At 39.9% G+C, this 117,637-nt stretch overlaps 1 protein-coding gene across 1 annotated transcript; it reads right to left on the reverse strand.

Moving 5' to 3' along the window:
- Positions 1–22,282: 22,282 nt before the first annotated feature.
- tbx15 (T-box transcription factor 15) lies at positions 22,283–103,129 on the reverse strand. Its single transcript, XM_073045396.1, has 8 exons — positions 102,643–103,129; positions 73,325–73,550; positions 69,737–69,838; positions 60,914–61,085; positions 50,649–50,816; positions 47,695–47,759; positions 28,266–28,363; positions 22,283–24,299 (listed from the first exon to the last, which is right to left on the reverse strand). The coding sequence occupies exons 1-8, from the start codon at positions 102,842–102,844 to the stop codon at positions 23,521–23,523; spliced, it is 1,812 nt and encodes a 603-aa protein (XP_072901497.1). The 5' UTR covers positions 102,845–103,129; the 3' UTR covers positions 22,283–23,520.
- Between the last annotated feature and the right edge of the window lie 14,508 nt (positions 103,130–117,637).

A 117,637-nucleotide genomic window follows, 5' to 3' on the forward strand; every position in this document is an offset into this window, starting at 1 on the left:
ATATTAAACTGTATGAGGTAATTTGTAAGCACAATTTTATACATTACCTTTTAAATGCTTGGGAATGTTACAGCAGTAACTGCTGCCCAAAAATAATGTGATTAATATTTTTTCATCGAGGTCAGAAGGTAGTCGGAGTACAATGTAAGCTTTTATATAAACCCAGTGATCAAGGAAGCTATTCAACTATTGTAAATCATCACGTTAGACAAGAATCTTGACAAAATGCACTTGTCAGGAAGATAGCTTTCACCTTTATTATGATGTTGAAGCAATGTGACCATAGCTTACATCAAAACAACCATTTTATGCTAAACTCTTGCAATGGTGAAATGCAGTGTGGCATCAATGGCACTGTTCTGTTCATCCTGTTTCTTAAGCTTGGAAAAGAAATCTAAAGGAAAACAGTGAAATAAATATACGTATACAATATTTCTACTAGTAGACTGACTGCACGACTGCACAAAAAATAGACCTACACTTCAATAATTCCTATCATTATGATGAGTGCACTGGACTACCCAGAGATACTAAATAAACTCTGTAAGATAAAGAAACATAGAAGCATAGAAAACCTACAGCACAATACAGGCCCTTCGGCCCAAAAAGTTGTGCCGAACATGTCTCTACCTTAGAATTACTAGGTTTACCTATAGCCGTCTATTTTACTGAGCTCCATGTACCTATCCAAAAGCCTCTTAAAAGACCCTATCGTATCCATCTCCATAACCATTGCCAGCAGCCCATTCCATGCACTCACCACTCTCTGCGTAAAAAACTTACCCCTGACATCTCCTCTGTACCTACTCCCCAGCACCTTAAACCTGTGTCCTCTTGTGGCAACCATTGCAACACTGGGAAAAAGCCTCTGACTATCCACATGATCAATGCCTCTCATTATCTTGTACACCTCTATCAGGTCACCTCTCATCCTCCTTCACTCCAAGGAGAAAAGGCCAAGTTCACTCAACCTGTTCTCATAAGGCATGCTCCCCAATCCAGGCAACATCCTTGTAAATCTCCTCTGCACCCTTTCTATGGTTTCCACATCCTTCCTGTAGTGAGGCGACCAGAACTGAGCACAGTACTCCAAGTGGGGACTGACAAGGGTCCTATATAGCTGCAACATTACCTCTCGGCTTCTAAACTCAATCTCATGATTGATGAAGGCCAATACACCGTATGCCTTCTTAATCACAGAGTCAACCTACACAGCTGCTTTGAGCGTCCTATGGATTCGGACCCCGAGATCCCTCTGATCCTCCACACTGCCGAGAGTCCTACCATTAATACTATATTCTGCCATCATATTTGACCTACCAAAATGAACCACTTCACACTTATCTGGGTTGAACTCCATCTGCCACTTCTCAGCCCAGTTTTGCATCTTATCAATTTCCCTCTGTAACCTCTGACAGCCCTCTATGCTATCCACAACACTCCCAACCTTTGTGCCATCAGCAAATTTACTAACTCATCCCTCCACTTCCTCATCCAGGTTATTTATAAAAATCACGAAGATGATTTATTAGTCTTGATGAAATATGAATATTTATCATAACTGCGACCTACAATTACAGTGAGAGGGGTTGCTGGTCCTCATTTGAGGAGATCCCATGCAGAATTAGGTTACTGTGTTATTTGAACCTGTTCTTCCCACTCCCTTGTTGTGTTGAATTTAATTAGGGATGCCACCAGCTGGAAACTTACCAGATAAGAAGGGGAGAGAAAAGTAGAATACAACTCAAGATTTAAAGTCCTGAAATAACCTAAAGAACTATCACTCTGCTTGGAAGCACAGCATCAGTTAAGTATTCGTAAGAGTGGAGAAGTTCTAAGTTCTTGGATGGAGTTGCAATATGCGCTGAATGGAGCAAGACAGAGGAAGGAAGTTCTGCTTATCCCAAAGTTAAACTACCTCTTGTGTAACATTGCCTAAGGGCATTGAAAGGAGGTAATTGTCGTATCATCAGGATGCATTGAGACATGGCAAATATAAGATCAAAAAGAAATGTTTATTTGTAAGATAACACATTTAAAACAACAAACACAAAATGCTGGAGGAACTCAGCAAGTCAGGCAGCATCTGTGGAGGTGAACAAGCAGTCGATGTTTTGAGCTGAGAACCTTCTTCAGAACTGGAAAGGAAGGGGGAAGATGCCAGAATAAAAAAGTGTGGAGAAGGGAAAGAAGGATATCTAGAAGGTGATAGATGAAGCCAGGTGGGTGGGAAAGGTAAAGGGCTGGAGAGGAAGGAATCTGATTGGAAAGGAGAGTGGACCATAGGAGAAAGGCAAGGACTGGGTGGAGGGGGAAACGAGGGTGAGGTGATAGGCAGTTGAGAGGAGGTAAGAGGCCAGAGTGGGGAAAAGAAGAAGAGGAGAGGAGGAGGGATTTTTTTTAAACAGAGGGGCAAATCAATATTCATGCCATTGGGTTGGAAGCCTCAGCTGGAATATAAGGTGTTGCTCCTCCACCCTGAGGGTGGCCTCATTTTTGCACAAAAGGAGGCCATAGAACAACATGTCAGAACAGGATGGGAATGGGAATTAAAATGTTGGGCCATTGGGAAGTTTCACTTTTGATGGATGAAGCAGAAGGGCTCGACGAAGCAGTACCCCAACCTGTTGGCAAGAACATCAATAGGATCAAAATCTTAACACATACAGATGTGGAGAGAACTCTGTAGATACACTTTGGATACACGATGGTCACTAAAATGGGCAATGCCAATGTAGCTCAGAGCAATGCATTGCAGCCTAAAGGCAGACGAAAGCTGGATGGCTTGTCGAGTCCCCGCATACCTGATCTCTTTTTTGATGCATTATGTCCTTCAGCTGTTTGAAACTCTCTTCCTAATTCTCACCAAGTACTGACAATTTTGTTCCTCTCCCAACTCCAAAGTATACACACATCCTGTAAAGATCAGCATCCTTACCTTTAGATCCTAAGCCTCTCTATGGTGGCTCTCTTCCCGTGGCAATGTAGCTGGCCTTCTTCCCAACAATAGTGCAAATCTTTTGTTTGTTTACTCAATACACACTTGCGATTGATGGCGGGAGTATGAAGAATCTAGTGCCAGTCAAGTGGCTGTTTTGTTGTGAACAGTTATTGGAACAATGTTCATTGAACCAAGTGCAGATTATTCTATCACACTCTTGTCTTTCACATCTTAGATGGTGCGGAAACTTTGCAGTATCTTGCCGCAGGAAGTTCAGTCTTCAATCTATTCTTATATACACAGAATGAATATGTTCACTTTTTTTTAGAGATACTGCACTGTAACAGGCCCAGTAAGCCCATGCCGCCTAATTAACAATGAACCAACGAACACATACATCTTTGGAATGTGGGAGGAAACCAGGGCACCTGGAGGAAACCCACATGGTAAACTCCTTACAGACAGTGACAAAATTGAACTCGGATTGATGGTGCTGTAGTAGAGTTACTTTAACTGCTATATTACCGAGCAGCTCTTACATATTTTGATCAAATATGGTTGATCAATCGTGATTGTGTGCATATTGATGGTGGTGGACTCAGCAATGGTGATGCTGTTAAATATTCAGAGTAGGTAGTTACAGGTGTATGAGGTTCTCTCTCTGGTGAGGAGCCAGGGCAGCTCACTCACCTTTGGGCCCCACTGGACACTCAGCTGTTGCCTGTCACTTGAAGTAGCCGTTTGAATGTGACAGTGGCCACATCCTGGTACACCGCTTCGACAAGCGGGCTAAACCAGGTGAGGGTAGCAGGCGGGCCTCATACCCTTGTGAGATAGGGACATGCCTGTCCTAGCAAGTGAGCTCAGCTCCGGTGGACTGGGCAAATGAGATCAACAGTAAAATCCAATGGCCAGGAAGGCTTCATGGAGAGCGAAGGCTGTGATAAGGCACAGAAGAAGTCATGGTCATCCATTGCAACCAAGGAAGACCCCAGTTTGTGACAACTACTTGTACCACTGGAACTGTCCCAGTGCAATGGCTTTTCCACTTTAACAACCCTCCACACAGCTCATTGTTGGATGCAATGGCCAACCAACTATAGGTGGTTAGACTTTCTCTTATTGTGTGGCATGAATGTTATTGCAGTTCCTCAGCCTAGGCCTAAATATTATCTCAGTCGTTTTGTATTCAAATGTGAACTCCACCATTTAAATGAGTTGCAAATGGAACTGTTCTAAGCATTGTTTGCTGATGATGCCTCATCGTAATTTCTGATGTTGTGATGCAAGAAAGGTCTTTGAATAAATCCAAATTCAATTACCTTTGTTCAAAATGAAGCCATGCCTGGCATATTTTAAAATACCAATTGTGGCACTGAATAAATATCATGCTTGATGCTGGCTGCCAAATGTCTTTGTCTCTATTATGGTTAAATGCCAGAACACAGTACCTAAAGACTCATGTACCAGATATTAATCCTCTGTTGCACTATAAATACTCAAGGCATCCACTGAATAAGGTATATATAACTGCTGGTCTACTTTAATATTTTCAAAGACAACCAATCTGGGCTTGTGCTGAGGGGGTGTATTTTTGTTTCTGGTGGGACTGTGACCTTGGTGTTATTGGAGGGAGCTGCAGAGTGTTAGCAGAGGCCTCCGATATTGTCCCTTCAGCCGGTGTCCTTTATTCAGCCCATGCGTAAGAAAAGCTGAGCACTGTTAGGGTGCTTTATACCAGCTGCAGGATGATTACTGAAGTCACAATTTCTTGCTGCAGTTTTTAAAAAGTTAAGTCTCAAGATTTAGGAGGTCAAAAAGGTTAAAGCCCATTTCACCAACATTAAGCCGTGTTGACGTTAAAGCTTAGGCCTTTTTCTATATTTTATTTTGTTTTCCCACATTAAAATTGTATGCTGCACCTGTGCGCATATGGTAGCCATATTAGATTTTACAGCTTACACATGAAATGATATTGTTATGCATATCCTTCATTCCTGACTGTGTCCTTTCTTCCACCTGCTTCATAATTTACCTCCTCAGAATTTCACAGCCATACAAGAATTATGCAAACTGTGAGAAAATAACTTAAAATTCTTAAATTTATTATGAGACTGATTTGGTAATTTCACACAGAATAATGGAAAACTACAAAATGTATATGGTACACCAAGAAAAGAATTGCGGACGGAGTCATGAAGGGAAAGGATTGTGTTTGGAATAATAGATAGAAGAAGGTAGAGGGCATTGAATTTGAAGTCATAGCTGGAAGCATGTTGGATATGAAATAATAAGTGAGCAGGATATAATCATAGAATTATGACTATCAAGGCTAGAATCACATTTAAGACAGAAGATTCACAGAGTAACTTTGAAGTAATTTCTTGGGTAAGTGGAGGCTTAAGTCCTGATACATGTCCCATGGATGCTTAATGCTATGGCAGAGTGAAAATTGAAATGACACCTGACTTCTTAACAAAAGTTAAGTAAGCTTTGTGACAACTTGTAGATAATGCCCTTTAAGTCATTGCTTTAAGAAGCAGCATCAATCTACCTTTCAACACTTGAATTGTAAATAGTTAGTAGAGTGTAGCAACGGGACTGCCCTGCTTCAGTGAGAATTTTAAAGTATGTTTTCTGTGATGGGATAAGGAAACCTGAAGCATGGTCATTTCAATTGACATGCAGAGATCTCTTCAAGGATGTCTCAATTAAATAAATGTTGGAGTCAGAACAGAACTCAGCTAGTCAAACAGCATCTGTGGAAGAGAAGCATTTCAGGTCAATAACTTTACATCGGATTGATGGGGGAGGGAGGGAAGAGGGTGGAGTGTGGTGGGAGGGGAAAGTATAAGGCAAAAAAAAAAATTGGCATTGATTAATACTGATCAGGAAGATGTGTAAGGACAGTTAGCAGAGCATTTTAGGTCAATGCTGAGTGAGGGACATAAGTATGATCATGGGAAAAGATGAGAGCAGTTTACCTAAAGTTGGGAATTTAATGCTCATTCCAGAAAGTTGCAAAGTACCTAAGTGGGAGAGGCTGGTGCTCTTTTAGTTTATGTCAGACCTTATAACAGAAGATAAAACCAGAGATAGGTAGGTCAGGATGGGGGTGGAACTGAGCACTGGTGCACAAAACATGATCACCCAACGTGCATTTAGTTTCTCCATTGCTGAGGAGAGTTCACATTATGAACACCAAATGCAGTGCCCAAGATTGGAAGAAGGGTAAGTGAATCTTTGCTTCACATGGAATGGCTGTTTAGAAAGGGAAGAGGCAAATGGGCAGCTGATGCATATCACCTAGTTTTCATCATTGCCTTTAACCTCCTCTTCTCTGACTCCGAGCAATCAGTCCACAGCGGACGCTCCAGCTTTGTATCATTAATGAATTCTGAGCCTGACAGGATGTTGAATTGTTCTCTACTGACTTGCCTCTGCCCCATTTTGTTGGCCAAGATCCTTGCCTGAGACATTGAGTTCTTCCAGCATTTTATCTCTTCTTTTAAGTTTCGAGCATTTGAAAGTTTGTTTTTTTGACTTCTCTCCTCATGTTTCAGGAATTCTTAGTTGAGTTTTGTCAACTAATATCCATTTAATAAGTAGAAGTCATTAATTAAAGTCATCTGAGTCTTGATTTCAGCAGTCATTTCATTCAGATTTCAACACCATGCAACGTTATGCCATGCTCACACTTTTGTGAAACTGACTAATAGAAGTGGATTGAGATCGTCCAGCCTCAAAGCACCCTTACAGCAACAAGAGTTGATCACATTCGTATGGTTCAGTTATGAAATCTGGTAGCAAAGTTAAAAGAGAATTTTAATAAAGTACTATATGTCAGAAAAACCATACTGTTAATATTAATTCAATATGGCATGACAAAGATCAAATGGGGTTGGAAAGAATGATATTGGGGGAGTCAGACTCAATGAAGTCATAAAACTATACCTCACAGCACACCTATTAATTTTTCAATATTTATAAAAGATACCGAGAGCCCTAAAAACTCAGATGTTAAACTTTATTTAACAGTTTGATCTTTGACTTTATCAGCAGTAGTTCAAAAGTTTGTAACTTTTCTCTAATAAAGCTTTGATTTGTTTTAAGTCAAAGAAACATATATTAAATACTTTGTGTTGCTTTGTTAGTTGAGACAGTGCTGTCATAAATTTAACTCAACATTCCTTTCATTAACAGGTGGAAAGCATTTGTCAAATCCACCGTCCAGACTGAAATGGCCTATGGTTACAGACCAGGTTAAAGTGTGTAATTTGTTAAGCTCTTCTCTTAAGAGATATCAACAAGTGAAAGATAAAAGGAATGTGTGTCAGGGAAAAAATACTATTTGCCTTTACCGAAAAAAAATTAGAAATAATAAGTGGACTATCACTTCCGATTAGATATTACCAAAATCAAAATCTGTTGACCATTCTTCAAGAGTCAATTCCCAAATAACAATTTGACAACTTTGTGCAATTCTCTAACTTTTCCGTGGGTTATGATATTATCACATCAAAGTACATGTAGAAAACTGTTTGTGTGTTCAGCAAAGTGTTCCTACTCTATGTTACAGCATAGGTTTAATGGCTGAGTAAAATAATTTCATCTACATCCAGATGTGCCATAATTGAGAACATCAAAAATGTACAAGTACAAAAGCAAGGTGTGGACAATTAATGCACCTCATCCAGAGAGTTGAACAGTTACACAAATGTTACCCAAAAATGTATGGATTTTCAGTTGATTCTGCCAAAGGTGTCTCAGCTTTGCTGTCTCTTTTTTTCACCTTTCATGCTTTTCCAAATATTATCCACATTTCCTCATTGGACCAAAGTGTCCATAAGCAGACTGAATCCCTTTAAAGTAAAAATATGGAATTTTAATGTAGCAAGACTGGGGTTACGAGAGGCATACATTATCAATTTTAAAATGCAGGAACTGGTGAATGAACAATATATATAAAAGCCACCGCATTCTCTTACAAGGGTTCCCAATCATTTTTATGCCATGGACCCCAACTAATAACCAAGGGATCGGTGGACCTCAGGGTGGGAACTTCTGTATTATAACCTCAATATTCCTGTTTTGTACCATTTATTATTTTTGTGACTGCTGCCAGAAAACAACAAATTTCATGACATATGCTGATGATAAAAAAAAACAATTCTGATTCTGACTAATCGAGGTTAAATGTCTTCTAGTTTTGATTAAGAGAACTAGGTAGGAATACTTTTTTTAAATGTTTGTTCAATTTCAACAAGCTATTCAAATATTTTGTAGTACTGACATATACAATAGCTGTTCACTCTGACTGATATGGATTTAAATTAATTCTTCAATAAGAGAATCACAGACAGACCATAAATATTCAGTAGATCCATCAAGGAATCTTTTCAAGCAGTAAAATTTTCAAGAGTCAGTGCTGCAACTTGTTTTGAAATTGGTGTTCATTATTTAGCCAGTTGGACATATTTTTGAGTTACAACAAGCAATATGCTGGAGGAATTCATTAGGTGAAGCAGCTCCTGTGGGGATGGGAAAAACTGTCAACATTTCTGGTTGAACCCTGCATCAGGACTACCAACCCACAGATGCTGCTTGGCCTTCTGAGATCTGCAGCATCTGTAGTCTCTTGAATCTCCATGTTCTTGTGGTGACCTGATGAAGTTCAGCAACTTATTGATTTGAATGCAATGCCACTAGCCACTGTGCATGAGCAACTTTATGATAATTGCTCTACCATTTCAATAGCTAATTATTTTAGATGCAATAGGTATGTGTAAGTCATTGAGAGGCACAGAAGTTATAGTTCTGGTATGAAAAACTAAGCTAAATATTGGGCAGAAACACTAAAGTTACATAGGCAGAGCAGAAACTGAATTGTTAAAATAGAACATTAACCACATTAACTAATTATATCTTTTATATCCATATTTGTGACTCGGCCTAGTTTCGAAAAGCAGGTGTGAGTTGAAACATTGATCTATAATAACCCATTCATTGGGAAAGCTTTGAAATCTCATGAACAGAATAGCCAAACTATCGAAAATACATCAGGTTTGTATGGAACATCCTAATGTGACAATGACTTTTTTTTATAACAAATTTTCTCAGCCATTTGCCTTATATGTACATCAAGTTCACAGTAGATCAAAGGTGGAGACCTGTTGACAGTGATATTGAGATTGATTAAATATACACTCACAAGTCCTACATTAAATCATGTACCAAATATGTAATCTCATCATTGAGGGCATCTTCAAGAGGCAGTGCCTCAAGAAGGTGGTATCCATCACTAAGGAACCCTACCAGCGAGAACATGCCCTCTTCTCATTACTACCATCAGAGAGGTGGCGCAGGAGTTGTTGAGTATAAGGAGGCTTATACTCAACAATTCAGGAACAGCTTCATTCCCTCCATCATCAGATTTCTGAAAGGTCCAAGATTTTTTATAATTTATAATAATTTTATATCTTTGCTCTCTACTGCTGCTGCAACACAACACACTTCATGTCATATAAATCAGTGATAATAAACCTGGTTTAAGCATGGTCAAAATGACACAGGAGCAAGTGAAAAAACACAATCAGAAGCCATTTATCTATCAATGCACGTGGGGACTATGTGTATGGGCTCCCTCCATCTAGCAGCACAAGGGACATATCCTTCACCAACAAAGAGCTGCAGAAGTTCTAATACGCAGCTCTTTTGATCTCCTCAAGGCCTTTAACTTCATTAATGGGATGGACTCTCTTCAGATTTAGCACTAAAAGCAGTATCCATCTTTGACCTACTCCATAACAGGATGGAAGCCATGGTATTACAACAGAACAGTTGTCAGGTCCACCAAACAGGCTTTCTTGCCACAATGTTGCATCTGACCACCAACAGACTTCAAGCAGGAGTAGAGCTAATCCTTAAAGCAAACTTGAAGCTGGTTGGTCAGCTTATCATTCTATATGCAAGGTTAACCTAGGTAACCTTGAACAGCAATTTGCTGATGATGCTTATGACATGCATGTTTAGAGATCACGCACCAGCCATCAATGCTTTCACTGAAGCCAATGAGGGAATGGGTTATATAGTCAACACTCACTAGACAAAATCCCTCTAAAAACCTGTTGTTTTTCTTTAATCAAAATAACCTTTATTCATATATTCAAATAAATCATGCAATGCTTTTCATTCTTACATTCATAAACAATGGATTCAGTGTTAAATTACATTTTCAACTAATAGCACCAACTCCACTCGTATGGCTACAATACAAAGAATTTCCAAAACACAGATGCAAGTCTATAAATTGCAGATGAACCAGTTATCTGTTGCAGAAAACATAGGCAGAGGAATGGACTCTAGTTCATCCCATGCTTCTTGATGTTCCTTACCCCATTCCTAATATAACTGAACTGTTCTCTTCATTTACACAGTTTCTTTGCCATTTAGCTGACTTCACACACGAGATATTCTTTCAGATACTTCTTAATACAAATGGTCTAAAAACACCTTTCAGACATAGATCCTAGGTACCCACAAATCGTGCTGCCACACTAACTTCCCTGAGTACATAAACCTTCCAACTTATTAATAGATCAGTTAGTGACATGCTAAGTAACTGTCTCCATCTGGTCTGAACTAAGCAACTAAGCCAGCATTATCTGCCTTGAAACAAGTCTAATTAAATAACCCCTGTCTTATAAAGCACCTCTTTAGCAATTATCCTCATGCTATGAACCAGGAAGTCTGTATTAAGTGCTTGTTCACAAAGCTGTGCGTTCAAACTTCAAGCTGATTATTGCTTTCCATATACATTAAGAACTAAAGACTGGTTCCCGTTTATGACCAGAATCTGAGCAATGAATATTTGGTTAGAAGTTTATCTTATGCAAAAACAACCCTTTAATCTCAGAAATGTCAGCTATTGTGATTAGAAAGTCATGCTTGGCAATAAAAGAAGAGGCCTGTTGGTGCAGGATGTGAATAACCATCATAAAACAGGAGAATTCTCTGTCATGCAGCTGCATGGGATGAAACATGACACAAGTGCTTGCATCTTTCTCCACACCTTCTTTGCAAAATCACTGCCTGCAATGAGGTGAGCAATTATCTTGTCTCCACTACAGTCCTCTCAGGGGCATCACGTTGTGGGAGCAATGTTCCAAGCACACTGAAAGGATCTGACTGGGAGGCTCTTTTCATTGCCAGCCAGGCAAGGTCTTGGTGCCTGCTGGTGAGATTTAGCAACGTGGCAATCTGCCACATGGTCTGGATAGTTTGCTCAAGGAACCAACCCACTCTATCTGTTGAGTCCTTCTCTTGCAGTGGCTGCAGGATGTACTGCGCTGAACACTGCCTGACAGACTTGCGGTCAAAGGTGTTGGACTGGAAGAACATTTCCATGACTGGGACCCATTCCTCTTGACACCTGGGACAGATAGAAGTGGTTCTTGGTGTCCACATACCTAGATTCTGGACACAGCCAGATGCAGCTACACATGAAGGTGGTGATCAGAATGAGGGCAGTACAGGGAACACTTTTGCTCCCATTGCCTAGGGATTTATGCATTGTGACCCATCTGACTCACTCCATCATGGATCCCCAGATGAACTAGACAGTGGCCCAGGTGATTTCCTAGCTGGTGGGCCTGCACCAAGTACAGCACCCCTGAGAGCACCTCACATCTGATAACCAGTTATTGAGAGGGAACTTTTTCCCCACAGCCACAATTCCTGTTTTACCTTCCCAATCCACTGCAGACAATTCCTGTTACACATCTTGGTCCCTCCTAACCAGAGCCCCAGCACCTTCAGGTAACCAGGCCTCACATGAAGAGGCACTGGATCAGTTGGGCCAGTTGCCAACAAGCTTGGCTTCACTCTTTGCATGGTTAACTCTGATGCCAATACAAACTGGTCACAGGTGCTGAAAAATCTGTGAACTGACCTTCGATCCAAGCAGAAGATAGTGACATTGTCCATGTCTAGGGAGGTTTTCACCTACATCCCTCCACTGCCTGGTTCTATCACTCCTTTTATGCTCTCGTCTTTCCTGATTGATTCGGCAAAGGATTCTATACAGCACACAAACGGGACAGGGGAGAGTGGATAACCCTGCCTGACTCCAGAGTTGATTGTAGAATTGATTATTTCCACCTGTTGATTTGGACTGCACTTCAGTTGTCCATGTAGAGCAGTTGGACCCAGTTCCTGATTCCCTTCCCAAAGCCCATTTGGAGAGCACATGCATCATGTGCATGTGTGATATCCTGCTGAAGGCCTTCTTCTGGTACAAACTGATCAGACAGGCATCTGCCGCACTTTCTGTCGTACAGACGAGCGTGCAAGGATCTGCAGATCATCAGTACGTCTGTCTGTGAGTATGTTACCAAGCTGTCTGCTTCATGAAGACTGGGGATCACAGTCCCCCCTGTGAATCTTTTGGAAGAAGGAGCATGAGCATGTCTCATCCTGCCCTATGGTGCGAACTCCCAATCACAAGATACCTTGAGGATTCAGAGGAAAAGAGTTCACTCTTCGCCTCTTGCAACTCCTCCCTCACATCCACCCCTCCCCCTTGACTGTAGAAGTGAAAGTTGCTGCAACTCTGTCAGGAGTTTGCACAGTTCCCTCTGACCCTGCCTTATTTTCTGATCCCCCTTGTGAATGGAGAACCTCTTGATGTTCTCCTTGGTCTCCGCCCACCAGTGCACAGGGGTATCAAACAGGTTTCAAGGTCTCCCACATGTGTACTCCCTCTTTATTTTCTCAATGCTCTCTAGACAGGGGCTTCAAGGTTCCCCCACATGTGTACTCGCTCTTTAGTTCTCTGGAATCAGCAGCTTGACGTTCAGAGTTCGCATCCCCTTACCTGCCTTCTGCAGGTGACAGGAGACCCGGGGGAGGCAGAAATCAGAAAACACCGTCGGTGACCCTGATCATGACAACAGAAAGAGGGAGTCAATCCGGGAGCAGTACGATCTCGACCAGATGCATTGCGGCTGTGTTCTGCCAATAGTCCGTGAGCCAGGAGGGTTGGTCGGTACCATCTAAGAGGAATAATGCTCATAGTGATTTTTGGCAAGGTATACATCTCTAGAGTTAGAAAATATGTGATAGCATTGCACCAGTGGCAGCTTTATGTGTGTTATCATGCATTTTATAACACTACCCTAAAATAAGCATTTCTGAAAAGTGGCTAATATAAAGTACAACATATATATTCAATCTAGTGATATTTTGTCATCAGTGATCCCTCAACATTGAAATTTGTTACGATAGCTGAGTTCAAGCACTTTTCATCAAATGTTGTTATAAACTTCTACGTTGAAAACTATGTCATTGGTGGCACTCGCAGTACAGTGCCCAATTTCAGTAGAGTGAATCATTTCACTTTTAGAAAAATATTTGTCTGTTGTTTATTTTGGAAAACTCAATAAAAACCCTAGGACACATATAATCACATGGATTTGTAGAGAATTAATTCAGGAATTCAAATAAGTAATCACTTTTTATATATATTCCATATTAACATTAGTACAGCAGAAAATGTTACCACCCCCCCCCCCCCCCAAGAAGGTAAAAATCCTAATTTGGAGAGATTTCTGGAGTTTTATTAATGTCATGATATTTTCCAAATTGTTGCCTCAAATCAAAACAATCTTAAGCTTTTGTCATAGCATATAGCATTACGGTACAATAGTTCAAATGTGGGGTTAGGCCCCATTTGGTTGTAAAATGAATATATTTAATCAAAGACTGCTTTCCATACTCTGTATTCTATACTTTCATAACCTATTAAACCTATTAATAATCATAATAATTTTCCAATTCTTCCACATCTTCATCTGAACTTTCCTCACTCTCTGAGGTGGATGCCTGGTTCTCACAGTCTGCCAGTCTACACATGTCAGTACACCTGAGGCCATTTGCAACACACATACATCTTGGGAGTGAACATTTTTTTTGGACAGTTACAGGCCAGTAGATCCAGGATGGCATCAGGTGCTGGCTGGCCTTCCATCCAGTGCACCACCATCTGTTCAGGTTCCTCTTCTCTCTTCATCTTCCATCCTCTGCCAACTGGGCTTGGCACTTGTGGGTCCTTCTCCATATACCAGCCTGGTAGTTGGCTCGCTGTGCATGTTTTGTTAAGCAGTTCTTGCATGGTGGGAGTTGATGATTTTTGATTTCACCCCTGAGCTCATTGACCTTGGTGGTCGATGCTTTTGGGGCATACAGGAGACGTGTAAATGCCTCCAGTTTGTCCATCATTTCTAGGGAGAAGTCCCATTTCTGACCCAACTCTAAAAATGTGTCCTGAGTTTCCCTGCTGCTGGTCAGAAGTTTTAGGGCACTTGTCTTCCCTTTGCCTGCAAAAGCGCTTACAGTGTCACATCCTGTATATGCGTGCAACCCGATGAGAGCCCTACAAACCTCTATGCCAACAGTGGCAGCAACCTTCCTGATGTCTACAAGCCTTGTATGGGTTCTAGTGCCACACTTCTGGAACAATAGAGCCTCAAACTTGTCACAAAATGCTAAAGACATGATAAAGACATCTGTGTCTTCTGAGCAGATCACGACAGATTGGTATCCCTCTCTTGTGGTATGGGCAGCATGGAGAAGTAGGCGGCCATCTGCTTCTTGTTGACACTGAAGAGTTGACACCTCCTCACTGTCTTGAGATGTGATTCTGTAGCATTTGTCATTCACAGTTGCAGACAGAATCTTCTCCTGTAGCTTTGCCCTGTACTCCACCTTCCTCCATTCATGGCCTATGAAGCTAATGAGACTATTTTTGTTACTGACTTTGGTCAGGAAGCTCCTCCACTGCCTCACCATCTGTGTGCCTGTGGTACCTTGCAACTCATGACCAGTCCCTTCAGCCCGTACAGATCTTTCACTATTCTTGATAGAGTTCTCCTTGTATGTGTCGAACAGAACATCTACTCTGCTACTGAGTGCTTTCCCTCAGAGCCAAACCCAGGATCACACAGGAAGCTACCACCGCGGCAATGCTATCACATATTTTCTAGCACTAGGGGTGTATGTCTTGCCAAAAATCACTGTAAGAATTATTCCCCCAGATGGTAGCGGTGGCCCAAATTTGGGGTCCTGGCTCACGGACTACAGGGTGCTGAAGAGGTCGCGCAATAATCGTTTCCATCCGGAACCTGGAGGTGCTGCCCGGAGGACGGCCAGCCGATCACTGCGCAAGGGCGAGACGTTCACATCAATGAGCCGGAGCGGGGTGTTTCGGTACATTGGCTGACTGAGAAGTTGTTTCCCCCGCAGCAGAATCCCCGGGCCGGAAGCGCGGCAGACATTGCACCCTGACCCCGCAGACAAACGCTGGGACCACCATCGCGATCGCCTCCGATAGTTGCGGAGGTCTTGGCAATACATCACACGGCGCACGTTTGAGTTCTGGATTCACAGCTCTCGCTCACCGTCACTCAGAGCCTCATGCCCACGGCGTTGATGAACTGCCACACTGTGGGCTCAGGTTCTGAGGGTGACAATGATGATGGCCTTGTCTGCGAAAGGTTAGTCACCTCAACCCACGCCCAGCATCTCTCTGAGCTGGGGTGCGCAGGATGTTGTTCTGCCCCCAGACTCCCGGAGCTGGGGGTGACTGACGGCTTCTGTGCTGCTCCCGGTCTCCTGGGGCTAGGGGGTGGCCGGCTGTTAGCTTCCTTCCACTGTTCGCTCCGGTTAGGTGCTTCCTCTGCATGCGTGGTTGGTGTCTCGCGTTTGCTTCATCCCCGACGAAGAGGGGTTGCTGGGTCTGTTTGCTGCTCTGCCCTTTACTTCCCATTAATTCTATCCATTTTCCCTTGAATGATGTCTTCCAGGACGTTTTCCTTTCTACTACCCACCATTCTTGTCCCTCTGCCCTCCCTTCCTTCATTAACTGGTCCTCCTCATGGGGGGGGGGGGGGGGGGGCTGCGGTTTTTCGCCCCGGTGTGTGCGATCTCCAGACGGTCAGCCCTTCCTCAGCCCCGGTCTTGGCCTCTAGTCAGAGTGTCAGCATTCATCTGGACATTATCAGTGCCAGCTCCCCCTCTTACTGCTGGGCATAGGTACCAGCACAGTTTGGGCAGGACTTGTAGAAGTGGCCTACCTACCCACACGTTGCACCATTTGCTTTTTCTACAGTCCTTGAACTGGTGGCCTTTCTGTACACAGTTCTTGTCAATGATAACACTGCATTGGACTGCCACCTGTCCACCGTCCTTGCACCTGAGACTGGGGGAGGGGAGGGTGGTTGGTAGCGCCATTTGCATCAGTCCTCAGCTTGAGCTTCACCTGGCCCTCACCTGTCTAAGTCCAAAAAATGTCCTTGATGTCCACACCATTTCCTGCTCCCCAGATGTAATGAGCCAGCAAGGTGAGAATGTCCACAACAGTGAACATGTGCACTGTGATCACTTGCTCCTTCTGGTTGGGGACCTAGTGGCTGTGCCTTCAGCAGTGACTGTGGTGCCTCATCTCCTGAAAATCCACTGCAGCTTTTGCTTGAAGGTAGTGTCAAAGAAGCCATTGCTGGTGAAGTCTTGGACGCAGAAAATATCCTTCACCTTGAACCCACGATACTCCAGCAGGGCCTTTCAAATGAAAGGTTTTGTTTCAATACCATGGCAAGAACTTGAAGAACTTGACTGACTTTGGATAACTCAGAAGCCTCCTTTCAGTGAAGGCTGATGTCAATAATGAAATTCACCACCAATTTCAATTCACTAGGAAGTTTTTTTGATTGAGGAAAAGGCAATTTTATGATCAAGACCTCAAACCATAACAGGCATCTGAAGGTACTGGAAAGATAATACTAATGGTGTTTGCAAAATCATCTAAGTTAACTGACATTTGTATGATATATGACCAAATATCAAACTTTAATTAAATGTTTTTTAAAAGCACAATATACAGAATTTGTTCAGGTTTTTACGAGGTTTACTATATCATTGTAACCTATATTTGCTTCATTAATTAAGGAGAAATTCCATCAGAATTTATTAATGCGCTGGTGATATAAAGTAACACACCTGGAATGAACAAGTAGCTATTAAAGCCCGTTAGAAATACGTATATTCATCTAATCTGAACCTTGCTGGAAGTTTTAATATGCCTATTATCTATGCTATAATTGTAGGTAATCCTTTATCTCGGTCAAAGATTCAATAAAATGCAAAATAGGGAATATTATTGATTTGAACCAGATTCAAGCTCACAAATGGAAGCCAGAATAGCATGGGCCAATCCCTCCCTTGTGATTTCTGAGCACTGATTCAGAAATAACTTTAAAGTCAACAGGACAGATTTGACTCACATAAAGATCAAACCAAATCATGCAAAGCATCCTCGGACAGTGTGCTCATCCTCGCCACATCTGGGACACCTATCATGGAAATGTGACAGTTTTGGTATTGCATCTGCAACAAATTTAAACTCTTTTTGTATTTGATTTATTACAGCATATAAAACGTGCACAACTTTAGGAGATTCCAAATGCTGAAATGAATTTTTGTTTGTGATTTACTGCACCCTACAAGGAAATTGGAAACATTAAGTCAGTGAGAAGGAACAATATTCCATGGTTTATTCACAGAGAATGATGTACACGTGTGTTACAAATATGAATTAAATGTATTCCCTCAATATTGGGCAGCACAGTAGCGCAGTGGTCAGCACAACGCTTTACAGTACCAGTGACATGGGTTCAACTTTCGCTGTGGCCTTTGAAGGGTTTGTATGTTCTCCCCATGACCGCTTGGGTTTCCTCCCACAGTCCAAAGATGTACTGGTTGGTCATTGTAAATTCTCCCATGATTAGGCTGGGATTAAATCCAAGGTTGCTGGGCAGTGCAGCTCAAAGGGGCAAGAGGGCCTACTCCATGTTGTACCTCAAAAAATAAATGAATATTCACAAACAAGTTAAGCAATTTATTGAAACATTTCTTTATTTATACTCATATTCATTATGTACACAGTTTTGTGTATAGGCATTTTAACTTTTACATTTGACTTTATCTGACCTGTCTGTTTCATCATCTATATTTATGATTTACCATAAGCATATAAATATGTCATTGTATACAACATATCACTAAATTATATTTATTAATTCTTCCATCTATCAAATGTGATTTTGTTACTTATGTTTGGATTAATTGTACCATTTATATGACTTCCAAAGGTGCTTGAATACACCTGATAGGACTCAGGTACGAGGAATCTTACTGTTATGCTTCATTACATAACTCATGGAACTCATGGAAGAAGCTTAATTAACAGTTTGCACTCAAGAAAATTCCATTACCAATTTCTTTCACATTCAGCCATGTTGTTCTATATCCCAGCTTGTTTCAAGAATAGCCAACCAACATTGGATTTTATGTTCTAGATTGTTTTAATAAATTATACTGAAATTAAACAATTGTTTAGGGAGGGAAACATTCTTTCTTTCAATGAAGCAATGCATAATAATCTGGGTGCAACACCATTGCCATCTCATTCACGTTGAAAGGACTAGATAGGGTGAATATGGAGAGGATGTTTTCCATGGTGGAATTATCCAGAACTAGAGAGCACAGCCTCAATATTGAGGGGCAACCCTTTAGAACAGAGGTAAAAGGTATAGCCAGAGTGTAGTAAATCTATGGAATGCTCTGCCACAGACTGCGGTGGAGGCCAAGTCCATGTATATATTTAAGGCGGAAGTTGATCGTTTTCTGATCAGTCGGCATCAAAGGATATGGTGAGAAGGCAGGTGTATGGGGTTGAATGGGATCTGGGATCAGCCATAATGGAATGGTGGAGCAGACTTGAAGGGCTAAATGGCCTAATTCTGCTCCTATGTCTTATGGTCTTATATCCAAGATGGGGGTGTCCTACACTCGAGTCAATTCCAGCAATGAGATTTTAAATTATGACTATCATGCTCTAAGTAGTGATTAATAATCAGTGTGGTTTACTTTTCACGTAAAGAGTCACTCAATTCATGAATCCCAGCAGTTGTATTACATGTTTAAATTTGAAGGACCAATTGATGCAGTAAGACACAGCTCTCATTGAATAAAAACTCACTGCATTGAATGGTTATCCGTGGTTATTACAATGCAAATCTTCACCTGGAGTATCCCTGAAGATTGTGGGAACTGAGTGTCACCTCTAACAAAATAACAATGACATTTTCAAGCATCTTACTTGCCTCTGCTGTTCAGTTCTAAAGTTACTGCTAGCTGATAATAATGACAATATCATCAAAAAATGGAAAAAGGTGCCATATTAAACTTACAAAATTGACCAATGTAGGAAATATAATAAATAATTGATATGTATTTACATAAAGATTTATAGCTAACTCCAGGAACAACACTAGATAGTAATAGTATTAATATCTCTCAGCTTGTGTCCAATATTTAAGATAGATCTTTAAATTATTCATTATTTAATAAGTTTCCAACAATGTTTTTTCAGTAAATTCTTAACCAGTAGCATTTCAGTTTGAGCAAGCATAGTTTAAAATGTTGATCACAGTTAATCAAATATCTCTAAGCAGAATGTAATGTAACTAATAAAAGTTTATTAGCTTCCATAGCTACAGAAATTAGATTTTTTCTTTAAAGAAAAATATCAGTAAAACCTCATTCTGTACTAAGTTCTTACCAGAACTGGCTTTGTGCAAATCGACCCTAAATCTGTGCATATAACAGTGTAACTTGCCCTGAATCTGGCCATTGATTTGAGCAGTCCATTGCTGCAATCATTAGCTTTTTGTAGAAAGCTCTGCAAGGACTTGCATTAAACCTTGTCCTATATCACTGGCCTACTAAACACAAATGTTTAATCTTGCTCAGTGTGGACTGAAAGATGTTTGAACAACTAGTTATTGCCGTATTAAAATAGCTGTAACTAGTAAGCCTACAGAAGGCAAGAAATAAACAATTATGGTTGGGAACTTGAATAATAATAAATTCATATAACTTTTATGAGAAGTCATTAATAATTTATTGATATTTTACACATTATTATTTGCTTTGCAATTCTGAGAATACACTAGGCTGACACAATTATTCCACTTTTACTAATTATTTTTGCCCTCAGATGGTAGTTAGAATCTAGAATTTAACAGTTCAGCTCCTGATTTCCAGATAAAAATTAGCTTTTTATAATCCTCTTACCTGCATATCCATAGATCTTCCCAGCATAACGCACTATTAATTTAAAGAGATCACATGTAAAATGCTATTTAACCTATGGAGATCTCTATTTTATCTCATCCTACAGTATAGTACCCTTATTACATTCCCCAATTTCACGTAGAATTCTTGGATTCCAATTAACGTTAGTCACCGGTTCATCCCCATCATGTAAAGCTGCAGGAAGATTATGGTCTTTTCAGGTGTTGAATTACAAACACCTGATGCTAAAACACATAAACACATGAAAAGTCAATCCTGACCTTGCTTATACCTACATGCTTATTCTGAAAATCCAAATTTGTAAAATAAGTGTTTCTATTTTCAAATAATTTGTAGGAAAATACTAAGAAACATGAATGTAAATTATCAGCAAATTGTGATTGCCCTCAACTAATTCAAAAGCTTTTTTGATGAGGATTCATCCATAAATTGATAGTGCTTCTTGAAGTTCCCTTGCCTTGCGAACTCAGGAACCAGCCCCTGAGACTATTTAAGGGGGTGTTTTTTTCTTTGAAATTGAGGCTTTGTGTTTTTTTTTCAGAACTACAATGTTAGTTATTTGGCAAAATGAAAACATTGTCTTTCCAAGTACTTGTAAGCATTAATCCAAAGCATTGCTGAGCTCATTTCGATGGATACAGGATACAGTTGGCTCTTCAGAAGTTTGTCTTCTCCCAGAACCTTCACAAAAGTATTGTTCTTGTGTAAGGAGAACTTCCAAAATGTTCTGATGCTAGAGAAAGGACATTATTTAAGTAAGAGTTAAGTGCAGCATACTTTGCTGGTATAGGCATTTTGTAGAGTGATAAGGAGGCGGTGAATGCAATGGCTCATACTATACAGTATAACATACAGCACAGTAACAGGCCATTGGCCCACAATGTTTTGCTGAACCAGCTGAAAAGAAAATCAAGAACACCTAAACACTAATCATTCCTACCTACACAATGTCCATATCCCTCCATCCTCCTCACATCATGTGTTTAACCAAACATCTCTTAAAAGCCAAACATCTCTAATATATTTGGCTCTACCACCATACCAGGCAGCGCATTCCAGACAGCTACCACTCTCTGAGTAAAAAACTTAACCCTCACATCCCCCTTGAACCTAGCCTCAATGCATGCCCTCTGGTATTAGACATTTCAACCCTGGGAAACTGATACTCCCTGTCCACTCCATCTATGTCTCTCATAATCCTATAAACCTCTGTCAGATCTTTCCTCAGTGTCTCTCGCTCCAGAGAAAATAACCTAAGTTTAACCAGCCTCGTGTGATAGCACAAGCCCTCTAAACCAGGCTGTGCCCTGGTAAGTTCAGCAGATCTGTTCAATCCAGCTACGACTGGAAATGTTCTAGGAAGTCATTAATTCCTTGAAAAAAATTCAGAGGCCTAAAACAGGATTTTTAAAATATCCAGATTTACAAAATAATCATTTGGAAATGCTCTATAGATCTAATCATTTTGGTTTTGATCCAAATAGGGAAAGGTTGTGCAGCATCAGCTTGGTGCTGCATGGGTCAGATCATTATCCTGTCGTCAGTCTGCATACAGGGAGCTGTGTATTACACTGTGCCAATCTCCCTCGTTCCAATTAACAAGCATACTAAATACAGCCTGAACACTGACCACCATGCCAGTTGCCTAGCAGTTAATGGAACTATCCTGGATATTTCACTATTTCCAACTCAAATTAACCCTTTTGGCTTTCAGTGTAACAGAATCCATAGGACCAAAGAACTGCATCGCACAGAAAGTACTCTTTCAGAATATATTGTGTCTCTCCAAGCTGAAAGGGCAACAGTCCAACCTGATCTCTCCTTTGGCTTCTGTCTTGTAACCTTTTAGCTTATGACATTTCAAGTGTGCATCCAGTAATCTTATCCGACTCCACTTCCTTATCAGACGCCAAGATCCTGGAGATTTAATTTTCCTTAATGCTCCTTCATCTTTAATATTTGTCACTATGTCTCTTTGCTAAAATAAATTACTTCTTCCTTTCTACTGCAGCCGAGCCCCAAGTAATGTGCGCCTTGGATAAATAACTCCTCAGTGTTCCCTATTTCCAATTAGTTTGCTTATTCAATAATGAGAGCCTTTGTTTTAAAGGAACATTTTCACAAGCACAGTTTTATTCCCCACACATTTTAATTTGATTTACAGGAGCAGTTTACAGGGAGTTGCTTCAATACAGGCAAAATTATACAAGTTAGGGAAAGGTTCCATTGTTAGATTAGCAGATCCAAACACTTAGCACAAAAGAGTCACGGCTTTCCTTACATGTAATTCACCAAGTTCCGAGACTACTTTAGTAAGTGCTGATTCTTCTTTGGATGAACATATGTTGTCATGCCATCCAGAGATGAGAAGATTCCGTGTGCCTTCCAGCTATTGTGTAAGTCACGTCCAAACTAAGGGATTCAATAGGGCAGCCGAGTACACTTTATCACTCAAAGCTTTAATCCAAGGCATTTGTGCTTTGTTATTTGCGCAATACTGTGCCCATCTGGATCAGTGCAATATTTGCAAAATGTTCATTTAGTTCAAACAGTTGGTTAGAAGTAGAAAGGAAGAAAAAACAAAGTTTCAACATCAATAGGCTTTTCCAGCACTGATTAGAATGTTTCCATTTTCTTTCCAGGAGTGCTCAAATCCATCCATTATCTGAATTCTCTATGATCAAGTTAGGCATTTTACTTAACGAATAATACATGTTTGTAAAATTGCAAAAAGGGAAAAATAGTTTGTTTCTTAGAAACCAAAAACAATATTCTTCTCTTCAGGGCCTAACAAGGTTACTTTGGAATGGGTTGTTTGTGAAACACTACAGTTGCTGTAGAGGCCAAATGGAGATAATTCTGAACACAATTATGAGCTTGGCACGATAAAAGTTCAAAAATAGGATATAATACTTTAAAGAAATTCAAGCTTCTTTTACTGAAAACAAGACAAGATACACCGTTCATTATCAATGCAAATCACATTTGCCTCTGCAAGGGATAGGCATTATTCATTTTCTGGAGGTTATGCTGTTCCAGCAACAGATTCATTTATATGCTGTGTAACATATGTAAAAGGGCAAATATCCACAAGTTCTAGACAATGATAGAGACCCAATTACATTTATTTCTGTGTAGTGTATAGATAGGTTAGCTAAGGATTATTATCCCAATACACTACAGCTTCAAAGATCATAATGTCATGGGTGTTGTAGGGCACTTAAAGTGGGAAGATTACATTTAATGTGCTCTGTAGTCAATATTTCTACTTAACTGATACTGACATCAATCCACTATGGAGGCCCTAGTGCATAGTGCTGCATGTGTATGGACAGCGCAGGTAAAGATTTTATTTTTAAATATTGCCTTTATACCATATGAACCGACATTTGTGAAGAACTCCCTGGGACAGTCCCATACTGTCTGGCGTCACAAGCGTTCTGTGGCTGCTGGGTAGGAGTGGAGGCAATCACATGCATCCCATCTATTCCTGTGGACAAGAACTGTCTCTCGCTGAAGGCCCCGTTGGGTGAAGAGGAACAGAGTAAAGTGCTTTGGGATGCATTAAGTTTCTCAGGGCTGCCCGCCAGTCTGGGTGAGGCAGAGAAGTTGTAGCCATAAATATTATACGGGTTGTGTAATGAGAAGGCATTGTAGGAGCTCTGTTGGACATGACTACCACTAAACATGTGAGATGAAGAGGTGTTAGAGGCAGGACTTCCTGTCTGCATGACGTACTGAAACTGGGAAGCAGTAAATGATGGCAGCTGACTGCTGTAAGCATCCATCTTGTTGTTGCCTTGTAATGAAGAAGGTGTGGGTACTGCAGAAATCAATGAAGAAGTCCTCTGCGGAACGAATGTTTCTGCTGGTGGTTGAGAAGATGCACTAGGACCTTGTAACCGGTTGTATCCACCCTCAGCTAGAGCTGGGTAACTCTGCAAGGTGGCCATGTTGCCTCGAGCACAAGCTGGATATTCAGAGAGATTGAGGTTGCAGAGCTGACTCTCCCTGCAGCCAACATTGAAGGTATTGGGGGTGAGGTGGAATGCTGGTGGGGAGCAAGATGGAGACAGCAGATGGGAAGATGCTGAAGGGGATGGAGTTCCTGGGCTAGAAGTTGTTGGAGATGTTCCTGTACTACCTCCTGAAACCAAAACAGAAGTGTAGAAAAATTGAGAACATGTCAAAATAATTTCCAGTTCTACATGTTATGATGTCTTAACTCTATGGGGAAAGGTTACCATTTTAAACTAAAACTTTGTTCATCAGTAAAAGGAACTTACTTTATGTCAAGATAAAGTAAGAACGTAAAAACATAAGACAGCATGGAATGATCTTAAGTTATTTGATATATCAGTGCTCTTGGCTGAATAGACTCATAGACATTTGCTTAAGCTATCTAATCTCCCAAGAGACAGTTCTCAGTAAGTGGTTCCTGAATTTTCAAAGGCAATCAGATAAAATTCCAGCATTTTTCTCTATCCAAATATGAAAATGGTACTTTTGAGAAACCACATAATTTACACCTCTTCCTATTTTGATCCCTTCCCCCAAAATCCTCTCAGAAGGACCATTTTCTCCAAAGGCAATTTATCATTCCATCTCACACCTATAAATATCCACTCTCCTTTTCAATCGAACCCTCTTACATTTTTTTAATGCTGCATTTAATCAATGAACTATTAAATGCTTTTCCTTAGATTGCCCCAGAGATTCACACTGCAGAAAAAACACTTTTGTTTCTCTTACCTCATTTGAACTTCATATTTTAAAACCATTCTCCTCTGACCAATCCACAGCAGCTTTATTTTTATAACATCAAAGCTGACTTATTTGTTTTCTATTTAGAGATAAATTGGACTGGGCTTGTGCCATCCAGTTAGACCCGTGTGACCAATTAACCTACTAATTGGTCAACGTAGGAGAAAACTGGGAACATCCAGAGGGAACCCACACAGTCACAGGGAGAACACACAACTCTTTACAGACAGCAGCGGAATTGAACCCAGGCCGTTGGTGCTGAAATAGCATTAAACTAACCACTACTGCGCCATCCCCAAAGAATGAGTAATTTGGTTCTGTGAAGTCTTATTTCCATCCTGGAAGAAACAGCAGAAAATTGTGGGATGGAACTTGGTCTGCTTTGTGTGCCTATTTTACTGGCATGTAACAAACTCAACCAGGCTCCGCTGAATTTGTAATGCAGCCATGTAAAACAGTCACTGGGTCTGTTCCACTCATATCTGAAGGGCTAATGTCTATGGCCCCTCACTAAAACCCACCTGCAATAAAAATGTGAGGAGCCAAGTGTGTGCTATCCATGAGGCTTCACTAGTTCTCCAGAAATGGAGGCTATCTGAAAATGAATGTAGATAGTTTCCTGCAGGCGATCTCCTGTATGAGATTTGAGTTACATGAGGTCAGTAGACCTTTTCCCCGTATAATCCGTCACATTGTGGAAGATCCCTGCAATCCACCCAGCAAGGAAGTCAATCTCTTTTTAAATGCTGGCTCCTGGTTTCTGCACCCCAGCCCTCCTTGGCACAACTCACTCTTTTGTTTTCAATGCCACCTCTGATGTCAATGTTCTCCAGTCTTCCGTATAAACATTTATAATCAAAATTGCTTAGTCATCTCGTGGCTTTACAGACAAACCCATGTCTAAATGTAGAAAAAATTTTAAATGCTAGAAACCTGAAAATGCAGGAAACACTCCGAAGGCAGCATCAGTAGAAAGACAAACAGACACTTTAGCCTGAAAAGTTAACTCTTACCCTTTCCGCAGATGCTGCCTGACCTGATGCATGCTTCCAGATTTGTTGATTTCTATAACATCTGCAAGCACTTCCTCCTAATCTTCACAATCCTTAGCCCCCTTCTGTACAAATACTACATACTTCTGAGATAAATGGCAAACATTTCCTCAAGCTATATGCAACTGCATTTTCCAATTCCTGTTTTCAATCTACAAATTACAAAGAGACTTGCAAAATGACAATCATGCTCAAAGGTATTTTTATGGCAAATAGTGCAATAAAGTTGTGTTAGATTATTTTAAGATTTAATGATTAAAAACTAAACAATTAGTTTGAACAATCCACTAAGAGGCTGGGATGGAAAGGTGATAATTATCAAAGGAGAACTAATAGACAGTATTATCACATATTCAGAGGGTTGATGCAAAATCAAATCCTTTACCCTATACTCTAAATAAAAACTGGGTTCAATTCACAAGCTGGGAGAACTGACATTTCCTTCCTTGTATCATCTCTCAGAAATTTTATGAAATAACGTACTAATAGGGATGATTTTCAATGCAGCTTTGTGCAATGAACCCAAGGTCTGTCCTAGGAGACCAGACTGGGAAAAGACAGAATACTATTAGCCAGACCAAATATTATGGATTGTTAATAAAATACAGCATCTAACAGAATAAAGTAACTATGTAAGATGAATCTAAATATGAAAATAAATCAATCTGCCAACCTTGGATTAATTCCAATCCATGGTTGAGATCACAGCATTTTATTCAACTTTTGGCATTTGTACAATATTTTCCCAATGATATTTTTCAGTTTTTTTTCTATGACATCATAAAAGACTGTCTTAAGCAACAAGGATTTATTACATGAATAGAATGTGTCTGCAATTGAAAACAATGGGGAAGTGTGAGAGAAGTAAAACCATGCGTTGCTCTGGGCAGTATGAAATTGGCACACATAAGACACTCAATTGGCTTTAAACAGGACAAAAGCAAAAGCCAGATTTTGTGCCAAATAGGCCAAAGGACAAAATAGAACATTAATAAAATGCAACTTACTTATGAATACCAATACAATATTTCCATGTTGAATCAATTTTGATAATTTGGAGATTAAATTGCTTTTTAATATACTATAATCAACTGTGAATCTTAGGCTCCATACAAAACAATCAAGCATACTTCCATGTTTGCAAATATCATATAGAAAATGTTATCAATTTATTACATCATATAAGAGGAAGATAGAAATTCTTCCACCATTATTCCTCATGTGCTGTTGTTTGGACGATGCACTTTTCTGGGGATAAGGAAAACAGGAAATGAATGCAGTCTTGTTCTTGAAACTGATTTACATATTTTCTCTCAACTTGAGAATTGCAAAGGCCAGTGTGACAAATAGTTTAAAAGAAGAAAGAGGAAAATGTCTCCATTTAAAATGAAATAAATTTAGAAATGTTTTTTCTAATAGGCCTGTGCTGAATATATAATTTGGAACATATTTGGTGTCTACTTGGAGATTTCTGATATCTATATCATTATATCAAAAACCTGAAACTTTTTTTTTAATTTGAGGTGACACCTGCTGATATATACCACCAAGATGGAACGTAATTATACACTCCATATTATTATTGCCTGTAACCTCGCCATTGGGATTTTGACACCAGACAGATGAGCCTGAGGTTTGGTTATTCAATCTGCCTCTCAAACTCAGTGGCCAAAATTTTCTCAAGTCTCAGATTAGCTGACAACACTTCTACATTTCTGACAAAACAACAAAAAATTAGGGAAGACGTATCCTCATTCATCTCTTCAAAGCTGTTTGCTCAGCTTTAATTAGCTTCCAATTGGACAGAATTTGAAAGTGTTTAGAGAGTAGCAGAACATAGCCCCAACATGAAAGGGTGCTATCAACTCAGTGCATGGACAGATTGAAATAATTTGTTAAATGATGCAAGTTAATGAAACAGAAAGTTTATTACCACTCTGTACTTCGAGAAGAATTTGTTATCTTGCAATCTGGAGCAAACTATTTACTCAGAAGGTCAATTATGTTTCATTGCACAACAGTTATAATGTTCATTTGACAAGTGTCAACCTCAGCAATTCTGAATTTACTGTACAAAATACTTGAAACTTCAGTCTCTGTTATGATATCCTTTTTCTGTCAGCAGACCAGTAAAGAATTTCATATGCAATATGATTTCTCTAGAGAAGCAATTGGATACACAATCTAACAAGAAGCATGTTAAGGACCAGTTAGAGCAGTAATGAAAATGGCTATTACAAATTCTGTAGTCTAACAGGAAGGAAAACTAAATGGATTAAATTGTCTGGCTCATTTACCTTGCTGTTTTTGCATGTTGGTAAAATCTTCAAATGTGAGAGTCCGGACAGGAGGTCTCCAGAAGGCATATGTCTCCATGATGGCTTCTAAGCCAGTTCTGATCAAAAGAAAGCAAAGAGGAAATATAACTGTGTATAGCTTTAACACACACATCAATCTCCACACTGTCCTGTTTCCAGCTGGTGCATTTTTTTCTCACACTGTTCCTGTTAGATTTATGTTTCAACATTTCCCACAAAATCCATTCTTAACCTCTTAACCAGTCTATTTTCTAGGATGAAATCCCTTATTCTGGTGTTAATTCTTCTAAATTCTTAAATTGTGAAGGGAGGTTACTTAATGTTACAAGTTTTCCTTTATAATAGATTCAAAATTAAAATAATGTACAATTGGTATTCCATAATTCTTACATATTTTTCTCTCCACTTTAATCACAATCACTAAGTTTTATGAAGACGTTTCTCATGGTGTGTAATTCAGAGGTGGAACTATGGAGAGGATGTTGTTTAATGGTCACGCAGGTTTTCTATCATCAGCAGATACAATGGATACAATATGCCGCCAATCAGCATATTAAGTATTCAAAATTAATGCTTTTATTTACTATGTATTAATTCTCAATAATGATATTGATGTACATTGGGTCTCAAGTCAGTGAAAACAATGCCTGGCTCTGGAGGAATGCGGCGAACTGCCATAGTCAGAGACATCTAATAAAAATCTATCGTGCATCTTACTTTTTCCTCACTTCCAGCAGTCAATTGCAAATGATCCCATCATTCAGGCTGAGCACTCAACAATTCTCACAGACAATAAACTAGGAACTATTAAAAGAACACGTTTAACATTTTTACAGTTCCTAAGATAACAGAGTTTGCTAATCCATAAATCATATCTTGACATACGTAAGAAAATCACCTAGGTAGGCCTCATGCAATATGCATCAATGATCTGATATACTGACATATTAGTCGTGTGAATACTCCATAAGTTACAACAGTAAAGACTGACAGTGTCACTTTTATTACAGCCAGAACATCTGGGCCATTAAATGAAGGAAAGATTTTTTTTTAATAAGTGCAAACTGTGCTTGTGAAACAAGGTGCAGGCAATAGCAGAAGAAAACCTAATAAACTTCAATAGCAACTATCTAGGATATTATAAATTGTCCAAGAGCGATAGGTTAAGTAGTCCGAAGATCTTGGCGTGTCTGAAACTACAGCTATTTAACTTTCGATTTACGTAAATGTATAGTATATCTGACCTGCCCAACTAGGGTGAGGAGGTAGTAGGAGGGTGGGGATGACATTGAATTCGTCTTTTTGTTTTCCTGAAGGTTTGGGTAAGTACACTGTAATGAAAAGTGGCACAACACAATGGGCTGAAGTGCCTGTTTCTGCGTTGTACTGTTTCACTGCATGGTCTAAATGCTAAATGAGAAACGATTGGTTTCAGGACAATATTAAAACAAGAAAAGAATAAGAATGCATAGTGAATATTCTTTAAAACTAGAAGGTGTAAGAGGTGATACGAGGGCAAACTATTGGAGAGACAAGAGGAAAGGCAGAGGAAGAAGCAACAGGACGCAAAAGCCAATGGGAGAACACAAGGAGTATTCTAATGTGGGAGTCAGGTTCAAGGCTAATACAATTCACTGTGGCAATGCAAATAAGGTTGCAAGGGGAATGCAGAGAAGTATGAAAGATAGTTGAAAGGCAGCACGTGGTTGTGGCAACAGCCAGACTGTTTGTTTAAAAGTGACAATACCTGTAGCAGCCTCATACAGGTCAGATCAGAATACAGCACAACCTCGTTAAATATTTATGGTCAGTAATTTTTTTTATTGTGGCCAGTGATGATGTCAGTCCACAAAATCCAGGTCGATATTTATTCTGTAGTGCTTAATTTGATTCATTTTACATTGGGGAGGAGGAGGATTTCTATGTGAACCTACATCAATATATTTATCCATCAGTGCAGGGGTAAGTGTTTCACATCATGGGGATTCCTAGTACTGGCAAGGAAATAACTTGCCAACAGTAATCCAATTACTCAGTTACATCTGTTTCGTGTGTACCCTACGAAACAATTGAAGCTAGGCAGTGTAGGTTACATCTGTAATCCTTCCTGGAATAGTACATCATATTTTGATCATAATTTTCACCATGGAGACAGAGAGGCAGAGCAAATTCCAAGCAGCCAAGATTAATAGCAAGAGTAAAAAATATTTAATGTGAATTCTAACTGACATGCCAGGTGATTACCAGAAGCAAAATTATAGGTGATAATGGAGGACTTAACCATCATTCATAATTTTTTTCCTCCCAAAAACATCAACTGCTAACCGAAGAACTGAACTTCCACAAAGTCGTTTCAAAGATAACACATCACATTCATAATACCCATACTCAGAATCTTAAAGCAAATCTGTGTGTAATCAAACTCAGCCTAATTTTTAAATTTTGCCAGATAAGTTTCAAAGGGTTTCTGTTTTCTCTGTGCAGCCTGCACATTTGCTAGCTTTCATTCAGCAGGTAGTTTCACTTCCATTTAATCTATTCTACCAAAGCTCTATCCAATTAGAGAAGCCATCTATCAGTACCGTTCTCCAGTGTGTGTATGTTGTTAAGGCAAACACTACGGACCATATGGAATTGTAGTTGGGTTTGATTAGATGGCTGTGCTGGCTGCTTGTGTACTTTGAATTCAATATTTCTGCTGCTGACTTTGTTTTAACTACTGGAAGGTATAATATAAACAGCAATTTAGATCAGCATAATTGATTTCCATGCACTACAGGTATTTTGAAGAAATGTCATTTGTCAGAATTAAATAAATACTCATAATCATAATGGAAGATCTATATCACATTGCACAAGAGGGAAAACCAAATTTACATACTGTACAACAAATTTACATAAAATTCTTAAGTTTTTTTGAAAAGTATTCATGATTGTTAAACATCATTCTTCAACGTGAGGGTAAAGTAGAAAGAAATGAAATACCATACAAAGACATATAAAAGTGACTAATTAGTTAGATGGAAAAAATAATCAGGTGCTGAACAATACAATAGAAATAAGAACAATTTAATTATTTTAAACATAATAAAGCAAGCAATTCTTTATTAAATTATGCACAGATCAAATATTTCAATAAACTGCAATTTCATTAATATTCAGAAATACATTGACTTGGAATTTCCATTGGCTTATGTTGCTTTCAAAGAAAATAGGGGAAATCAACATATAATGTCAAGGAATTTAAGCATAAAATATGCTGATAATAAATTAAGTTTCTGTAATCTGTAATTGTAGCTTCAAAAACATTGTGCTAGAAATTGATCTTCCTCCAGAAATAAAGAAAATGGCCAGTTCCTGGTTTTTTTTTCCCCGTCAGGGTTTTAGGATCCCAAAAACTGAACTGCTGTGAATTGACACAAACGAGCATTAAGCCCTTTGTAAGATTTTTAAAATATTACTATATTGATGAAACTAGCATAATCCACAAATATTAGTAAAATTTTTGATTTTAAAAAATCATAAGACACGGGAGCAGAATTAGGCCTGTGTCGTTCCGTCACTGCCGATTTATTATAATGAGTTCCATTCTGGCTAAATAAATTCCTCCTCATCTCTGTTCTAAATGGACATCCCTTGATTCTGAGGCTGTGCCCTCTGGTCCTAGACTCTCCCACTACAGGAAACATCCACTCTCTATCTGGGACTTCCAATATTTGATAAGTTTCAACGAGATCCCACTCATTCTTCTAAACTCTACTGTGCACAGAGTCATCAAATGCTCCTCATATGCTAACCCTTTCATTTCTGGGATAATTCTCGTAAACATCCTCTGGATTTTCTCTAATACTAGCACATGTTTTCGTACATAAAGACATACAACAAGTGACTAATTAGATGAAAAAATAATCAGGTGCTGAACAATACAGTAGAAATAATAACATTTTAATTTTTTTAAACATAATAAAACAAGCACTAAAACTAAAACTGCTCACAATACCCCAAATGTGGTCTGACCAATGCCTTATAAAGCCTTGGCATTATATCTTTGCTTTTATATTCTAGTTCTTTTGAAATAAATGCCACCAATGCATTTGCCTTCCTCACCACTGACTCAACCTGCTAGTTAACCTTTAGGGAATCCTGCACAAGGGCTCTCAAGTCCCTTTGCATTTCTGATTTTTGAATTTTCACAACTATTTAGAAAGTAGTCCATGCCTTTATTCCTTCTACCAATGTGCATGACCATACACTTCCCTATACTATATTCCACCTCCCACTTCTTTGTACATTCTCCCAATGTGTCTAAATCCTTCTGCAGACTCCCGGATTTCTCAACACTACCTGCCCCTCCAACTATCCTCGTATCATCCACAACCTCGGCCACCAAGCAATCGATTTCATCATCTACATCATACGTATAACATGAAAAGAAGCAATCCCAACATCAATCATTGCGGAATACCACTAGCAACTGGCAGCTAACCAGTAAAGGCCCCTTTATTCCCAGTCTTTGCCTCCTGAAAGTCAGCCAATCTCCTATCCATGCTAGTAACTTTCCTATAATACCATCAGCTCTTATCTTTTTAAAAAGCCTCATGTGCAGCACCTTGTCAAAGGCCCTCTAAAAATCCTAGAAGGGAACATCCACTAACTCTCCTTTGTGAATACTGCCTGTAATTTCATCAAAGAATTCCAGCAGATTTGTTGAATAAGATTTCCCCTTAAGGAAACCATGCAGACCTTGGTCTACTTTATCAAACGCCTCCACCTCGAAATCTCATCCTTGATAATGGACTCCAACACCTTCCCAACCAATTAAGTCAGGCTAACTAGCCTATAATTTCCTTTCTTCTGCCTCTCTCCCTTCACAAAGAGTGAAGTGACATTTACAAATTTCCAGTCCTTCAGAACTATTGCAGAATCTACTGATTTATTAAATATCATTGCTAATGCCTCCACAATCTCTTCAGCCAACTTTTTCAGAACCCTGGCGTTTAGTCCATTTGGTCCAAGTGACATACTGACCTTCAAACTTTTCAGCTTCCTAAGCCTTTTCTCCTTAGTAATAGCAACTGTACTCACTTCTGCCCCCTGACACCCCCGAAGTTCTGGCACACTGCTAGTGTCTTCCATGGTGAAGACTGACACAAAATACTTAAGGTTTTCCACCATTTTTTTGTCCCTCATTACTACCTCTTCAATGTCATTTTCCAGTTAAAGAATGGCAGGATATTAACTAGTCCCTATTGAAAGGAATAACCATAAAATTAAACTGGTAGACAGCATTGATTTTAGATGACAGTTCTCTGTGTCCATTTACCTCCAGTACTAGTTAAGGTGCCAGTGAGCTCAGGACCAAAGTCATTAATTTAATGAGTCATACTGTTTCTACTTGCTTATTCCTTTTGTCAGAATTGCAAAGGCTCCACATTAATGACTTTTCAAGTCAGTGTTAAACCCATGTTTAGCAACACTATCAGTGTAATGCCTTTTCTGTGTATCTCCCATGAGATAATCAGACTCCTAATCAAAAACAAAGGTGTAGAGGAATGGAAAATGGGAGTTCCTCCTCCTTGCTTTAGCACTACAACCAAATATAATTTTGAATGCATTTATACCCCAGCCTTACCATCAAGGATCAACTGGCATCACAATCAGCACAAATTGACAACCTCCAAACTGATGGGATTCCTGAGAAGACTTATTTGGTATCTGTGGTTTGTTAGTTCAATGCAGTTGAGACTCTGGATGGGCACAAATGAACACGCAGAACCACTAACCTGTTAATCTGCTGCATGTTTGAGTAGTGTGTTCATCTTCCAACCCTAAAACTTAAACCTAACTTCAATTTGCACTCCAGAAGTGCAGTGTGTAGAAATTCCAGCTCGAAACTGAAGCAGCATAATCAACTCAGACAAGCAGTGCCTCAAAATCCCATCCTCACTTTTGTCACAACTTTGCTTCTTTTCGTTAGTTTTTTTTATCTCTTTCTGCATGAAGTCTACTTTTTTTTCCCTACTTGGTGTAAATCGTTTCGTATGTTGTAGAAGAACAACAAAAGATTTTGGCAATTTTGGCAGTTTAATCGCTTCCACATGCATCCTGTATATTAGGGAATTCTCTTTCCGCTTCCATCCTCAAATATTTTGGATTTGAGAAGAGCTAGAGTTTTTTTTTATTAAATGTGTTTTAATGTCATTCATTCCAACCCAGGCATTCTCAATTTTTGTTTGCTTTCTGCATGTGGTATGTTATTTCTGTCTGTGCATCAACTGTCGTGCTGGGATTGGTACAAATGAGCAGGGCTCTAGGGAGGAACCCAGTACAAGCCTGAAACAATGTGGGTTGAAAGATTCAGTTCAATTCTACAACACAAGCCTGTTTTTTCTCCCCCAGATATGTTGATGTAATTAAGTCAGTGAAACACATATTCAGGAAAGTCAGTCACATAGCAAGGTTTCAATTCCCAAACTCCTTAAACTATTGATAATCAGAATCAGGTTTAGTATCACTGGTAAATGTCATGAAATTTGTTGTGATGTGGCAGAGGGGAAAAAAGGGAAAAATAGTGAGGTAGTATACATGGGTTCATTGTCCACTCAGAAATCTGATGGCAGAGGGGAAGAAGCTGTAACTAAAACAATGAGCTGGATCTTTACTCGACTGCAATGTCATTTCCTGTTTAATGTCAAATCAACTACTACATATCTGGGAATCTCTTGCATAACTTTTTTAGTGTTTAGTTCTCTGAGTCAACCAAATAATTTGTTATAATTTTTAAATGCATTATTTAAGGTTTTGCTTATATTGTAGTAGAACTGACAACAACAATCAGATCTCCATGCATACATTGTTTAATCTCAGAAATCGTGAAGGTGTCCTCAGGAAATGATCCTCCAAAGATTGTATTCTTTGATTGTTTTCCGTGTCATAATGAAATGAACCCAATGAACTGACAAATATTTCATCTCTTTGAAAACTGGTCCTGCTGTGTTGTAAAACAAACCGCAAATGTTAGCTTTGTTCCCCAAGTTGAGAGTTGGGTTAATATGTTATTGAATCCTATATTAATACTTAGCAACAATCTAGTCCTAAAATACTTTTGTACCTGAATTGTAATTTCATTATTGGAATACAGTATTTAAAATAATCATTAAATATAAATATCAAGTTTAACCCTGTTTCAACCATTTTGTTTTAGCCTTTGTCAAGAACTTAAAACATCAGTTCAGGTTTGACTATCTCCATCCTGATTTGCTGTCATAGAAAGCTTTCAATATGATTGATAGCTTGACAACATCATGACCACCAGAGTCCAGCGATCCATTAAGTTTCTGTCTGATACCGTTTAACATCAGAAAATGTGAAGCCTGCACTAAGGAAACCACTAAATCTTTCTTTGAGATAAGCATGGTTGATTTGATCCTGACCTAGGCTAATGAACACTTTATATTTTAATATATTTGATGTCTTCAAATTTTAAAGCAGAAACACTTTGCTTTTCTAACTAATTTAATGTCAGTTAGAAAAGTAATGCATTTCTGCTGTCAAATTTGGTTTACTAACTTTGAATTTGATTTCTTGTCAGGAAATCACACCTTGCCTCCCAAGCCTCTACTCCCCTCCCACATTGCCCGGCAATCTTCTTTCCTTCAAGTATTTTATTTTGTCCTTCCTCATTCTTCCTCTCAAAACGCAGCACTCTGTATTTCCATGCACAAATTTCAGCTGCCCATGTCCTCTTGAATGCTATGAATGCTCTCCTCATTTGCCCAGAACAGTGTGGAAGTAGATATAACAACAACAGCATGAAGAGGCATTTTGATTAACATCTGACCAGGCAGAGAATGGAGGGATTTAGACCATGTGCAGACAGACTGTTTTAGTTAAAATTAGCATGTTTGGCACAGACGTTGTGGGCTGAAGGGCCTGTTCCTATGCTGTACTTATCCACATACTAACTGCACATCAGTGAATACGTGTGGCATGATTTTACTGTCAATTGTTCCTTCTATAGCATGCAGCTGATGAGAGGAGACTGACTGGGCAGTAATTTCTGGTTCATCACATATCTGCCAAGCCATTTTGAGTAAAATAAAGTTACAGTCACTCCAAAGGAGGAGGGACTGAGAATACCTTATTCCTTTCTTGTTGGAGAATGGCAGGATGAAGAACGAACAAACAATATATCCTACCTCACGATCAACTCATATTGCCAAAGGCAGATAGGAAAATAATCTATGCATTAACATCAAAACATAATTTATGAATTATAATTCAATTAAGTATTTATTGTGTGCTTTCCATCATGGGCTGCTTATCAGGTTATCAGTGAATTGCAACAATATAAATTAATTCCATTTGGTGCAAGTACATTTCTAGAGACCCAGTTAACTTCTTCCATCTAAATGGATGATAGCTATCCATCGAATAAACCCTCAAAAGCTGACAGAATTCATTAATAACGAGAACTAGTTCTCAGAATCTATCTTTCAAGACCTGAATGGAAAATAAATGCTACGTTTAAGAGGTGGACACAGCACAACTATTCAAATGGAAAGATAGTCACAAAAGAACAACCACTGGAAAATTTGGTCAAGTCATTCTTAACAACGGGTTTAAGCATCTTTAAGAGACTACAGTTATTAACTTGAAAGGAGGAAAACCTCGCAGACCACGGAGAGAAGGCTAAAAAATCTGATCAGCTTAATTGGTGTTACAGAATGGGTTTAAATGTCAAAGTAGGCCTGGTAACTTATTCAACAGTAATTGCATTTTACTTTGGAAATGTTAGCTTATTCATAATATTACGTTAAGGATTTCCTCTTTACATGCATCATGTTTCCTAGTTTAGTCAAGTACCCAGTACTATTTGATATCGTAGTGAAAACTGTAAACAACAAACGTTTATCCAATGACGGAAAAAATGCATATGAATTAGTACTGACAACAGTTCTGGTGTCAGTGCTTATTGAAAATAGACACAGTAACAACTGGGACCAGTATCCTAAAAAAAAAGTTGGATTCTGAATGGAAAAAAAGTTACCAAGTATTAAACTTTGATTTATATATTGTCAAAAAATTTCTCTTCTAAAAAGGAAATTGAAAACTGAAATATTTTCAAAATGTTTCAAATTAATACGGTAGATACTGCAAATTATCCAAAACCTGAAAATCTTTATTTATCTGCTTTAGGCATGACATATTTTACACTGGTACCATTTCTCCAAAGTTTATTGAATATCAACTTGCTACATCCTCTTTTTCCTGGATGGCATAGTTATGTCCATACCGTCCCCTGAATAACTCGTAAATGTCTGAGTGTGGGCCTACGACTTTGTAAGGACAGAAATGTAGTCACATCCTCCTCTCTCACCCAAACCAGTGAGTAATATTGATCTCTTATGTTCCAACCAGGTGATCAGCCAACAGTGCATAGATTTTAATGATGACAGAGAAAGAAATTCAAGTTTTCATTTTAATTCCTGTAGTGTCAAAGAAAATATTATTTTAAACCAATGTGAATGTGGTCACTTGAAACGTGGGATACCATCAGGTGTAAGGAACACCTGATTGCTACCAGATTAATACTAGCTTGTACAGCAGAAACATACTGTACATATCAATTACTCAACATTTAAAGTTATGAAGCAGTTAAGTCATTTCTTCAGATGTCTGTCTATGGCTAGAAAAACATTCCGGTACAGTCGGTACTGGTTATTTCAAATAGCTTTCAGCACATTAAAATCAATTTCGGAACAACAGATTAGAAACAGCTTTTATCACAATCTGTCATGACAGCACTATGGGCAGGACATTTTCAAATTCATAAGAATCATTAAAAACTGCTGCACAATTTTGTTTTAGGACAGTTTGTACAATCTTCTCATACACTTGTAACCCCCTGGGACATCTGGCTCTATATTTTGTAACTATATTAGAAACTAGTTTCAGTCCAACATGAACTTCATAGTATTTTCAATATACTAGTAATTTTAAAAAGATGGGAATTTTATTTAGCCCGTCAGAAAATTCAGAATTACAACATGGAGCTGGAAATTCAATTTCAAAGTTCAATCATCGCAAAATCAAACTCAAATAATGGGAGTGCTCAACAGGTCAGGCAGCATCCACCAAAAAGAAACAATTCATTCACATTTCAGGTTGGTGATCTTTCATCAGAGATCTGCCTCCTGGCAGGAAAAAGAGATGAGAGAGGAGTCCAATGCAAAGCACCATATGTTCCACATGGCTCACAAGCTGAGAGCACAGCTTCCACTCATAGGAGTCTGAGTTAGGAGAGAAATTATTCAGTGCAAGAATGAGATCAGGCAGGAGATGAAAGAGGGTGTGGTGAAGGAAACTGTACATATCTCCATTAGTGCAGTTACTCCATAACTGTGGTTGGATGTGGACTGAGAGGAGAAGATATAGTCAAGGTAGGATAAAATTAACATCCTGGACTAAGTAGAAGTGGGAACATATGTGGCAATACTGCATATAAATCTGAAGAAGTAGATCGAAATAGGCTGTGTGCGCTTGGGGGACACAAGGAGAAATATCTGGAGGACATGACTTTCTGAGCAATAATAATCTGATGTGATGGGACAGAGATATGAGGTATCAGAATGTTGACAAGTTCCCTGAAAAGTAGACAACAACAACAAAGGCATCCACCCTTGTCAACAGGTTTGATGACACTGGTGGTACTGGTCCTTAATGAGCAGTGGGCAGAATACTTAGAGGAGGTTAGATGAGAAGGAATGAGATTTAATAATGAATAAAGAGGGTGGTTAAGAGGCAAGGAAGAGGTAGACAGGTGGATTATAAACTGGTAAATTTTAAATTGGTCAGTTATTGTCACATGGACTGAGGCACAGTACAAAAGCTTATCTAGTAAACCATGATGCATTCATTACAATGGTTCATTAAGGTAGCACAAGGTAACACAATAGCAGAGTGCGGAACAATGTGTTACTGAACAGAGAAGGTGCAGGCAGACGGTAAACCGCGAAGTCACATCGAAGTAGATTGTGAGGTCAAGAGTTCATCTTGTCACACTAGGGAATCCTTCAATAATCTTATAACAGCAGTGTTGAAGCTGACCTTGAGACTGGAGGTGCATGCTTTCAGGCAGAATACAGTTTGAGCAAATAAATAGACATGAAAGTGAAGTCAATGGAAGACTTTTCCATCACACTGGGTTTGAGATATGAACTTGAAAATGATGCTGAACTCTGATGAAAGGTCATAAACCTGGAATGTTAACTTTCCCCTACCTGATCTCATGAGTATTCCCAGCATTTTCTGTTTTTGTTTCAGGCAGCCAGCTTCTGCAGTACATTCCTCATAGAGTTTAATCATTGTGTCCCTTGTTTATAAAAACAAGGATCATAATTTCACAAGATTAACTTCTTTCATTTTCACAATGAACTTTAAAACTAAGCTCAACAGTGGAACTGTGTCTCTTTTTTGCTATTATGATCAGCATATTTATTCAAACATGTAATGATATCAACAAGGACATGAGGTAGAGTTGATGTATCCAAAAGTGCAGTGAAATAGATTTAATACATAAACACACATGGTCCTAAAACTGCCATTAACCTGGCATCGCATCTAATTATGTAAACTTGCACCACCTTTCCAAGGAACTAATCTCATACTGCTCGGCTTTACACTGGCTGCAGTATGAAGCCACCCTGCGATATAGGCATTTATTTCATAACTTTATTGAGAAACTTGGGATCTCAGGTGATCTGCTGCCCTTACTCTGAAAGTCTACCAATGTAATATTTTCAAACCAAATCCAGGTCCTTAATAACAACAAACTAAATGGCATAGGAAGTGGAGGGAGTCAGTCTGACACCACTTTTGGTTTTAACCCCACTTGAAATGTTAATCCAATGAGGAACCAGACTTGATTTACAAAGCGTTCATATGATCCTTCCAGGTAATTTGCAAAAGTACCTAAAATTAGCTTTAATAACTTAAGCCACTGGGAGGGAGTACTTCTCTGTATTCCTGCATACCACTTTCTATAGACAAGACCACCACCATTCCAGCCAGGCAAGGTAACTAGAGTTCAGCCTGTTAGCAACCCAGGTACCAGAGTCTGAACAGTCACTGCCAGTAATTGCAATGTGGTCAAAGATCTATACTGCACAGAAACGGGCTTTTTAGCAAACACCTCCATGCTGACTCTACATTAATCCCTTCTATGCCTCGCCTATCGAAGTATTTGTCTAAAAGCCTCCTAAACATAGTAATTATATCTGATTTAACCACCTCCTCTTGTAGTGCATTCCAGACATCATTGTTTAAAAATCTTACTCCTCAGTTCCTCTGCAAAGATCCTAAAGATATTAAAGATTATTTGTCACATGTACATCAAAACATACAGTGAAACACTGATTTGCATTAACAACCAACACGGTCTGAGGATTGTACTGGGGCAGACTGCAGGTACTGCTGTGCTTCCAAAGCCAGCCTAGCATGCCCACAACTGACTAACCCTAACTGTATCTTTGGAATGTGGAAGGAAACCAGAGCACCCAGAGGAAGCCTACACGGTCACGGGAAGAACATACAGACAGCAGAGTGAATTAAATCCTGATCAGTGATCACCGGTGCTCTAAAGCAACTGCACTACGCTTCCAAGCTTACCTCTCATCTTAACTGTGTTTTTGATACCAAAGCCATGGGGAAAAAGAAGATTTGACCATCTACCCTATCAATCTCTTTCATAATCTCTAACATGTTATCACTCAGCCTCCTTCGCTCCCCAGCACAAGCATGTCCTTCCTACAGCGTATCTACCAGAAATACACACGGTTCTTTTTAAGTGTGGCCCACCCAGCATTTTGTAAATTTGCAACATAACATCCTAACTCTTATACTCTGTACCCCATAACCATGCTCTACACCTTCATCGATTCACCCATATTGCCTCTTTCAGAGAAATATGAATTTGGACCCCAGGGTCTCTCTGTACCCTACCATGTCCTACCCCTATTTGGCTTCTCAAAATGGATCACCTTGGACTTGTTGGGATTAAATTCCATCTGTTAACTGACCTGTATTCAGCTGTAGGCTTGGACTACCTTACTCTCTATCTATACCACCAATTTGTGTGTCATCTGCAAAATTACTAATCATGCCTCCTACACTTACAACCAATGTGTTCACATATCCCAGAAATATCCGAGGCCCCAACACTGATCTCTGGTGTACACTACTAGTCACAGACTTCCAATCAGAAAAACATCCATTCACTTCTCTGCCTCCTGTCAGCAAATTAGTTTCAGATCCTTGCGTTGGATCACATGTACCCTGAACTTCAGGATCAGTCTACCATGTGGGACCTCATCAAATGCCTTACTGGAGTCTATGCAAACAACTGCTGCCCTGCCTGACCACAGTGCAGGACAACACCTTATACCAGTTTGTTACCTCCTCAAAGCTCAAATTATCCACGCTAACTATCCCTAATCAGCCTCTGCTTTTCCAAATGAACATGAGATCCCCTGCCTTATAATTTTCTCTAGCAATTCTCTTACTACTGATGTAAGGCTCACCAGCCTATAATTACAAGGCTTATCCTTGCTTCCCTTCCCTTGGTGAACACAAGCATTAGTATTCATTTAGGACCCTGCCCACATCCTTCACCTCCACTAAAGATGCTGAGGACTGGCAATAGAAATTCAGCCTTTGGGCTTCTAATTATTCTGCATACATTTTAGTCTCAAATCAATTGTCACCTTATGAATAAGCCAAAGACATTTTCTGAAGCATGTTACCAGACTGTCCACAAAGAAAGGACTTGAATTCAGGAAGAATTTTGTTTAATAAACACACTATATCCGAAAATGCTCTACAACCAAGTGTTGCTCTGAACCAAATTCAATAGTTATAACACAAAGGGATGACAGCTGAGATAACTAGAGAGTACGTAGGCCATGCTGTAAGATGGACTCAGTATTCCCAGTATACTGTGTGATTAGACTGTTGAGTAGAGCTCAACTGGAAGTGTATGCCTGAATCTCTGTACTAAGGCTGGAGTAAACAGCTGGTATTAAATGCTCTAATACTGGCAGCACTAATTCAGGCTCCTGAAAATCTCTAGTGATCAGCATCAAGTAGAGTTGTCCCAGACCTTTTAAAGGAAAAATAGGCTATATCTGCAAACAAGGATGAATTTCTTACACAGCTGGGGAAACACTGCAATGCTGAGGGTGAGATGACACATTAGTTCTGCTGCAGAAGTCCCAGCTGAAGACTGAAACAAAGCTGCCTATAACGTTGACTTGATCTTCCAAGGGCGATGCCTCAAATCGACAGCATCCATCTTGGAGGGCCCTCACCATCCAGGAAACGTCCTCTTCTCATTGCTTCCATCAGGGAGAAGGTACAGGAGCCTAAGGACACTCACTCAATATTCTAGGAGCAGCTTCTTCCTCTCCACTGTCTGATTTCTGAATGGTCCATTAACCCATGAACACTACCTCACTATTTTGCTCACTTTTTGCAATTTAGTTACTTTTTAAATATATTTCTTATTGTAACTTTGTCATTTTTATGTATTGCACTATATTGCTGTCACAAAACAACAAATTTCACGACGTTTGTTCGCGATAATAAAGCTGATTTTGATTCTGATGTGTAGGCCAAAGAAATAGTCGATCTGTTGGCAGAGTTGCCCAAACCTCTAAATGAAGTTTGGGCAACCCAATTCCAACCTGACAGCTGGCTTTGAAGGAAGCTTGGAGGCTATACTTTCCTGCAGGAAGGAGGTAAACTTGTTTTATGGACCAAAAGTCAGGTATAGCTTAATGGCCATTGTTTCAGCTTCTGTTACACCAAGAGTAGAGGCCAACCAAAGCTAGCACTGCAGTCGCTACTCACATGGCCTCAGGCACCAGTGATGAACAGGGCTCTGCCCACAACCAACAGCCAAGAACCTCTTCTGCAATATCTCAGGAGGTTCTTACGTACCAACGGAAGTGAGCAGTATCTGTTCCATGGAGTGCAGATTTGCTGCTCTCAGTGTGGCTTCACTAAAGTTCTACCACAGGTGCTACCCGTGTTTGTCAGCCAGGCTCTTGGGTCCAGAGGGCATCGCTCCAGGCCCAAACATAATGGATGTTATGCTTTGAGGCCATTTTCTGCCTCCTCCAGTCCAGATCAGAGACTGCGCAGCCCTTGGTGTAGGGCGCAGGAATAGATAGAGACACGAGGAAGGCAGCTGGCAGAACAAGAGGTGAATAGTAAGTACATCTGTTGCTCATTGTTTGGTTTATTTAATGGTGCAAGAAGAAAAATGCCGTGGAAAGTGGGTTGTGTGGTGTGCTTCAGTGTTTTTGATTAAGGTACACTAATGAGAAGAGACAGAAGGAGAATCAAGTGGGAGCTGCAATGACTGCGCTTTTCTAGACTAGAATATTCAAGAGAATCATTTGATTCCTAATTGATGGCAGAGGTGTCTCTGACATGATTTTCAGCCTTCCTGCTCGTCCTCCTTTCCCCTTTCCTGTCACTCAGACTTTGGCAACCACATTAGTGCCGGGTTATAGAAAATGACACAAGCAATTACACATTGTCGAATCTTTAGGGCTGCAATGGAATGCACCTCCACATGTTACCAAGCAGACGAATTGCTGCTTCAAGGCGCTTACTGTGTGCTCAGGGATCAGCTGCGATTAGATGTAGTATTGTAAGAGTTATAATGCTAGGCTAGTAACCCAGAAACTGAGAGATTAACTAATAAACTGTGAAATAGAATTTGGTAATTTACTTACCTGGGAACAGTCAAAAAGATTGCTAGATTATAATTAGGACTGACTAATATTCTTTGAATGAGTTAATCTGCCACTTCCTCCTGTTCTATCACTCAAATGTAATTCACAATGTGTAATATTCTCTCGATCTTATTACTCACATCCCCAGAACAAATATTCTTGAAACTCAGACTGTTACTGCTGCGCTAATCTCCCAGTTCACAGGAATCCCTCCTGCCAGTCGGTCAGCTGAGTCCCCACCCTTCTTGTATTCTGATTTTCTGAACAATTGGTTACTGAGTTCTGCTACTTGTTCTCGATATCCTCTCGACTCACTTACATCCTGACCAACAATGTCACCTTGCTTATGTGTATTATTAACATTTGAAGCTGTGCCTTCCTTTTGCTCTAAAAGCTATTTATACATTGTTCATCCTTTTTCTTTGGATTTACTGGGTTTTTTTAATGCCAGACTATTTACATTATCCCTTCAGTTTAAAAGTTTACACCAGCCTTCATATAAGTGCGTGGTGCTGTAAAAATACAATTGTTCTACATTGCTGATTGGAGGGTATACCAGACTATGCAAATTATAATTGATGCACTGAAGTATGCAACAACTATTTTATAACTGAACTGCAGATTCAGTCTTTTCAGTTGACCAGTTTATGAGAAATGTTTTTTGGGGAGAAACCAAATTAGTACTCATTTAAATACACAGAGAAAAAAAAAACAATTATTCCATCATCTGCTAAGTTTGTTCCTGTAATCAAGCTATCATTAACATTGCAATAAAGGCAATGAGACTATCAACACTTACTGTTATTACAAGGTGAATTACTCAGCAACTTCTGGTTTCTGCCAATGCATACAGAAGTATGGAAATCCAAGGGTACTGCCAAAATGATCCTGGTGCTTCCCTGGTTATGCTATTGCAGTGCCCACCGATAGATAAAGCTTTGAAATGAATGCAATGCCACCTACTTGAACTTGCTCACTAGTTCCGCACTAAGGATGTCTTAAAGTTAGAGCGTTCAGCAGTGAATGAATTTTTTTAAATGAGAGTCAGTTCTGAACATCATCTGCTCTAAGATTAATTTTATACATATGGTGTGAGGTTTGCTTAGAATTTGTTTCAAGTGAAAATAATTATTTTTTTTAAACAGCATCTCTTTCCTTGTGCTAATTAATACCTATACATTTTGCGGTCTCCATTTCACTTTCTGGCTACTACTCAAATATTTCCTGCTTTGCATTCACTGATTTTGATTCCATTTAGGATTATTCTATAACATTATAAGTTAGGGAGATTTACTGTTTTATAGCAGACACTGAACTCAATATAACTAGCAATTTAATATGAGTTAAAACCTCATGGCCAATGCAAGCCAAATTTCTTCAGCACTTTATGGCAATGTGGAGGTATGGAGAGATATTTTAATATAGAAAATAGGTGAGGTACCACTCCCCCCCTCCAAAATTGCAATATCAAGTTTGAAAATGCAACCAAGTCAAATTTTTAAGCTGAGGATTTTTTGGGGAAAAAAAATCACATTGGCACTATCATTTCAATGCAATGTAATACTATGTGAGCATCTTGCAAAGGAGCATCATATGATAAATAACAAGCTGCATTATATGCTGAAGGAAGTCAACAAGACAGGAAGTATTTAAATGGAGAGTAATAAATGGGCTGAATGGCCTAATTCTACTCCTATGTATTATGACCTAAGCAGTCGATATTTTGGATTGGGTCCCTTCAAATGTTTTTTTTTGTTTTGTGCAGAGTTTTCAGCATCTTCAGAATCTCTTGTGTTTATGAAGTTGCATTATATATCATCTTTACTGTACTGAAATATCCCAGAAATATGATTAAACAAAATATGCCACTGAGGAGATACGGGGATGGGTCACCCAAAACTTGGTTAAAGATACACTCATTCGGGTGCATTTGAAAAAAGATTAAGGTCAGGAGGAAAAGAGTTTAGGGAAAAAATCCAGGTCTTTCTGCCTCAAGCAGCTGAAGAACGTGTCCACCAACAGTGACACGGTTAAAGTCACAGATGAGCCAGAAGCCAATGTAGAGAAGCTGGTTGACCTTATCAAATGTTTTAGGACAAGGATGGATTGAGAGATTAACAACAGAGGGACTTTAAAAACAAAAATGCAATTTTCAAAGGTGAAAATTTGTTTATATGAGAGCAAATGAGGATGAGCAGAAATTAGGGTAATAGGCCATATGACAGTGAGTTGGGTTGAGGTCATGAGAGGAAATAGAGACTGGCTAGGGTGGGAAACAGCCAAGCTTTAGACAAATGGGGACAGAAAGGAGGGGATATGGATGGTTTCAAGATGGAGAAGAAGTGGTTGGAAAGACAAATTTAACAAAAGTGGCGGAGTTTGAGGATCAGATAGTTGTTAGGATGAGGGATGGTTAGAAACTGGAGTTGATTTGGACGAATTTACTGTTCACTGGATGTCCGACACGCAGATTGAGCATTTCGACTCGGAGTGGCAGACGGGAGAGGTGGTGGGGCGGTAGATAGAGCTGTATGCGTGTGATTTGATGCATTTTCAAAAGATGAGGGACATAAATAAGAAAAGTAAGGGATCGGGTACCGAGTTGCAAAATGCACCGAAATCCTTTCTACCACGTTTTGATATAAAATAGAGCATTCCTGCACCCTGAGTTAACCGCTGCGCCTTAAATACGCCAATGCACAGGACAGTGCACTATAACCGGAATCACGGCATTCAACAGTTAGGGTGTAATCCTGACTGGTGAATGAGATTGAAGCCCCTCAGTCAAGTGTGAATGGTTGGGTGTTGACAGACGTTAGCTGCTGATTGCACCGATGTCGGCATTGCCGAATGAATCTCTGTTTATACTTTAGTGGAAGCAGTGTTATTTCCGCCTAACGATAAGTATTTGCAGCCGCGATGGGCCAACTTTATCCTAACATTAACATTTGTTAAACTCTCTCCAGGTGCTGTCAGGAGACTCAACATTCGGAGCGCTGCGTTATATCTCGTATCTAACCATCCACTGCACTTAGTGGTAACTGAGTGCAACAGGCTATGTCTAAGACTGGGTTTTGTTTCCAATTATATTCTGCCATTTCCACTTTAATATGGGCCTTTAACCATTTTACACAATTGCCCTGTAAAGGCAGTTTATTATCAGGGCGGGTTAAAATAGCTACTAATTTATCGGCAAAATGGGAAAGATCGTACAGCTTAAATTCAAAAATTATTAATAATAGCTTCTCCAAACTCAAAGTAAATGACAACAGGCGAGTTGTCTCAAACATCACGGCAGGAAGTGCGAAGAATCAATCGGCAGTCACATCACCGCCGCTTCTCCGTGGGCAGAACCGAGTCCTGAACCCAAATATAAATATAAACTCGTTTATTTTGTTTTTTTAAAAAAAGGTAAGCAGGCGTCTACAGCACTCCCCGTATTTTTCTAAACTGTTAGACAGCAAACTTCTGCTGTTAAACAGCACACCGTTGTCTGTTCTGGCCGCCTACCCAGGCAGTTCGGAATGAACGCGAAGAAAACGCGCATTCCTCTATTGTCAAGTCAGAATTCTTCATTTGAACTCATTTGTTGAGCTTTGACTCCTCACCTGTTTCTTCCCGAGTCCCGGAACCCTTTCGCGAAAGGATTTCTGTCGATCTTCAGCCTTGTAATCTGGAGAATGAAAAGAGAAATTCAAAGAGCGGCGAGATGATAATGGTTTGTGGAAAAGTGAACACGTAAGGGCGAAGAGAAAAGGCGCCTTAGGGAGATCCGACCGGGAAACCTTCGACATCTGATTTTTCCAAAATTAAACATCAGTTCAGTAATAAAGTAACGAAAATAGAAGTATTTATTACTTCTTGAAAACGGAGTATTGCTGTGCGTTATAATCCAGAAAACATTAAATTCTCATTAAAATGAAACTCTTCGATAAAGTGATTGCAGTAAAAAAAATTATCTTATTCCTACACACCAAATTATTTTGAATTACATTGATACCTTTAACTAAAATTCGAATTTGTTCAGCTTTGGAAGTGTCAGGTTTGCGTCGGTTAATTGTATTTTTTTAAAAGGACATGGGTATTAAGAATATTCACCATGGGAAAGGTTTAATTTTGAAAATGATCGTTGGAGAGTGATCAGCAGGCTTTTTTTTTTAAAAAAAAGAAAGAGAATGCTTCAAATAAGCCTCCCAATTGTTTCGAATAACCTTCCGTCTACTGGAAACAATTTGTGTCCACTTCCAGCTCACCACACCACCACGATCAGGTACGAGACACCCGACTCTTCTGAGAAATTAAACCTTCGTATCGGGGGAAGATTGGGAGCACGCCGGTTAAAGTAGATGTACAGTGCCATCCTGAAATGCGTTAGACGTTCAGCCGCAGAGTGAGGGACTCACTCCGCCGTGCTCACGTTGAGGGGGAGAGTTGGGATGTGTTCGGAGAGTGATAGTGGAAATCCCAAATCTGGTCGACAGTCCAGCGATGCTGAAACAGCCTAGAGGAAGGAACTCACGCCTGCTGTTGGGTTTAATTGAAGTGGGGTGTCGAATTTGGTTTCAATACTGCTCAGCTCCCTCTTTGATCTCCCGGACACCGAATCAACATATGTAAATGTTTAAATCTTTTGAGAACTTAAACGTTGCATTGGTTGCTCCGAAAACTTCTAAACCATTATCAAGGATTGAGGCTCCGGGCACTGGTAAAGACGTACAGAATTCTCTCCCCGGCTGAAGGGATGGATTTTGGGCACTGGCCGTTACCAGGTTCGAATAACTGGACTGAAGTTTAATAACGCGCAGTGTATTGACATTATCTTAATCAGCCCGCCGATCGATCCGGAATACTCCGACCCGCGCTTTTCTCACCAAGGCCCTCCGATGTTGTTTATTCTTAATTATTGTTTGAAGGGGGGAAATGTTTCCTTTTGGAGGATGTATGGTGCAATTAGAAACACGAGTTTAGGTAGAAATAAATAAAGTATGTGTTGTTTATTTGGATAAAATAATTCAGGAGATTTTTAAAGTAAGATTATACAACACGTCGACGTAGACTTTTGAATTGGATGGAAATTTTCGTTGAAAATATTTCACCGAGGATTTTCCCCAGAAAGATACTGTACGAATTTACCGCGGAATTCACTAAACTCGCGTGAGCATTGTAAAAACACAAACAGCAGCGGTAACGGTCTCAGACAGAACACCCAGACGTTCTCGTGTACAACGACCAGTCGACTTGCTGGAGCTGTTATTTATTTCGGTCATTAGGAATTTTCATGTTAGCTATTTGAATCTGATTAATCGAAAGTAATTTGAAGTAATTAATTAGCAGCCAATATGAAATATATGGCCGAGAAACTGGTGGGATTTTAATAGCAGGCTTCTTTTTAATTGCATGCTTCACGTTAGCTTACGTTATGAAAAAGGAGGCTAACGCTAGTTTTAATGCAGTAGATCTAAAAGCGTAGGCATCTGTGCTACTGCTTTATGCAGGTAAACAAGGCTGGAAAATTGACAGATAGCATGGAACAAGGATTGGAGCAGAAGCCCAGTTGTCGAGACAGAGTTCGAGCACAGTACTTCCCTGGTGTGGGAATCTTTTGTTTTAAAATAGTCCAGAGCGGGGTGTTCTTAAACATTGGCTCAGGTTGTTGACGTGTTCGTGAACTTTAAAAACAAGACACGTAATCGTGGTTCAGTCGTTCATTCGCTTTTTTAATCTATAGCTCCGTAGTTTTAGTAAAGACTGTGACTATTTTACAGATTTTAGACAAATTTTCCACAGCAATGATAATGACATTCCCGTTGGTCAAATCGCACAGACAAGGTCCTCTCTGATAGATCTATACCAATTACGTACACTTATTTGTGTTTATGGGGCACACTGCACTAGTGTTAAACTTAGAATCATTAACTAGCTGCTAGTTATGTAAAGCAATTCTTGTACGGTCCAAGTTATTGAAAGGGCGTGAAACGCGATCTAATTAAAATTAAACGCGCAAATAGCGTGTAAGTAAAACTAAACATGACATCCAGTGCATAAAAATGAATCCACCGAACTGCTCATTGCTGTAATTGTATTCAATTTCCAGAGAAATGCTTAAGTTGTTCCTAAAAGAAGTAGAGATAAATCAAAGGTAATGAAAATATACAGCGGCGGTGGCGGAAAGAGACAGCTTTAGAATTTTGAGTCTACTTCAGCAACATATTCTTCACAACATATCTCCTCCACCCTTCCAAGCTGTACTCCACGTACTATGTAGAATTATTTCCTACATGAGGAAATATAATCTCAAAATAAGATTGTGCTTCACGGCGATTCTTGTGAAGAATTGTGGAATCCACTTGTTGGCTTCGACGCGCCTTTATGGATTATTTAAATATATTTTGTGCGTGTTGGGGGCCGAGTTTTCGACTTGTATTGTGATGTCTCAAACATCAAGACACCGCACTACAGCAGAGCGGCGTTGAGAATCTCCCACCCTCCGGCTAGCATCTAAGAGCTGGAAAGAATTTGCTGTTGCTTTTCTACAGAGAACGGAGAATGGCGGAAGACCTACCTGCTGGTTTTGATACGCTGTTACAGTGGTGAAGACAGTCTCTGGGAAAGTAAAAGTTTTCACCCCTTCGCCCGCAGGCACTGGTTTGGTTGGGCACAGCTCGCTGCTGAAATCCTTTCGGATCACATGCACCCGGGGCTGATATTTGTGCATGGAATGAAGAATTATCTGTTAGAAAAACGAGGAGTAAAGATAATTATTTTTGCGTTAGCTACGTTAAAAAAAAAATCAGCCAGATCAAAATTTGAACAAAGGCCACGCCGAACAAAACTTCACTGAATGACGTGCGCTGTATTTCGTTCAAACTAAATGATTTCCAGATTTGGATAACACAAAACGAAGTGAATGTCGTTCAAAGCTTCAGTTTCTTTCAAATTAATAAAGTGATCCAATAAAATAAATGTGCATGTAATCGTTTATTATAAATCTTTTTTGACAGAATTCTCATAGTTCTGGTTAGAATCCGGAAAAATTAGAGAAGAAATCCGGGCGTGTAATCTACTTGTGGCTTCGATCGTCAACTTTAATAATGCATTGATTAATTGTTTTATATTTTATTTAGAGATGCAGCGCAGAAAGGCCCTTGGGCCCGCCGAACCGCGCCGCCCAGCAACCCACCGATTTTACCTCAGCCTAATCACAGGACAATTACAATGACCAATTAACCTACGAACCGGTCGGTCTTTGGAAGGAAAGCCACACGCATCAGGGAAGAAGCTTTCTTACGGAGGACGCCGGAAATGAGCGCCGACGCCCCGAGTTGTAATTGTGAGAAGATATAACTCGCTATATTGACGGGTTTGGTGGGTGCTTATTACTGAACGATACTGATAGGGAAACTCCTTGTTTGAGGCAGTCGATGGACGGAGTACTGTGACTCCCGGGAACAGGCTGGGTGACCGCCAAGAACAGATTGGTGACGACGGGAGAGACAGCTGGCAGCTCGGAAAGACGGCAAGCGCGGCAGGGAGGGGTAGCAGCCCAACCTGCATCTTCTGTGAAGAAGGACCCAAGAAAGCTACAGATAAACCCAATGAAAGACACCCCCAGGGGAGCCCGAGAGAGGGGGGGGGGGAGAATGAGCACCCCAATAGGACGGACCTAATAACAACGACCAAGGCAAATGGATTATCGATGACGAGAGGGAGATAGATGCATTTGCAGCAAGGCTTGTAAGAACAAGCACGTCCTAAAGCTCCATCAGGCCTGAAAGAAGTGCTTGGAGCAGGAGAGTGCTGCGGACAGGGTTTACGCCTGGTGAGACGCAGGAGAAGTTCCCCACAGAGCCCAGAACCTCCAAGCGCCAGAAGGTTCTGTCCCAAGCAACATAGTGCAACAGGCCAGATCAAGTGGCCCCCAGCCAGCGACAAGAAAGAGTGGCTCCAGTCTGCTGGGGAATGTAGCAAGAATCACAGAGCTGACAGCCAAGGGAGATGTTGACAGATGGCTCCAGACAGTGACCACCATCATTGTCAGCTTTGCCACAGAGAGGTTTGGAATAGAGGAGCGAAAGACCACCAGATACCAATACACTATGAACCACAGGGCAGCCCAGACCCACCGACTGCGCCAAGAGCTCCAGTCCCTGGCATGGCAGTTCAGGGTTGTAACGGAGGAGAAACCTCCCCTGGCTGAGCTCCAGAACATCTGCAGGAAGAAGCTAATGACCTAGCGCAGAGCAGAATGACACAGGAGGCAAGGGAGAGAAAGAGCCAGCAAGCAAACTGCCTTCATAGCAAATCCGTTGGTTTTACAAAATAGCTCCTAGAGCAGAAATGCAGCGGCTGCCTTGCATGCTCTAAAGAAGAGGTGGACCATTTCCTTCATAACATCCTGAGCGACCCTGCAAGGGAGCAAGAGCTGGGCCTCCACAGAGCCCTTACAAGCCAACCACTCCCCACAGTGGAGTTCGATGTGAGGGAGCCCTCCTGGAAGGAAGTCCAGGAGGTTGTGTCTTCAGCCAGAGCCAGTTCTGCACCAGGACCCAGCGGAGTACCCTACAAGGTGTACAAGCACTGCCCGGAGCTTCTCAAGATTCTTTGGAAGATCCTGCGAGTGATCTGGCGCAGGGGGACAGTGGCAGACTCCACTGGTGGAGATACGCAGAGGGGGTCTGGATCCCCAAGGGGAAAATTCATCGAATCTGGAGCAGTTCAGATCCATCTCGCTGCTTAGTGTGGAAGGGAAAATCTTCTTCAGTGTCTTGTCCCGCCAGATGACAGACTTTCTCCTCAAGAATGCTTACATTGACACTTCAGTGCAGAAGGGTGGAATTCCCGGAGTGTCTGGGTGCCTGGAACACACTGGAGTAGTCACCCAGCTGATCAGGGAGGCGCACATTGAGAAGGGAGACCTGATCATGCTTTGGCTAGAACTCGCCAACACCTATGGGTCAATAGCCCATGAACTGGTGGAGTTTACACTGGACCAACACCATGTTCCCAGACAGATCAAGGACCTCGTCATGAACTACAATGGGAATTTCAGACTGAAAGTCACTGCTGGATCTGTGACATCAGGCTGGCATAGGCTGGAGAAGGGGATTTTAAATGGGTGCACAATTTCCGTTATTCTCTTTGCCCTTGCCATGAATACGATAGTCAAGGCAGCTGAGGCAGAGTGTAGAGGCCCGCTGACCGAGTCTGGTGTTCAGCAGCCCCCTGATCAGAGCCTTTATGGATGACCTCATTGTCACGACAACCTCAGTTCCTGGCAGCAGGGCCTGGAAAAACTCATCGCATGGACAGGGATGAGCTTCAAGCCAGCCAAATCCAACTCCATGGTGTTGAAAAAGGGCAGAGTGGTGGACAAGTTTTGTTTTACCTTGGATGGCACTACAGTTCCATATATCACTGAGAAGCCAGTCAAGAGCTTGGGGAAGGCCTTTGACTGTAGCCTCAGAGATGCAGCTGCTGTCCGATCAACTTCCAAGGAGCTTGAGAGCTGGCTCACCATGGTGGACAAGTCAGGCTTACCTGGAAGGTTCAAAGCCTGGATTTCCCAGCATGGCATCCTACCCCGAATCCTATGGCCGCTTCTGGTATACGAGGTGCCTGTGGAGTTGCTAGAGAGAAAGATCAGTAAGTACCTTCGAAGGAGGCTGGGCCCACCTCGTAGCCTGAGCGGTGTAGCACTGTACGGAAGGTACAGTAAGCTGCGGCTCCCCTTCAGCAGCCTGGACCAGGAGTTCAGGGAGAGGTGCTGCAGTACTGTGATTCCAAGTGGCAGCAGCTGGCATCCAGGTACGGACGGGCAGGAAGGGCCGGTGGTAGCAGAGTCCCGGCTGAGACACAGGGCTCTGGTGGGGACAGTGTCAACTGGGCGAGTGGGGGCTGGGCTCCGTCTCACAACCTCGCTATGACAAGGCCAAAGGCAAGGACAGACGCCAACTAGTCCTGGAGGAAGAACGGGCTGACGTTGTAGAGGAGAGGAATAGCAAGATGGTGGGCATACGGCAGCAAGGAGCATGGACAAGATGGGAAGGTGCGCTGGTGCGGAAAATCTCCTGGTCTGATATCTGGCAGGCAGAACCCCAGTGCATTATATTTATGATCCAGGCTGTCTTTGATGTCTTGCCAAGCCCTGCAAACCGCCATGTCTGCGGCAAGAGCGATACACCAGCATGTCCTCTCTGTCCAGGAAGAGGATCACTGGAGCGCATCCTTAGCAGCTGCCCTAAGGCCTTGGGGGAAGGTCACTACCGGTGGCGTCATGACCGGGTGCTGAAGGCAGTGGCGGAGAGCATTGCGATGGTCAAACAGAGTGTTCAGAGGAAGATCATCTCCTTTGTCAGAGCCGGAGCACAGCCCCCACGTCAGCCCAGACCAGCATCGTCATCGGGCCTGCTCAGCGCCGCAGCAGATCGGCTGCTTCAAGCTGACCTGGGGAGGCAGCTGAAGTTTCCCAACCAGATAGCAACAACTTCACTGAGGCCGGATGTGGTCCTTTCTTCAGTGTCCTGGAAGCAGGTTGTCCTCATCGAGCTGACAGTTCCCTGGGAGGACCGCACTGAGGAGGCAAATGAGCGGAAGCAGGCCGAGTACCAGGAGCTGCTGGAGCAGTGTCGGAGGCAAGGCTGGAAGCCTCACTGCGAGCCCGTCGAAGTAGGGTGCAGGGGTTTTACCGGCCGCTCACTCTGCAGAGTCTACACCCTACTTGGCATCAGTGGGGCTGGCAAGAGGAAAGCAATCAGGACCATCACAGAGGCTGCTGAGTGAGCCTCCAGATCAGGAGGGGTGACCTGTGGGCCAATGCTGCTGGGATACAAGCTGGGGTCTGATTAATCCCGGCTGGGTTGCCTGGGCGAGGGTGTATGATGTTGAAAGACCCGAAACACCCAACGACCCCAGGTTACATCACTGATTATGTGTCCCAGTGCATCCGCAGGATGTATCTCAGAATCATTACTTTTACTTCAGGAACCCAGGTGTCGTGCAGTTCAAAGGCAGATAAGCACCTATCTGTGTAAGATACATGATAGTACAGTATAATCTAAGCTTGGTTTCACATCTAACCATGGCAGATGAAAAAATGTTCTGTTTCCATGATGAAAGGTGTGATGGCACCATGTTTTTTAACACTGCCTCCTCATTTTCAGAAACTGGGATGCAATCCAGTCTAAACAGAGAGAATGAAAGTTTCCTTTCTCTGGAAGAAAAACAAAATACTTTCCCTGATGGGTTTAATCAAACACCTGTGAAACAAGGTCAGTAGTTCTTAATCCAATTCCAGCTTGGATTATGTCCAGAGAAATCATTTAGAAAGAATAAAATTGGGAAAATTGAAAGATAATTTGCATTTTATACTTTTGAGCAAGTTTTAAATAATTTTCTGAATATATTGTTACATTTTTTATATTGAAGCTTTGGTTTTGAGTAACTGTGAAATGTGAAGCACAATTGTGGTAAAAATTGAATGTTGCTATTCACATCATTTCATTTTAGTTTCACATTGGAGTTAAAATAGCCATTAATGAAAAAATATTTTAATGAATTCTAATTTAAAAAAATGAATTTGCTCCAAGCATTCTTGGATTTGGTACAACTCTATTCTGGCGTAAAACAGTTTTCAAATTGTAAGCATCTCCTAGTACCTTTATAAACTCTACCTTATCCGCTTTAGCACCTCCCACATTTGCTTATCTGTTCGGTCAGTGTTTACTCTGAGCACATCAACAAATGGCAACTTACTGAACAAAGCCAACTCCAACCTGACTGGCAAAGACCTGTGCATCACAGTGGGTTCTAGCAGTAAATAGCATCACATGAAAGGCTAGTGCAAGCCCCACGCAAATTGCTCTGACAACCCAAGTTGAACCCCCAGGCTTAACCGTCTGTCAAACAACATAAATATCTCTGAAAGTTTCTGATATTTAGGACCATCCAAAAAGTCCAAAATTAATCACTATTATAAAACTGTGACTCAACTCTATTACTAGATCTAAATACAATATAACTTCAAAGTATAGCGGCAAAATTACCAACAAATGCGTCTTGGTGAATTTTGGAGTTCCTGCATTTTACGGATTCCCGGCTTTCCTGACACGTGTAATAGGAAATGCCAGAAGCTCTGCAAGGAAGTGGCAACATTTCTCAGGAAGATCTAGACCATTACGTTAGACTGGGGAGTAGGATGTATCTGTGTACATTCAAACTTCAGTTGTAAGAAATTTTACTTTGGCCGCATTTGGAGTATTGTGCGCAGTTCTGGTCGCTAATTTATAGGAAGGGTGTGGAGGCCATGGAGAGAGTTCAAAAGAGGTTCATCAGGACATACTCTGGTTTAGTGAGCATTAGCTATAAGCGGAGGTCTGACAGATTTGGATTCTTTTCACTGCAACGTCACAGGTTCAGAGTGACCAGAAATAAGCATATAATATAATGAGAGGCATAGACAGGGCAGATAGTCTTGAGTCTGTTTTCCCCAGGGTGGAAAGAAACATCAAATACTAGAGAGCATAGCTTTAAGGTGAGAGGGGTAAAGATTAAAGGAGATTTACTAAGCAGGTTTATTATACAGAGAGTGGTAGATGCCTGGAATGTGTTGCCAGGGAAAATGGTGGAAACAGATATGTTAACAACATTAAATAGGCATTTGGACAGACACATGAATGGGCAGGGGATGGGGAGATTTGGACTATATACAAGCAGATGAGCTTAGCTTGCAATAATATCATAGTCGGCACAGATGACCCTAATCCTGTGCTGTACTTTTCTGTGTTCTACACAGAATATGGGAACTCAAACACAGAACTCTTCTGTCAAGGTTATCTGTAGCCATCATCAAGATGTTGTTCATGACGTCAAAGCCCAATTCCAGCTTGTACTGGAAACCCAATATAAAACGGAAAATGCTGGGAAGACACAGCAGGCTGGGTTTCTCTCTACTGAGAGAGAAACAGAGTTAACGTTTCAAGCCGATGGCTGTGCATCAGGAATTCTGTCAAAAGATCATTGATCTGAAATGTTAACTTAGTTTTTCTCTCTACAATGCTCTCTGACATTGTGGAGAGAATGGGTTGTGGGCTTGTTTCTGAGTTGTACTTTTCCTGTACTTTTCATGTTGAGTAAGTCTAGTATTTTACATTTTAGCTAGGTTGAAATTGTCTGACTTTATGTATCTCATTTCTAATTCCTGTTATGGTAAATAGGATTGGATTTCACTGCAATCCCCAGTGGAAATAAGTTCACAAGTGGTAAATGCCAGAATTGGCATAAATTGGCAGTAATGAAAACAGATGCAGAGAAGGTGCGGAGAATGGAAAGCATCAAGGACCGGTACAGAGTGTTCCTCAGAAGTTATAACTCAGGCACATTTTGGGAGTGGAAGATCTGAATCATATCTGGTCGATGCTATTTTTGCCGTCACCAATCACAAAGCAGTTTAAGTTTGCAATCATTCACTGGCTGTCGGTTCCATTTTAAAAATAGCTTTTTGAAAAGAATAGCAGCAATCTATTTCAGAAATGTATAAATACTTCACTATTTATCACAGGCTTACCAAGACTATCCCACAAATCGTACCATAAATATTGATTAGGTAGCTAGAAATGACTGGGAGTTGCTTATATTTTAATTTGCATGTAATCGAATTGGAAAAATATATTGAAATGAGAAATGTATCAAATAATAATATGCAAATGAATGTTATATTTAAAAATGTTTATCATATTTGTATGAATTTATGTTTAAATTGAGTCTGTGTCTGAGTCTTTCACAAACTGTATTTGAACATTTTGACTTGGAAACAGGCAAGAGAGAACTATGTCTGCAGAATAAATCAGTAAAATAATATTCTCTGTAGAATTACTCGATGAGAAGTCTGGAAATGAAATATCAATGAAACTTTCAATTCTATGGTGAAAGTTGGAGAAATAATCCAATGAAGAGTTTGCTATTGTGCTTATTTGTGGACTGTTCATCTACTGGTGCTCCTCTTTGCTAGAACTCATGGTGGACATCGATATTCAGCTTTTCTTTGCATTTCTGGCTCGTCTCCTCATTCTAACCTCCCTAAACCTGAACTCATTCAAAAAATCTGCTGTCTGTCTCCCAGCTTGCACAAGTTCCATTCACCCAACTCACCAGTACTCACTGAACTATGTTGGCTTCCAATTAAACAATGCTTCGATTTTAAAATTCCTTTCACATCACTGTAAGGCTCTCCAACTTGGGCACCACGGTAGCATAGTAGTTAGCCCAGCACTGTTACAGCACAGGGCGTCAGAGTTCAGAGTTCAATCCCAGCATCCTTTGTAAGGAGTCGGTAGGTCCTCCCTGTGGAATGTGTGGGTCTCCTTCGGGTGCTCTGGTTTCCATCCACAGTCCAAATACGTACCAAGGTAGGTTAATCAGTCATTGTAAATCGTCCCATGATTAGGTTAAAGTCAAATCAAGGTTGTTGGAGGTTGCTGGGCAGCATGGCCAGAAGGGCCAAAAGGGCCTTCTCTGTGCAGTATCCCTAAATAGTAGTAGGCAGCCATCGATCCCAGGTGATCATGGGTTTGCGCCTCTGGTGGCGCAAACCTGGGTGGGAAGATTTGAACAACTGGCTGTTGCCCATGCAGCGGGATCCCCCTCTCGATGTTACTGATGTAGTCCAAGAGAAGGACAAGCGCCAATACAGCTTGGCACCAGTGTCAGCGCTGAGGTTGCCAGAGTGAAGTTGTAAACAATATCAATCTGCCTTAGGGAACCTGGTTCTTGATTCCTTCTTCAGGGTTTACTCCCAAAGCCTTTCCCATGGGTGGGAATGGCCACAAGGCAGCGGAGCTTTTCCTTCTCCATGTAAATAAAACTCTCCAACTTTCCTGATACTAGTGTTGATCAAGTTTATATCATCTCCTGATTTAATTACCACCATCAATGAATGTGCCATCAGCTGCTAACTCCATAAGCTCTGGAATTAACCATATAACAATTACAGCACGGAAACAAGCCATCTCGGCCCTTCTAGTCCGTGCTGACTCTTACACTCACCTAGTCCCACTGGCCTGCACTCAGCCCATAACCCTCCATTCCCTTCCTGTCCATATACCTATCCAATTTTACTTTAAATGACAATACCGAACCTGCCTCTACCACTTCTACTGGAATTCCCTGTTTAAATCTACCTAATTTGCTTTCACACTGCTCTTATTGAAGATGTTCTTTACAAACTATTTCTTTCATCAGACTAATGTTCATCTGCCCTTATATGTTGTTACATGACCCAGTGAGATTTTATCAACCAGATGCTGAAGTCCCATTAAATCCACACTGAAACTCAGTAGGATTATGATTGACTTAATCATTACTCCACTTTCCTGTCCAAACCCATAACCATTCATTTTCCTATTGTCCACACTTCTTGATAATATTTACTGATTTAGCCCTCACAGGCATGGGTAGAGAATTCCAAAGATTCACACCCTTCTTAGAGAAGGAATCCATCTTAAATGACTGACTCCTTATTTAAAAACCTTGCCCCTGAGGTCTAGATTTGCTCAGTAGGGGAAATATACCTCCAGAGCCTATCCTACCAAGCTCTCCCAGAATTTTATGTATTTCATTTATACCTCAGCTCATTCAAATTGAATATATTCAATTATTTCTCATACGACAACCTCGCCACCCCAAGAATTATCCTAGTGGGCCTCCTCTGAAGAGCTTCCAATGCAATCATCCCTTTACTAAATAATAAGACTGAATCTGAAGCATTTGTGCTCCATACCCTTTCCAATAAAGACCAACTTTCAATTTGCCTTCCTAATTATTAGCTGTGAGGGCATACTAACACTCTCCAAGAACCCAGCTTCCAAGGTACTGCAACACTAACAGCCTTCTTCTCATTTAAACAATATTCTGATAGTCTTTCCTTGCTACCAAAATGTATAATCTCACATTTGCTGACATTTATGTGATGTCTTTTCTCCCACTCCGTTAACCTACTTACATTGCAACTGTTTCTGTCCTCCTCTTTCCCTTTAGGGTCAGGAAATTTCCTTCACAGTCAGTCCCTTCATCTGAGTGACTACTGTGGATTGCAAGTGCCCACACGCCTCCTCCCTCACCCTATTCGTGCCTCCAAACAGGTGAGGCAACACTTCACCTGCGAATCATCTCCGGTGCTCCCGATGTGGCCATTGCTGAGACCCGTCTTAAATAGGGGAACCACTTCGTTGAGCACCTCTGCTCCATCTGTCGCAAGAGGAACTTTCTGGTGGCCAAACATTTTAATACTGATTCCGATTCCCATTCCCATTCTGGTATGTCAGTCCATGGCCTCCTTTGGTGCCAAGATAAGGCCACCCTCAGGATGGAGGAGCATATATTCCATCTGGATAGCCTCTAACCTGATGGCATGAATACCGATTTCTCGTTCTAGTAAAAAGAAGCTCCCCTACTGATCCCACTGCCGTCCCACTCAGCTGAGTGTGCCAACGTGATCCCAATTGATCATTAACATGAAACATTCTCCATCTATGCCTGACGTGCTGAGTATTTCCAGCAATTCATTGTATTTCAGATTTCCAGCATACGCAGTATTTACGTTTACCCCAACTCTGTTTTTTGCTAGTCCTCTGTTCTTGTCCTGTAAAGTGCTCTGGGATGTGCTGCTGTCCTGCAGGTGCTATATTCATGTCTAATTAACTAATGCTGTGAGCCATTACCTTGAGTATCCTGACTTGACTGTTGATTAACATTTGCCCAGTGTTGCAACGTAAACATCATTGTGAAATAAACACAGTGTATAAATTTTTAAAGTATAAATTGCTATCTACATACATGTCCTTGATCATCCAGTTCATTGTTTGTAAGTTTGAGCTTATCAAAGCTGATGACTTGTCGCATCCACGTGTCCCCAGATGCTAGAGAGTCTGGATGGATGTAGACTCGAGGAGGGACTGGTGAATCTGCATTCCCTGCAACCATCCATTTTGAACTGTGATAGACGTACCTGCAGATGGAGAGGAAACAAGAGATCAGAAAACCTCAGCAGAGCCTAAAATAATGCACTCCCATTCCATTTCACTTCCCCTGCTTGGTAATCGAGGCTTCAAACTGTCTCTCAGATGAGCAGTGATGGCTTGATCATGAGAACATGTAAAATGCTTAGTTAGGAATGTGGACAAACCGTTTATGTTGATTATTGAAAACAATGGTTAAACTTATTTATGCATGTTCTATGAGGTCTCAGAGGACGGTCGTACTGAGATTTTACTACTAAGACCATGTCATCAGAGTTCTCTGTGACCATTACAGATGTACAGTAGGTTTATTGTAATATTGCCCTCTCATTGACACTTACCAACCCCTTCTACCTCAGATTCCCCAACCGTCAAACACTTGCCTTCAGACAGATTGAATGACTAAGAAATGGTGTGGGAGGTAACATTTTGGCACAGGTAGAACAGGTAACAAGGGGCAGGCATAAATGATCTTTTGCTGTTTAGTAGTGATGTACCACAGGGACAAGTGCAAGAACTTCAACATGTGAAAGGCTTGAATGGAGGCACTGCAGGTTAAACTTGCCGATAACACAAAAGGCAGGTTGGAAATAAGTTGTGAGGAGGACATAAGGAGGTTACAAAGAGCTGTGGATTACTGAGCGGCAACTGTGTTGTGGAATTGTGCTTTCTGGTCAGTAAATTTTAAAACAGTGCATTACTAAATGGTGAGAGGGTGCAGTATGATCCAGGTTTCCTAATGCACGAAAGATTAGTGAGCTGGTACAACAAGTTATAAGGAAAGCTCACAGTACTGTATCATGCTCCTTGTGTGAGGAAGTATGATTAGAGAAAGTTTGTTTGATAGATGGCTGGAGTATGTTGGCCTCCTTATGAGGAAAGACTGGACGGTATTATATCACCTGGAGTTTAGGAGAAAGAAAGTGGATTTGATTGAAACTTGGAAGATCCATAAGAGTCTTTACAGAAGGGATATGGATAGGATATTATCTCTTGTGAAGGAAGCTACTACCAGCCGTCTCTTTAAATATAACTGGTTGCCATTTTAATCAGAGATGAGGCAACAACTTTTCTCTTAGTGTCACGTCTTTGGAATTCTCCTCTCATGAGGCTGATGGAAGCAGAGACTTTGAATACCTTTAAGTGGAGTTAAATCATTGATGAGAAAGGGAGTGTAAAGTTACCACAGTTAATATAGAAGTGTGGAGTTGAGGTTACGGTCAGGAGACTCAAGAGTCAGCAGATGCTGAGATCTGGGGCAACAGATAATCTGAGGCTCAGCATCTGAGGGGTGAAAGGATAGCGATCTGATGCAGAAACATCAACAATACCTCTAACAGAGACTGCTTGGCCCATTGAGTTCTTCCAACAGATTGTTTGTTGCTAAAGTTATGATTAGATCAGCCACATTGTTAAATTATAAAGCAGATTCAACAGGCTGGCATTCTCCTAATTCATATGTTTGTATGAAATCAAAATCAATTTAATGTATTTCAAAGGAATTATCCCATGTCCACTTTTAAGAGAATTTTATTTATTTTACATTCATAGAAAAGTTAATGGTAAAGCACAGAAATTCAGAGAGATATAAATAATGAGATTAGAGTCCCTGTTATTCGAGATGCTGCTGTAAACAAAGAAAGAATTATGGGACATTTATTGACACCAAAGGCCAGCCAGCTGATAAATTTGGGACACGAGAAATACAATTTTTGAGGCATTGAGAATGCCAATGGCAACAGAATGTCAAGGCAGGTGGCTTCATTTGATAAGAAACTGAATCCAATATGAATGTTCAGACCCAGCAAACCTATGCAGAATGTATGCAGGGAATACTTATTCCTTATTGCAGCACTTCCTCACACAACATCATAGTCGCATACTGCACATAATCAATGCTAGCAGACACATCAAGTTTAACTTGTAATGGCCCGACGCTGGTAAGCAGGTAGTGTTGCTTAAAGCAATCATGCAGTTTCTGAAATCATTTGAAATGTGCTCTGACTGATCAAAGCAGTACTCAGCTGCAGAAGGAGACACAGGCTAGACCATGAAGTGATTAGGCTGAAGCTACTCACCTTTAAAAATGGTGAAGGCCCATTTCACCCTTGGGTGCTCTGAGAGGATTAGCTAGGATGAGTTTGGAGGCATAATACCTTGCAAATATCCAGCATTGATTAATTTTCTTGCACTAATTCAATTTCATATCCCCATTGTTCTCTAGAACCAGAATTCCAACTAGAAAATTTTAGTTTAGCTTGGATTATACATCTCTCACTAGTCAGTATTTTACATCTCATTCTCCATTTCTTAATCCAGATGGTATAATGGATAATGAACAAAATTAACACAGTATTTAAAGTAGCAGTATCTCTCACAGAGTATATTTTGATTACAGTGTAATGATATTGTACAGGGTATTGGTGAGGCCGCACCTGGAATACTACAGCTCTGATCTCCTTACTTGAGGAAAATCGTACTGGAATTGGATGAGGTGCAGAAGAGGTTCATGAAGTTGATTCTGGAAGTGGGGAGGTTAACCTATGAGGAAAAATTGAGTCACCTGGGACTATACTGACTGGAATTCAAAAGAATGAGAGGGGATCTTATAGAAACATATAAAATTATAAAAGGGATTGTGAAGAGAGAAACAGGAAAGTTGTTTCCACTGGTAAATGAGTCTAGAACTAGAAGACGTAGCATCAGGATTCAGAGGAATCAATTTAGAATGTAGATGAGGAGAAACTGCTCTTCACAGAGAGTAGTGAATCGTGGAATTCTCTGTCCAGGGAAGCAGTAGCAGCTACTTAATTAAATAAATTTAAGTCACTGTTAGATTTTTATATAGCAGGGGAATTAAGGGTTATGGGAAAAGGCAGGGAGGTGGAGCTATGTCCACGGCCAGATCAGCCATGATCTTATTGAATGGCCAGATGACCTAAACCTGCTTCTAATTCTTATGCTCTTAAGTTTAAGCAGATAGAACTTTAACTCTGGAGTTTTGAAGATTGAACAGCAATCTTGTTGATAGGTAAAAATTCTTTTAAAGGCTTTAAAGGATTGATGTAGAGTTGATGTTTCTCCAGGCTGAGGTGACTGGAACCAAGGGTTACAATCTCAAAACACAGAGTAGGGCATTCATGATAGAGATGAAAAGAAATTTCTTCAGCCAGAGGGTCATAATGTTTAGGAATTATGTTCATCATGTTAATGAAGGCTGTGAAGATTCAGTCACTGACTCAAAGACAAAGACCCTTAGATATTATGGAAATTTGGGTTAGTTCAAGAAAGTGGTACTGAGGTAAAATATTAGCCATGAACTCATTGACTGATGGAGCAGACACAAGCATCTATTCTTGTGTACAACTATATTGATGTGCTCATTTATGATGTCCAAAATTATTTAACAAAAGTAGAACCAAACAAAGAAGGAGATATTGGAAAATGATGCTGGTGAGGTAGTAATGGGGAACAAAGAAATGGCAGATGAACTTAATGGTACTTTGCATCAGTCTTCACTGTGGAGGACACTAGCAGTGGGCCAGAGGTCTGTGAGTGGCAGGGAGCAGGAGTGAGTGCTATTGGTATTACAAATGAAAAAGTGCTAGGCAAACTAAAGGTCTTTAGGAGGATAAGTCACCTGGACCAGATGGACTACATCCCAGAGTCATGAGAGACGTTGCTGAAGAGATAACAGATGCATCGGTCATGGACTTTTAAGAATCACTTGACTCTGGCATGGTCCTGGAGGACTGGAAGATTGCAAATGTCTCTCCACTCTTTAAGAAGGGAGTAAGGCAAAAGAAATGATAGGACAGTTAGCTTAACCTTAGAACTTGGAAAAGTGCTGGAGTCCTTTATTAAGGATGAGGTTTCAAGGTACTTGGAGACTAATGATAAAATAAGTCAAAGCGAGCATGGTTTCTAATAAAGGGATATCTTGCCTGGCAAATCTGTTAGAGTTCTTTGAGGAAGTAACAAGCAGGGTGGACAAAGGAGAGCCAGTGGATGTCATTTACTTGGATTTTCAGAAGGCATATGAAAAAGTGCCACACATGAGGCTGCTTAGCAAGGTAAAATCCTACAGAGTTACAGGAAAGATACTGGCATGGATAATGGAATGGTTGACAGGCAGGAGGCAGTGAGGTGGAATAAAGGGGGACTTTTCTGGTTGGCTGTTGGTGTCAGTATTGGGACTATTACTTTTCACGTTGTTTGTCAATGATTTGGATAATGGAATTGATGGTTTTGTGGCAAAGTTTGTGGATGATATGAAGATAGCTCGAGGGGTAGGTAGTGCTGAGGAAGCAATGTGATTACAACAGGACTTAGACAAATTGGAAAAATAGGCAAAACAGTGGCAGATGAAATACAGTGTTGGGAAATGTATGATAATGCACTTTGGTAAAAGGAACAATAGTGTGGACTATTATCTAAATGGGGAGAAGGTTCAAACATCAGAGGTGCAGAGGGACTTAGGAGCCCTCGTGCAAGACTCCCAGAAGGTTAATTTACAGGTTGGGTCTGTGGTAAAGAAGGCAAATGCAATGTTGGAATTTATTTCAAGGGGAATAGGATATAAAAACAAGGATAATGCTAAGGCTTTATAAGACACCAATCAGGCTGCAGTTGGCGTATTATCAACAGTTTAGGGCCCTATATCTCAGAAAGGAAGTGTTGTCATTGGAGAGAGTCCAGAGGAGGTTCACAAGGATGATTCTGGGAATGAAGGGGTTAACATATGAGAAGCGTTTGGCAGCTTTGGGCCTGAACTCACTGGAATTTAGAAGATTGCGAGGGGATTTCATTGAAAACTACCTAACCTGATCCCAACATACTGATGTAGTCATAAAGAAGGCAAGACAGCAGCTATACTTTATAGAGAGTTTGAAGAGATTTGGCATGTCAACAAATACACTCAAGAACTTCTATAGCTGTACTATGGAGAGCATTCTGACAGGCTGCATCACTGTCTGGTATGGAGGGGCTACTGCACTGGACTAAAAGAAGCTGCAGAAGGTTGAAAATCTAGTCAGCTCCATCTTGGGCACTACCCAGGACATCTTCAGGGAGCGGTGTCTCAGAAAGGCAGCGTCCATTATTAAGTACGTCCAGCACCCAGGGCATGCCCTTTTCTCACTGTTACCATCAGGTAGGAGGTACAGAAGCCTGAAGGCACACACTCAGCAATTCAGGAACAGCTTCTTCCCCTCTGCTATCCAATTCCTAAATGGACATCGAAGCTTTGGACACTACCTCACTTGTTTTAATATACAGTATTTCTTTTTTTGCACATTTTTATTTAAATCTATTCAATATATGTAATTGATTTACTTGTTTATTTATTATGGGTTTTTTCTCTCTCTCTCTCTGCTAGATTATGTATTGCATTGAACTGCTGCTGCTAAGTTAACAAATTTCATGTCACATGCCGGTGATAATAAACTTGATTCCGATTCTGATTCTCATGTTGAAAGACTAGATAGTGGGGATGTGGACAGGATGTTTCCTATGGTGGGGGTATCCCAAACTAGATGGCATAGCCTCAAAATTGAAGGGTGACCTTTTAGAACAGAGGTATGGGGGAATTTTTTTAGCCAGAGAGTAGTGAATCTGTGGAAAGCTCTGCCACTGACTGCAGTGGAGGCTAAGTTAAGGCAGAAGCTAATAGTTTCCTGATCAGTCGAGGCATCAACGGATATGATGAGAAAGCAGGTATATAGGGTTGAGTGCATTCCAGGATCAACCACGATGGGATGGCAGAGCAGACTGAATGGGCTGAATGGCCTAATTCTGCTCTATTTCTTCTGGTCTTGTGGTCTTGTATTAGGAGAGGGGAATAACAGCTTGTTCAAAGAGATGATTTCAAGGAGGATGTTAAAAAGGGGTAGAGAATGATGAAGATGTTTGTAAAGAAAATGGGCTTCCAAACTGAAGGGGTGTTACAATGGTGTTTGACGGGACTGACACAACAAAAGCAGTGAGATTGGAAAGTGCCAAGTTCTCATTTGTAAATTGTCTGGATGGTTTCAGAGGTTGAGGGATGAAAGGCTGGGGAAGACAGAACTTTCAGCTTTAGTGATTATTACTTGAAATCCCCATGTTGTAGTTGTCAGAAACCTGGTGATGCCTTGAATCTTTGCATACCTGTGCTGAGGGAGTATCAAATTAATGCATGAACCATGGACGTCAACAGTTGAGCTGTCTCTCCAAATATCTCCCATAAATTTTTTTTACGAGAACATTGTATATGGTGCAACCTCTCAAAGTGACAGATTTGTTGAAAACCTTCATATTTAGATAAAATAAAAAATCAAATGTCAGAAACACTTAGAAGGTCAGATTATACCAGCATGACCTGCAGAGTATCCCCATCCTTTATTGTTTCAGATTTGTTTCGAACTTCAAGACCCAGTGGAAGGTTATTAGCCTGATTCTTAGCAGCATGGAGGAACAGAGGTATCTAAAGAACGTGTCTTATGGGGATAGGTTGAACAAGCTGGGGCATTTCTCTGTAGAACCGTGGAGGATGAGAGGCAACTTGTTAGAGGAGTATAAGATCATGAGAGGCATAGATCGAGCTGACAGCCACCACCTTTTTCCCAGTGTAGCAAGGGCCAATAGCAATGGACATCCATTGAAGTTGAATGGAGGGAAGTTTAGGAAGATGTCAGAGGTAGTTTTTTCCACACAGAGAATGGTAAAGATAAAAGATTAGTTTCATTTGTCACATGTACAGATACATTGAAACAGAGTGAAATGCATCATTTGTGTCTACAACCAGCACAGTCTGAGGATGTGCTGGGGTAGCTCATGAGTGACACCCTGCTTCCGGTGCCAACTTAGCATGCCCACGACTTAGTAACCCAAACGCATGCATCTGTGGAATGTTGGAGGAACCCCACGTGATCACGGGGAGAATGTACAAACTCCTTATAGACAGCAGCAGAATTGAACCAAGGCTGCTGGTGCTGTAATAGTGTTAGATTAACCACCACACTACTGGGTCGCCCATATGGGCACTTCCAGGAGTGGTGGTAGAGGTAGATACAATAAGAGACTCTTAGATAGGTGCATGTATGAAAGAAAAATGGAGTGTTTGGGGCTAGGTATGAGGGAAGGCTAGATAGTTCTTGGGAGTAGGTTTGTATTGGTCATCTCAACATCATGGGCATAGTAATGTGTTGTACTGTTCTATCTTCTATGTTTGTCACTTCTGCAAGTTTTGTCTTAATTGCTGCTCAGAAAAATCCAGAGAGTAGTGATGAGTTACATAAGGATAGGCCATTGCATATTTATGGCAGTTGGAAGTATTTGTCCTAAATACTTTTTTCTCATGACCTTGCTGTCTTCCAAAATTACTTCTTGCAGAGTTGCTCGTTAGAATTGGTACTACAATTGTCAATACTTAGCAGACCTTTGCTCGACCACATAAAGCTTTTAACAAAAAGATCCAAAATACATAAGAAGTCTGTAAATGGTATTTCCAATATTACAACATGCACGTGAGTGTCTGCCAAACATTTACGACTAAGAGTGCCACAACACCAAGTGAAACAACGGAAGTCTTGTACTCAGACGGAGGTCAAAATAAGTCAAACAGAAGAGCTCCTTTTATAGGATTGCTCGGCCAGTTTCCCCACTGTTGTAAAATTCAGCGTGGGAGGTAATGTAACCTGGTATTGCTGGTAGTGCAAACTGAATTCTGTCCCAAAACTTACCAAGATGCAAAATTGACTATGCATCAGCTTTGTTGCTGTGAAATGTGCATGGCATTAACAAGCTTCTGTGCTTTAAGCAGACATTTGTAAACTAACATAGAACCATATAGCATAATGGAGCACAGAACAGGCCCTTTGGCCCATCTAGTGTGTACCAAATTCTTATTCTGCCTAGTCCCATCGACCTGCACCTGGACCATAGCCCTCCATGCCCCTCCCATCCATGTACTTACCCAAACTTCTCTTGAATGTTGCACTCGAACCCACATCCAACACCTCTGCAGGCAGATTGTTCCACCCTTGCATTCTGAATGAATGAAGAAGCTTCCCCTTCATGTTCCCTTAAATATTTCTCCTTTCACCCTTAACCTATGACCTCTAGTCTCACCCAACCTCAGTGGAAAAAGCCTGTTTGCATTTTTTAATATATACAAAATGTAGCTGAGAATCCGCAAGTTAATTGTCGACAGAATGCTGATGCTGCTGCCCAGCCCTTGAACATTTTAGTTCAAACTACAAAAGGAGAAGCTTCACTCTTGTTTTCTTCTGCCAAATGCAAAATAGAGATGTGGAATGACATAGTAAATTACAGCATTGTGTTTTAGGGAATATCAAGTATCTCACTGGGAAACAAATTAAAATAAGTGAAACAAAACATGATATTGTGTTAGTAAACCAGTTTAAATATCATTTCAGTTCTTTCAAGTTTGATAAAATACTTGATTTTGACTATTACAGCATATTACTCAGTGACTTTTCAGACACTGGGCATGATTGCTTGATAATCAATCCTTGAAGAGCAACAATGAAAACCCATCCTATGAGCCAAATTTCCTGTGCAGAATTTCTTCAAAAATAAAGCTCTCATTGCTAAAAATTAGAACATCCATACCGTCAGCCGAAAAGCTCTGGAAACCTACCGATATCGTTTGTTGTCAACAGGGATGATGTCCATTGCTATATAATATTGCTGATGTGGATCAAGCCCTGTGATCTTCACTCTCATTGCGGGGAACATTCGCCTATGAATAAAATTATAATCAATTAGTTCAAAGGTTATACATTTCCTCTTTTCCCTTGAAATCTCTCGAATACTATTACCATTCCCTGACTGGGATTACAAACAGGTTGCTAATTGTCAGAGCAGGGCTGAGTGTTCCTCCTCTATGTGTTTCTTTTTCCTCAGGCATGTGAACCGTGCTGTAAGGAAAAGACAGCCAACTGCTCACCACCAACCTTTTAAAGTATAAGTTCTACACATGTTAAGTATAAATTCCGTCATTTATACACGTACACACCACCCATTCTAACCGACCCTGCATCAGGGTTTCCCTGCAGAAGGAGGGAAACACCTAGATTCATTCATAATCTCCTCAAACCAGTTATAGAATTTGGTTATTAAGTAAAGCCTAACTTACAAAATTCAACATAAATCGTAATTAAGTGCCTTTAATACAAGATGCTTTTTTGTTCTTGCATTATTCAAAACCCAAGGCATGATTTACTTCTGAAGTCACAAGACTCCAGAAAGAGGCTTGAACCATGGTTTGCTAATTCAGTTTAAGCTGGGTCCTGGTGACATTTGCCCTGCAGAGTAATTCTAGTGCTTTTCACTTTATTTTAGATTTCCAGGATCTGCAGGATTTTTCCTTCAATCATCATGAGCTCCTACATTCTGAATGATTGGGCAAGTGTAAATGGGTCTACTATCTGGCATGAATCTCTGCCTATCATTTAGTCTTTATAAATGACAACATTCAGTGTATACCCAGTGACAGAAGTGTTTTGTAACAAGCAAATCCTGGGAAAGAATTGGAACATGTATAGGTTTCAATAGGAAAAATGAAGAGAAATGGTTCACATTTGTTTTGAAGTATATAAGCGGGGGAAGCTGCAGCTAAATTCCTTGAGTTTAGTGATAGCTGATAATTTGCTTCTGTATGCCTGAGCTAAATACAAAGAGAAACTTGTTTCTATGTAATTGAAGGTTGATCAATCCAAGGAGGGTTAATTCTGTTTGAACCTGATTTGCAAGCTGTCTATTCTTGTCCAGCTTCAAATTTGCTTTCAAAGGGATTTTGAGTTCCAGTCATTTTACATATGGTCTATCCAGCACAGAATAAGTGGTGACATGGATGCATAATGCGAGAGAGTTGTGTGCTCAGAATTCATTGCACTGAAATTCAATGCCAGTTTGCATTTTCACCTTTGGCCCCAGACAAAAAAAATCAACAAGGGAATAAGTAAAAGTGAAATTATATGGCAGAAACAGTTTAGGGAGAGGAATTAAAGGCCTATTTTTATTAACACTGACTGCCCCAGGGATTTCCTTTCCTTTTAAACTTTTCAGTGTTATACACTTATATTTAGTTCAGAATGAAATCAGAGCAGGGCAAGATTCTGAAAATTATTCCTTGAAATGGTGAGCAACATCTGTGTGATTATTTCGCAATCCTTTCCCAGTTAAAGTTTCACTGACTTGTTTGAAACCATTTTCAGACTAATGCCTTGTTTGCTTGCAAGGTGAAAGTTCCTTGGAGGTTGGTTTTGGATGGGAAGTGAGTGATGCCTGGCAGTACATGCTGAAGCATCAACACGGTAACACAGAACGGTAAATTTGTCTGGTGTCAGTTATTTCTTATTTATACTTCATTTCAGCTGAGCACTCTGGGCAGGGCAGTAAAGTTAGCAGCCAAGCCAGTTCAAAGTTCCCTAATAATTGTTCCACCTGCTTAGAAGCTCCACAAACAGAGGTCTGGCAGCAGATCCATCCATCAAACCATTCTGTCCTGGAAGTGACTCATCACATTGGTGGGCAATGAATTCCACAGAAGAGGATAAAATAAATGAACATTGAAAGAGAGCTCAATTTATAAGAAAAACAAATCGCAAAATTAAAAGGACATCAATATAACTTAATATTGGAACTGGGATGTAATGTTAAAACTGATGACAGATTTATATGCGAGTTCGTGTGCCACAGAGTAAACTTCCTGACGCAGTAGATTTAAACTTTGGTAGGTAAAGAACAGTTGAGTATAACTTGGGAACGAGTTATAACCCAAAATGTATAAAGCGTGCAATTGTGCATTGGTATTTCGTAAATCTATAAAGTTTTTTGGTCAGTTTTAAAAGGAATGGAACAGGGGCCTTTGTAAGGTATGAGTGTTGGGAGGCAGCCTTGGGACAGGGAATAGATAAGAGAGACATAAGAGTTGCTGTTTCTCCAGAGCTCACTATGGTCCTGGACATGAGCACTCATTGAGATGAATTATGGTGAGAGTGGGCCCATCCTGGAGCCCAGGGGTTCCAATAGTGCTGGCTCTGGCCAAAATGACTGACCAGAATTTCAGGGGACAACTATGTCTATAGATACCTGGGCATCCGTTGACCCCATTTAAATGGCACATCATCCTGAAGACTACAAAGACCTTGCTATCAGTGCAGGCAGGCACCACCCAAGAGTAACTGGCAGGTTGCAGGTGGAAGTCTTAAAAAGAATGACCTCAAATGTTTCAGCCAAAAATTAATCCATAAAGTTCAGGTCAACATTCCTATTAATAAATCTCATCTAAAAATGTAAATATTGGGGGAAAAGGTTAAGTATATTATTTTAACTTTTTAATGCATAGCAACCATGATTTAAATAGTTTCCTTTTCAATGTCTGTATAACTAGCCAGATGTTGGCAGCTTCAAGACTAATGAATCCAAGTTTTGTTAATTCTTGGCGAAGTTGCTAAACTCGCAGGAAGTCTTCCATGCAGCAAAGGTGGGAGGAACCAAGAGTGTTTCTTGACATATATAATTTACAGTAGTTTTAAGATTGTCTTTATTGAAACAAATGGTGACCATTTACATATTTTATTTAAACTGGTTCATATTCATTTTCTTTTAATTGTTTATTTGTCATGACACCATGTATTACTTGCTGAGGTGTTGCCCAACAAGTACTGGGGACTTTTCTACCATCCTGTCCAGTGCTTGCAGGTGACTGGAGCCTAATTTTGCTCTTGTTCCCTGTCTCCAGAATGTGCTCTGACAACTGGGACTATTGACTAGTTATCAAAAGCAATTGTTTGGCAAATTATCTCAACAACATACATGTTTATAGAACAGCTTCATGGACATTTCATTCTGCTTTACAGAAAACTGGAGAGAGCAAGCAGCATATAAAAAAGACTTTGTAAGAAAAGAGAGAATTGGTGTTTAGGGTGTGAATTTCAGAGCTGAAGGATATGGTGACTAAAGATTCTGCTAACGATAACGGAGCTAAGGAATGAATATCTAAAGAAGCGTCAGGCAAATGTTCCATGTTCAAACATAATGCTGTTGCAGATTGATGAAGATGTTCAGACAGAGACCACAGACCAACTCAAAAACAAATTTCAAAATCATAGTTCTTTAGGTTGGAGACTTGACGTTATACAGAAAGCTGTGAGTGAGCTTTCACACATTCCTATATAAAATAGCACAAATTTAAATTATCTTTAAAATTCGCGACTGGTACCTTCCAGCTTTGGTGATAATCATTTCAGTGCCGATGTCATGAAATCGCTTCCAAAGGTCGGCACATTGAAGTTCCATCTGAATCTCATCCATGGAGGAGGTTGGGAGAGATGAGGAGGTGTCGGCAGTGAGTTCTGTGGGAGAGCTATAGGAACAGGCTGTATGTTGAGCTGGGCTCTCCCCCTCTGCTGCCGGGCTCTGCTCCTGATCTGAGCTCAGCTGAGACTCTGAAAGACACAGAGGAAATCACATTATAAGCTATGTAGGATAAAAGCCATAAGAACCTGAGAAATAGAGAATAATTACAGAACTTTGAAAATTGGAGTACTTCCACCAGCACTAGAAAAAAAACATAGATTAGCACTTCATGTAGAACCCTTCAGTATCTCACATAAAAGCAGCTAGGAATTGTCTGTGAAGGGCTCTGGACTTTTCTTGCAGAAAAAGGCGGAAGACCAAGTCAATAATGCTTAATTTTCTTAACTATTATGTTAATTATTATCTCTTTCTGATGGCCAAGTTCTTTTATCATTATGCCAACGGAAAACCCCTCAAACTTCCTATCCCAAACTTTGGGGCTTGCTTATCACTGTGAAAGGTATTTTTAAAGAATCTATACTTTGCTTACTACCCTTGCCCATTTCTTAACTTTTGTATGTCCAATTAAATTAATGGTGTAACTGATGTTCATTATCACATAACATTCCTTAAAGTCACGAAGCCTTTTTTCTACTAGAGATTATTTAACAGCTGCCACTTTATTATATAACTTCACAACAAACAAAACTCATGGTTACGGTAACATTTTGAATACTGCTACATGTTATAGATAGTTTTGAAATTTAAGCCAGTAGTATCTTATTACAATTATATTTTCTGCATTTGCTTTTCTCCCCCACAGCTGAGCAAAAGCGTGAATTTGTGTTTCCAAATGTAATCTGTATTTATCTTATCAATATGAAGATATCAAGAGAGATTTTCCTTTTAAACTACTAATATTGCCAAATTATGTACCAAGTTGTAGAAAAAAGAGCTTCAAAGAAGCTTTGTGGCAGTGGCCTTAGGATTATTTAACTGTACTCCTAGGTACCAATAGAAATGGCTTTAATATTAAGCTCATTTATTTGGATCCAGGATGTGCACTGTTTAATTTTTCTGAACAATAGTCAAGTACAAACATCTCTACCAATTTGCTCTTATTATTGTTGTGAAATTTCTTTTCTTCCAGAATCTAACAGCATATTTCATTTGGCTGGGTTTTTTTCTGAATAGAAAATTTGACAGGAACTTAATTGCTAGAGCAAGTTAAGTAGAAATATATGAAGTTTTGTTTAAGTGATTAAGCATAGGATTGAATGAGCAATACAATTATGGTTGTCAACAATACTAAGTTACCACCATTTAGGAAAATCTCACATTCAATGTTTCTTCATCATTTAATGGAGGAATACTTCAGGAACCAGGATGATAGCATAATCAATTCTGAGATGTTCAGTAATTACTAAGACGGTTAATTATTAATTTTAAACAAAAATTACAGATCTTGAAAATCTGAAATTTAAAAACAATCAAATTCTGGATTCAAACATTAGAGGTCATACCTTTAAGGTAAATGTGTGTGTGTATGGGGAGAGGTGTTTAAAAGGAGATTTGAGACATGCTTTTCTTTAATACAGACTGTCAAGGAACAAGCTACTGGGGGAGGTGGTGGGGCCAGATACGATAGCAAATTTTAAGAGACATTTAGACAGGCATATGATGCAGGAAATGCATGGACATAGACCAATATGCAGCAAATGGAGTCAGTTTAATCGGCATAAAGGTTAGCTTAGACATCATGGGCCAAAGTACCTGATCCTGTCCGGTACTGTTCTATGTTCCATGCATTCCACTTTGGAGAACACCTCTGTTTAGACTATGAGGGTGACTCTGAGCCTCCACTTAACTTTCATTATAATTCTCCACCTCATTTTCACACTGACTTCTCTGTCACTAATGCCTTACATTGCTCAACTAAAGCCTGATGTGGCCTCAGATAACAGCATCTCATCTTGAGTCTGGATACATTACAGCTCTTAGAACTTGACAATCGTTTCAGCAAACCAGCTTTTCCAGTTATAACCGAACTAACAAGTTAACTCTGTTTTTGTTTCTCGACCAGATGCTTCCTGACTCCAGCATTTTCTTGTGCTTCAGATTTCATAGTGCTGAGTATATTACAGTTGGATAATTTTATTTTGTCTCTCGCCTCCGTTCTCATTCATCTGCACATTTTCTCCAGACAAATTACCTATGATGCTCTCGCCCAGCTGGCATCACTGCCTCTTTTGTAATCCCTTCTCATCTGGTCTCTGGCCTACACAGGCAATTCTTCTATATCTCCAAAGTCTCTGCAATTTAAAATACTGTATGTTTGTTTTTTAACATCTAATTCTGATGCCTAGTCAATGACCTGAAATGCTAACTTTATTTCTCTTTGCAATGTGCTGTATCAGCTGCTGAATGTTCCCAGTATTTTCTGGGATTATTGTTTACGCTCTTTAGAGAGAGAGAAAGAGCTAATGTCTGTCTACTTCTTGGTGCCCTGTTTCCTTATGCAAATATATCATGCTTTGAAATGAAGTATTTGAACAGTAACTATTTTTGCACAAAAAAATACAGAAAAATTTGTCTGAATCCTAAAATGTGATGTATTCTTATTTCTGTTTATTCTGATTGAAAGCAAAGGCCTCTTTAAAAAAAATATCTGCTCTAAATCCCTATGAATCACTGTACGAGCCAATCACATCAGGATTGTTGAAGAGCAGAATTGATCAGAGTCAGCTAGTTAAGTGGCATCTATAATTTTGTTTTAGTTAACAAGAGATCAATATTTACAAAATTTATTTAGCTTTTTGGTTATTTGTGAATTGAAATATCTTCAGATGCAGACAGAGTAAAAATTATAATTCTGATATAACTGAAATACAGCTAAAAATATTTATGCTTCTGCTAAAAACTATGTGTAGTCTGAATTCTTATAAATTGTACGTTGACAGCCAGATAGTTGCACCGCCACTTTACAAATAACTCAGTTTGAATAAACAGCACAAGGAGAATGTACTTAACGAAAACATCAGTTTCACTATTGGGATAAAAACATTTCTGAAGTATGTTGATGCTGTGTTGCGGTTTGTCTTTCCTATTGCTGTAATCAGTGAATTTTATTATGCGAATCCAGGGCACCATAGATAACAGGCAGGGCAATGCAGCATGTTACAACATAAGATCAGAGTTCAATTCCCGTTGCTGTCTGTAAGGAGTTTATACATTCTGCCCATGACTTGTGGGTTTCCTCCAGGTGCTCTGCGTTCTTTCCACATTCCAAAAATGTATGAGCTAGGGTTAGTGAGCTGTGGGCATGTTATGTTGGTGCTGAAATTATGGTGACTTGTGGGTTACCCAGCACAATCCTATCTGATTAGGTGTGATGCAAGCAACGCCTTTCGTGGTATACATGTGACAACTAAAGCTAATCTCTTCTTTAAAACACTTCTCAATTATTTTTATATCCCTTTGAAATAGCAGATTTTATCTCATTATCCCATCATCTGAAAAGTTGCACTTCCAATAATATAGCAGTCATTAGTTATTTTTCACCCTAATTTATATTGCCCAAGTATTTGAGACCACAGTCACCCCAAAGGGAGAGAGAACTGGCTTCAGTAAGTTCTATTATATCATGGGAATGATATGGAATTATTCAATCTAGTGTTTTATGTGAATGAAATAGTAACCCTGATATACTGAGTAGACAATATTTTGTAAGAAATGAAGATCAAATACCTATGCTTTAAATACTAAGTAATAATTTCTTGCAACATATTTTTGATCCATGGTCATTAGGAATGAACACTGCTTTTTATATACATTGAGCAAAAGTAATTTTGCTTTCTATAAAACATTAAGGTGGCAGCAGTGTTTTGTGTGCAGATGTGCACAACATCTGTAGAATGGATATTGAACAGAATGGGTATGTCAGAACAGAAAGGGTATATTATAGAATAGTGTGGCTATACCATGGAACAGGAGGGATTTGTTATGGAACAGAGAGAACAGCAGCATGAATTCACTTTGAACTGATGTGACATTCACATGAAATCAAAGTACTGTATACCAATAAGATTGTCAGGAATTGAGACGCATTGTTAAAATATTTGAACACAAATTAAACTGATTACAATACGTAAATCTATAATTTGAATATTGGATGAATTTGGATCTTGAGAAGAAAAAGTATAAAAGATTTAATTCATGGCAAAAATAATCTAGATTATCCTATGAGATTTTCTTAATCTGCTTACAATGCCTGGTTTTCCTATATCTGCTGCCATAACAAGTGGCACTGCTAAGCAAAGTTCTGGCAACAGATCGAGGGAAAAGCCGCAGGGAAATGCCATGTTTGTATCACCAAAGAAACATTAATAAATTGATGAGAGGATTGAGAAGGAATAATTCAAAGAGTTATGGCTCCAAGTTATGACAAGAACATTACAAAGTTGATTTGTTTTCAATGCAAAACAAGATGAAATAGAACATGATCCAACATTTCAAAATGCTTAGAGGAATGGATAATACAGATGTCAGTAATCAATTTAGCAGATTATAACTGAAGAAATAGAGGACTTGAGCAAAGTATTCACATATTTTCAAGCAAAATAGAAGATTCCAAAAAAAAAATTCCACTACTGGGTAATGAATTTGTAGAACAGCAGTTTGACAAGGTGAATGGGAAATGATTTATTGGAGTAGCATAGAATTGAACTAACCAAGGTTTAGGAATCCATAAACAGACCCTCTGCTGCATTCAAATTATAGATAAAGTTGCATTTAATTATCCAGAGTTTTATTAAAGTACAGAGGTTAGGAGATGGAAAGAATTTTACGGACTACTTGTTGCCAAGAGAATGAAAAAAGTAATAAACAGGGTTAATGTCACAATTCCAAACAAAATGTTATGCATTATAGGTCATCAGACAACCTAGCCTGAGACAAAAATGACAGAACTTGCTTGTAAAGCAATGGAAAATTAGTACCACAGAACATGGGTTCAACGTTTGTGGAAGTTAATTTGACTTGTGTGCAGTTTACTGTTCCAACCACAATTAATAGCCTAACCAGCAGCTCATCAAACTTGGACATATTTACCAGTCAGATTAGTACTGCATGTTGGACAGTGTAACAATACAGAGATTGTAAAGATCTCATAGGAAATGGTAGTGAGGGAGATGATAGTGAGGGAGTGAGGGAAATGGTAGTGAGGGAGATGATAGTGAGGGAGTGAGGGAAATGGTAGTGAGGAGATGATAGTAAGGGAGTGAGGGAAATGGTAGTGAGGGAGATGATAGTGAGGGAGTGAGGGAAATGGTAGTGAGGGAGAGCTGCTGCTTGCATACCATTAGAAATAGAAAGTGCAGGCAATGACATTAGTAAAGAGCTGAGACAGATGAAAAAGAGGAGCTACATAGCAACCAAAGTTAAAGAAAATTACCTTAATTTGACTTAGCAAAGCAAATTTTAGAAATGGAAGTTAAGCTGTTGTGATGTATTGATAAAAAAATGTAACTTTAAGGTATGTAGATCACACTATATTATGTAGTCTTCTATCCTCTTTCCTGTGAGTTCATAACACTTAACATGCAATCAGATTTTGCAGTATTATTATGTTTTTATGTTAATATGTTACTATGCAATTATAAATGCAGCATCCTGCAATTATGCATTTACTTTTTGTATAGTGAAAAATTCCTGGGTAATTCACAGATACATTATCAATCTTTATAATAGGCCATACCAGAGATTATAGGTCCGAGTGGTTGGCTTTAATAAAGGAAAGTGAGGAACAGGGGTTTTTAAAACTTAGAATTAATGGAATGGAAATAGGGCAATTAAGTTCTAGGATAATCAAGAGAATTCAAGAACAGTTATTTTTGATAGTGAGGATGGAGGTGGGAGCCATTTCTAGAGTTTGAAGTGATTGCAAAGATAAGGTGTGTTGACGCCTTGAAAGAGATTTGAAAACATGGGGGAATTTTAAAATTGGGGAGCAGTAAGTGTTGGGAAGAGGGTGAATGAGAACTTATCCTAGGATAACACCTTTTATACCACTCAAAGTACAAGTGGCAGGCTCAGGCAAGGCCTGGGTCATGGGGATGTTGGTGAGATGGAAATAACCAGTCTTTAGTTTGACATAATGTATGGTCTGTAGCTCCTCCTTTAAGTCAAGAAGTATATGAATACTTTATTCACTTTGGGCAGTTGCCAGATTAAAATGGCGTAGGTTGCAAGGGAGAAATGTTTGTATCTGAGTCAGAAAACAATGAGTTTAACCTCCCCGAGACTCCGTTGGAAGGGAATTCTGTTCATCCCACTCTGGGTGTCAAACATTGTGACAAAGTAGGAACATCAAAGGCTTCGAGGGAAGTGGCAGTGACGGAGCACTGAGTGTTGCCTGCGTGCAGATGGAAACTGTCACTGAGATTATGGTTGTGTCAGCCAGGGCCAGTGGGCAAATGAGAAGGAAAACTTTATCAATCAGCCATGTAGCAACCATTTAATGGGTGCATTATATTCCTAGACTAAATAATATATAAAGTATCAAACATCTGGCACACTGGAATGTAGTAAATGAACTATAAAATCCTTTTGAGATTTACATTGCACCTGAGGCTCTTTCATTGCTAATGATATTTTCAGAGGCATTCAACTGAATTACAATCCAGTGATTCACTTACATTTACGTATTGCTCGACACACATTACATCCCTCTACTTAAGCTGTCACTGCATCTAACATCCACTTGAAATGTACAAATTTGAAAGATATTGGTCTTGATTTTTGTGTTCAATGGCAAAATGACAGCTAAACACAAACCAAGAACACAACAAGTGTCTGGTTATTAGTGAATTTTTATATTTATTAGTGAAAATAGTGAACACAGGCACAAGTCTAGGAAAATTTGAAGTTTTCTACGCAGGAATTATGGCTTCAGGCCTATCATGAAAGTGAGTGTAACAGTTACAGTCTACTTTTAAGCAGGAAAGGTGCAGAAATATTACTGCCAATTCACAGGTTTCCCTTGATTTTGGAGAAGAAGGCTGTAGAACTACTGAGCCTGTAGGGAAGCAGTGATATCACAAACAGAGAATTCCAGGTTTATACAGCCAGTCTCTGGTTTGCAACACCTGACTTGGAGACACCCCTGCATATGAACGAGCTCCCAGAATACGTATTATTAAATTTAAAAGTCTGATGTACATGCACAAGTCCATTTCTGTGAGCATGTTAGTTACTTATCTCTCTTAACTTTGTAGTAATGGTTCTTTTCTATCTGCCTTTCTGGGATTTTGTGTAATTTCCTACTTACGGACAAGACGAGGGGTGATTGATAAGGTTGTGACCTAAGGTAGAAGGAGTCAATTTTAGAAAACCTAGCACAAATATTTTTCAACATAGTCTCCTCCTACATGTACACACTTAGTCCAGCGGTCGTGGAGCATACAGATCCGTTCTTTGTAGAACTGGTCCACAGCAGGGGTGATTGATAAGTTTGTGGCCTAAGGTAGAAGGAGGTGAGTTATACAACTCTCATTACATGCACGTGCAGTTCAATTCTTTAAGTGATTATGCAGAAAGTTTGAAGTTTATAACTTTTGTGGTATTTCTGTTTCATATAATTGAAAATTCCAGGCAAGCACTATCTGAGAAAATGGACAACATTGGCCTTTGTGCACTCATCTGCTACCTCAGTCTCAAGGGCTTATCACCCAAGGAGGTCCGCAAGAAGGACATGGTGGCAACACCAGGGGAGGGTTCTACCTTAGGCCACGAACTTATCAATCACCCCTGCTGTGGACCACTTTCTGGATGTCCACAAAGAAGGGATCCGTATGCTCCAAGACCGCTGGACTAAGTGTATAAATGTAGGAGGGGACTATGTTGAAAAATAAATGTGCTAGGTTTTCTAAAATTGATTCCTTCTACCTTAGGCCACAAACTTATCAATCACCCTTCATCTAAGAAAATCTCTGGTAGGTTGTCCAACCATTTTGGAGAAGTTGCCAAAGTCCTTCTGCAGATATTGGCTGTCATGCTTGCTTCTGTCTCTCCAGGTAAACCTCGATGATGTTGAGACCAGGGCTCTCTGGAGGCCATACCATCTGTTGCAGAATCCCTTGTTCTTTTTTGCCACAAAGGATGGTTCTTTATGACCTTGGCCATGTGTTGGAGTCGTTGTCCTGCTGCAGAGTGAAGTTGGGACCAATCAAAGACTTCTCTGATGGTATTGCATGATGATTAGTATCTGCTTGTATTTCTCAGCATTGAGGATTCCATTCATTCATCCAGATCACCAACTCCATTTGCAGAAACGCAGCCCCAAACTCACACAGAGCCTCTGATGTGCTTCACTGTTGGCTGCAGGCACTCATCTGTTAAGTGCTCTCTGGCCCTTCTACAAACTGCCCCCTGTCTAAGACAAAAATTTCAAAATTTATCTCATCAGTCTAAAGCATTTTCTGTCATTGTTCATCGCCCCAGTCCTTGGACTTTTGTGCATAGTTAAGCCTCTTGGCATTGTTTCCACTTTGGGGAAATGGCTTTTTGGCAGCAACTCTCCCATGAAGGCTACTCTGACAAGTCTTCTCTGAAATGTAGAGGAGTGTACTTGGGTTCCAGTGGTTTCTATGAACTCAGAGCTGATAGCAATACTAGACTTCTTCCAATTTAGAGGAGACATCAGTTTGTTGTATCTTTTGTCTGCTGCATGCAGTGTCTGTGTCTGACACTGTGTTTCTGGTCCTCAACCTTGCCTGTTGGGAGAGACCTTGCTGATGCAGGATGACCACCTTGTGTCTTGTTGCTATGCTCACTCTTCCCATGGTGTAAGAATAGATGATTTGAAGGTTAAACTTTCACATCTTCCACACCCTCACCTTCTAGTTTGGTTGTCCTTTGCCCTGGTTCATTCCTTCTACACCCGTTTCTGTTTCAGTTAAGCAGTTAATTCATTCAACTCATTATATCATTGATCATTAGCAGCTGTTTGTTTTCTGTATTTAATCATGCACAGGGCTATATACCTACAAAGTAATCAAGTTTTTATTTGAAAAGTGGTCTATTACTTAATATGTTACTTCAACAAAACACAAAAAGTTATTTGTAACATTTAAATTTTTTTGAAAATGAGTGTTTGGAAATCTAAAATTTGCTCCTTTCTACTGACACAGTAGCGTAGTAGTTAGCACAAGCCTTTACAGTACAGGTAGGTTCAGTTCCCGCCGCTAGCTGTAAGAGTTTGTACGTTCTTCCCGTGACTGTGTGAGTTTCCTCCGGGTGCTCCAGTTTGCTCCCACAGTCCAAAGATGTACTGGTTGGTGGGTTAATTGGTCATTATAAATTGTCCTGGCATTAGGCTAGGATTAACTCAAAGTGTTGCTGGGCGTTGCGGTTTGTAAAGCTGGAAGAGACTAGTCCACGCTGTATATTAATAAAAAATAAAAAATAAATAAAACAAAAAATAAACATCTAAAAGAAAATTTATATAAAAATCCAGGGTGCCCAGTCTTTTGCATAGTAATTTATAGTTTTTTATGTATTGCACTGTACTGCTGCTGCAGAATGACAAATTACATGACATATACCAGTGATACTAAGCATGATTCTAATTCTGATTCTGAAAGAAGGTGTAGTGTATTGGTATGTGAAGAGTTTTTTGGGACATCACAGAATGGAGGAGTCTGGATTAATTCCAAAGACTTTTTGCAACATAGAGTTGAAATGTTTATCATTCTGCAAGGTATAAAATAAGAGACTGTACTTTTCCCATATGGAAAAGGCAGGGAAAATTAAGCTGGAAGACATTTCCAAGCCTGACACTATTATGTGCCTCTAGGCATATTGTAGTTTTGGTGGAAACTTGCTTTCTTGGTTGTGAATTGCTCATAGGGTAGGAATGTTCAATTGAATATGAGGAAAATAATCAAAGAAAGCTGCTCCCTTAAAAAAAAAAGTATTAAAAATAACTGCGCCGACATTTAATGTTGTCAGATTTGTCGGTGATTCCTGGATGTTCGGCAATCGAATAAAATACAACAAATATGAAAAGTCTGAAACTATACAAAACCACCAGTTTCATAAACCAAGTAAAATTTAAGTTAGTTGTTAGAATATGTAAAGTTGAATGGAGCAACTGGTTTGAGTCACAGATTCCTACGACATATGGCATCCTTGCCCAAATGTCTCTGACACTGAAAAATACTTTCACAATTTCATCAGTTTTCTTTCCAGCTGCCAGGTGGGACACAGCCTTAGGGCCAAAAAAAAAAGCTGCTGGAAGTCCTGTTCACATTACATTTATTTAAAAATCATCCTTGGGTTGAACAACAATGTGACCTCAGGATGTCATGGAAGCAATTTCCAATGTGAACAATACTCTGCCCTAGGACATGGAGCAAAAGTCGACTAAATTAACCAAGTCCAAGTTAGTTTGTTGCTCTGGCCTCAATTTTATATTTGTGTTTATAACATTCTCTCTTAGAATCCATGGTGTACTGCACAGAAGGGAACTATGATGAAAACAAAGTAGTTCTAAACATCTGAATCAAATTTTATATGTTCAAATTTGTTTGAGCAGAAAACCTTTGAAGCCAAACTATGTCATTCTATCATGGGGGTTTCCCTCCTTTTTTTATACTTTCCTCTTGTTCCTCCCTAAATATATCATGTTAATTTTGGAATAGTTCCACTGTTCCTATCTTCCATGGACATATTTAACAAGTGAATCTCATAACTGAATCAAGCTTTAATGTTGCAGTTAAGCCCATGTTTTTGAAATCCACACATATGTGCACATTTATGGATAATGATTAGTAGCAGAAAATTTTACTGATTTTCCTCTTGCCATCCCAGAATCTCCGTTTGATATTAATCCCCGAGCAATTTGTTTTTCTAAAGCAAACATCCCAGTTTCGTTCTTTTGCTGACATGTATGGCAATTTTTAATTGTACACATGGAACATATAGATGGAATCATTATTTCATCATTTATTTCACAAAATCAATTTAGTTGCAACTGAGAACCAAGTAAATTATAAGGCTAGGAGAAAATATTTAGATTTTACTTCAGAGAATGCACAGAATATTATCAATATGGCTCTCATGTTCATCCCTACATGTCAATCAAAACCAGGATTTTATTTCAGAGTCAGGTTTATTATCACTGACATACTATATGTCAAGAACATTGCTGTTTTGTCATAGTAGTACCATGCTATAAGCTGCAGTAAATAAACAAATTAACAAACCGTGCAAAAGAGGAATAGTGAGGTAGTGTTCATGGACTGTTCAGAAATCTGATAGTGGAGGGGAAGAAGCTCTTCCTAAAATGTTGAATGGAGGTCCTCAGGCTCCTGTACCTCCTCCCCAATGGAGTAATGAGAAGAGTGTATCTCCCAAATGGTGAGGACCCCTAGTGGTGGACACTAGTATGCTAGTAGGGACAGTATCTACATGGATGGGAGGGAGGATGGGGCTCGTTCTCCTGTTACTGTGTTGTTCTGTTGTTCTGCAGTGCATTGCGGGCATGCTGTGTTGGTGCTGGAATATCCGGCAACAGTTGGGGACTGCCGCCAAGCACACGTTCGGTTGTGTTGGTTGTTAACACAAATGACACGTTACACTGTATGGTTTGATGTGCATGTGATAAAGAAGCTTCAGTTTGGTATATACATCATGGTATTGTATCAGTCAAACTGAGAAGACCAGTAAATTTAGTTATCTGAGAGACATTAGTAAATCATCTTAAATAACAAGCCAACTTGATATTAAGTAGTTACCTATGGCTGTTGTTGTTGAGTGACTCGCTGAGCTGGCAAGCCACTCAAGCATGAGTGTCATGTTATCAGACTTGAAAAGCTAAATGTGCACTGAATTAAAATCTATTTAATTCATACAGGCACAATCATACTAATAAAATTGGTTAACGGATGAAGAGAAATTCAATGTCCATGCAAGATTTAAGAAAGAAAAATCATAAAGAAAGTTTAGGAAATGCCTTCTCCAGGTTTAGAGTTATGGAACAGGCTGAGACACAGTCTGAAAGTGAATTGATGAAGAAACTGCTGCCCTCATGAGCTGAATCCACCTGGCCTCCTACTTGCGTTTTATTGCGGGATCGATTATTTAAATATGTTTTCAGACATTGCATGTGTTCTCGGTGAGAACGGGCAGTAACAACTGTCCTTGAGCAAGACACCTAACCACACATTGCTCTGCGATGACACCGGCGCCAAGCTGCATGGGTCCTAGTGCCCTCCCTTCGGACAACATCAGTGGCGTGGAGAGGGGAAGGCCTGCAGCTTGGGCAACTGCCGGTCTCCCATACAACCCTGCCCAGGCCTGCGCCCTGGAAACCTTCCAAGGCGCCAATCCATGATCTCACGAGACTAACGGATGCCTATATAGTTACGTTTGTACTACACACACAAAAAATGGCACAGTGGTATTGCAAGTAGCGTGGACAGTTACATTTCTAGACACCTGGGTGTCACCTTGCCTGTGTGGAGTTTGGATGCTCTCCCCTTCCCCTCAGAAGACTTCCCTCGCATCCTGAGGAAGTATTAGTCCTTGAGTTAATTGGCTACCACAATTGCTCCAAGTATCAGTGGGGGGCAATAGAACAATGCCGTGTCAAAGGTCATGTGTTAAGGAATAATCACGGGAAAATAATTGGGGAATGCAATGATCTGACGTGCTAAATGACTTTGTTATATGTCGCAAGGAAAGGTATAAATAAATATACGAAAACGATCACTTCTCTTGTGAAAGATGGATTACACCAATGCTGACACATAGGTTACATAATGTGAAAGAAACACACACAAATGCTTTCTATTTACTGACATCCTAGTAACTAAGAGAAAACTATTAGAAATAGTCACAAGAGTTGGTTCTCCAGTCTGCTCCCCCTTCATCATGGGTTGACTTCATTTTTCGGTGCCATTTTCTTATGCTTTCCTTAATTCCTTCAATATCCAGAAGTTGTTTGACCTCTGTTTTGAATAACCGAAGATTTACTACCCTCTATGTGAAGAATTGCCTACTTGTGCTTGTGGTCCCTGTTCTAGACTCCCAAGGCAAGGAAAGCATCCTGCCTGAACCCATGCATTCTATAAATTCATTTTCACCTTATTCAACTTGTTCAATCCAAGTGCAGTGCCGGTCGGTGCTGTAATGACATTCTCACCGGACTTCGAACCAAAGCCGGCTGGCGCGCTTTCCATCCTTGCCGGGTGAGCGCCAAGCTAGCGAACCGGCCTCGTAAAATACAGGCAAATGCTAAAGAAACGGCACTTGCCGCCCGATGCGCCACAAGGCGCGGTGAGGAACCAAGTATACCGATAAACGTTAAAATTCAATGTTCATTGTGCAAATGAACATTTTTGAACTGCTTGTGAGCATTGTCCAGAATCGTATTTTGCATGGGAATCACGCCTGTGGAATTATATTTTGTATCATACGTGAACAGGTCAGGTGAGCATTTCTACAAAAGAAATCTAATCATTCTCTGTTGTTGTCCCCCCCCCCCCCACCCCACCCCGTGATGGCGGTTGAGAACTAGTAGCTGGGCCAAGCAGCTGCTATTTTCTGAAAACTTCCAACAACAACAATAATTAACCTCAAATTGACCTTAGGGACCATTTAGACCGCTTCCCCAGAGGAAGTACTTGACATATGGACTTCCAGGGGCAGACTGGACTAGCCCCTAAATGCTGATGTCTCCATTTTACCAACTGGAATTCAGCCAAACCAAGGGGGGATTCATTTTAAATGAACGCCCATCCACACAATGCTGAGAATCTAAAACACCTTTGAGAACAGAAGGAAATTTGTAACACTCCAACAAGGATATTAAAAATCCATGCCGCAAGAGTTTATACACACATGTACTGTAACAAATTCGTGACAGCAGAGAATGATTTAAAATCTGGAATTTCACAGCTTTTAGCCAGCAGTTTAAAAAAATTAAGTGTGAATTTTGATTTTCGCTTTTATTCACTACAATATTACGTAATGCAGGCTATGTTCTCAGAATTCATTGCCAGAGAGAAAAAAAGCTGTGTTGTTTTACAACACCACAGGGCTCTACCATATCCAACACCTTCCTGTATCAGTCCTATTTTACTCTGGTGGTGTTGTTACATTGTAGCCGTAATCTCACATTGACACAGTCCATTCACACCCAACAACCTCCTCATTCGAGCCTTCTCAAAAGTTGAATCTGCCAGCTAAACTGGATTTGAGCTCGGCAGGTTGGTATTCTGAACGCTCATGCATACAGGTACACACGAGTCTCAACTGACTACCATACAGGAACAGCAGTAAAAATACAAGGAAGAGTATTCTCACCTTGAAGTCTTTAAAAATTAATTCAAAGCTCAAGGTAAATTTATTATCAAAGTAGATATGTGTCACCATATACAACCCTGAGATTCATTTTCTTGCGGGCAGACTCAGTAAATCCATAATAGAATAATAACGATCATAGAATCATTGAAAGATCGCACGAACTTGGGCGTTCAACCAGTGTGCAAAAGACAACAAACTTTGCAAATACAGAAAGAAAGAAATAATTGTGATAAATAATTAAGTAATAAATATGAAGAACATTCGATGAAAAGCCCCTGAAAGTGAGTCCATATAGTTGTGGGAACATCTCAATGATGGGGTAAGTGAAGTTGAGTGAAGTTATCCCCTTTGGTCCAAGAACCATATGGTCGAGGGATAGTAACTGCTCCTGAACCTGGTGGAGTGAGTCCTGAGTTCCCACATTGGCTCCAAAAAGAGAGCAAGAAGAGAGCATGTCCCGGGTGGTGGGGATCCTGATGATGGATCCTACGAGAAAGCTTAGTGTAGACGCGCTCAATGGCAGCACGGCTTTACCCGTGAAGGACTGCGCCGTATCCACTACTTCTTGTAGGATTTTCCGTTCAAGGGCATTGATGTTTCCATGCTAGGCGGTAAGGCAACCTGTCAATATACTCGCCACCACACATCTATAGAAGTTAGACAAAGTTTTAAGTATCATGCCGGATCTACGTAGACTCGTAAGGAATCCGTGCTTTCTTGGTAATTGCACTTACGCGCGGGGCCCGGGACAGATCCTCTGAAATAATAACATCGAGGAATTTAAAATTGCTGACCCTCTCCACCGCTGATACTCTGCTGAGCACAGGCTCATGGACCTCTGGTTTCCCCCTCCTGATCATCTCCTTGGTCTTGCTGACATTGAGTAAGAGGTTGTTATGGCACCTCTCAGCCAGATTTTCAAGATGCTGATCGGACACCACTTTTTATAATGCTGTCATCAGGAAACTGAAATAGACATTGGAGCTGCGCTTAGCCACACAGTCATGGGTGTAAAGCGAGTAGACCAGGGAGCCAAGCACACAGCCATGTTAGCACCTGCGCTAATAGAGATTGTGGAGGAGATGTGTCCAGTATGCATTGGAATTGACTAATTCAGTCGCGATATGGCCATATATTAACAAATATATTTAATTCAATTTCGAATACCACTTGCAACCTCTATTACATGGAATCAGTCATCTACATTCACTAATGCAGAGGTGTGGCCTTCAATTTGCATACTCGTCTTTAGTACATTGTGTACAAAGAAAGCCTTACGAGAGGTTTCACATCTTCGTCCTGATGATGAACTATGAATTATTCGTTGCTTTTTCATAAACATCTTGTCGGAGTTCCGCCTTCTGTTTTATGACTTACATTGGGAATTAGTAAGCAGTACAGAAATGGTGCAGGACGAGCAAAAGGTTTGGAAAACCACTAAAATCTACTCTATTGCCTTTTGAGTTTTCAAAGTAACCGTACGATGAATGTATAGATTCGTTGTTCCAGTCGTTTTCTATTTCACATTGTTTAATGTGGTTTCCCAGCATTTAATGCACCCAAAACTTCAGACACGATTTTTATTTAACGCGTTCTGCGGTGCCCTGTTTTCCTGGTTTGTCCAATGGTGAAATTTACAGGCGGTTAAGAGTGACCCATAGCGTTCCGGAATCGATGTACCACTGGTTTACGTCACAGAGGCCAATACTGCTATATTTTGTTCGAGATCTTTGTAGTCTGCATCGATACTTAAATAGTCTATCCTGTTTAACTAATAAACTTCCTGAAATATATAAACTTCCTGAAATACACAAGCAAAATAACAAGAAAACTGGCTTTCAGTTTAATAAAACCACCCATACGTGAAATATTACCTTTTCTGAAAAAGGATCTAGTGCTTTCCCTGGGTAAATGACGAATAAATTCATCTCGGACTTCCTGCCGGGTACAGGTGTCGATTATAACCGACATTTCGATGACAAACTCTGCCTTCTTCTTCAGAGATGATATCCTTTCCGGTTTATAGTCACCCCTCTAATTAAACACTCCTATGAATAGAGTCTAATGTTAGGCTCCCGCGAGGGTTACAGTTCCTGACAGCACCCACACAGTTCGGTGGAAATTCACTTTCTTATTGAATTGAATCTATTTGAAAGATTTCCGGAATCTCTTCACTTCCAAAATTTACAAAGCAAAGTTTAACCCGATGATTAAAATCAGCGCAAAATGATTTTATTATTTTCACCTAGTATTTTAGAAGGCTCTACAAGGTGTTTGTCGGGCGGTATCAAACAGTTCCCAAGTCCATTTCATCTGTCCTTTCCCGGGTTTCATTAGGTCTGCAACACACTAGAATAGTCATCAGCGCCCGGAGGAGATACAACCGGCTCCCCAGAACCAACAGAGAACACAAATGTTATATTTCTTTGTTTGATATTAGCTGACGAAGTTTCCACTCCTTTGTGCAGTTTCTTTTGATTTTGTAAGATTATATTGATGGATAGCAAAACAAAGATGTTTTAGCTGTTAAAAAAAGGAACGGCCAGATCTTTAAAATGTCTGAGATGAGAATCAGAAATAAAGTGCCAGCAGTGTTCAACAGAGACACATACATTTTCAAATACCCGTGCAGACGCAATGTTCCTCGGGCATCTGGTCCAAATACGTCTCAAGTCGTTGCGTTTCTCCATTTTAACTCCCCTGCGCTGACTGTAATTCTTTAATTCCCCGGGGCAACGCGTTTGAAGAAAGGCAGTCACTTGATTGCGCTGTGGTTGGCCACCCATGATCTCCAGCGAGCAGGACAAGGTAGGTATGGGTTTTTGTAAACTAAATGGCACTATCCACTCCTAACTTTCGATTGAATGTGACTTTAGCACTTTAATTCTGCTTCATATTTCACCATGATTGAAAAACATCGTGATCTGCTCCTTTCCAAACAGCTAGTTATCTGGTTATCCATCAATATGTAGAAATAGTTGAGAGGAATCCACAAAACTTCGCTTAGATTTCTTGGGGTCCAATTCCACAGGACACTGAAAGCTGCTGCGCAGGTTAAGAACCTTCATTGACCTAGGGATTGGGTTTAAGAGCCTAGAGGTAATGTAACAGTTGTATAGGACCCTGGTCAGACCCCACTTGGAGTACTGTGCCCAGTACTGGTCACCTCGCTACAGGAAGGATGTGAAAACTATGGAAAGGGTGCAGAGGAGATCCATGAGGATGTTGCCTGGATTGGGGAGCATGCCTTATGAGAATAGGTTGAGTGAACTCGGCCTTTTCTCCTTGGAGTGATGGAGGATGAGAGGTGACCTGATTGATGTGTACAAGGTGATGAGAGGCATTGTTTGTGGGGATAGTCAGAGGCTTTTTTCCAGGGCTGAAATGGCTAGCACGAGAGGGCACAGTTTTAAGGTGCTTGGAAGTAGGTACAGAGGAGATGTCAGGGGTAAGTGTTTTACGCAGAGAGTGGTGAGTGTGTGGAATGGGCTGCTGGCTATGGTGGTGGAGGCGGATATGATAGGGTGTTTTAAGAGACATGGATAGGTATGGGGAGCTTAGAAAGATAGAGGGCTATGGTAACCCTAGGTAATTTCTAAAGTAAGTACATGTTCGGCACAGCATTTGGGGCCGAAGGGCCTATATTGCGCTGTAGGTTTTCTATGTTTCTATGTGTCACTACCTAGTCCCGTCTCTAGACTGGTACTTCATCAGAACAACAGGAAATAAGCAAAGGAATGCATTGAAGCAAAGATGCTGGAAATCCTGAACAAAACTATAAAAATCTGGAAAAACTATGGAGAGGCAATGAGACTTCATAGGACCGTAGAAAGAAAGGAGTTATTATCTGGGTTCATGGACATTAGGATCAGTAATGGGCCCTTTTCTAGTTGCTATCTATAGGAATTAATATTGATTTAAGGATAGACTGTAATGTGAACAGCAGTTTGCTGACAAAACAGGGCTGGCTGGGAGAGATAATAATGAGAAGGATGCAAAGGATTTACAAAGAATAAAGAATGGCTCTAAGCAAGTAATAGCGGGTGTATATTGTATTAACAGAGAGAGTAGAATGTAACAGCAACACTATTCTAAAGTGTAGCATTCACCCTGGCAAGCCAGAATTCTAGCTTCCTATAAGATCATCTCTCATTCTTATAAACTCCAATGAGATTAGGCTCCAGCTCCTCTTAAGGCAATAAGTTCATCCCATGGATCTGAGTGAATATTCTGTGCACCACCTCAAAAGCAAGTATGTCCTTCCTTAAATAAGGACAAGAACATTGTTTGCAAAATTCCAAGGGTGGAAGCCCTAGACCTTGTAAAGTTGTAACAAGAGTTTACTACTTCTATACACCATCCCATTGCAATAGAAAACAGCATCCCATTTGTCTTCCTGATTACTAGCTGTCCCTTGTTACTAACTTACTGTATTTTATGTATAAGGACACCCTGATCATCTCTTCAATAGGATTTTGTGGTCTTTTTCAATTTCCCTTTTCTGTTCCTTGTATCAAGGTGGATTAACCCCAAACCTCCCCACATTCTGAAGAGCAGGTGATGTTCCTGGTCTTCATCCTGACCAGACCTCTTCATATTATACTCCATTTGGGAAATTTGTGCCCACTGATGCAATTCATCTATCTTGGTTTGAAGGTATTTAATGTCAAAATTAATTTTTTCCATTTTCTACTGTTAATAAATTTGGCTACAATCACTCTGCCATATTCTCAAGGATAATTAAGGATGGATAACCTTTACTGGTGATGTCCACATTCTGAAAAATAAACAGCTCAAAGAAATAAAGCTGGGAATCTTCAAAAGTCAGAATTGAAAGAGCACAGAAATCTTGGAGGCTTCCATGGATTAGTCAAGATAGGGAAAGGCAAGAGCATGAAAAGATTTGAACACAATGATGGCAGTTTTCAGCTTGAGATGTTGCTGGCCTGAGGTCCAATGTAGCCAGTAAGCTTAGGCACAGTAGCCAGACAGGATAGTATAGCAGAAATCTTAGACTTTTAAATGACTTAGACTAAAATATTCCTGGGCAAACAAGCCAGAAGGAGACTAGAATAGCCATGGATGACTCAGCAGCTGTAATCAGAAGTATAGAGATGAGCATTTCCACATGTATGAAAGAAGGCAGGATTGGTGCTGGAAAGGATACGTGCTCAAAGCTTGGATCAAAGTCAAACTAAATTCAAAAGGTGTGAGCAACCTGGTTCAACCTCAGACAGTGAGATGAGAGGGAGCCAACCATTATGGAATAGAGCTTGTGGCACATCCAAGACATTATCAGTGGTCTTCCGTTTAACCAGAGGCATTTATGCTTATACAGTACTCAATATTCAACAAGCTGTGCAGCAAATCAGAGGAAGCAGGGGTAAGCAATGTGGCAGGGAAGTTCAGACAAATGTCCAATAATTTTTATAAAAGCTAACATTCTGCTTTTGAATGATGCTGCATGGGAAATACAACTTGACAGTTACAAGTCATAGGGAGACCCGGCAAGATAAAGGTGCGGGCAGGGGAACAGATTCCATCACAATTCATTCTCTGGCTATTACTAGATAGATAGGAACTGAACCAAGTGAATCCATCTGATGTGAGAGAGAGAGAGAGAGAGAGAGAGAGAGAGAGAGCGAGAGAGAGAGAGAGAGAGAGAGAGAGAGAGAGAGAGAGAGAGAGAGAGAGAGAGAGAGAGAGAGAGAGAGAGAGAGAGAGAGAGAGAGCAAGTGGAGGGACATTATGTGGCCTTCAAAAACAAAAGATCAGGAACTTTGCTAAAGCATCCTGCAATTTTCTAGGACTGTTACCAGTTTCATATAAACCCGTGGCAGACAGACTGAGAAGTAAAAGAAGGACTAGTCTAACATGGACACTGTTAATTAGCATGTTGGTTTACTTTTGGAGAAAAATAACTTGATTACCATGGTGATGGGGCTATAGAGTTTGTATATTCACCTTTTAAAAACATAAAAGCCATTATAGGAAGAAAATAAACAATGGGCTTCTTTCATAGGAAGGTAGGAGAAGGAAAGGGCCTAGAGGTTCTGGACAAATAAGGAATATGAACAAACCGTTTGCAGTGACTTCAATCTGCCAGGGGAAGAAGAATGAAAGCTTAATCCTGGATGTGTTATTGAACTGTTACATGGGTTCAGTGTTTAAGAAATTCACCGATGCATTTATCAGATAATTTGTGCTAAATCTCGAAGTTGAAAACTGAAGCTCAATACACAGCAAAGGAAATGAACACAATGGAAGATCATTTCTACTGTATTTGAGAAGCACACGTTGATGCAAACAGGCAGATTTGGAAAATGGAAAGGTAAGTTAAAGGCAAACAAGAGAAAATCTGCAGATGCTGGAAATTGAGCAAAGCACACAAAATGCTGAAAGAACTCAGCAGACCAGACAGTCCTGCCGAAGGGTTTCAGCCCAAAACTTCAACTGTCCTTTTTTCCATAGGTGCTACCTGACCTGCTGAGTTCCTCCAGAATTTTGTAAGGTAAATTAAGGAAACAATTGGAATTAAAGGAAAGATTACAAATGAATACTATATGCATAACACAAGAAAAACTTTAAGCTGGATACAACCTAAATAATACAGTGAATATGGTTCAGAAGAAGTGCTTTATTATTGTGGTGGTAAATAGCCATTGTAGTCTTCAATTTGTCCATATAGTATGGCAAAAGAACAGCAAAACCGCTAGTGAAATGGAACAATCTTTTATAAAGTTTTCCCGAGTTCGCGGGTCTTTCACTAAAATTATTGTGGAAGGGTAAAAGAATTCTCACATAAATTAATTTTCCTTCTAAAATTGTATGTTTCTAATTATATTACATCAAAGTAAAGAGGAGACTGCAGAATAAGGTTCAATGATAAGGACTAGTAAGAGAAATGTTAAGCATTTGTGAAAACCCAGCTGATTTACTAATGGCTCACTGAGCATTCATCCTGCAAACGGCATCATATTGACACCAAACACAGTATCTGACTATTTATCTAATTTTCAGAATAACCTTGATGTGCTTAGATTGTTTGCTTTGTTTTGTTTTTCCATTACTACCCTTCAAGATTATTTCACCGACCAAAGCACTTTGAGACAGGCTGAGTTAAAGCATTAGCATTGGAGGAAGAAAGAGGAAACCATAAAGAAAATTACAGATAGGGCAGTCTTTGATAGGCCAAGAGAGCAAAAGGAAATCAAAGTACAAAAGCTGGATTGACCAATACAAGTATACTTAAAAAATGGTTAGGGAAATTGGTCATGTCATTGCTTCAAAAGATTATTAGAAACAGGATTAAAGCCTGAAGTTTCGAAAGTAACAAATGTGAAACACATTTTTAAGAAGGTGCATTGGGACAGCCACATTTAGGGTTTCTTTCATCCTTTTTTCACTCAAGATATTTTTAGATTCGTACTCTAGATTACTCTTGTTCATGAGCTGTTGTCTACTATATTCCAGTGATTATTTTCATTTACTTGAGCTAAAAGTTTGAATGAAGTTGGGATAACATCATAGCAAAGCTCAGAAAATATATATTTCAGCTGCTGGTTTTATTCTAGGGACCCCTATGATATAGAAAGGGGCAGTCTACCTGCTTTTTAAACTTTAATTGACAAATATGCATATGAAACAGCAATGGCACATGCAGTAATACTAATATATTTATTTTTACAATAGTTGTTAAGCTTAACATTCCTTTAGCAGTACAAAATAGTTTATAGTTTACTAGTACCATGCTAAATTAATATTCCCTCCATATTTATGTAGCATTTTTACTGCATTTAGCTCATTAACTTTCATTAACCTCATTAAGTCTCTGGAAGTTTCAGACAAATTCACTAATGAGACTCCAGGCAAACTAATCTATTTCAAAAAGACAGGTCATTAAGTTACTTCAGACTGAAAGCTAACAGAACTTAATCAATTACTGCATTCAAAATCGAATTTGAACAAAGTACATCTGTTGAATTGAATGACCTGGCCCTACCTCCTGCTCATTAAATGCTGCAGAATTTTATTAAACGTGAACTGAAATATCATCATACTCTGACTTGGCAGAAGGACAGACAAACTTGCATATTTTTGTTGAAAGAATGATACAGGAAATAGACTAACAGTGATGTCAGAGGATACCCTGGAAAGGAGGATAATGAAGCACATGAAGAGAGATGTACTGATAAAGAATATTCCATGGCCTTAGGGATACCAAACTGCGATGCAGCCAATTGAGGAATGATTTTTTTTAAAGTGTTATTATTGTTAAAATGCAGGCAAGCAATTCATGCAACCAATTTTTAGTTCCACAAATATAAATGAGACGATGATTAATCTGTCCTCAGTGAAGTTGACTGAGGAGCTGATATCCGCTTGTTCACCAGAGGGTAGATACATGATATCTGATTTCAAGGAAAGCACCTGAACAGAATATATTCCAGTACTTTTAGTAATGGATTGAAGCATTAGGTTAAAGTTCTGAAATGGAACTTTAACCCACAATGTTCTGAGTCAGAGATAAGTATAATTTAAATGAGTCATAATTGACATGGTCTAAAAAGAATAGTGCTAACATGGATTGCAACCAGAAAGCCACAGGGAGGTGCAAAAGCTGCTTTTTAAAAATGTTGGGGTCAGAAATAAATCTATTTGACCTTTTCGGGTCATAATTAAATAAAAAGCAGTGGCTCTGGTGGGATTTAAATAACCTGAAACAATCAGACCAAACAGAAACATTTCTAAATAAGTTGGAAAGATGGGATGATGATAGAATATACCATTTTTCAAGGATATACATATGGTAATGATGCCATTGAAGGACACAAGAAACAACACGAGATTATTTCAAAATATTGGTGGAAGTGGAGAGTAGAGTTATGACTGATGTAGGGAAGATTAATTGGATCTTATATTTATATGTATAGAAAGGAATCAGAATAACATAAATTCCAGAATGTGACAATACGATTACAAAATGAAACTCTGTGTGGCTCATTTAATCATTAGCTGAATCTAAAACTATGAATAAAGATCATAAGCAAAGCTAGCAATCAAGTACAAACTGTATTCTTTGGAGGTACCATCTTCCAAATGATTCATAATACTGATATGAGAAAATCTGCAGATGCTGGCACGCGCCACACAAAATGCTGGAGGAACTCAGCAGGTCAGGATGCATCTATGAAGAAGAGTAAACAGTCCACATTTGGGTCCAGTCATGATGAAGGGTCTCGGCTGAAACACTGACTGCCTGCTCTTTTCCAAAGATGCTGCCTGGCCTGCTGAGTTTCTCCAGAATTTTGCATATGTTGCTCATAATACCGATGCCTGCTTTTCCTCTTCATCTTTCAACCAACAATAAAAAATGTCTTATCATCTTGTGATGGTTTGTGGGATCACCTGATGCTAAAGTCTGAAGGAAGCTTTTTGCAGGTATTCAGAAATAATTAAGGTTGTAGATAAATTATAGGTGGTATGGTGTACAGTATAGCTATAACCATAGAAAGGGCAGTGAACATCTTGTAAAGTATTTGATTAAAACTACTTTAAATCTCTGTGGTTTGCCAAACAATGCTGCTCTCACCAAATTATTGTGGTAAAATTATAATCATTTTCTCACTAGAACATCAAACTGAATAAGACACCAACTAATATAAGACATCAAAGTAAGCTACTGCCTCCTCAAATATATAATTCTTTAAAATGTTTTAAAAATATTATATTGATTATTTTCATAATTTACTGTTGCCTTTTTAATGATAAACATTTATAACAAAGATGTTTCCTTTTTTTAGAATAAATAAGTACAATGGCAATATTTCAGGGCTATTATAGATAAAATTCTGCTTAAGGGATGATTAACTGTGCTGTAATATCTATTGCAATCAGACAGACAGGATTTTCCCAATGACTAAAGAATAAAATGTAACAAAATGTCCATATATTTATATATATATATAATTTACTTGCAGCCTTACAGAAATACAAATTACTACAAGTTATTGTTTTTATATTTTATACTTTTATCCTAAAATATCTGATGTCCGATCTCTGGATTAACTGAAAATGAAAACAGCTCAGAACTAAATATAATATATTGCCCAGAAATTTTTGTCTGTACCTTTTAATGCCTATGTGATAAATGTCCTTGATTAAAACACTTTTCCCATGATTTGTACTTGAATTGCTTTTCCCAAAGCCAAAATGCTATGAGCTGAATGTTGATTCTGTAGTGTAAGCATATGGTTCTAACTCTTCAAGAAACATCAGCTGCACATCCGCTCATTATTTCTCCTCAAATCATTTGAAAATCGACAAACAATCAAAAGTTGTTAAAATATTGTTGGGGTAAATTTTCAATTAAGCATTTTGTTCAAACAGAATTTGTGTTGATGTGTGTGTGAAAAGATAGTGGGAGGTCTTGCCTTGTGCACCTGATGGAGTTTTGTTGCGAGACTTTTGCAAATGTCAGAAGGTACAGAAGTTAGCGTTCAAAGAGAAAGCGATATAGTCAATAGCATCAAAGTTCTATGGGATTCAAATCCAACAATTGCACCTTCCATTATTCCCATATTTTCTGGATTCGCCCTGTCCCACGCAGATTTTTCTGCAATTGCTAAATGTCACAGTGACTGGGAGCAAAAATTCTTCAATACCTCACTCCAATTAAAATATTCGCTGTTCTAATGCTTTGCACTGAAAGTATGAACTGCATCTTTAATTAAATTATTGAAGTCTGTCTCTGATGAAACATGTTTATAGAATAAAATATATCCATGTCGACGTTAACAAGTGGAAGTAAAAGATTACCTTTTCTACATTATTGTAACAATATAATATTGTTTTCAAAAGCAAAGAAATTAAATCTCAGCTTGTTCTGAAGTATTACATTGAAATTCTTCTGCTGCGTTACATTCACTTCACTATTTTGCCTCTTACAGAACAGCGCTTGTAAAACATTAAAGGTAAGTTTCAGAGGAACTATAAAACTTCAGAATCTAAATTACAACATTGTGTCAATGTCTTAAATAGCTGTTAGTGCTCTGCTCTCTCTACCAAATTATGCAGAGATGATCTTCCTGCATTGCGAAAGAGCTTCGCCCAAGTTACATCCTCATCTAAAATTATTTGAATTAAGTACAAAGATGTCTTATTTTAAACTCATATTACAACATTTTCTGAAATACTACCCCTAGCTCGCCGCTACAAGAAACATAATGATAGCAATCTGTGAGAATTTTTATCAGCAACCCTTGGAAGTAATTCTGATAATTTCTAACAATCTATTTACAAACTGCAACGCTATTCGCGTCTAAACACTACATTCAAAATAATTCAAATCGCAAAGCTCTATCTAACGGGATACCTCTTAAGTTAATACACTTTGGAAACAAGTCAACATGACCGAATTATACTGAAACTTCATGCTGCATCTTCTAAAATATCGCATTGGTTCACGACGCCTAATGGTTTCTAACGCTTATCAAAAATAGTTCTAACACTGGCTGTTCTAACATAACATAAATGAATATATCCATGGAAAGGAGACTTTACACAAACGCATCTTTACCTTGAAGTGGGAAATGTTCTACAAAGATTATATTGAAAGTATAAATTATATTGTTTTAGTCCATTTAAATCATTTTAAGAACTGCAGTATAAAACTGTCCGGTTCCAAGTACTTAAAGCAACTTTGCAAATTTATCAGATTGACCACACGCAAGTCTCCTTTGAGCGATTAAGTACAAACCTAATCCAGATATTAGCAGATTTAAAAAGAACTAAATAGCATCACCGACATTGTTCCTTCTAAGTATAAAAATGAAATTGAAATGCGGTGCCTGCTAAAATATTTAAAATAAATTGTCTTTGAATCATCAAGTTTAAACTCCTACTTGGGCTTGAGAGTGAAACGATATTTGCTATAATCGGAGATGCTCAATAAAACATTCACTAGGTTCAGAAACATTCAAAATAAAACATTGATCGCAACCTCCAATATGTAAAGTACAAAACGCCGTCCCAAGCTTGCCCTTCTTCGGATACTAACTAGATCGAAAATGTAAAGTGCATTTTCTAATGAAAGCTTTATACGATGTCCGTTCCAGTGAAGGAGGAAGAATACAAACAACGTGCTCTATGAAGTATATTTTACAAATACCTTCCCACGTACATTTTGAATCTTTGAATACATTCCCACCTTTTTTGAATTATTAGTGGATTCTGATGCTTGAATTTCATAAACTCGCATTACCAAAAAAGAAAATGGATATATCAGATTAGGATAAATCTCAGGTATGTTCAAAATTATTGCTGACAAAGGAAGATGCCAACGGTAGGACTTGAATACTGAAAGGACAAGACGATTCTGTAACTGCGATTCGTGAATCATTCTCGATTCACAGGTGACCGAGGCTCCAGTATCAATATATGAATAACTCTTAAAGGCTTATATTTATAAAGAAAATGCACACAGAAACATACCTGGATTAAACGGCCGAAGAAAATAGTCCACCGAGGGATGAGCAAGGGATTTCAAAATTAAAAGATTTTTGTATTGAACAGCAGACGCTCGACCTAACAGTTCGCTTAATTTAGTATTTGTTTCGTGCTGCCCGTTTTCACAACTCGAAAATAACGTCAGAAGGTGACTTTTCGGATATCAAACCCCGGTTTATTCATTGTACGAATGTGTGTTTGTGTGGGTGGTGGGAATAGGGGACCGATTTGCCAATATAAAGAGAAACTCGAAATGGAATGTTAATAGCAGTATTTTTTAAAAAAACAAGATCAATCTAATCCTAACAGCAAACTGAAATAGAAATGTTCGGCGTTTCTTTACGAAATATCCCCGGCGAAAAACAGTCAGAAGAGCCTTTTGCTGAAAAGCTATATCTTCCCAATTTCGGGCAATGATAAAGCTCTCCCAATACTTTGAAATATGTTTGGCATTTTTAAAATTTCGGATCTGAATTAATCGACTGATGAAACAGCGAGGTGTATTCTTCTAATTAATTGAACAGGGTATAATAGCACTACAACATTTGTAAGGAGCAACACCCGTTCCCACCAAGTTTGCAGAGAAAAGATAGAAGGAGCAGCGCCACGAAAATCCCAATCTTCCAGGAGTAGGGATGATTCCAACGCACTCCCAAAACTTCCCCGTCAGCGAGAAGTGGTGCGCTCAGCGCTTTGTATATTTATACTCGGATTTAATTATAAAAGTTACAACGCTGTTTTCTTTTTAAAGTGGGGTCCAGCATTAATCCATCGCCATCGCGAACTAGCAACGGCTGGTGCAGTCGGCCGCCCAAGCACCTGTCGCTTCATTGCGGTTACCTGTATCCCGCACACTATCAGCTATCTCCTCTCATCTTCATATCCCTTGCAAACGTTACAAGGACCAATGGAGACGTCACTGTTTTGTGAAGCACCAAGATAAGCCGAGTTGGAGCTATTGATTTCACATTTACAATTCAATGTAACGATCTATAGGAAGTAGCTGATGGAGGCGCGGTATCATCACTTTAATCATGTGCAGGTCAGCCGTGCTGGCTTTCTTACCTACACTATTTCGATTGGGATCGCATGCCGCATTCTTTCAAATCATTATTTTCATCTAAATCCTAAATGTTTTAATACCCATCCGTGCTGTGACTCTCGTGTTATAGGGAAGGAAGAGAGAGATGTTATTTCTAGTGGATTGTGTGAATTGCTGGCGGTGGGACCAGCGCGCTAAAACGGACATGGTACTTCATCCCCAGAGTGTGGTGTGAACTCCTGGCCAGAGAGCCTTACGTTCAAATAGAGCGGTGGGTGCTTTTTTTGTTCCTGGACGATCTCGAATGTAACACAGAAAGCATTTATAATTCTTTTTAGCAACAAAATATAAAATAGAATGAAAACATGTTGCAGGACTGCAACTCTAAAATAGAACCAAATCTAATTGCAAACTATTTTTATCATTCTATAAAAGCAACACGGTGATTCAATCTTCTTGGGACTAGTGTTCAAATATCTTTCGTAGATTCGGAGGTGATTTAGTTCCCATAAACCTTTTTTTGGGCAGAGTTCGATTATTACATTGGGACCATCACAAAACCTAGGGAGGACAGTTAAAACGAGTGTGTGAAGACTGGGTGAGAGACTGCGGCTCGCTCACGCTCGGCATTACTCGGGCTATTCCCGGGTTTATGTCATTCAGACTGGGCGCGGAAAAAAAGTAGTTGGTCTCTTCAACATTAAGGAACAGGCACAGAGTTGGATTCGCGGCTCGCTAAACAATCCGCTAAATAGCGAGACTCTGGCCAGAGTATAGTGAAGCTAGTAACAATACTAGGGAATGCGGAATAGTTTTGAACTCTTAATGTTGTGTGAGCAATATTTTTAACTCCGACTCTACGGAAGGGCCAACCTAACGGCAATTTAAATAGGCAGCTCCCGGCCCCAATGTGGCCCGGTTCTACCCGCCTTGAAACAGCAGTCCGGCCGCAGATTAAAATGAGTGAAAGCGGGCAACACGTGCACGGCCTCTGATCCTAAAGTCTTAAAGCAGAGGCTGGTGGCAGAGTTTGATTTTTTTAAACAGAACAATATATTTCCTTTTTCAAATAGAGAACCAATTGTTCTTCCCCATCCCATTAAGAACCTGTGCCCCTGAAAAACGGGAGAGGGTTTTTTTTTTGCGAAACGATTACAGGGAAAATAAAAGGCTGGGAAGGGGAGCTGATTTTTTTTTTTAGAAAGGAATACTTCCGATTGATCGTTCTCTGGCTCAGAGAAATGATCTACAGCCACGCTTGTGCTGGTGAGTTCTGGCGCTTGGAAAGTGCCGTTGAAGATGCCTGTTTTTATTTGTACACTAACCGGAGTTGATCTCCATACACTGGCTTGAATCCACGCTGTCGCCAAGCTCCGAATCCGGGTTTATACTGTCCACACTCAGCTCCATGGTCTTCTCGCCCCATTCTTGGATTTTCCGCTTTTTATTTGTCCCGATCAGCGCTTCCACCGAGAAGGCGTGCGCCCTCGTACTGAGGGCAGCTGCCGATCGCCTCCTTTCACTCATCGCCCGAACGGGGATCGTCCAGAAACAAGCAAACCCTAAAGTTCCCTTCAAAGACACCAATATGAGTGGTTGAGAGGCGGCAATGACCACTGCAGCAGTTTCCAACTGAAAAAAATAATTAAAATAATGGTTGCAAATTGAGCGCTTGATAGACACAAGGGTTACAGAGGTCCACAGCTCGTTACATGTCTCACAGTCCCAGTCAGCATGTTGCTGGCGAAAGGAGAGCAGTTATTGAATTTAGTCCACTTTCAGCCTCCACTCTGTCATCTCCCCCCGAGGCTGATTGATGCAAACTTCTGCAGCATTTTACTGCAGGGGTGAGGTCTGGGTGTCTGTCAAACCTCGCCGTCCAATAGAATCGCAGCTAGCAACCGGGATCCAATGACAGACAAAAATCCCATGACAAACCAGGATCCAATGCCAGCAGAATTCCAAGAGAGACAGGAAAAAAACGTACATTTTGGACATTTTGTATCCACTAAACACCTTGATGGACAGAGACCAAACATTGCTGCGATTTATCTACTGGAGAATTACAGGTTCAAAAAGTTTCTGGGCAACTAAATTAGAAGCGCTTTTCTTCGGTCACCCGTCTATTCCGCGCTATGTTTAACATGGAGCTAAAGTGTTTCGGATTAACCGTTTGGCACCTACTGCCACATCGGCCTGAAATGCAATTCGAAACACATTAAATAAACATTTTGTTAAATTTCCTCGCCCATATCTGACATTGATGATGGTTGACAACAAATAGTTTAGCAACTACTTTCTCGCTAGCACAACTTGTGAAGAAACATCAATTTTCTGCACATTATGTTCTCCTGCTCCTCCGTGGTCAGTTTCCATATGTGCTTCTATTTCCCCTTGCTACATTGAAGTGGAGCAGAAAAGCGAACTTGCAGCGTTTGAGTAAAGCAGAGACAATTTAATGTTTCAGGAATAACTTCACGTTATCCTCTGTGGCCCTGCATTATGCAAATCAAAAAGCACTGGGAACGTGCTGGACTTCCCCGGCGGGAGTTTTGTTCGAATCCAGGCGAGTTAGATAATTGTCACAGAAAATAAACAAAAATGCAAAACTATAAAATTACACCAGCAAATAAATCGATCTGTACCGCTGTTTCGTGCCTCATTTTAGAGTTCCGTACTGCCAAAAAAAATTATGTTAGATTGACTTCCTGGAAAATTGCATTCGTTGGCCACATTTGATGTACCATTCAGTGTTTTAAAGTTTGCATCCATTAATGAAATCCACTTTGATTTTGGATCACGGCGTTACTTTGTGGGAATAATACACATTAGTCTGCGGGGTACAGGTACTAACAGGAATAAAGATGTATATCCGATTTCAAGCAAGTAATTTGAAAAATAAATTCTTAAGCCAAACCTTGATCAGAATCTGTCGCAGGATGCTCAAGCTGGTAGCGCGCTGACGCAGAGGAAGAACGAAATAAAATAGAAAGCGCTGGAAATACAGAATTGCTCTATCAGATTCTATACTGGGGCAGGTTATTAGTCCGGGCATGGACTTGTAGAGGCTGCACCCGCTCTCTCCACCAGCGCCCTCTCCTCCCAACATTCCCCCCACCCCCACCTGCCCACACACAAACACAGGCCGTGCATTTGCAAGATTTTGCAATCGATTTTACATGTTCCTGTTATTGAATTTAAAAAACGCAGTGACCCTGTTGACCCTTTATTAGCTTATGACACTTTAAATATTTTCATCAGTTAAGTTAAATGATATTAGTTGTTTTTGTATTCCATCTTGCTTCCTTAAAATCGTTATTGGATAATAACTCAGATTCCTTTCACAAATTACCGCAATTATTTAAACTCGCCCTTTAAATAATCATTGGAAACCAAAGACAAAGGAAATGACACATAATTGTTAGTAGTGACTAAGCATACAGGTAACTGTAGAGTTGGTGGGAAATTGGATATACGATATAGAAAAGACTGCGCGTATAATGTAACATTACTCTATTTAGTACCATCAGCTTTCCGTGGGTCTTTCGCAGTTAAAGGATAATATCTGGAATTCTTGAAATCACTGTAAACCAACGCAAATTTTAAAATATTTTTCCTCTGCTCCCCAGTAGATTGGACCACAGCAACAACAATTCTACTCTTCCCGTTCCAAGGAGATCCTCCTAGTCTGCTGCAACCCGCTAAAAAAGAAATTACCCCAGTCAGAAACACACAGAAAATACTGAAAGAACTGAAGATTAAATAAAAATTTAGGAAAGTTTGAACCGAAGGGAAATAGTCTCCCATTAGTATTTTAATTAATAGAGTGGCTTTCTGCTCACCTAGTTTATTTTTACAAAGTTGTCTTCAAAGATAACGAGGATATCCATTTTAATTTTTGTTTGCCTTGCACTTTACTATTGAAGTTTAAGTTAAAAAATGCCCCATACTACTTCTGAAAGTTGAAGAGCTTTGATTTTGATGGATAGGAGTTCGGGTTTTATTCTGGTTTGCGCCTGTCACTTGGGTATAATTTTCAAAATAATTACCAAAATCGGAGGAATAAATACTTCAACTGCTTCACTCTCTCCCGCATTTTCTACCTCCGTCACACGAACTATTAAAGACAATTTAGAAATTATAGTACTGTTGCATCTTTCAGGATCTGTGCCTTCTCACATAAAAAGAAATCGGAGAAACGGGCATATTCGACAGTACTATCAAAACATGATACCATCAGAACTCAACCAAATATCTTTTAAAAAACGTGGAATTGATTATTGTAGTGATTAGAGAGCATGGCGCTGATGTAATAATCCGAACAAAAATCTGGTAATATGATCGCGTTGGTGTCCTGGATCTGAAGGATCTGTACATTAATCATTGGCGCTGTTTTGGCCAGTTTTATAATTCGTTACATCACACTGTGGAGCTGGTAGAAAGCGAGATGAATCTCCATCCCTTCTGTTGCAAAAGCCCGAAATATACAGTATGTGCGTTTCCATATGCGTACAATTGTGTACAGAGATAGAGATGTTTAATCTACTATTAAAACGCGGATATATCGTTGTCCTTTTTAGTTCAATAACCCCCATTCAGTCGCCTTTTTTCCACCACCATCAAAGCCCAAATCACCCCCATATAATTAATTCCAGAATCTCCTTAGAATCTACGGATTAAGACTTGGGAAAAGTTTGGCTGCGACCCATGCCCAACATCTGCATGTCCCTAACATTTAATTTTCTTCTACAGATTGATGGTAAGCAGCTTCCGGAGCAAAGACGTTAGAATTTTTGAAATACGTCAAATGCGATCAGTTCACACCTAAATACGTTGAGTCGCGTCTAATATATTCGTGCCCTCGGCTCTTCTGAACAAGGTGAAATGGCCCAGAATCTATGGGGTTATTGACAATTGTGGAGGTCAACGTGGTCACCAGGTTTACGACTGATAAAATTCTCAGCAGGGTACATGATGGTCCGAGAGCCATGGATAACTTCAGTAACTCATGTTTCCCGATTCTATTTTATTTTTGTCACGAAAGTATGGCGAAAGGGCAGTCGTTACTAAAGTTTGTGCGATGGTGGCGTCACATCGAACACTGTCGGCTATTTTCTGTTTGTTATGGCACGGAACTGCGTTCCGTCCAGCTCGCTGAAGCTCATGGAATACAAATTCACAAATATGCCATTGACGTGTTACCAGGCAGCTGCAAATCGCACAGGGGCGATTACTATGCGTGGTGCTGAGCCCCAGGCAAAGTCGAATCAAAAGTGCTATTGCTAAGGTATGATCGAGGGTTCTGGTCTTGCAGTCAATTACACGCCTCTGCTCCCGCACGATCTTAGATTTCATGCAGCCTTGCTTGCTTGGTGCTCATTTGATTTGGCCGGGTATCTGCCCGACATTCTACTTGATTCTAAAGAAATAGTTTAAAAGAGAGAGAAAACCCAATATAATCGCAAGAACGTCCCACAGTCCTTCAATGGTTTCCCTGGAACTGCCGTCACAGTTACCGGGCGAAGAATGCAGTCAATTAACACGAGGGCCCAGACAGGCCGTAAACGAACGAATAACTAGTTTGTTCATCTTTATTTTGGTCATGAAGAAAGGATGCTTGTTGGCCGGGGTACGGGGGAGATCGCACGTTGAGTACATGTAACGGGAAAACAAAAATCCTGTTGTGTCAAAAGTGTATCAATTTCTGTTAAGTTCTCAAGTGGAGAGTGATGTCGAGGCCCAGCGACTAGGTCTACTTGTAGGGTGTCAGAAAGCCCCGGAATGAGCTCTACACTTAAAAGATTCCCTGGCCTTTAATCTCTGCTCCAATACTTGAGGGGTGGAAATTATCGAATCCGAGTATAGAAATATCAGTGAAGCTTCAGCCTAACTGAATTACTTCAATAAGTGAAAGATGTATTAGATGAAAGCATTCAGTTGCGTTGCTGTCAGTACTGCTTGCTGGATAAAAATAGTCATGAAACACCATTTTCCCAGGATCCATAAAGACATCAGTCAAAATGAGTCGCCCCAGAATAAGCACCTCTTCCCGGCATCTCGGTGGAGCGTGTTGCCGTGTAAGTTAATGAATTGTTTATTGCTTCCCCGGTCTATTGAACCCTTCGCCCTAACTCACACTGATGGAGTTTCTCTTTCTGTTGATAGCTGTAAGCGGGCGAAAAGTAGAACCCCCTCCCCCTCCCCCTTGTGTGCGCGCGCGCGCGCACACACACACACACACACACACACACACACACACACACACACACACACACACACACACACGTGTGCACATTCACACGTGCACACACACACGCACACACACTCACACGTGCACACACACATGCACACTCTCGCGCGCACACACACACTCACACACACACACACACACACACACATTCACACGTGCACACACACACGCACACACACTCACACGTGCACACACACATGCACACTCTCGCGCACACACACACACTCACACACATACACACACACACACGTGCACGCGCGCGCGCGCACACACACACACACACATACAATCGCAGAGTAAAGGATTTTAATAAGAAACGGGGAAGCGATGAAACTAAGTTCGTTGTACAATAATACACATCTCACTTAAAATGATTTATCGATCTTCTGGCTCAGCTCAACATTCCCAGTCGCTTAACAGGTTTATCTGCAGATAAATTAATCTACGTACGGCGTTCCTCTTGTTTGGATTGTTGGTAATTGGAAACTGTTCGCTTGCATAACACTGAATCCACACGGAGCATCATCATTGACAGAGATTACCAATTATGTCTGAGTCAAATGACACACTGATAAGTGAAACAAATATTCAGAAACAAAATGTTCAGCCTACATTGGTTGAAAAAACTTCCAACGCAGGTTAGGTACGGCTGGCGATCTTAATCCGACGAAGACGCCATTTATGAGCTCCATGACCAGGTGGAACTCCATTGTGATTCCATCGACTCTGTGGAATGGCTAGGTGGTAAGCCATGTATTGTACAATTTGTTGTAAAACTACAAATTACAAACTTGGATTTATGGACTTCGTCTCGGTGACTGCCACTGATTTATCTAATAGATTTAATAGCTGCCGGTTTTCTTAGGCATGTCACGAGTCCAGGCAGACATCATCGGCAACACTCGAGTTGGACAGATGCTTGGAGAGCCGAGACCCGTCGGGATGCGGGCCACTTTCGCCCTCCACCGATACGATGGGCCGAAAGGCATCCTCTGATGCCGTCATTTTTTTCTGATTACATGTTTAATTGCATTGCGCGATCGTTTCATCGCCAATTTTTTAGAGTGCCATCTCGCTAATTTCAAATCCAATATATATTTCCATATAACTAGAACATTGAATTATCATTTAAAATAAATTTCGCAAATATATCTAACACTAACCTTCGCGAATTTAACGGATTCTATTTGCAAGCTAATTAATCGAGGGTCAGTCTTATAAAAAACGAATTCAATCAACAGAATAGCTTTGCATTTCTCTGTGCATTTTCCTTCTAATTTCTAGTTATTGGCAGGGCTGTCAATTAATTGAGATATTTATGTATGTATCATTTAAAGATCGCAGATTACATTTGATATTAACGGTGCTTTAAAATGTAATCAATGAGAAGCGCCGTGATGGAAATTACACAACAAACCGTCCACGGGAATACATACGATCGATTGAATCGTTAGAAGTGGAGCTGTGACTATACGGTAGAGATAACCGCATTTTACCCTTCATACTTCGGTGCTAGCTGAACGAAAAAACAGGAGCAGGGCCGACAAAAGATTAAAGATCGTTTCGACCATTGAATTCTCACCATCAGTTAGTGGACCAGGTGTGCAACAATAATTAGACGCCCAGCTCACTTTTGCTAATATATATCTTAGTTATTTAAAATCATAGACAACCAATAAAATATTTCAAAGTGATAGTTTATTAGACTTGCCTCTTACTAAATCCACACGCCTGCAGTGAGAGCTAAACTTTTAAAATGACTCGGATTTTTCGGAGTGAGTATCTATTGTTGATACATTGTTTGGCAGGCAATTTTTATTTAAGCACATATGTTTAATGAATTATTTTACATCTAATTGCCCGGTCCAATTAGGGATCGCCATTATGACTGATGGCGATTTCTTAAGCGCTTTGGACGGCAGGGGACATTTATGAGGTACATTGGATGTAATAGGCTCGCTCCAAATTTCCAGTGTTCCAATAACCAGAACCTTTTATGTTCGAATCAAGTCTTATATATCTACTAAAATTACAAGAGATAAAGTAGGAACTCGTAATTTCTCCTATCAGTTAGATTTAGCTATACACAGTATCTTTGTTACCGATATATTCAGAGGCTCTCTGCTAATACAGGCATTGTGGGCAGTCGACAGTGATTCCGATATACTAAGGCCGTCCCTTGTATGTATTCGACAATTGTCAAGTGGACAATTAATTACTGTAATCAGAAAGGCAATGTCATTTGAATCGAATAACGGACATTAAGTCATTCAAATTCCTACTCGATATTTCCGAAATGGTCCTACGAATCCCAGAAGGCGAATTGTAAAAGAGCTTAATGCAGAATATTAATATGTAAAGTTTGTAAAGGTTCAGCTTATTCAAAAGAAAACAATAAAAGTGTAAATTTAGGATGAATCAATAATAAAACCAGAAAATGATGGAAACACTCCTGGGTGTCAGGCAACGTCTTTGCAAAGATAAAAGGGCCGCATAGACACACGAAATCCCGCGGAGAAGAAGAGCAGAGTTGAGTTATTCCGGGAGAGAAGGAAGGCTGAATTCATCAGCAGATGACAACCAAAAATTGCAGATGCTGGAAATCTGAAATAAAAAGAAAATACTGGAAGTGTAGAGCAGGCCGGGCAAAAACTGTGGAAAGAGAAACAGAGTTAATACTTCTGGACAAAGACACAGGGAAATGTTAAAAAAAACCCATCAACAGCGGGGAGCTGAGAGAAACAATCAATTATTGTTCTCACAAGATAAATGTTGTTATGACTACCATAGTATAATCAAATGGACTGATATTTGATGCAGGCAGGAAGTATTCGCGTAAAGTTTATTTTACAGTAAAATCCCAATTAACCAATTTGGCTGCAATGACCATGGCTATGAATTCAAACAGCTCAGGGAATTCGTGGGTCCCAGTTGCACCGAACGGTCCTCAGATCCGCTCTATGCAAGAGGTGTTTTAAACACGTTCTCGATACAGGAGGTGCAGTGTCCTCTACTGGCCGAACGGTGTCACGCAGCAATGATTGTTAAAAACAAACTGAAATACCGTAGTAATCCGCGCAAATATTTCCTTTTCTCGGGGGAAGCTCGCCTGTACCGTGCGTCTCACAGCTGGGGTAACGTTTAAAGCCAAATCATAAGCAGCTCTGTTATCAATCCCATAGAACCGAGCAAGAAGACAGCAATTGTCTGTTCTGTTGGCAAGATCCAATCCAGCCATACGAGTAATGCACTGTCATTCCCTACATTCTTCCTCTTTAACACCTAGCTGTGTCCAAATTGTGAGATCTGTCCGCATGGTCTGGTTAAACGAACCGTATATTCCAGCTAGCTCCAGATTCTGCCATCATCATGTGTTTGGATTTTTTGTTACATACCAATATTGTAATTAGGAGCTGGAGTGGGCCAACCAACTCCGGTATTCAACAAGGTGTATTGTGGCCTCAGTTGTGTATTCGCTTTTACTTCCTGTAACCTAGTCTCCTGTTTATCAAGAATCTATCGACCTTTGCCTTTTCTTCATGTGAGGAAGTGCCTCTTGATGATTTGCGAATACCGCGGACAAGCAGGGCAATTATTTGGGTTAGCATTATGCTAACTTACTAGACCAGGCGCCCGAGGACTGACTACAGGTATATTGACCGGAACCAAGCATTGAAATCCTCAAATGACAGCTTAAACTCAACTCCTTAAAATAAATCCAATATTTTTTTCAAAATGTACTTTGAGTCAAGGTGATATTGGAGTTATTCCGCCCCCCCCCCCCAACGAAATTCACCTTCCTTTCCGGATCTGGCGAATATGTACTGTTAGGTCTACATTGTGGTTGATTCTTAAATGCAAAGTTCAATGGCAATGAAAATTAATCTTTGATCTCATTGACAATGCCGATATCTTGTGAATGAAGGAGAAGCAAGATCGAGGAGGAGACGATCTTTAAACTCAAGGCTCTATGTTAATCAAATCGGTGGACGAACTCAATGGTTAATACATAGAACATACCCAGGAGGAACAGCAGGAATATCATTGAAAGAAGTTTGAACACTGACACTATATCTGGCTCAGACATGGCTGAGACAGAGTCAGATTTAGATCCATTTAATAATCACTTATATATCGAGCCACACATTGAAATTCATTTCTTGTGTTAACAGCCATCTTAACCGAAGAATGTGCTGGGAGCTGCCCACAGGTATCACCTCACGTTCCGGCGCCAACACAGAATGTCTACAACGTAGAACACAGCAAAAAACAAAATAGCCACAGCAAAACAAGTCTCTTTCCTCCCTTCCACCGACCCACACACGTGCAGTCCTCCAGTCTCCAGGCAAACTTTATTTTGGGGGCATACGATAGCATCATCGTATAATTAGCAGCTGCAAGGTACATGTAACAGATTACAGTAGCATGCGACACATTATTCCAAAGGGTAGTGCTGGAATAAATTACCGCTAGCTGGAATATACAGGTGTGTGAACAGCATTCCTTATGGTTTTTGCACCCTGCTCTCTAGTACTCCTTTATGGCTGAAATGATTAGTCAAAAAATTGATCCAAACCTTGTCATTTTCAGATTGTTGAGGACCGGTAAAGACCTCCCCAGCACTGAGCACACCTACATGAAGCATTGACACAGGGAGCTTTTCAACATCCATCATCATCGTGGACCCCCTACCACCCAGATCATGCTCTCTTCTCGCTTCTGCCATCAGCAGGGAGACGCAGGAGCTCCGGGACCCACACCACCAGGTTCAGGAACAGGTATTACCCCTCAGCCATAAGGCTCCTGAACCAGAAAGGATAACTTCACTCTACTCCACTTGCTCCATCAGTGTAATGTTCCCACAACCTAGAGACTCACTTTCAAGGACTCTTCATCTCCTGTTCTCTATATTTATTGCTTATCTATTATTTCATTATTTTGGTGTTTGTACAATTTGTTGCCTTTTGCATGGTTAGAACTCCCAACTTGAAGGCTTTCATTGATTTTATGATTATTATAGAATAATTATAATAGATGTATTATGATTATGGATGCATGGTATACGTCTACAAGAAAATGAATCTCAGGGTTGTATATGGTGATATTGATAATGTACTTTGATAACAAATTTATTTTGAAATGCAGAAGCCATGGGTTTTCATGATATCTCAACTGCAAATACTAGACTTTGGCAAAGCTATTCCTGTGCAGCTCTGAAGTTGATATGGAAGCTTCCAGAAGCATGGCAAACACAGTTCAGAAATATTAAACTCCACCTCACCCTGACTTATTCGTGAATTCCAATAACTAACAAAGCAACTAAAGAAACAATCCATAAACACACTCTACAACACATACTACCAATGATTTTACTGGTATCGACTTGTTCAGCATTCACAGTAGGCACTTTGGGGACCTGGCCGAAAGTTGATGAGTTATTGGACAATGTGCATTATGGGCATTATTCTTTAGAAAATCATTTGCTCATACATAAGGATTGTTTGTTTTTCTCTTCCTGGGCATCTGTCATATGTACTACCAAAATCATCTGGCTGCTGTTATATTTGGGACAATGTGTGCCAAGAGTTTCAATCACATCAAGAGTGGGTTTGACGTTACTTGATCTTTATTTGTCTACCATTCTTGTAGTGCACCAAGAAACCTTAACAAAAGCATGGCCATTGCAGATTCAATGAAAATTCTTCCCAGTCATAAATTGAAATCTGATACAGGTCAATAATCCATTTTCAGAAATCAGTCAGTGCAATAATCCATTGCAGGAGATCCTTAACATTCACAGTTCAAACATCTATTTGTAAATTTTCTTAGAGGAGTTTGACACTATCTTGGCAACTATAAAACTGTATGCAAGGTTTGTATTAATATAATAAAATCCAAGGCATGTTCATATCAAGGAGCGTAAGGAGAAAATTCTGCAAACATTGAATCTGACACAAGAAAATAGGAGTGGGAATAGGCCACTTGGCCCTTCAAGCCTTCCTGCCATTAAATATGATCATACCTGATCTAGGCTTGTCTCAACTGCTTGTCAGTTTCCCATTACCCTTAATTCCTTGGGCTTTCTGGGCTTCATAACCCTCAAGAACAAGAGTTCCAGAGATTCACTAACCTCTAAGAAATGTTTATTTGCAGATCAGTTTTAACTGTATGACATCTTGTTGGAGATTCTCCCAGTGTTGGAAACATCTACTCAGTTATGTTATCTTATCATCTTATACGTTTGAATAAAGTCACTCCTTTTTCTTCTAAATTCCAAGGAATACATACACAACCTGTTCAGACTCGCTTGAAAGGATTCCAGGGATTAGTCTGATGAACATCCCTTGGATAGCTTCCAATGCTACTAGATTCTTAGGTAAGGGCATCATAACTTTCAAACACTGCACAGAGACAAGTCCTCACAATTCTTAAACTCCAATCCATTGCAATAAAGGATAATTTGACTCCTTGGCTACTAGAGTTCTACCACCTATAGTTGTCAGGCTTTTATCCAATCACTCAAGCTATCTCTACCCAATTGTAGGATCACAATGCCATCATCACATTACCTTCCAGCTATTTTCCTATCATCAGCAAACTTGGAAACCTTGCATTCCATTCCTTTCTCTGTGTGATTAATGCAAGTAGCAATCAACAGATTTCCAAGGATAAATTCCTGGGGTACCCAGACAGGTTATTGCATTTTTAGCTGTGTTATCTTTATCAGAATGTTTCTCCCTGCTTTATATTTCTAATATGTTCTGTTTATAGATCACATTGCCAGTTTATACTTATTTTCTTCACATTTTTGTTTATAAAGACCCAGAGCTTGAAGATGGCTTGTTACTTGCAAGTTTCACGAAAGCAAACTGAATAAGAATCTTTGAATACTTTGAGCACAGAATCTAAAAGTGAGTGTTGACAGATGAACCTTTAGGGGAACAAATAGTACACTGGGGCATTTACATAAAGAATGAATATAAAAGATGTTTGTCTCTTTCTGAGAATCCCATTATATATAGGAAAGATGCTGGAAACCTGTAACTCTTTGAATATTCATTGGAATACTAAGAAAGGAAGGTAATAATTGTAAAAAAAAAAATCATCCCCCACCCTTCTCATATTCTGTGTGTGGGTACCCAGCAATGATAATGGTGCTCTCTTAAACTGTGAAGTTTTGAGAGGGCAAATAATGTGACTATTTGTAGAGTGGCAGAATATTAGCTAAGGAACAGACACCCTGGGTTATCACCAGAAAAAAAATTGTAGAAGCTCAAAGACAAACACAAGGAAATCTACAGATGCTGGAAATTCAAGCAACACACACAAAATGCTGGTGGAACAAAGCAGGCCAGGCAGCATCTATAGGGAGAAGCGCTGTCGACGTTTCAGGCCCAGACCCTTCATCAGGTGTTGCTAGAAGCTCAAAGAATTGTTTTACATAAAGGACTGTTAGAATATGGATGCTTTACTGTAAATAATCTTAGAGGCAGTAAATATCAGTTTAAAAGGCAATAGGTTAAATACTTGCAAAGGAAGAATATACAAGAATATGGGAGGGAAATTGGATTAGACAGTTCCAGATGCAGATTGGATCACGTTTTTGGCCGTGATCTGAATATCTCCCCTGCTGTGCATACTTGCTGAAATAATATCATTTTTCTCAAGTTCACAATTATTAAAAGCATTAAAATAAATTGGTATATTACTACATCAAAATTGAAGAATATTGTTCTAATTTTGGGAAAGTGTTGCCTCAAAGGTACAATTTAACAACTAACTAAATGTATTTGCCTGAGTGATTCAATAGAATATTCTGATTATTTTGGTAAATGAGGTTGAAATGATGTTGAAGACAGCTTTTCACTAATATACAGGCTTTGTGACTGTTTTAGCTTCCATGTCACTGATACATCTTTTAAATTTTAATGTTTTTTTTCAAAAATCTATTTTGTGTTCAAGCAAAATAAGCAATAGTTGTAGTGTGCACAAGAAAACAGTTCTTATTAAACCTTATTTATTTTACAGATTATAATCTTCTGTTCTTTCATACAAGAACTAAAAAGAAAGATGAGCTTTTTTAAAGTTAGAGAAACAACAGTTTGTTATATGAAAAGGGTAGCTAGTCATTTTTTTTGCTGTAAGAGCAAGTAACTCTGTATTTAAAAAGTTTTCTATAAATGCTTAGTTTGGCTCAGAATTGCACATCTGGAATTTCTGCAGGGGTTCTTTCAATCCCCCACTGTAATTGCAATAGAAGATTGGGGCACCCTTGAGAAATGGCAAACATTTTCCATGTTGTTGAGTAGACGCCATAATCATGGTTATGTAATGGAAAAACGTGGCAAGGCAAGTGCCGAGCTCTGCTGCACAGGTGCTTAGCCACAGTAGGATATTGTCCAAGACCTTCTGTTGGACCTTACGCACTTAAATGTCAGGTGCACTGAGGTTGATTGCACATTGATGACTCTATTGTGTTTTTACATTGCATGTCCATCCATATGAGCTTCCCAAATGACAACCAACAGGGCAAAATAATAAATAGAAAATAATAAATTAAAAAAGAATGGAACCAGTTAGAAAGCTACTTCCAGGAAACAAAGCCAGGACTATAACAATTCAATTAGTTATGATGTTATTACATCCATTGGTACATTGAAAATATTAAAATACAAATATAAAACTATTTCAATTACTATGTTTCTTGAGCATTTTGGCTAATAATGTTTGGAGCAACTTCTTTCTAATCAATTATTGGGTTTCACCATGGTAGAGGATGAGAAATTTCATTTCTTTCCCATCATAATTTTTACTGTTAAAGAGCTCGGCTCTGATTCGTTTATAGGTATATCTGTACCATGCGTTGCACCAGTCAGATTAATTACAGGCAAAGTAATAAAAATTAATGATTGGATTGTTGAGCACACAAAGATAACTGATCTCCAGATGGCTTTGTTTCTTCTGATAGAAAAAAGAACAGTGGCTGTGCAAATGCATAGTTATGGCACACCACAAATAGGGGGCACCTCACAAACTTCTCCAACCACTAACATGGCATGACCCTGTAAGCAAGTGTAAGAAACTAGACTTTGATATCTGCAAATAGCTTAAAGAATAAAGTCTGAACAATAAACATGTTGTGGCTGATAACAATCAAAAATTAAATGATCTGGAGAAGTCAAACTGCCAAAATGCAATAAGAGTTGTGGTTGGGATTCTCCAGTCTCACCTTGTTTCAATGAAGTTCAGGGAATGGGTTCATACAGCAGCTCATAAGTTCAACAATGACAGCAGAAGGCAGATTAAAATATCATGCAATTAGTAAAACACTAGCCTTTAACTGCTTAAAAGAGCAAATTATCATAAAATACTGCATTTAAATGAAAGCCACTATGTACCATATGCCTGTAGTACAAATAACATTTTCACACATGGGCTCAAGCTCCACAAACAAGAGATGATTCATGGAAAAGATTTTACATGGTACAAACGATCCATATGTACACTCAGATGTGGTTTCTGGATTAGTGGTTGTATTTGCACTTACTTTTAAGTGGGAAAATATGTTTAATTGCAGCAATTTCACCTGGATCATTTGAAGTGATATGTATATGTACTGATATACTTGCTTAATCCCTAAAAACAAGCAAGTAATTTCTGAGCAGAATTATTATCACTGACTTAAAGGGCATGGAATGGCTTTGGAGGCAGATACAATTATACATCTTAACCATAAATTACAAGAGTTAAGTATCGTGCAAAAAAATAAGCAACCATGAGACTGTGTTCATGAGCTAATGGACTTTTCAGAGATCTGCTGTTGGAGGGGAAGAAGCTACTCCCTATGATTAGCCTCTTAGCGACGGATGTTGCCTTCTCAAGGCACTGCCTCTTGAAGGTGGTACAGAGGGTTGTGCCCTGATGAAGCTAGGTAAGTCTAATGAATAGAGTGGGATGTATTTTTCTCAAATAATTTTGCTGGTTCACTGAGAAATCACCAGTTTTAAAAAATATATTTTTGTATTCACTATGTCCCAGGTATTTTCATGATTTATGGATTAGTAGTCTGG

This window comes from Hemitrygon akajei, chromosome 5 (genome assembly GCF_048418815.1).
Source record: "Hemitrygon akajei chromosome 5, sHemAka1.3, whole genome shotgun sequence".
NCBI lineage: Eukaryota > Metazoa > Chordata > Chondrichthyes > Myliobatiformes > Dasyatidae > Hemitrygon > Hemitrygon akajei.

Bases quoted from the DNA above. Each gene is read 5' to 3' on its own strand.
- tbx15 (XM_073045396.1), bottom strand. From the start codon at position 102,844: ATGAGTGAAAGGAGGCGATCGGCAGCTGCCCTCAGTACGAGGGCGCAC. The intron at 61,086-69,736 runs GTAGGTTTCCAG...CTCCATCTGCAG, and splicing joins GTTGACAACAAACGATATCG to GTACGTCTATCACAGTTCAA. The intron at 24,300-28,265 runs GTAAATGAGCCA...TTTTGGTTTCAG, and splicing joins CAACATGCAAAAACAGCAAG to GAGGTAGTACAGGAACATCT.